The 144179-nt window shown below is 38.7% G+C and overlaps 4 protein-coding genes across 7 annotated transcripts; 1 reads left to right on the forward strand and 3 right to left on the reverse strand.

The window, feature by feature from the left end:
- Positions 1 to 34685: 34685 nt before the first annotated feature.
- On the reverse strand, positions 34686 to 92920 carry LOC137937341 (protein NUCLEOLAR FACTOR 1-like). Its single transcript, XM_068782409.1, is given in 23 exon segments — positions 34686 to 35178; positions 35354 to 35425; positions 35519 to 35581; positions 35686 to 35791; positions 35908 to 35975; positions 35977 to 36003; positions 36117 to 36146; positions 41305 to 41376; positions 44253 to 44312; positions 44379 to 44425; positions 45197 to 45261; positions 49840 to 49928; positions 50044 to 50082; positions 50199 to 50258; positions 50527 to 50599; positions 73903 to 74072; positions 75026 to 75106; positions 76649 to 76780; positions 76851 to 76951; positions 79114 to 79228; positions 84554 to 84698; positions 91488 to 91626; positions 92866 to 92920. Coding segments are annotated over 23 exon segments (1884 nt in total). The 3' UTR covers positions 34686 to 35103.
- LOC137936804 (protein NUCLEOLAR FACTOR 1-like) lies at positions 91567 to 105603 on the reverse strand. The gene is made up of 6 exons (XM_068781699.1): positions 105244 to 105603; positions 99566 to 99695; positions 99332 to 99439; positions 97695 to 97827; positions 97424 to 97542; positions 91567 to 91626 (listed from the first exon to the last, which is right to left on the reverse strand). Exons 2-5 carry the CDS (start codon positions 99588 to 99590, stop codon positions 97425 to 97427), a joined length of 384 nt encoding a protein of 127 aa, XP_068637800.1. The 5' UTR covers positions 99591 to 99695; positions 105244 to 105603; the 3' UTR covers positions 91567 to 91626; position 97424.
- A 27643-nt stretch (positions 105604 to 133246) lies between these two features.
- LOC137937590 (bZIP transcription factor RISBZ4-like) lies at positions 133247 to 136030 on the forward strand. 4 transcript variants are annotated; one of them, XM_068782686.1, is made up of 4 exons: positions 133247 to 133456; positions 133561 to 133865; positions 134064 to 134168; positions 134807 to 135873. In XM_068782686.1, exons 2-4 carry the CDS (start codon positions 133575 to 133577, stop codon positions 134966 to 134968), a joined length of 558 nt encoding a protein of 185 aa, XP_068638787.1. In that variant the 5' UTR covers positions 133247 to 133456; positions 133561 to 133574; the 3' UTR covers positions 134969 to 135873. The 4 variants fall into 4 exon arrangements, 2 of the variants coding, with proteins under 2 accessions (XP_068638787.1, XP_068638786.1); XR_011109625.1 differs by lacking the exon at positions 133247 to 133456 and adding an exon at positions 135956 to 136030 and having other exon boundaries at positions 133471 to 133865; positions 134807 to 135020; XR_011109626.1 differs by lacking the exon at positions 133247 to 133456 and adding an exon at positions 135966 to 135986 and having other exon boundaries at positions 133471 to 133865; positions 134807 to 135020.
- Positions 136031 to 139655: 3625 nt separating this feature from the next.
- LOC137937343 (calmodulin-like protein 3) lies at positions 139656 to 140198 on the reverse strand. Its single transcript, XM_068782411.1, has one exon. The coding sequence runs from the start codon at positions 140196 to 140198 to the stop codon at positions 139656 to 139658; it is 543 nt and encodes a 180-aa protein (XP_068638512.1).
- Between the last annotated feature and the right edge of the window lie 3981 nt (positions 140199 to 144179).

Raw genomic sequence — 144179 nt, forward strand, 5'->3', positions numbered from 1 at the left:
ATATTGTGTATCTGCAAGAATCTGACATTGGAACCGCAAATGATCCCAAGTATTTTTCAGAAGCCATGAGTTGCAAAGAATCAGAATTATGGTACAATGCCATGAAGGAGGAGATGAATTCTATGAAGAGTAATGGAGTCTGGGATCTTGTTGAGTTGCCTAGTGGATTTAAAGCCATTGGATGTAAATGGGCCTTTAAAATAAAGAAAGACTCATTAGGCAACATTGAGCGATACAAGGCAAGACTTGTTGCTAAAGGATTCACTTAGAAAGAAGGAATCGATTACAAGGAAAATTTTTCTCCTGTATCTAAGAAAAATTCCTTGCGCATTATTTTGGCATCAATAGCCCATTTTGACTTTGAGTTGCAATAAATGGATGTGAAAAAGGCATTTATCAATGGAGATCTAGAGGAGGAGGTTTATATGAAACAACCCGAAGGATTCCCCTCTAGTGATGGTGAGCAATTGGTTTGCAAGCTAAAAAAGTCAATATATGGATTAAAACAAGCATCCCGCCAATGGTATTTGCAATTCCATAATGTAATTTCTTCATTCGGGTTTGTAGAAAACATTATGGATCAATGTATATACCAGAAGGTCAGTGGGACTAAAATTTGTTTTCTTGTTTTATATGTGGATGACATTTTGCTAGCGACCAATGATAAGAGTTTTCTACATGATGTGAAATAATTTCTCTCTAACAATTTCGATATGAAGGATATGGGTGAGGCATCTTATGTCATTGGCATTAAGATTCATAGAGACAGATTTTGAGGTATCTTAGGTCTGTCTCAGGAAACCTGTATTAATACAGTGTTAGAGAGATTTCAGATGAAGAGTTGTTCACTAAGTGTAGCTCCCATTGCCAAGGGAGATAAGTTCAAGTTGAACCAATGCCCGAAGAACGACCTTGAAAGGGAACAAATGAAGGACATTCCATATGCTTCTGCTGTCGGAAGCCAAATGTAATTTCAAGTCTGCACAAGAACTGATATTGCATTTACTATTGGAATGTTGGGGCGATATCAGAGTAATCCCGAGTTAGACCACTGGAGAGCTGCAAAGAAAGTAACGAGGTACCTTCAAGGAACCAAATACTACATGCTGATGTATAGGCGGACGGACAATCTAGAAGTCATTGGTTACTTAGATTCTGACTTTGCTGGTTGTATTGATTTCCGCAAATCAACATCAGGATACATTTTCTTGATGGTCAGTGAAGCAATATCATGGAGGAGTGCCAAACAGACTTTGACCGCCAAGTCGACTATGGAACCCGAGTTAGTTTTCTGTTTTGAGGCTACTTCACATGGTGTATGGCTTAAGAGTTTCATTTCTGGGCTTAGAATTATGGATTCTATCTCTAGGCCATTAAACATATATTGCGATAATTCAGTCGCAGTTTTTATGGCCAAAAACAACAAAAGTGGAAGTCGAAGTAAACAAATCGACATAAAGTATTTGGCCATAAGAGAATGTGTTAAAGAAAAGAAAGTGGTCATTGAGCACGTCGGCACTGACTTAATGATCGCAAATCCTTTGACTAAGGGCATGCCACCGTTTAAATTCAAGGATCATGTTGTGAATATGGGACTTGGTTTCATTATGTAAATTTTTCATTGTATGAAAAATGTTATTGTAGTGAAATTCTTAATTAATGTGATGTTTTTTCTCATATTTATATGCACTTTAATTTTGAAAAAATTCATCTGTGTTGGACCAAGAGTAAACATAGGGTTTATTCATAAAGTATAAGTAATACATACATATTAATACATGGAAGATAATACTCATCATTAGAGGACCTATCGCCATGATTCATATTTTTATTACTTAAATTCAGATTATCGATGGGTTTAAGATTATATTAGAAGTTTGGACCAAGTGGGAGAATGTTAACCGTTTTTATGAGACACGATTTTCTCATTAATCGTGATCTCAAACTTCTGGCAGTTGCAACTCCCTCGGTAACACAAAGTCATGAATAACCTTGATGGGAGGTTGGCTTTAGAAGGTTGGTTTTCGGTCCCCTGTTTCGTCACTCAAGCCCCTTCAATTGAGCCATCACCGTGAGTGCTTAGAATAGATCGGAAGCGCCGAACAGTGAGCGGAATTTGAAGCGTATGGAAGGAGGTATGATTTAGCTTCCATTTAATTTATATGATGAATTTCATGTTGTTGTTAGAAATTCATATTTAGGCTTACAAGTCGGGCTCTCCTTGCAAATCTTCCTGACATATCATTGGCTTGGAGCTTTGTCTTTGCGGCATTTTTCTCAAAAATGTTTCATCTGCCCTAAACCCAAAAATTGAGCCATTTTTCACTGCAATCTTCCTCGATGCATCGTCCTCGAGCTTCCTCTGAGCCTCCCTGGCATATCATCTCTTTTCAAGCTTTGTCTTCTCAGCTTGTTTCTTAGCTTCTCTATGTAGGCTCAGATGAAAACCTCCATCGTTTTCATGGTCCAATCCTTTATCCAGATGTTTTGGTTCCAATTCCCTAACAAAACGGTGCCCAACTATCTTAGATCTCCGTTGCCTGGATTTTTGTTGGTCCAACCGCTACCGAACTAAAGCAAATGTTGGGACACTTCTTTGGTAAATCATTAGATATAAATGGATGTGGCAGAGGCAAACAAAATATTGGCCACAACAACTCTATATATGTTTATTCACATTTACTGAGTAAGAGTTGTTCCAGAACATTGTTTACTTCTAGTGAAGATACTGGAAGTGTTTATGTAGACTTCTTGACCTGCAAACTGGTGTTGAGTCATGTTAAATGACTTGAATAATTTTCTAGTAGCACGCTTACATTCTCAGGTAGATAGCCTGCCCAGTTGGACTTCCAATCCAATATTGGGAAATTGTAAGGTTCTTGTCAACGATTTCTCTGACACCTTTTTTGTTTGCTGCTTGAACCTTTCTTATTATTTATTCATTTATGAAAGTTTATATTTATTATTACAATTTACTCATTCTCTTGTTTTTTATATTTTTTTCATTTTGAAACTTTTTTCCACTGTACATGAACTCATCCATACTAACACCAAATTTAAAGATGATGTTCATGTAAATGAATCACAGAAAAAAAACAAAGGTAAAGGAATTAAAACTTCCTAGAAGTCCACCAATTGAAAACTCACACTTAGCTTCGATTATTGAGGCTTGCTTTTTATAACTGTGATTGAGGATTACATCAAGATTTTAAATTAAATCCCAATTCGGCATGACAAATGATTGATCGAAAAGGCATAAAGTTGTTTCTATTTTTTAAAAGGACAGGCCAAATGTCCACTATCTTGTTAAATCTGCTTTTAAAAGATGCTTATTGATCCTAGTAGGATGGCATATTGCGAGAGTCACCTTTTACGTTGGCTTCTCGTCTGTTTTTGCTGCCATGTGGTTCCGAAGAACCATGTGCTTGGTGCTTTATTCTTTGTCTTGATTTACTAGCTTTTGAAAATTTTGCCCACCTTTATTGTCAGTCCGAAAACTATAGATTTCATCTCAGCTAGAAGGTTGAGGAGGAAATCAACTGGGATGACATTAACAAAGGATTGTTTTCCATATCCAGAAAAAATTTAAAAAATTAATTCATTTATTTTTCAAACATATGGATCATTGTATCCATCTATTCGTTAATTGTGGCTTCATCTTCAGGAGGTTGACTATTAGGAGCAGAGTCAACATCATTTTCAAGATCATCATTATCTTCAATATCATCTTCATTGTCACTAGAGCGGGCAGTGACATGTTGTTGTTCCCTTTATTGGAAGAAGGAAGAGAAGGCATTGCCTTTATTGGCAAAGTAGGAGGTTCCCACAAATTCATTAATTGACTCGTCAAATACTTTGCCCTTAATTACACTTTATAATTATTAAATAAAATTTTAGGGTTACAAAAAATCCTAGGCCTTTTTCCCCCTAATAAATTCTCATTATTGAGAATAACAAACTTTGTTTTGCAACTTTTGCTTCCTAATTAGGAAACTATTTTCACCACCTTACATGGAAGGTTCGTTGCAAAATTGACAACCCAATATCATTAAAGATGATTTATAATCTCATCTCCATATCCATGGGATGGTGAATTGCATATAGAATAGAGTGTATCTACTCTGAGAGGAAAATTACCAAGATCTAAACTTTGTTGCGGCCCATGTTTCAAATTGATCAATAATTGACTCAAAGAATATATCAATAGGAGGCCCAAATTTGGTCCACCAATTGAATACCCAATTGGGTAGAGGTACCTGTTGAAAGCTTCATTGTCGAAGGTTATAAACCATGAAAGCTTGTGAGAGGGATTTTGATAATAAAAGGTATTAGACCAATCATTAATATAATCCCAATAATTATATTCATTTGAGGAAGAGTTTTTACGAGAGCTAATTCAAACTGGCACCAAAGAGATGATGAATTTGAGTATAGTACATTTAGTATAAGCATGTGGGTTGTCCCATTTTTTTGGATTTGTAAGTGTAGGATTCACTGAAACAAAATTGGAATTAACCAAAATGGCTACGAATGTAAACCATTGTTTCTCGGATCTAATAGGACAAAAGGCTTCACCAAGCCAGTTTCCATAATTTCCCACGAATCAAGGGTTCCATTCAATTCCACTTTATTGAGGACCAATATTTCTTCCATTTTAGGAAGAGTCATGAACTATGGTTCATTTTCTAAAACATCCTTAAAGGATGCATTTTCTTTTCCTTTATTCTTAGAGGGATTTCCTCTGCCTTGGCCACTTCCTCGCCTATTAGAGAGAGATGAACCCCTACTAGGGTGAAGCATTATTTTGGGAACCCAATAAAAATTCATAGGTTAAAAAATCAGGAAGGGAGTTATTTTTCACTTTAATAAGCTCAAAGTCAAATGCGCTTGATTCCACCTGCCATCTAGCAAAGATTTGCTTAGAGGCTAAATTTTTTACATTCTTTTTAAGGATTTGCTTAACAGCAGAACAATCTACTCTAAGTAAAAAATGTTGATTTAATAAATCATCTTGAATTTTTCAAATGCATTTTATAATTGCAAGAGTTTCCTTTTTTATGGTAGAATAATTTAAATGTATTTTTACATGTTTCAGAAGTAAATCTAACAAGTTCTTCCTTGTTCCCTTCTAGGTTGAGTTGCTTAAGAATGTCACCAAACCCTTTATGTGAAGCATCTGTCTCAACATTCTTTTTATACCAAGGGTTTGTTAGGTTAAAACTAGGGAGTTGTCTAATCCTGCCTTTAATAATTATGACTGCTTTTGTGTGCTTGTTAGTCCAAGGCTCAGGTTTTTTGTTTTCTTTCGTACAATATTGTCAAATCCTGGGCAATGCTGGGATAATAATCTGCAATATAATTGAAACTTGCTAAGTGTTAGAAGATGCGTTCAAGCCCACAAGTCCAAGGCAAGGAATCCCACACATTTAAGTGAGGCATATAGGTAATATACGATGTTTCTCATAAAGATGTCATGAAGGTGTACTTATGTTTTTTATGTCTCCTTTTATAAAGTTGTAGCCCTAAGGGCTTTGTAAAAGCTATAAATAAAGACACTGGCAAAGAGGTAGAGCATTGAAGCTCTCTCATCCTTTCTCCAAAATTTGTCCAACCTCCCTCCATCTCTTGGTCGGCGCACCTCTCCTTCCTCTTAGTCCAAGCTCTCTCCCTTTTGTAGTTGATCCCTTCTTCCTCTCTTCTCCTTCCTCTTCTTCTTCTTTGTTGATCTAAGTCTTCTATATGAGATCCTAAATTCTACATTATATCAGAGCAACGAGTTTAGCCTTCTTGTTGAAGTATACAAAAAAATATTTATGAAGATCTGTCCAAGAATTTATTCATGAAAGAAGGAGTCCAACCATGAAGAGATAAGTCAATTCTGGTCATTATTTACATATTCTCCTACTGTAAGTGGAGGTCTTGATTTTTTATTTACATCAAGACAAAATGATCTTCATATGAGAAGATGTGAAAATTAATCTTTGTGATGTTACAATCTTGATATTCTTGTAGCTAAATTACAAGCTTGATTAAGATTGGTTGCTGCTGGTGTTTCATCAAGATTGATGTGTTGATGAAAATAGTTTGCGATTCAATTACTCACATGTAACTTGGATCAATTTTCTATGAGTTGAAATTCCAGCACATGTTGCTGTAAGTTCTCTCACCCTTGGCGCTGTTCATGGGGTCTTGTTATTTTGTTGGATAATCGTCATATGGTTCAAATTCCAGCATCTACTTGCCTCTATTATTCTGTTGCCTTTTTACTTCCTTGAGCTCCAACGCTTGTTTCTTTGAAGTTGGATTGTTTCCATGAGTTAAGAAGTTATAAAATACTTGGATTGCTACTAAGGATCTCAAAAGAAGATTGTGATTCTTAAGTGTTTGGCCACAATTTTTTTTAGTTCGGATTAAGGCATAAGGGTTTCAATCTATCCTTTTTTTTAAAGGATATAAGAGGAATTGATAGATTTTGGGACGATGTCTCCCCTTGACATAAATACAAATTATTTGTTGATTTAGTGCCTAATCTTGTGGAAAAAAAATTTATATCTCTCTTTATAAGTGCCTGATGTGGTCCATAGATCTTCAAAGTTGCATTAGTGGTTTTTTTTTTTTTTTTTGAGATGCCCTTTACAATTGTTCTTGGTGTGATTTAAACATTTGATTTGCTTTATCATGGAGATTGGACATACAAGTAGTAAGAGTAACTTACTCAGTTTTACTACTATCCCCTTGAGGGGCCTCTCCAATTATCTTAGTTGGTCACAATCGGTACGACGAGTTCTCATTACTTGTGATCTTCTCTATCATTTAAACAAACCCTCTCCTTTGATTGATGAAGAAGATACAGCCTACCTCAAGTTGGTTAAAAATGATAATTCTGTTATTAGTTAGCTCATAAATAGTATGGAAGAACATGCAACCAATTTGGAAACAGGCAAAGATATTTTGGACACATGTGCTAAGTTATACTCTAGCACAACCTCCTTGCAAAAGCTATTTGATGTCTTACAAAACATGCTGAATACAAAGCAGATGGATAATATTCATGCACCTTTTTAAGAATGGAAGATAGCTCAATCGAACTCAACAGATATTGCAGTTCAATAAAGGCAACGTGAGGCCTTGGCAGTAGCCATTTGCTTGACGAATATCAAGCCATATCTTGAGTTGCTAAGACCCAACTCCTTAGCTTATCCGTACTTCCATCCTTTGATGAAATCAATGCTACGTTGCTATGAATCCATGACACATCTTCTATTACTAGCTTCCCTATTGATGTTCTATTGGCTATATACTATAGTAATAGGGGTACATCATCCTCCAACTGCGGACGTGGCAGAAATTTTACAGGGTGGCACACAAGAAGTAGTAGAACGGGTCCTACCTATTCACGCACGGAGCCTCTCATATGCACCTACTGTGGTGGTCAGAAACACTTGTGGAAAACTGTTAGAAGCTTCATGGCAAGCCTGATTGGACCACGACTAACCTAGCCTTCGTTAATGTTGATAAACGGGAAGAAAATGATGAGTCCCAATCCAGAAAAATGACTCTTACTGTTGAAGACTATGCCACGTTTCAGAAGATGAAGTCCCTTATGGATTCTTCCCTTCCATCGGTACCTACTGCTGCTACCACCATTGCTTCAGGTATGCTTTCTTCTTCTTCCTCTTTCGCCTCTTGGATCATAGACTCCGGGGCCTCCGAACACCTACCAGGTAACAAACACATGTTTGATTCCTTATCTCCATGTTTCCCCAATAAATTTGTTACTATTGCTAATGGTACCCAAACCAAAGTACTTGGCAAGGGTTCCTCATCTATCACATTTTCTATCCCTCTTCAAGATGTCTTATTTGTCCCTTAATTTAACGGTTAGCCAAATCACAAAAAATCTGAATTGCTCTGTCACCTTTTCACCCTCTTCTTGTACATTTTAGGTTCAAACTACAAAATGGGTGATATGTTGCGGCTATGAAAAAGGGGTCTTGTACTACTTGAACCTTCCTCCATTAGTTTCCTTATTGTCCACTACATTTGAGGCTCAACTTTGGCACAACCGGCTTGGCCGTCTTTCTATACCTTCCCTTCGTCATTTACTTCCTTCGTTAAAATCTCTCTCTGCTTTCAATTGTGAGATTTGTCAATTATGTAGATATCATAGGAGTACATATTCTCCTCGCCTTACAACTACAAGTAATGCTCTTTTTTCTTTAATTCACTCTGATGTATGGGGGGCCTTTGTGTGTCTCTAATATTTCTCATGTTAAATACTTTGTTACGTTTGTTGATGATTTTACCTGGGTCATGTGGTTATATCTCTTTAAATAACTATCTTAAATACTTACTATCTTTAACACCTTTCATGCTATAGTGTTAACTCAATTTGGCAAAAAAAATCAAATTCTTAGGTTTGATAATGCTAAGGAATACTCCTCTAGTGAGTTCCAATAATTTTGTGAGGGTAATGGGCTTATCCATCAAACATCGTGTGGCAATACCCCTCAACAGAATGACATTGCTGGAAGGAAGAATCATCATCTTCTTGAAGTTGCTTGGGGCCTCCTCTACTCTATAAAAGTACCTTACTTTTATTGGCATCATGCTATGCGTGCAACCTGTTTTCTTATCAATTGATTACCTTCATCTGTTCTTAGTCCTAAAAATCCTTGCTCTTTATTATTTTCTGGTGAATACCCCTTTTCTCTTTCCCTCAAGGTTTTTGATTGTTCCTCGTTCTATGAAATCTAATTTTTTGGGGGTACTCTTGCACCCAAAAAGGGTATGTCTGTTACAATCCTACCCTTCATAGGATGCTTGTATCTCGAGATGTGACCTTCTTTGAGGACACCTCACTCTACTCCTTGAATGATGCTCCTCCATGTTTTTTACTTCCTCCTATCACTCCTTTTCTACTTGTGCCCTTCAATGTGTATATTACTCAGCCCCCTGAAGCACCGGCTGACACCTCACCTGTGGAGTTTTTGGATCCACCCGAGGTATGTCTATCCCTTCCTATGTTTGGTCCAAAATTTGATATTTGGCCTATTGCTTTAAGAAAGGAATGTCATTCCTGTACTACTTCTTACCCTATATCCACCTTTATGTCTCACCATCATTTGTCTTCTGCTTGCTCTCAGTTTCTTGCATCTCTTTCTTATACTTCAATTCCTTAGTCTTATCATGAGGCCCTATAACATCCAAGATGGAAGATGGCTATGGATGAGGAAATGCATTCCATATATGATAATCAAACCTGGCACTTAGCACCACTCATAAAAAGAAAAAAAATTAGTTAGTTGTAAATGGGTGTTTTCAGTTAAACATAACCTGGATGAGTCCATTGCTCGACTTAAAGCCCGACTTGTTGCTAAAGGATACACTCAGTAGTATGGAGTGGCTTATGAGGTGGTCTTTTCTCCCATTACCAAATTAAATTCAGTACGTATCCTATTATCTCTTGCTGCTAACTCATCATGACCCGTATATCAACTCGATGTAAATAATGCCTTCCTAAATGGGAAAATCTGAGAGAAAATTTATATGGTTCAACTACCTGGTTATGTGGTTTTTGGGGAGTCTTTATGCTAGTTAAAAAAGTCCCTATATTGGCTTAAAAAGTCCCTCGGACCTAGTTTGAAAATTTGAGCGAAGCACTACTATGGTTTGTCTTTCGTCAGTGCACGATAGATCATTCTGTATACTTTAAAGATACCTCAAAAGAAAATATATTATTGACTGTATATGTTGATGACATTTTCTTAACCGGCGATGATGCACATAGCATACAAGAGGTAAAAAATATGATATGTCAGGAATTCCAAACTAAATATCTATGACTGCTTAATTATTTTTTGGGCATAGAAGTTCTTCAATTCAAACATGGGATAACATTGGCTCAATAGAAGTATATTTTAGACTTCTTCGAAGAAACAAGAATGAAGGGGTGTCAACAAGTTGACACACCTATGGATACGAATGTAAAATTATGTGCAACAACTGGAGAAGATATTGATATAAGTAAATATCAAAGACTTGTGGGCAAACTGATCTACCTCACTGTAACTAGACCAGATATATCATATGTTGTAAGCATGGTGAGTCAGTACATGCATCAACTACAACTTACCCATTGGTAGACATTGGAGAGAATATTACGATACTTAAAAGGAGCTCTAGGAAAAATGATTACTTTATAAAAAAACATGGCCACTTCAACATGGTAGTTTTTCAGATGCAGATTGGGCTGGATCACCTGATGATAGAAAGTCTACATCTGGATATTGCACTCTTGTTGGAGGGAGTCTGGTTACATGGATAAATAAGAAGCAAAATGGGGTTGCAAGATCTAACGCCGAAGCATAATATAGAGCTATGACCCACACAGTTAGTGAAGTCCTATGAATCAGGGCCCTTCTTATCGAATTATGATTTTATAAAGGAGGTCCCATGAATCTACACTGTGGTAACCAAACAACCATTCATATTACTTCAAACCCAATCTTCAATGACAGGACCAAACACATTGAGGTGGATTGCCACTTTATACAGGTGAAATTTCAAGCGGGAATAATCTCCCTCAAACATGTTTCGTGACAACAGCATGTAGCAAATATACTCACTAAACTAATTACATCTAAAATTCTATCCTTTATATGTGGCAAGCTGGGTATCTATGATATTTTTTCTCCTCCATCTTGTGGGGGTGCGTCAGAAGATGGGCTCAACACCACAGGTCCAAGACAAGGAAGCCCACTTGTCTAAGTGATGACATATGGGTAATATATGACTCTTCGCATAAAGATGGCATGGAGGTGTAAATACTTGTGCTTTTTGTAGAAGTTAGGAGCCATGAGAATGACTCTAGCTTAACGTGGAAGAAGAAGGACAGAAGAGAGAGAAGAGGGAGAAAGGAGAAGGACGTTAGAGAGGAGAGTTTGGATTAAGGGAAGGAGATAATGCGTCATGGGAGAAGAGGGTGGCTGGACATTTCGTCAAAGAGAGGAAAAGGCTTTATTGCCTTACCTCTTAGCCAATGCTCTTATTTATAGTGTTACAAACCCCTTAGGGTTACAACTCAATAGATTAAAAGACATACTAAGACAATGTATTTACATCGTCATACCATCCTTATGGAACATACCATAAATAACCACTTTGCCACTCCCTTGACGTGTGGGCTTCTAGCCCTGAGCTTATGGACTTGAACCCCCCCCCCCCCCCCCCCCCCCCCCCCCCCCCCCTCAAGCTAGAGTAGAAAATACATCATAAATACCCAGTTTGCCACCTATATAAGATAGAATTTTGGACGTTACTGATTTGGTGAGGATATCAGCTAATTACTCTTGAGATGAAACATACTTAAGAGAAATTATTCCTACTTGAAACTTTTCCCGTATAATGACAATCCACTTCAATATGTTTAGTTCTTTCACGGAAGATTGGATTTGATGTAATGTGAATAGCTGCTTGATTATCACAATGTAGGCCCATAGATCCTCCTTTATAAAATCCCAATTTGGTAAGAAGAGTCTTTATCCATAAAAGTTCATTTATAGTGTGGGTCATAGCTCGGTATTCTACTTCAGCACTAGATCTTGCAACCATGTTTTGCTTTTAGCTTTTCCTTGTGACCAAGTTCCCCCCAATAAGGGTACAATACCCAAACGTAGATTTTCTATCAACGGGTAATCTAGCCCAATCTGCATCTGAGAAACCTTCTATATTGAAGTAACCATGTTGTTTATATAGCAATCTTCTTCCTGGATCACCTTTTAATTATCATAGTATTCTCTCCAATGCTTGCCAGTGAGTAATTTGTGGTTTGTGCATGAATTGGCTTACCACACTCACAACATATATGATATATCTGGCCTAGTTACCATAAGATAGATCAATTTTCCCACAAGTCTTTGATATTTTCCAGTGTCAACATCTTCTCCAGTTGTGATACACAATTTTTCATTCACATCCATAGGTGTATCAACTGGTCTACAACACTTCATTCCCATTTCTTCAAGAAGATCCAAGACGTATTTTCTTTGAGACAATATTATTCCATTATTCGACTGAAGGACTTCGATACCCAGAAAATATTTGAGATTACCCAAATCTTTAGTCTTGAATTCTTTACATGTCATATTCTTCACTTCTTGAATACTATGAGCATCATTTCCAGTCAAGATAATATCATCAACATACACGACCAATAATATCTTCTCTTTGATAGTATCTTTAACATATACTGAGTGATGAACCGAGCACCTATGAAAGCCAAATTGTAGAAGCGCTTGACTGAATTTATCAAGCAAGGCTCGAGGGGACTGTTTATGCCCATATAAAGATTTCTTTAACCGGCATACAAACTCCCCCTCAACCACATATCCTAGTGGTTGGACCATATAAATTTCTTGTATATCACCATTTAAAAATGCATTTTTTACATCGAGCTGATATACTGGCCAAGATGAGTTAGCAGCAATAAAGAGTATGATACGTACCAAGTTCAGTTTTTAAACTGGAGAGAAAGTCTCTTCATAATCTATCCCATAGCATTGAGTATAACCTTTTCCAACCAGGAGTGATTTAAGGCGAGCAACCGACCCATCTGGGTTGTTTTTCACCGAAAAAACCCATATGCAACCAACCGGTCTTTTCCCTTTGGGAGCGATGCTAATGTCCATGTTTGATTTTCATATAATGCATGCATTTCTTCATCCATAGCCTCCTGATAGGATTGTGGTATAAAAACAGACGAAAGAGACACAAGAAACTGAACACACTCAGAAGATAAGTGACGAGAAGACGTAAAATTGGCAATTGGATGAGATGTAGTACAAGAACGGGTTTCCTTTCGTAGTGCAATAGGCCGATTATCAAATTCAGGCCCAAACATTGGAGGAGGAGAAAGACTTACATCAGGTGGATCAGACAACTCCACATGTGAGGGGACGACCGGTGCTTTAGGGGGTTGAGTAATATCTTCATTAAATGGCACAAGCGAGCATGGAGTGGTAGGAGGAAATGTAAAACCTGGAGGAGCCTCAAGTGAGGAGTAGAAGGAAGTGTCTTCAAAGAAAGTCACTTCTCGAGATACCATCAACCTCCAAAGTGTAGGATTATAACAAATATATCATTTCTGAGTTCGAGAATACCCCCAAAAAAATACACCTCAGAGACCGAGGATCAAGTTTAATTTTATGTGGTGAAGTATCATGAATAAAACATGTGTAGCCAAATACTTTAAGAGGAAGAGAAAATGGAACTTCACCATGAAATAAAACAGAATACGGAGTTTAATTTCTAAGTACTGATGAAGGTAACCTATTAATGTGACAACATGCTGTAAGAATAGCATGAGGCCAATAAAAGTAGTGTACCTTCATGGAGTAGAGGAGGTCCCGGGCAACTACAAGGAGGTGACGATTCTTTCTTTCAATAACACCATTTTGTTGAGGGGTATAGGCACACGATGTTTGATGAAGAAGCCAATTACCCTCACAAAACGATTTAAACTCATTAGACAAATATTCCTTGGCATTATCGGATCTAAGGATTTGAATTTTTTTTTCAAATTGCGTTAGAACCATTGCATGAAATTTTTTAAAAATAGAAAGAATTTATGATCGTTCTTTAAACAAAAACAACCAAGTCTCTCGAGTAAAATTGTCCACAAAAGTAACAAAAGATTGAACCTGAGAAATGTTAGAGATCTTTAAGGGGCCCCATACATCTGAATGTATTAATGCAATTGAAGCAATACTAGAAGTTGTAAGACGAGGAGAATATGTACTCCTAACATGCTTACTTAATTGACATGCCTCACAATTAAAATTAGACAAAGATTTAAGAGATGGAACTAAAGAAGGAAGTGACGAGGTAGATGGATGACCATGCCAGTTGTGCCACAGTTGAGCCTCAGATGTAGTGGATGAAATAACAACTACTGGTGGAAGAGTAAAATAGTATAAACCCCTTTTTCATGGCCGCCACCAATCACCTATTTCGTCGTTAGATCCTAAAATATACACGAAGATGGTGAGAAGGTGATGGAACAATTCAATTGTTTGGTTAATTGACTAACAGAAAGCAAATTTAAATGAAATTGAGGAACAAATAACACATCTTGGAGAGGAATAGATGCGGTAAGAGATGAGGAATCCTTGCCAAGCACCTTCGTTTGGGAACCATTAGCAATAAAAAATTTATGAGGAAGACATGGAGATAATGAATGAAGCATGTGTTTGTTACTTGACAAGTGTTTGGAAGCCCTGAAGTCAATGATCCAAGAGGAAGGGGTTGAAGCAGAAGAAAGCATACCTGAGGCAATGGTAGTGGCAGCAGTAGGGCCTGATGGAGTAGAGGACTGATCCAATAAGGATTTCAGCTTCTGAATTACAACATAGTCTTCCGCATAAATAGTCACATTCCCGGAATGAGAATCAGTCCAATCCTCTTTTTTCTCAACATTAACTGAGGCTGGATTGGATGTCGCCCAATCAGGCTTACCATGGAGTTTCCAGTATGAATCCACAAGGTGGTTCTGACCACCACAGTAAGTGCACAATTGAGGCTCACTGCGGGAATGAGTGGGACATGTTCGACCACCTCTATTGTGGCCTCTTCTTGTATTTTTGCCACGTCCTCGAAATGAGGATGATGTACCCCAATGACCAGAGAACATAGTTGACAGAGCATTAATCAGAGAAGGAGGAGATGGATCAGGAATCTGTAACAACGTAGCATTGATGTCATCAAAAGAGGGAAGGTCAGAGGAATTAAGACGCTGAGTCTTAGCCACCTCTAGATATGGCTTAATATTGGTAAGGCAAATTGCTGCTGCCAGGCGCCAAGGCCTCGTGCTGTTTTTGTTGGACAACGATATCAGTAGAGTATGGTTGAGTAATTTTTCATTCTTGGAGAAGGCCACGAAATCAGGCCAAAAACTCATGATTATTATCTCCTTGTTTGGTAGCCAACATACTTTGGAAAACATCATATACTCTTTTCAAGGAGGAGGTACAAGAATAGAGCTTAGCACATGTGTCCCAAATATCCTTGGAAGTTTCCAAGTGGACCACATTGTTAGCGACATGCTCTTCCATGTTATTAATAAGCCAACTGATAACCATGTTATCATTTTTGACCCATTTACGGTAGACTTCATCTTCTTCATCAATCGGAGGAGGGATTTTGATAACATGACTGAGAAGGTCACGAGTAACGAGCACCCTCTGTACCGATTGTGACTAGCTGAGGTAGTTGGAAAGACCTCTTAGTGGAATTGTAGTAATTCGGAGTATGTCACTCTTATTATTCATATGTCCACTCTCCACGTTAATGCAAATCAACTAGTAAGGTCAAATGTCAAAGGGGCTCAAAAAAAAATTACACAACGTACTTTGACGCACCCGTAGACCAAATTAGCCACCAAAACTAAGTAGAGAATATTTTCACGAGAATAAGCACCAAATCATTGAAAAATTGGTGCTTTTGTCAAGTGATAACAAGAACCAGCCACTACTCAACTTCTCTTATATTTATCAAAAAAATATAGAGAAGAGAATAGATGCAACTCTTATCCTTAATCCAAACTCAACCACAAAACCGAGAGCAACTTTAGACAAGGCTTTTCTTGGCAAACTCAGAGCAATTTCTTGGCAAAATAAATTCTAACTCTTGGGAATACTTCAACACAAAAAAAGATTCAATTGCTGAAGTTCAAACGCAAAAAATAATAGGGATAAATGAGTGCTGGAATTTCATCAAACATATTACGGGCATCCAACAACATAACACACTCCCATGAGTAACGTTAGATAATAGAATTGACATCAACATATGCTGGAATCCCATATCAACAATGTTTGATTCCCATTACATAAAGGTAACTGAATCCAAATAACAAACCAAAAAAAATAATCGTTGATCAATCATGTAATTTTACTACAAGATGATATAGACTATAATATCCTTTTAGTCATACAAAATAGACCTTCACATTGTTTATGAAGATTATCTTGCCTTGATGTGAATCAATTATTCAAGAAGAGGGAAAAAAAATTGGAACCGTAAAGAGAAAATCTTCAAAAAAAAAAAAACCAGATTTTACCTATCTCTTCATGGCAAAACTCCTTATATACACAACTTCTTGAATGGATAACATAACTACTTGAATAGGGATCCTAACCTCCAAGCTCTAATACCATGTAGAAGTTAGGACCCCATGAGAATGATTCTAGGTTAATGTGGAAGAAGAAGGAGAGAAGAGAGAGAAGAGGGAGAAAGAGAAGGACGTTAGAGAGAAGAGTTTGGATTAAGGGAAGGAGAGAATGCGTCAAGGGAGAAGCGAGGTGGCTGGACGTTTTCTCAAAGAGAGGAAAATGCTTGAATGCCTTACCTCTTAGCCAAAACTCTTATTTATAGTGTTACAAATCCCTTAGGGTTACAACTCAATTAGATTAAAAGACATACTAAGACAATGTATTTACATATTCATGCCATCCTTATGGAACATACCATAAATAACTACTTTGCCACTCCTTTGACAAGTGGGATTCTAGACTTGAGCCCATCTTCCAACACTTTTTATGTCTCTTCTTTTATAAAGTTGTAGCCCTAAGGGCATTGTAAAAGCTATAAATAAAGGCATTGGCTAAGAGGTAGAGCATTGAAGCTCTCTTCTCTTTTCTCCCAAATTCGTCCAGCCTCCCTCCTTCCCTTGGTCAACGCACCTCTCTTTCCTCCTCGTCCAAGCTCTCTCCCTTTTGTAGTTGATCCCTTCTTCCTCTCTTCTCCTTCTTCTTCTTCTTCTTGGTTGATCTAAGTCTTTTACATGGGATCCTAATTTCTACACCAAGAATCTCTGGAGCTGAGTTTTGTCCTTGATTTCATGAGGGTCAAATTTTATGCTTCTTTCAGTTGGGCTACTTTTTCCCTTGTAAATAGTATGACCTAGAAATCTTGTCGAGGATTTCCAAAGCTTCATTTTGGGTTTGAAATTAAAATCCCATGCCATTTTATAATATTTTTGAAAATATTCAAATGTTTGATACGAGAATCTATTGATTCAATGTATACTAAAATATCATCAATGTAAACTGTTGATTTTCTGGACTTCATGGATTTAGCTCATTGAGAAAGATAGAGAGACACCTAAATAACATGTACCAAATAATGAATCCTTGGTACGCTGACCAAGTAATAATAATCTAAGCCAATAAATAAGTCACGACGAATCAGGAGACTAGGATGTGAAGGTCGTGGCATACCAATCCGGACCGAGTTGACTGTTGAGTTGACCGGGACCATATTGACTTAGTCTAAGTTGGTCCGAGTTGACTCAGTCACGATGGTGTGGCTCGGTCCAAGTTGACTTGCAGATCGCTGGGTCTGGGTCAACTCGATAGAACAGGTGTTGGCTTAAAATAAAGCGCTACCTAACTTCGGTAGTCTTTAAATCCAAAATATCCCATCTTCTTCCCCCTTGCTTCTGAATAGAGTGGGACAACAGTGAGAACAAAGAGTTTCAAAAAAAAAAAAATAGCTCTCTCTAAGTGGGAATGGAGCTCTTATTTCTGTAGCGGAGCAATTGAGAGTGGTTGGCCAGAATAAGGAAGAGGAGAACCATAGTGCAAGTGCTGCAAATACTTCTCCAAATAGAGAAGGGTAGAAGAGAATCAATATAACTTCAACGACACCATGGCAGCAGTATACCAGGGAATGAAGATTAACGACCAGCCAAAATGACTAGAGACCAGAGTCATCAGATTAACGAGAGGATTAGACCTCATTTTCCGGCCAAAGCCTCAGTAGTTTTCAACAAAATCAACATATTTCAATAAAAAAACACGTCTCATACTATTTCATTTACAACAACAACAAACCTTTTTCCTTTTGAATTCCAGAATGCAATAAACACAATGGATGTAAGCATATAAAATTCTCAGAAAAATAGAACCTTCTCGAGTTTAAAAAGGCTTTCCTCCTTCGTTCTTTCTCAACATTGTTTCCAATTTGGAAACTATGTTATTTAAGCTTTCTTTTGAAGCTTGCATGAAAGAAACAAGACGTTACAGAGCACTATTTTCAAAACTTACAGAAATAGGCAGAAGTTATGGAACGGGAAAAAGAAACATACTAGGAGAATGCTGAGTTTTATAATTGTCTTCTTCCCTCCTTGGTCTGCTAGGCACCAGTGAAAGATTTTCTTCTTGAGAACGTCTGCAAGATCTTTAAACAGTGCTTAAAGATGAAGAGAAAGTCTCCTACCTTCTAGAGGTAGCTGTTTCCGACAAAGACTTCTGATTTTGCAATTTTTATGCGGCTATTTTGATGCAAACGCTCAGGAGGAGATTCTTCAATGAGTTCTGATGATGGTCAATAAAATGAGGATGCTCAAGATGGCGATGTGGATAAAGAACTAGGAGATGGTCAAATGTGCGCACAACAAGCAAGATGGCGATGTGGATAAAGAACTCAGAGATGGTCAAATGTGCGCACAACAAGCATATGACAACAAAAAATAAGTAAGCAATAATATTAACAAAGAAAAAAATGATGGGTTTTTTTAATTCTGAAAAACCATAGATATGGTCATAAAAATCAGTGTTCAGATACCATGTTGATTTTTAGAACTTCGTAGATTTAGCTCATGGAGAAAAAAAAGAGACACCCATCGGAGAAAATAGGATACAAAAGAGGTTATCGGCTTATGTCCTAATCCTCCCCTGAAGCTCAATTTATAGATTAATAAAACTATAATATTAAAATTATACCCATAGAACTTCAAATAATTACATCAATGCCATCTCTATGAGATAACTCTTTATTTACCATCCTACCATCACTATGTCGGCGTATGGACCTTGAGCCCATCTTCCACTTCTCTCGGATGTGTGGACCTTCCTTGGTCGTGTGGGCTTAGGCCCATCTTCCAACATAAATGATTGTAAAATCTGAGTAATTTGAATTTTGAAGGAGCATTCTTCAAGCCAAATGGCATAAATTCTAGTGTCCAATTGGGACAATAAAAGTGGTTTTGTATTTGTTAGTTTCTTTTGTTTGAATTTTCCTGTATCCAGATTTCAAATTAAATTAGAGAATAATTTGGTGAAATGAAGTCTATCCAACAAATCTTTTTTGTTGGGTATAGGATATCGTATCCATTTTAGACAATCATTTGAGAGACTTGTAATTAATTACTAGTCTTGGAACTCGTCGTTCTTTTTCTGCATTTTTATTGACATAAAAAGCAGTGCAACTCCATGAGGAGTATAATTTTTGAATAAATTTTTTATATTGTAAATTCTCAATTTTCTTTTTTCAAAGTTCTAAATATTATTTTTTCATTTGACTAGGTTTGACCTTAGTTCGGATATTACTTTCTTCGAACCCTTCTATTTAGGGTAAAGCAACAATATGCTTTTTCCTTTCCCAAAAAGCACTAGGGATATTCCTACAAAATTCTTTTGAAATTTTTTATAATGAGTTTGTATTTTCTCTTTTATTTCTGGTAATTCCATTTTTTGTTCTAAAGTTAAGAACATTATTTCCTTTATGAGGAAATTGATTTGCTTTTCTTTTGAATGTCCTAATTTTTTTATCTGATTTATAAATCTCATTTTTGGTTTTGATTCAAATGAGAAAAGGATTGGTTGATTATTTATTTCATCAAGAATTCCTTGGATGTCTACTCCTTTTATGGGCATACTTTTATTCAAAAAAGGGGTTCCTAAAATAACATGCTAAGTCATGTTTTTTACTAGCAAAAAATTAGTTAATATGCACCGATCTTTATTGCAGAGTGTTGCATTATTTAATTAATATTTTATTCTCATCTTTTGACTACTAGCATTGGCTAGGTTTTGAATAGTTTTCTCAAAATATTTTGTAGGGATTAACCCTTCTTGGATGTAGTTTAAATTTGTTCCACTATCAATAAAGGTTGTCAAACTTTTTATGACATGCTCTTGTTCAATGACCAAGCTGATCTTAGTATTCCACTTTTAATGAGTGACCTTGGTCATTTGATGAAGGATTCGTCTACTTTAGACGTCTGCCCTATTTTCTTTTCAATCTTATTGTATAAAGATTTTAATTTTTTGAGTTCTGGTTTGATTTCTTTAATCTCTCTTTTCAATTCTCGAAGAGATAATGGGGATTAGGTTTTTGAGGAAGTTTCTTCCTCTATTCGCCTAAAAATTTCTTATAGGGAATAAGGTTGGACTTTTTGGATGGCTTTATTGCCTTGATCCAGATATTCTTCTATTAAGTTTCTTTTTATTAGTGGAACTTCTTCTGAGTTGATTTGCTGTAATACGTCCTTTTCTTCCTTTGTTAGGACATTTAGTTGATTCATTTGGGCTATTGTTTTTAAATAGCCAATTTTGAACAATTGCATTATGTTATTTCATCTGATTCGCTGGAGGAGAAGTAATACATGTCATGACCCTCAAAATCAATATTTAATAGGATTTTGGTTAGCGGGATTGTAATCCTTCATCTAGCTCAAACTGATTTAGCTTCTCTTATGTTTTGCATTTATTTGAGTACTGGGCAAATTATAGATAATCTTTTTATGTGGAAGTTTCTTTGATCTTTCCTTTTGTTTTGGAAAGTTCATTTTGTAAGGTTTGTTTTTGTAATATCTTCTACTCTTTTTTGAATAGACTGGACCAATTAGGTTTTTTCCCTTCCCCTTATTGTGCCTGGAAGATTTTTTACTATGAAGTTTATTAGGATTGTCACAAGCAAATTGCTCACAAAATTCTTCTAGCTCTTTCTTTCCTGTAAGATTTTGTTTCTTAAGTTGAGTTTTGAGTTTTAAGTCATTGCATAAAGCAAGACCTACACTCACAATGAAACTAATTAAGTGTCCATATGTATAATTATGGTAGTTTCTCATTCCTACCTCATTTCTTAATTTCTTTCTAATCTTCTCTACAAGTAAAGTAGGTAAGCCATTAATGAATTTGGCTTTTTAATATTCATTATTGGCATATGTCCTTTGTACATTGGTAATGAACACATCCTTATACCACCTAAATTGGCTAAGGGTACGACATCTAAGGTTTTGCAACATTTTTCTCCCTTTGTCTATTTGGGAGGTGAGATGTCCTTCGAAATGATGTAAGATGGCGGAAATTAAAGTATAAACAACATCTTCATCTCTTAATTGGCTTTCCCCATATTCATTTTGGACTAATTTTAGAATGATAGATTTCAAATTATTTTTCAGTGGTAAGCACATTGTCCCACTAACCTTTCAAGGCTCCTGAAAACCCAACACTTATCATTTCAGCAATACTTCTATCAAAATTTTTATATTGCCAAAAAATTGTGTTGTGCATTAGCATTCTTCAGCATAATTCAAAGATTTGGTATTCGGATAGGCCATCCAAATTCCATTCATATATAGATTTTCCATCATAGGATTTTATATCTATATATAAATTTTCTTCATATAATAGGTCAAGAGGAGTAGTCCTATGGTAATAGATTTTTTTTGGCGAACATCCCATTGCCTCTGGGATTTTTTTATCATCATTTAATTTGTGAATGCTTGGTTCGTCTATGATTTGTTGAAGAATTTCGCCAGTTGTGTTGATATTTTTTATGGCTAAATTCTCTTTTTGATTTTCTTTGGAAGAAGATGATTCATTGCCTGTTTTTGGAAAATTAGTTTATGAAGGATGAGAAACTATGTCATCTTTAGAGGCATCAATAGTATTGCTACTGAGACCTTTAAGTCTCGTCATTAATTTACTTATATATTCTTTTGTATTATCAGTTTTAAAATCCTTAACTTTAGTTGGGCGTTTGGTTAAGGGTCGATAGTCCAACGGTCATTTGCTCTGGGTATTTTCACGGATGATTTTATCCTTGTCTTGCTCAATTTCTTGAATAAAATTTTATATTTTGTATAATTGGTGACTTATAGTCTGTAAATTCAAATTCTTAAAATTGTTTTGTTTTCTAATTTGTCTTAAAGGGTTGTCTTGTCCTTCAAGGTCTACAAAAGCAACTGTGTCCAAAGGTTGTTGCTTGTGAGAATAATTGCTAACTCATTCTAGCTTCAAGGGCTCAAGGGGTGGATGAATCGACCTGATACTAGTCCCTGATTGGAGTGTCATTCTTTTTTTGATTTTGTTATTGTGGAAATTTAATAATTATTTCCAAATTTGTAAGTTTTGAACTCGGGGACAAAAGGTATGATAATCTTGTTGTCATCCTAATAGGTATAAAATTTTGTGGACAATTTTGTCCTTTCTTCTTTATCTTGATAGGTATCGAAGAACCAATTTCAAAATCCCTCATTATGGGGTTGGAGGAATTCAGCCTGAATGATTTTTCGATCAACCTTGAATTCAGGTAGAACCATAACTAAATTCTCAAACCAGTAATTTCACTGGGAGTTGGAGAAGTTTATTCATTCTCCTTTTTTTTATAAATTCCACGAGGTATTTGGGAATCGTGCATGTTTAATCCTTGAAGAGAAGTATCGTCCTTAAATGAGGTTCCTAGATCAACTTCTCCAAGCCTAGATGTAGATCCTACATCGGAGTATCTAGAAGATACTGGTAGAGACACTCTATATGGAGTTGAATCTTTAAATTGATTGTCACATCCCCATCTATGATTGGATAATCTGATCAATATCTTGATTGATCAATGGTTTAGGAGGGATTGCCTTCGGAATGGTCCAATTTTATGGAAATCGGATTTCATTCCAATGTATCATTCTGGGAGTGGCAACATTTGCTTTCCTTAAATACGTTTCTATCAAATTGTTTTACCTGAATCGAGTAAATTGATGACTTACGGGGTTAAGGTATTCATAACCTTAAAATGAATTCAAATAATTACTATTATGGTTTCAGTCCGGGGAATAAAATTATATCCCTAGGAGAGGATCCTTAGTTGAATGACCTCTAACAAATTTCTATTTGTTAAGGATAGGGTCAATATTAAAATAGACTGGTCCACGACTGAGACTAGTTTCTACTATTTTCATTAGTGACATTTTCCAATCTAAACACCTGTGGTCTCTAAGGATTGCTTGTAAATATGTATTTATGCCTAACAAAGTTAGAGGTTTGAATATATTTATGTTTATTAGTATTATGTAAATACTGATTAATAACTTTTAACTTTAATAATTTTAGAGTAGAATCTTGAGCTTCAAGGTTAATGGTTTGTTTCGTGGTTTTAATTCCCATGGTGCTTGTAAGGGCAAAAATTCATTTTTTGTAAATGGAAGGGGGTTTGATGGACAAAATTGTCCAATCATTTAATTTTTTTTGAACATTATATTCAACTAATTATGAATTTTTCGCTTTCCTAGTACTTCTTCCACTCATAGGGTTTAAATTAAAGAGAATACTCTAAAAGAATCTATTCATGATTTTGAAAAAGTTTAGAATAAGCAGGATAAATAGAGGTCTAAACTAAGCCAAATAGTTCCAATTATATTATTCTTTTCTCCCTCTCTGATACAGTACACATCAGACAACGACTTACAAGTATTCACGACCTTCAATGCCATCGTTGGAAACATGGCCTACTCCCTACGTTACTTGGGTGACGTCTCATACTTTCTCAAGATGGAGAAGAAAAACAACATAACTAGAACTAAAATAGATGGTTAAAACATATGCATTTATGCCAACAATATACACATCGTAAATCCCCACAGATTCTTATGAAATTGGAATTAATCAGAATGATTTCCAATGTAAACCATCATTTCCCGGATCTAATAGGACAAAAGGCTTCACCAAGCCATTTTCCCATCATTTCTCACGAATCAAGTGTTCTATTCAATTCCTCTTTATTGAGGAGCAATATTTCTTCCGTTTTATGAAGAGTTATGAACTCTGGTTCATTTTCTAAAATATCCTGAAAGGATGCACTACAGTTCATAAGAAATTCCAGAAATTAAAAGCAACTCTCATCCAACTCAGACCTTCAATTTCAGTACCTCCTCTTCCTTTCTCTCTCACTTTATCTCTTCTTCCTTCCCTTCTCCTCTTCTTCGTCCGTCTCCTCTTTCACACTCTCTCTCTCAATCTCTCTTTAAAATCATTTAATAACCAAAATTCGTTACATTTGAGTAGCAAGATAACTCGTGCAACATTCCATTCTATGTCACTTTTTCTTGTTTTCAAATTGTCAACAAATTTTCTTCTTTTCTTGATTTCTTGTCAGTTGGAGAGGGAAAAAAATTGGTTGTCCCATATTTTAAAAAATGAAGGTGTGCACATGCTCGACAACACCATATTTTAAATTTTTTATTTGGAATTTTTAGAAAAAATAAAATTTTAATATTTTTTTGGTTTAATGAGATAAAAGGGTATATCCATCATTTAGACTAACAAAAGGAGCTCATTCATGTTCCTACAAAATGAGAGATTCTATAGATATATAGGGTCTCTCCAACGAATTAATCTCCTTCTCATATAGGTGGAATATTGGAGGCAGAGACTAGTGAGAGGACTTTTCATTTCTTTTGATCTTCTTCATCATTTTTTTTTTTTTTTTGTTTATGAAAAAGAAGAAGGAGAAGAAAATCAAAAGAAAAAGGTTGGGAAAGATTATGGTGTAAATAGTAAATAGATGAAACGAAATTAGGCTATTTCATATACCAGGAAGACATGTGAGTCCTATTCGAAGCTCTGATATCCATTGAATAACCATCTCCAATTAAGTGATTTTAATTAGAGAGTTTGCCATTTGAGGCTAGAGACGGTCCTTCATATTATTTTTTCTTGTACATGGGTTTAGTTTTATTTCTGTTGCTTATGTTATATTGCAATACATGTTCCGGAGTTCTTGAGTGATATTCAGACCTTTTATTTATAGTTATTTTTGTTCATGGATTTAATTTTAGTCTTCTTTTCTTTTGCTTTTTTCCTAGATGTTTATATTTTATATTTTGTGTTCCTTGTTTCTACTACTCTCATTTTCCTAAAAAAGTAGGTTCATGGATTTGTTTGTGAGAAACAATATTTTTTTTCAAAGCTCCTTTTTAATACAATGAGATGCAATTGCAAGTTAGAACTTGAAAAATCCTAAGTTTGATGATGTAAAAATTTATTCTAGGGGCTTTTGAGCAAGGTCGAATTTTGTCTCTATCACGGTGCCGCATATGACTAGGAAGATTACGTTCTATTCTATCCTATGTCAAACATATATGAACTATAACATTCCCGTGACATAATACAACGTAAGTTTATAACATAGTATTATGTTTCACGGTAATTTAGTTCATTTTATAAAGCTAACAAGGTATCATATTTGCTTTATAGGTAGTCATTGAAAGTATCGACATCTATTTCATCTCTATACAATATTGAAACTAGTTACCAATATTGATTAGAAACTTTTAGTATATTATTGAGGTATGTTGTATTCCTTATGGTGTCCACTTTATTTATTTCTTGCAGAGTTGCAGTCAATACGTTTGAATTTAGGATCCCATGAATAATACCTCGAGCAAGGGGAGAGAAAGATAAAAAGGAAAAAGAGAAGAGCTCTCGGGTATAGAGAGAAGAGATGGAAAATAAAAGAGAGTAGAGAGAGAACACTTCACACGAGAGAGAAGAAAGAAAATAAGAAACTTGCTCGATGAATTCTGAGTTACAATCACCTCTATTTATAGTTGAGGAGGTGATGGAGTCCATGTACAAGTAATTTTAGGACTCCTAATTACATTCCAACTAGAACTCTCCAAGATAAGCCTATCATGATAAGATTACATTATCTATTTATGAGACTAATTTAACTCAACTACAAACACCTTCTTTATGGACGTGAATCAAGCTAGAGAGCCAGCTCTTGGTCTTATCTTGTGGATCCCACATGATCTTCCAACTCATGTAGATAGAGATACAAGCTCATGGTATCTTTGTGGGCCCTACTTGATCTTCAAATCTTCTATTTAATTCCAGCACATGTTCCTTATCTCTTAGCTAGAGCCACTTTGTATGAGGACTCTTGTTGACACCTCTTGAGCTCATGGTGGGTCCCATCAGCTTGTGGAGCCATGGTGGGTCCCACATTGTAACACTCCCACTCAAATTAGGGGCGAAAAAACATCGTAGATGCCCAGCGTACTGAAAATGTTGGACACAATTTTGTGGGTGACTGGTTTGGTGAGAATGTCTGCAACCAGGTTACGCGAAGATACTTGCTGGAGAGATAAGATGTCAGCAGTAAATTTTTCTCGTATGAAGTGGTAGTCTATTGTTATATGCTTTGCTCTCTCATGGAAGATTGGATTTGAGGTGATATGAATTGCAGCCTGATTATCGCAATATAGACTCATAGAAGCTTCTTTGTAAAAACCTTATTCAGTTAGGACATATCTGATCCATAGGAGTTCACTAACTGTGTGTGCCATGGCTCTATACTCTGCTTTTGTACTAGACCTTGCAACTACATTCTGTTTCTTGCTCCCCCATGTAACCAAGTGTCCTCCGGCCATCGTACAATATCTCAAAGTAAATTTTCTGTCATTCAGGGATCCGGCCCAGTCTGCATATGAGAATCCATCGATGTTGAATTGTCCATGATTTTTATAGAGGAGCCCTCTTCCTGGTGCTCCTTTCAGATATCGTAATATCCGTTCTAGTGCTTGCCAATGATTGAGTTGAGGTTTGTGCATATATTGATTTACCACACTGACTGCATATGAAATATTTGGCCTCATTACGCAGAGATAAATAAGTCTTCCCCCCAATCTTTGATATTTTCCGTCATCTTCTTCTTCTCCAGTACTTGCACATAATTTTATATTTGAGTCCATAGGAGTTTCTGCTGGTCTACCTCCCAGCATTTCGATCTTCTCCAGTAGGTCATGGACATACTTCCTTTGAGATAATATAATTCCATGTCTGAATTGTAGTACTTCAATACCCAAACAATATTTGAGCAGTCCGATATCCTTTGTCTTGAATTTAGTACATATCCTTTCTTTTGTCTTTTGGATACCCTCGGGATCACTGCCAGTTATACTAATGTCATCAACCTATACGGCTAGAATTACCTTGCCCTTCAGTGTGTCTTTAATAAAGACAAAGTGATCTCGGGAGCATTTGTGAAATCCGGCCCGTATGAGTGCTTGGCTAAAAATTTTAAACTATGCACTAGGGGACTGTTTGAGACCATAAATAGATTTTTTTAGTCGACATACAGACTCACCCTCAACCATATATCCAGGTGGTTGCTGTATATAAATGTCCTCTTTTATATCCCCATTCAGAAAAACATTATTTACATCAAGTTGATAGACCTACCAGGAAGAGTTAGCTGCCAGATATAATAACGAATCTACCGAGTTTAATTTAGCTATTGGAGAGAAGGTTTCTTCATAATCAATGCCATAACATTGTATATAGCCTTTACCAACAAGGCGATCTTTCAACTGAGTCACGGACCCATCCGGATTGTGTTTCACCGTAAATACCCATTTGCAACAGATGTGTTTCTTATTTGAAGGATGAGGGACTAGAGCCAATGTCTGATTTTCATAAACAACATGCATTTCTTCATCCATAGCCGCCTTCCACCCTAGATGTTTGAGAGCTTCCTGGTAGGATTGTGGTACATATACGGAGGAAATAGCCGATAGAAATTGACAACAAACATGGGATAGACGATGATGAGACACAAAGTTTGTTATGGGATGAAAAGTAGAAAGCATGGTGCATGATCTGGGCTCTTTCCTAACAACAATAAGACGAGTATCATATTCTGGGCCAAAAATAATCGGAGAAGACAGACTTACCTCCGTAAACTCAGTAGGTGTGGTGTCAGCAAGTGTTTATGGAGGCTGAGTAGTTTCTGCAGCACGGGGCACAACCGGTCAAGAAGAACCTGGTACGGAAGATAAACCTGGAGGAGCATTATAGGAATAATATGGAGAGTTTTCAAAAAAAGTGACATCCCAAGACACAAGTAAACGTTGAAGAGAGGGACCTTTTGTGTGCGAGAGTATCCTAAAAAGATACACTTCACAGATTTGGGATCAAGTTTACTGTGTTTTAGGGAGGAAATATGGACAAAACATTGACAGCCGAAGATTCTCGAAGGCAGTGAAAAAGGATCATCATCAGGTAATCATAGAGAGTACAAAGATTTTTTCCAAGAACGGAAGAGGGTAATCGGTATATAAGAAAACATGCGGTAAGAACTGCTGCGGCCAATAAAAATATGAAACTTTCATGGCATATAGTAAACCGTGAGCTACCTCAAGAATATGACGGTTCTTCAGTTCGACTACACCATTTTGTTGAGGGGTATAGGCACATGATGTCTGATGAATAATGTCATTTTCTTGACAAAATGAGTCAAGACCTTTGGATGTGTATTCTTTGGCATTATCCGAACGAAGGACTTTAATTTTCTGCCCAAACTGAGTGAGTACCATTGCATGAAAAGATTTAAATATCAATGGTATTTTAGAACGCTCCTTAAACAAAAATAACTAAGTGGTACGAGTGAAGTCATCAATGAATGTAATAAAATATTTCATGTGAGAAATGTTGAAGACGCTCAAGGGTCCCCCTACATCAGTATGAATTAACGAAAAGGGAGAGACACTTTTAATTTCTAGACGAGGTGAGTATGTAGACCTTTGATGTTTACTCATTTGACACGCTTCACAATGAAGGTCTGATTGCACTTTAGGAAAAAAATGATGAAGAGATTTGGTGGACGGATGTCCCAACTGGTTGTGCCATAACCTGGTTTCAGTGTCACAAGTGGATGCATTATTTATTTGTGGCACATCCATGTAGTAGAGCCCCCCTTGTTCACGACCTCCACCAATCACCTGCTTCGTTGTAAGATCCTGAAACACACATGAAGTGGGTGAGAAAGTGATAGAGCAATTATGTTTGGTGAGTTTGCTAACCGATACAAGATCCAAAGGGAAAGTAGGAACAAAAAGGATATCAGTGAGCAGAAGTGATGGTGTAATAGAAGTGGATCATTTCCCTTGAACTTTAGTTTGTGGTGAACCATCAGCAATGATAAAAAATTTATGTGAAAGACATGGAGAAACTAAGTATAGGAGATGTTTGTTATCTGTAAGATGCTCGGAGGCTCCTGAGTCAATTATCTAGGATAAAGAGGAGGCAGAAAACGTACCTGAAGCGGTGGTGGCAATGGTGGGTGAATAAGTACTTGAGAAGGACCCCATCATGGTTTTCATTTTCTGGAATAGCTCATAGTCTTCATCAGTAAAAGTATGCATTGGAGGTGTTGTGGTAGGCTGCTCTACCTTTGTATCACTCACTAAGACTTGGTTAGCCTTATTCTCATTAGCTTTATAACATCTTTCACGAGAGTGACCCAATCTACCACATATGGAGCATTCTTTCAAGTGAAAGCATGTGTCTCTAGTGTGGCCATATCCCTTACAATGGGTGCATTCCTTCCGATCTGTTTGGTCAAAACCAGTCCTTCCACCTCTTCCTCTTCCTCCTCTATAAAATTTGCCTCGACCTCGGCCTTGGCCTTGGTTAGATGGCGTTCGCCTCTGTCAAAAGTACATAGCGGATGGTATTTCAGTAATAGAGGGAGAGGCTTCTGGAATATAGAGAAGTGTAGCATAGACATTATCAAAAGTTGAAACTATAGAAGAGCTAAGAAGGTGAGTCTTAGCAACTTCAAGATGCGGTTTAATATTAGGAAGGCATATGGCGGTAATCAATGCCTCTTTTTGTTTATGTTGGACAGAGATATCTGTAGAGGTTGGTTGGGCAAGTTTCCATTCTTGAAGAAAGCCTTGAAAACGGGCCAAATATTCATGTATATAGTCACCTTATTTGGTGGTAAGCATCCATTGTAAAATATCATATGGTTTTTGTAAATTATCAGAGCTTGAATACAACTTGGCGCATGTCTCCCATATTTGTTTAGCCGTCTCTAGACGAATAACATTATTGGAGACATGTTCCTCCATACTGTTGATATGCCAACTAATAACCAATGTATCCTCCTTTAACCATTTGGTATATAATATCATCTTCATCAATATGTGGTCCACAGTTGGTGAGATGACCAACTAAGTCCTTTGTGATAAGAAACCGACGAACCGATGTAGACTAGTTCATAGAATTTGATACCCAAGGGTACAGTGGTGATTATGAGTATTTCACTCGTGTGACTCATATTATCTTCAGCCATAGTAGGAAAATCAAGTAAAATAGTTCTCCAATCAAGCAATCAAAATATGACCAAGTGGAAGGCTTTAACCAACTTGGTTAATGGAGATGCTTAACATAAACGCTAAGTATGTAATTTTAATGGATAATGACTCATAAAAGTCTCAAAATCATCCTTCTTTATCTGAGAATCTTGTACCTATGCCTTCCGCTCCTAACAGGCCAGTCTTTTGGGTAGTATTGGCTAGGTGCTTAACATTTGGTATCAAAGCAGGTGCTACATCTCGACTTCGAGTCCCCACGTGCGCAGGAGGACCGCACGCCCCTGGCTGGGCGCCGTAAGGGAGTATGGGCTCCTGACCCGGTCCCCGTTGCTGTGTAAAGGCCACCATGGTCGTCGGCTCGGGAGGGTGGGGTGTATTGTTATGGTCCTGGGGTTAAGTACCTATGTCTTCCGCTCCTAACAGGCCGGTCTTTTGGGTAGTATTGGCTAGGTGCTTAACAGATAATCTCTTCTAATAAAAGATAATCCAAGATGCATATATTCTCATAATTTCATAAGATGAAAACATGCATAAGGACATCTCTATACCACCTCTTAATACCAAAAATCAGTAGCATAAAATTAATAATATAAAAAATAAATACTTATCTCTTGAGCTTCAATCTTGCTTCATGAGGAGCCTTCTATGAGTAGCTCTTAATCATATCTTCATAGAGCATAATGGGGATCCAAAGCCGGTAGCTCTGATACCATGTTGAATTTAGGACCCCATGAATAATACCTCGAGCAAGGGGAGAGAAAAAGAAAAAAAAAGGAAAAAGAGAAGAGCTCTCAAGTATAGAGAGAAGAGGAGGAAAATAAAGGAGAGTAGAGAGAGAGAGAGCACTTCACACGAGAGAGAAGAAAAAAATAAGAAACTTGTTTGATATTTTCGAGTTTCAATCACCCCTATTTATAGTTGAGGAGGTGATAGAGTCCATGTACAACTAACCTTAGGACTCCTAATTACATTCCAACTAGAACTCTCTAAGATAAGCCTATTATGATAAGATTACATTATTTATTTAAGAAATTAATTTAACTCAACTAAAAACACCTTCTTTAAGGATGTGAATCAAGCTAGAGAGCCAACTCTTGGCCTTATCTTGTGGGTCACATGATCTTCCAGCTCATGTAGATAGAGATACCAGATCGTGGTATCTTTGTGGGTCCCACTTAATCTTCAAATCTTGTATTTAATTCCAGCACATGTTATTTATCTCTTAGCTAGAGCCACTTTATATGAGGACTCTTGTTGACACCTCTCGAGCTCATGGTGGGTCCCACATTGTAACAATAGATAACAAATTTAAGGGAAGTTGAGGGACAAATAAGACATCATTAAGCGGAAGTGATAGTGTAACATAGAAGGATCCCTTCCGAATAACTTTGGTTTATCCGTCAATTATGGTAACAAACTTGTCTGGTAGACATGGAGATATGGAATGTAACATACTCTTATTACATGTAATATGCCCGGAGAAGATGAGAGGAGATGCAAGAGATTCATCCTCTACAAGAGTTCATAATCATCATCGATGATAGTCTTCTTGCCTCTTTGTGACTCAATTTTATTTGCATTTTTCTCATTATTAATTGAGGTTTGATTTGCAGTGACCCAGTCTGGTTTGCCATGAAGGTTCCAACAGGTATCCACCAGATGGTTCAGTCCACCACAATGAGTGCAGACCTGATTATCTAACCTTGAATAACCAGAGCCAGTTCTACTACCTCTTACTCGACCTCATCTATTTCTACCGCGCCCTCGAGTGGTAGAAGATGTACCCCTATTTCCTGAGTACATAACAGATGATACTTCAGTAAGAGAGGTGGAGGAAGGATAAGGTATTCGAAGTAATATTGCACTTATGTCATCAAATGATGGAAGAGTGGAGGAGTTAAGAAGTTGGGTTTTGGTCACTTCAAGATATGACTTGATATTTTACAAGCAAATAGCAGTTGTTTCTCTGGAACTAATATATTAGTGGAATAGGGCTGAACAATTTTCCACTCCTGAATCCACCCTCTGAACTGTGCCAAGTACTTATGTAAGTTGTCTCTTGCTTTGTAATAAACATGTTTTAAAAAACATCATAAAATTTCTATAGGTTCTCTGTACTTGAATACAACTTGATAAATGTATCCCATATCTGCTTGGCGGTTTCAAGGTGAACTACATTGTTGGCCACATGCTTCTCCATGTTATTTATGAGCCAATTGATAAATAATGTATCATTCTTCAACCATTTAATATAGGATGTGTCCTCCTTATCAACTAGTGGAGCTGGTCTAATTAGATGTCCTAAAAGGTCTTGGGTAATGAAAAACCTTCTAACTGATTGTGACCAACTTATGCAATTAGATAACCCTCTCAAAGGTATAATAGTAATTTTGAGGAGGCCACTTTTACTTCCCATGTAATTTTTAACTATGAAGCATTAATGGAAATTTGTATATGCAATATAGTGGAGGCTTCGACAATTGATACAATCTAGGTCTTCATAAACTATAAACTTCAATATCCAGAAAAGACACTTCTCAAATGAAAGTCTCAAACTTTAATATATGTAAATCTTGACCATATATTAGTGCACTACTCAGGTGATTAAGCAAATAAAACTCGAGTTAAGCCACCAATCCCAGCCAAAGGCTGAACCAGTTTGAACTCAACTGATAAAAAAACCGAGGGATAGAGACAAATTCAAGAGGAGCCAACCCGAGCATAAATCAATAAAAATCTCTTATGTAGATCAATATCAATTAGATACACATGTATCTTTCTTAATTAGGAAAGGGTCAATATAACCATGAAATATTTTTCCTTAAATCAACCACTTCCTAAGATAGAAAAAAGTAAACTTTCCTTTTGTAATAGGCACCACTTCAAGAAGTTCTCAATCTTGAATTCCCTTAACCATTTTTGGCAAGGATACTCAAACAAAGCAAATCACAACAATTTTGAGATCTTTCCAACTATCAAGGATTTTGAGAAGGCTGGAAAGACAAAAATTCATAGTTGGAAAGGTGATCTAAAGAAGGAACTTTCCTTCTTCACTGGGTGCCAACTCTCAATCCAAAGGAAACACTTTAACTTGCCCTTTTTTCTTGGAATCTTTGGGCAAGAAAATCCACCAATTACCTCAACGTGGAGGATAGGAAAAAACCTACTTAAGGCTCGGTAACTTCTACCAATGCAAGATTTATTATATAAAAAAAACTTAAGACTCGGTAATGCTCCAAAAAAAAAAACTTACCAAGCTATTTTTCAATGCAGCACAACAACCGATTTAAAACAATTCATAAAACCAAGAAAGTGATACTCTTTGATCATACGGATTAGAGAAGGATAGAGTTTGATTTTATATAACGTCCAAAAAATAACATCTACTTTTTATGCAAAATATCACCAACATAACTAATTTTGATCAATAGGAATCAAACTTGCAAACCCAATGCAAAATAAGCATTATCATAACATCGTTTAAACCAAGACGTATGTCCTTCAAAGCTTCTATACAAAAATCATTTATCTCTTGAACCATTTTCAGAGATTAAATACTCGGCAACTATGTCATCAAAGGAGATAAAGAATAAAGATAAAAAAAACTTATCTCCCTATTGGCTTGATACATCTTTTGCCACCTTCTTGATGTGGGGAAAATATTTACCTTGATGTCACTTCGAGATGTCTTCCAACAAATAACAATGTCTATTTTATGTTTATTTATTTTAATTTAAGTAATAAAATGGTGAAATGTCGATGAGAAAGAGGGGGGGGCAAAGAGGCTGGAGAAAAAACATTTCAAAGTTATTCTGTCATATTAAAATAAAAAAAAATACATAGTTAATTTCTAGCACATGTCCTGTCAAATAACCATTACGACCCACAACAAAAGAATAGTTTTCATATTCATCGCTCAAAATACAAATAAAACTTGATAAAACAAGTTTTTACAGCAATTTTAGTTATTCAACTATTGCAAAATCCTATTATCTCGACATAAAAAGCTATAAACATTCAACTCTTTATCTCCATACTCTAGAAATACTTAATTGTAAATTCCAAAATATTTTCTTTCATTGTTTCCCATCATATTTCTCAAGTTCGTTAAAACAGTTTTTTCATGGCTCATAGCTTTCATCCGAATTGATGAAGATGAAGATTAGTATATTCACCGAGAATTCTTCGTTTTGAGACAGCAAGGCCAAGGTTCCTCACCTTTTCACTAGCCCGATTATCCCTAAATTTATCCCTTCATTAACGTAGACCGAATTCAACTGGCATGTCCGACACAAGTTTTCGTTCAATTTTACAGATGACCTTTTAAGACGGGAACAGCCATATAACTAGCAAATATATAAGATTTTCTTTTCTAACAAACAAAGACGATATTTGAGCAGAATTAGAGGTTTAAATAAAAAAGATAAAACTAATAAAAAAATAAAAAAAATGAATGCCTATTCAGTTTACACTTTACAGTAATATTCTATTTTCAGACCAAATATTTGTAGTTCTCATCTCCTCTTTACCTGCTTTAAAGGCCTACTTAATAAATACATAAAATTCCCACGTATATATTCACATTCGTGGGACACATATACCAAGAAGTAAAAAGTTTTAAAAACTCGCCCACAGCCCTCTTCCTCAAACTTATTAAAACATAATGATTTAACTCCAATCCAGTCTATTTCTCCTTGGCATAGCTAGGTACCAGACCCCCTATGATAACAGAAGAACTCCACACTCACCAATAGAACTATTTCTCTTCTGAATACCAATTTTCTGAACCAGGTGATCAAGGGCTTGCCACCAACTTCGGCAGCTTTATCGATACAAAATTCTGAACTTGCCGCACTGAACTCTTCCCTTGTTTTCTCATGGTATCAACAGAAGACAAACATATCCTTATTGGATGACAACATCCTTTTTGTTGCAGGCGTTCCAACAATTCTTTCAAGCTGAAAGTATACACAGACGTCAGCATGGGTATAACCCTAAATTCCTTATGTTTCCCATCTTTTAAGATGGTTTTCTAAGTCTGAAGAGAGTGATGATGTACGCAAAGAACAGGTACAAGGAAAAAGGAGAAGAAAAAGAGAAAAACTCGTACAACTGACACAGAAAATATCATACCCGGAGTTTATCAAAGGGTATGAAGAGAACAGTGCAACTCATGTCAGTTGAGTCTTCCACCATATTCAAAATCTGGAAGAGAATGAATTGACAGGCATTCAAATCTTTCAGTACCCAGCAACTTTCAAAATAAACAAGAAAAATAGGGTTCTATAAGACTAATACCTCAGGGTAAAACTCTTTTCTCTCTGGAAGAGAGTAGATGATTAAATTCTTAACACCACGAATCTGCTTTTCCAAAAAAAAAAGAAATTAATGAGCTTAACAATTTCTTGTTATTTCATAAACAGCTTTTCCTTTAATTCACAGCATATTTGAGCAGAGGAAATTACCTTATATCTGTAATAAAAGTAAGCTCTCTCAGTGTACAGCATGATCTTCTGTTTACCATGAAAAAAATTGCTTCTTGCACGCGATATATCACTTTGCTTTGTGTGGCTAGAACGAAGTAGCATACAAGAGTTTAATAAGTTTTACCCTTCACTTTGTTGGTGATATGATCACTAAAGAGATGAGTAAATCATAGAATAAAAAAGCAAAGGATGGAATCTCACTCCATGAGAGAACAGAAAGAAGCATTCTGTGCCTTCAAAAAATTCCGTAGCCTCACAAACTCAAAGTATTGAGCTGATAAACAGTAAAACTCCACCCTACATGAATTTCAAATTTATCACAAATGACATAAAGATAATATACAAAATAGAATATTTGTTATAAATCAATTCGAGACAATTAAGTTATTTTACTTTTGATGGCAAATTACCTGAATCGAATCCTTAATTTTGGGGAATACCTACGAGAAGAAGAACATCAAAATCAAAATATGACCTATTATATACCTCCATTTCGAAAATTCAACTACTAAGAAAAGCCAGAAGAAAATTATGAGCATATGCATAGAATACAGGGGGTGCACATGGTGTAGCAATGGCTGATTAGAGAATTGCACATTACAACAAAAAAAAAAAAAAAACTAAGGACTTCCTGTTTTTGAAGTACAAAGAGAAGAACTTGAACTTACATGTTCTACTCAGTAGCTTGCACAAGGGAAGAAAGCCTCTTAAGAAATTGTTCTCAGAACAAAGAAAGAGAAGTAATGGTGCTCCAACAACCAAAATGAAAACCAATATTAATTATTCAAAACTTAAGACAAAGTTCAACAGGATTCACCTATTAATAGACATTAAAACAACTATAGACTTAAATAAGTTTTCCAGGACTAAACTTCTCAACTACAAATGTTTTTTTTTTTTAAAGAGTGAAATCTTTATAAAGAGAAAACAAACAGCTAACAGGGATCAACAACAAGCTATTGAAGATTAACCCCCTCTTTAGAAAGCTTATTGGAAAGGCCATTAGTGGATCTTCAAACATGAGACCACGAAACATCCAGGTCACTACTAATGGTAAAAATTTGATCTAGAAGATGAACAAAACACCAAGGGCCGCTATCCTTCTTCGAGCATCATCCTTTGACTAGAGCAGAATCCCCTTCAATGATTACCCTCCTGTCTTAAAATCGCTGCTTGCATAATTTTAGCGCAGATAGGAGAGATCTAAGTTCAGCTTCATCATGCTTGTAAATCCTTTAAGTTCAGCACCACCGCATCCTGATGGCCCCAGGTTCCCAATTGAACTTGCATCTAAGTTCAATTTGAAGAAATTGAGGAGGGCCGTTCCCAAGGGACAACATCCACATGCTAGTGAAAGGATAATGCAACATACGAGCTTCAATCTCCACTGAACAGGGGATGTCATTTAACTCCTCCATGGGGCAAAGCCAAGCATCTTCATGCGACCCACTAAGTATTGAGACAATAAATATTGGAAGATGCCAGGCAAGGAAGATAGATTGAAGAGTGTAGTTTAGTTCCAGATTTCTATTGTAGTTCCACAATAACCACTGATTTTTATTTATTTTTTGAAATTATGCTGATTTTTATTAATGCAAAAGCTCAAGAGAGCATATTACAAGGGAGGGAAGCCTTCCCAAACAATGAGAGATTGCTGGGAAGTTCCGAATTTTGCCAATTTATCAGCCAAAGAGTTGGCTGATCTAAGAATGAGATTCCAATTACACAATAACCACTGAATTATCACTTGCTAAACTGAAAAAGAAAGGATTCCAACAAAAAACTTAGATAGAAACTCTAATAATAGACTTTACCTGTTAGCTAGTGTCTTACGTTAGCACTATTTGGTTCAATTTCCATTGTCATTCTGATGTGCAGTCAGAGTGCTAGACACAGGGGCATATGTCTTTTTTGTACGATGACAACTTAAGTGAGTTTATAAGAAGACTAAGGGTCTGGATTCAGACTCAATGAGAGGTGCTCCTCAATGCAGACTCTTCTAACTTTCCTTTCTCTTTTTTTTCTTTCTTTCTCTATTTCTCAATATTCAAGAGGGACATATGAGAGGGGAAAAAAACAATTCCCCCCCTCCCTCTCTCTCAAGCTAGAATGTATATATCCAAAAGCCCCAACTTGTTACAAAAATTGCCAAATTCTTTCTTCCCCAAGGCTTTAGTAGAGACATCAACAAGCTGATACACGGACTTGACGTATGGAGTAATTACAAAATCATGCATTGCTGCATCATGAACAAAATGATAGCCAACTTCTATACATTTTATCTGTACTGATACACGGACTTGACGTAATGAGTAATTACAAAATCACGCATTACTGCATCACGAACAAATTGATAGCCAACTTCTATACGTTTTGTCAGTTCATGAAACACTGAGTTACTGGCAATGAAAACTGCAACCAGATTGTCATAAAACATCTTCATAGCTTCTTTAGTAGGAAAACCCAGCTCTTGTATCACAAACCTGACCCACAGAAGTTCACTCAGTGTGTGAGCCACGGCTCAGTGCTCTACTTCTGCAATAAAGCGAGTGACAACATTTTGTTGATCGCTTTTCCAACCAACCATGTTTTGACCAACGAAGATAGTATCCCGAGGAACATTTTTCATCCAATTTAGACCCGACACAATCTGCATAAGAATATCCACTATTCTGCATGTGAGTATGTCGTGCGTACAACAACCCCTTGTGATCCCTTCAAATATCGTAATATCTTATGCATGGGTTCTTAATGTATCTTCCTTGGATGCTCCATAAATTGGCTGACCATGCTCACTACAAATGATATGTTAGATCTAATCATTGTAGAATAAATAAGCTCAACAATACATGGAGACTGTAATTTACCACCATTGGCATCTTGACAGGCTTAGCTTCCAACAAAACATACTCAAAAAGTATATCAGTAACATATTTTCAACAAGGGAACCTGAATCCTTGATTTGAAAATGTTTTGTAAGATGTCTTTTGATGTCTTCAATGCCCTTCGAATCACTCCCTAATAGTAGAATGTCATCAATGTATATAATTCGCAGTACAATTCTAGAAGATTTCTTTAAGACAAACAACGAGGGATCACGATTACTTCTTGGAACCCCAATAACATTACTACTTGAATATTTTGAACCAAACTCTCTGGTTCTGCTTGAGGTAGTAGATAGATTTATGCAGTCTACATATTTTCCTGTCACCCCAAAAGCAACATAGCCAAAAAGTTGCTCCATACAAACTTCCTCGGCCAGATAACCATACACGAATGCATTTTTAATATCCAATTGGAACAATGGCCAGACCTTATTCACAGCTACAAACATCAAAATATGAACTGATGAAAGGTGTGCAATTGGTGAAAAAGTCTCAAAGACATCCATTCGAAAGGTTTGCGTGTACCCTTTTACACCAAGTTAAGCTTTATTTATTTTTATAGAACCATCAACCTTATAGTTTATTGTGTAAACCCAATGAAACCCAACAATAGCAGCATCTGGTGGTGGGTTGCATACTATCTATGTTTTTTTTTTTATGAAATGTGATTTTATTAAGAGAGCAAAAAAAGAGGAGCTAACTCCTGACAACAAGAGATTGCAAGGAGGCTCCTTGCTTGGCTAAAGCATCAGCCACAAAATTTGCTGATCTCGGAATGAGACCAAAAACAATAAAAAATATTGACAATATCCAAAATTTCAAAAAAGGCATCCCAATGGTGCCATGGAGATGAAGAGGCATTCTCACACCAGCCGATCACCACCTTAGAGTCTCCCTCGATCAAGATTGGCCCGAAGCAATGATGACGAAAAACAAGAAGTCCATTAAGAAGACTTTGAAGCTCAACCGTTGTGGAGTCCACAATATCGAGAGGGTCGGAGAAGGAGATGATCTGGTTCCCAAGAGAATCACGAATCACGCCACCAAAACTCGCTAAACCAGGGTTACCGAGAGAAGATCCGTCAAAATTCAACTTAAGGACACCAACAGGTGGCGGGGTCCACTCACAGATGATAGGGGGCTTCGAAGAAGTGTGGAGTTGGGCAAGGCACCTCCAATTATTTCTGATGGATGATCCCGAGAAAGGGGAGAAGGCTTTTCGAGAGTGAAGCCAAGTAACAATATTGCATGAGATGGTTTCAATGACTCTATCTTGAGTGCTGAATTTGGCATTGAACCTTCTTTGATTGCGCTCTAGTCAAAGACCCCAAGGGATGAATACAGATAAAGTAGAGATCATCAATTTTCCAAGACCGGGGATAGGAGTCCCGCAAGCATGCGGCAGGTGGCGGCCAAGTCCTCTGGGAAGCAGAGATGGAGCTAATTATTGACGTCCAAATCCCCCAAGAGAAGGGGCAGGTGGCTAACAGTTTCTTCATTTGCATGGCAGAAAGGGTAGATGGGGTCAACTCCGAGTTGGCCACGAATTCTGAGATTGTCAACAGAGAGAATCTTGTTGCGGCAAGCACTCCACATGAAGAATTTTATTTTTGTGGGGACACTGAGACACCATGTGAACTCCACTGCAAGCTTGGGGTCGCATACTATCTATGTTACCCTATCAATTAGAGCTTCCATCTCTACATCCATTACCTATTTTCAAGGAGGATAAGACAAAGCTTTTTGTAGGAGAGAAGGATGTGAGACAGGTAGGTTTATATTATTTACCTTAGGAACGTAGATGAGGAAAACAATAGTGCAACTGGAAGAGAGGGTCTCTATGGGATAACCGTGGAAGAAGTCCGCGTTTATAGACTTGCAATGGCTATGGTGTTGGTGAGACAACAACTGGAACTACACAAGGAACATCTTCCACAGGTTAAGGTACACAATCATCTACCTCGTGCGAGTTGAGAGGTACCAAACTCAGCAAATTGTGAGGAATATGGGACATCTTCAATGAACGTACAATCTTCAAACACAACAGTTTTCTAGGTTGCTGGATGGTAACACTTACCCTTTTTTAGTACAGGAATAACCCAAGAAGACACACTTGACTGAGTGAGGAGTTATTTTATCAAAAGATGGACCAAGTAGATGGACATAACATACAAATCCAAATACATGAGGACAAAGATGAAACAGTTCATCACTAGGCTTGAGAATTTGTAAAGGTATTTTACTCCAAAGCTCAAAAGAGGGCATCCTATTAATCAAGAAGCAAGTAGTGAGAACAACATCCCCCAAGTAAGAGGTAATGTTTCTCTTGTTTTCCTTTGGCCTGCCTCTTTCTTTTAGCCTTTTGGCTTAATAAAATTTCCCTCTTTTTTTAAAATAAGGCGATTCTTCATTTTCACTCATAAAATCCAAATTTCTTGTTTTTCTGAATGGACTTTGCCTAAGAGAATAAGAGACACAACAATGGATTGTATATGAAAAAACCAAAGAAAAGCAACAAATTGACTAAGCCCATCGCAATGGGATAGAACACCCCATAATAAGAAATTGAGAGCTTCATACCTGATAAAAGATGTCTCCCATTTGACTAGGCAAACTTTTAAGAAATAGTTATATAAGCATGTAATATGGAACAAGCAATATATTTAGGACATATAGAAGTTAAAATATAAAAATTAAGATAATATCATTTCACCTTCTTTGCAAAAAAGTCAAAGCGGGCATCATCAGCCCCAGTAACTGAAGCAGCATCAAATCGTTCGTAAACCTACAAATAACCAATAAAAAGATTACGACCTCAACATGAAATACAACTCACAATAACTCGTGTAAAAGAAGCAAAAGAACATAATAAACGCAACATGGCAAGAGCTTGCCTAACATTCTGAATTGGTTAAAAGAAAAAAAGCTTCACACAAACAACTCTAGACAAACTGTTTCACGTTATAAACAACAAAGATCTCTCTCCCTAGACAAAATTTTTTTTAGTTGATAAGCATTAATAAGAAAGGTTAAATTGTAAGATGTAGGCACAAAGTTGCTGGTCTGCTGGAGATTGGACTTTGGAGTATTCTCCACTAGTACATGTCAAAAAGAAAGGCAAAGCATTACTACAACTACTATTAGAGCCATTCCCAAAGGAGATGACTTTATTACTGTAGACACAAAAATTGATCACTAAATCTGAACCTTGATAAAGGGTCTAGAACTCAAGCAGTGATTAAACAATTTTTTTTAATTGATGCTGATTTTTATTAAGACAAAAGCTCAAAAGAGCAATTTACAAAGGAGGGAAGCCTTCCCAAACAATGAGAGATTGCTGGGAAGTTCCGAATTTTGCCAATTTATCAGCCAAAGAGTTGGCTGATCTAGGAATAAGATTCCAATTACAATGAATAGAAGATACAATGTTAGCAATACTATCAGTGATTGGCCAATGGCGCCAAGGGGGGAAGCTGTCTTTGGAACACCAACTAATAATAGTCTTCGGGTTGCCTTCAATGATTAACTTGCCATGGAGACGATCCTTGAAGATTTGGAGGCCGAACAATAGAACACTAACTTCAGCAGTATTAGAATCGGCAATGCCCACTGGACCAGCATAAGAAAGAATAGGGTCTCCATTGTGACTTCTGAACACACCACCTGCTTCTGCTGGAAGAAGTGATTAAACATTAAAATCATGAGGTCTAATCAAAGTGAAACTCCTGTCAAGTCAAATGAGACCTACATTATAAGGCTTGACCAATACTAATTGGATGTTTGAAGTCAACCGACAAATCCAAGAGATCCACTTACACCTTGGTTTTCCTAGTATCTTCTTCACATGTTCTCCTCCTCTCTTATTTTGTCTTCTGGTTTTCTTCTCCTTCTCCACCACAACAAGCCCAGTCAAGGAATGAAACCCTAGAATCTAATATGGTATTAAAGCAGGCTCTCTAGGGTTTCAAATAAGCTGCTCTAAATCTCCACTACAAGCTAGAAGGGAGGACATCAAGAGGCTGCATGAAAACCAGAAAGCAGCATTCAAATTCCAGCCACACCTTAGCCAGAAAAGTACCAGCAAGACCTCTTTTTTTTCTCAGAAAAAATCCAGAATTGAGTCGAGAGTTTAAAAAGCATATCATTCAGTCTTCTATATGCATGTTTATTCTTGTTAAGCTAGGATTAGAGAACATTGAATTCTAATTTTTTCAGTCTAATTTCGTCATTACATCAAAGTCTGATTTTTCGGGTTTGTTAATGACTTGTAGGAATTAGAAGACTCCTTTTCTTAGCTGAATTTGAACTTGCAGCCTCGTGCTCCTATAGCCAGTTTTTGTTGCTTGAAACCCTAAATTAGGGTTTGGTTTTAGTCCTTACTTAAGTCTCTGATTGCTGCAATACTTGTTACATGTAGATAATATATATTTTCATGGCTGTTCTCTTGTTAAAATCGTTGTGGTTTGAAGCCTGCCCCTGCATGAATTAAAAAAACTCATGGATGAAATGCACGTCAAGTTTTTCATGCAAGAGTATTGTTGCAATACTGATACAAGATCTTGCCTTCTAGCTGATACAAGTTGGCCTTTTTTGTAGCAGTAGGCCACATCTTTTGTATTCATAAGTTGCTTCAAGTATTTTAGGATTCAAATTTTCTGGTTTTCTAGCCAACCATGGCAGAGAGTTTAAACAAATCCTTGAGTTTAATCTCTTAACTCAGCAAGAAAAATTTTTTAAAGATAAATCTCTCATGGTTCCAGCAGGTCCAAAAAATTTTTATTCTTAGAGATCTTGCTGGACACCTGACTAAGCCACCTCCGTCTACTAATGAGAAGACACCTACCAAAAGTGGCTAAAGGAGGACATATTTGTCATAAGCTGGTTAATCAATAGCATGGAAGAGTTGGTTGCTAATAACGTGGTTTCAGTGGACATGCCCATAAAAATTTGGGAAACTTATGCTAACAACTAGACTACAATTTCTCCTGATCATTGAATTAGTTAATAAACTTCAACATACATACCTACAAGAGTATTTGGCTAACTCTTCGCTCAACCCTCCAAGGGAATAAGATTTTTAAACATTAGAGATTAAGGTGAAAAAAAGAAAAAGACAGACACAGAAAGAGATTAGTTGTTGAGGTCTCAAAGAAGAAGATAACTTCCAACATAACTTCTACCATAGCAAGGATTTCTAAATCTCAAATTAGCTATGAAGCTATTCTACAGTGGGTCATAATCTAATTACCACTATGAGCAACTTACACATATCTACAGATTACAAGAACTGAATACATGACAATTGCTAATGCCAAAAGGAAAAACTTTCTTTCAATGTCTGTATTCATAAGCTTTGATGAGTGCACTCTATTTCATCACCTACACCACTCAAATCTTAACAAAAATAAAAACGGATGCAGGGCAAATTTTTTAGTTGTTACATTTTTACAAAAGGAACAAAAATTCAAGACTAAATCACAAGGACACAATTGACATGATAAACCATACGAAACAACTAGATCTGTGTAATGACAAGCTCATTGGTCAGCTAATACCAACAACAAAGAAATGACTACATAATGACAACAGAGTCAAAGCCAATTTGTGGTTTTGAAGGTTTTTACTCAATAATCTGAATCAGCATATGTATGAATATGTTACCTGCCTAACTTGAAGTAAGACTTTATGAAGAACACCTTTATATTCTGATACCAACTTCATCTGAGAAACAGAAAAAAGTTAAAGATCATGACTGAAAAGTTAGGGTATAATTCATCAGTGCCATACCTTCCCAAGGTAGTTAACACAACGCTGATTGAACAGAGCATTAATTTCTGAGAAAGAATGGCATATGAAAACAAGACGAAAAAAAAAAACGAGATCAATATCCACTGGTAATAGGACATAGCAACACTAACATATGCAAGTTCTTAGTAATTTCATATTTATTGTCAGTAAATTTTGCATTCACTTTCACAATTTGCAATGTCTATCGAGGCCTACTACTGCAACTTCCATAATCTATACAAAAAAATTTATAAATCGAACAGGCATAGCAAACAGCATATCAGACAACTTCAAGGAGAAAAGTATAGATGGGCTATTACACAATGGTCCCTCAAATTTTAACAACGAATTGATCTGGTTCGTTGATAAAACATCCAAAATCCTTGGGCCACTTTAAACAAATGAATTAGTATATGGAAATTGTGAAGTTGGGTCCAAGGCCCATCCCAAATAGACTAGCCCACTTAGGAAACCTCTTCCCAAACTAATAAACTCAAGATCTTTGTACTCACTAATCCATGTAGGACTATTCCTTAACACTCCCCCACACGTGTAGGCCATCTTTTTTTGTGGCTCTATATGTGGATAGTTTAGGTGGAAGCCTACATATGAATACCAACTCTTATACCATGTGAAGTTGGGTCTAAGGCCCATCCCAAATAGATTAGCCCACTCAGGAAACCTCTTTCCAAACTAATAAACTCAAGATCTTTGTACTCACTAATCCATGTAGGACTATTCCTTAACAGAAACATTTTTTAATAGGAATATCTGAAGACATATGAGTCATATAATGCTACCAAGAAATGGTCTTATACCTGGATTAGGAAAGAAACCCAACAATATTGTCTGGCGATAAAACTGAGCATTTCCATCTAAGTACCTGACATGACGAACGTCAGAAGCATCTCTATGACCAATCATAAAGCGCAAAAAAGAAGACAGCTTTTGCAATATAATAATGGTTGTTCTGCTTGCGACAACTTCTCTTTGAAACAAAAATAGAAGACGATATTGTAACAGATACTGGGATTGAAACTGAACCTTTAAGACTATTGCTCGATATATTTTTTCAAAACTTCAGATTAGTTTGCATTAAAAAATACGAAGTACAGAAGTGAATACATGGGGGGACTTGGGGGGTTTGTGAAATAATCTGTTGAATTTGCATCAAATAGCCCAGTGAATAGCTGCCACTGCAACCTTCCAAAGACATTTGACCAGTTTTATGGACAGGACAAGCATAGCAACGGTTTTTCAAATTGACAATAAGGTTGTGAAACGGTATCTCATTTTTTTTTAAAATGGCACTGAAACATATTTCGGAATCAATTTTACAGAGAATGGCCCTGCGTATAGAAAAAACACTGAATTTACAAAAGAGTAGGCAGAGTTTGCTCATTCCACTACACCCCCCACCCCACCCAAAAACTTGCGGAGTTAATGATTAGGTATTATCTTACATTCAGTTCATGGTATGCAACAATATTCATAGGGGAATTCCAAATATTTTTCTCTCTTTACTGCCATGCCCTGCATTATTGGCCTCCAAGAGAAATGCTTCATTGACTTGTTGTAATCAAAGTGCACCTCTATTTATAATAGAGGAAAGTAGTAGACTCTAATTATAATTAAACTACCCTTGTACCAATTACACCCAAACTCTAACACTTAAAGATAAGTCCTAAAGTAATTTCACAATCACAAAATTAATCTAACGGAGTTTTTTATGAGTCTCATGACAAGAAGTCTCATACGCAAAAAAAAAAAATTGTGGTACTAGTTATGTATTCATGTAATAGTTGTTTATTTTTTTTAGGTCTTATCTTTAAGTGTTATACTTTGGGTATAATTAGGACTTGGGTAGCTTACTTTTACTTTGTTTTCTTTATTATAAATAGAGCTTCAATGTACTCATTCTACACATCCAATAAATACAATTTCTCCTTTAAAATTTAAACATGATATCAGAATAGGTCGTATAGGATCTATGAGTTGCTCCCAACTCATAGAAATGGAGTTGAGTTGTCAATCCCTTTGATTTGAGTTCATTGATTTGAGATCCTAACTCTCTGCCATCTTCTCAATTTGAGGATCCTGAAAAAAGTGACTTGCATCTTTCTGGATTTGTTTAATTTGACTCATTATCCGGGTCTTTTACAAAATTTTCTCTATCATTGTCTTTGTGTACAATTCTTTCCTCAAAGCAAGAAGCATTATCTCTTGTATGGAAGCAAGCTATGAATCTAGCGATTCTAATCGACCAAGGAACATAGATGTTATGTGATTTGCCTCCTTGTGCTGCAATTGTGGGTTGTTGTTGGCTATATATGGTGAAGTATAAAGTTGAAGGATTTATTGAAAGCTATAAAGTCTTGCCTTGTTGCTAAAGGATATACCCAAACCTATGGAGTTGATGTGTTTAAGTCTTTTTCTCTTGTAGCATGATTGTGTTCTATTCAAATTCTTGTTTCAGTGGCAATGACCAATGAATGGTCTCTATATCAATTAGATATTAAAAATGCTTATTACATGAATACTTGGATGAAGAAGTCTATATAGAGCAACCTCTTGGGTATATTGCTTAGGGTAGACTAAAAAGATGTGTAGATTAAAAAGGCAATTTATGGTCCCAAGTAGAGTCCCAGAGCATGGTTTGACAAATTTAGCAAAATAATTATGCCATTGGGTTTTTCTAGCAATCATTGTGACCATCTTTGTTTATATTAAGAGACAAAATGGTATTGTGGTACTACTTGTCTATGTGGATGATATAATATTATCAAGAAGTGATAGCAAGGAATTGAAGAGGTGAAAGTACATCTTGCAAGACACTCCAAGTTAAAGACTTAGGGTCACTGAAGTACTTTTTAGGGATTGGGGTTGCCAAAACTAAAGCTGTGGTTATTTTGGCATAGAGGTAATACGTGATAGATATGTTATATGAATATGGCTTACTAGGGTCAACTGCATAGACTCCAATGGAAGTAAATCATAATCTCCATGAATATATGTACTTAAAGGCTAATAGATATGCTGATTTATGCTACTATTACGCATCCAGATATATCATTTGTTGTAATTATGGTCAACGAGTTTATGGAGTGTCCTCGAAAGGTTCATTTGGAAGCAGCTCAGAATATTATGATACCAAAGGGGGCACCAGGAAAAAGTCTGCTATATAGACTCCATGATTGCTCGAAACTAGAGGTATATTCCAATGCAGATTATGTGGGATGAAAACTAGATTAAAAATCTACCACTGGCTATTGTGTTTTTGTTGGTGGCAACTTAGTTAGTTGGAAAAGTAAGAAAAAAAATGCAGTGGTCCATTCCAAAGCAAAAGCTGAATACGAATTTATAGCTCGTCCAGTTAGTGAGCTAATGCGAGTCAAATCCATATTGCAAGAGTTGAGTTTTCTGAACAAATAGGCCATCACTATGAAATGTGATAATCAAGAAGCAATTTTTATTGCTAACCCAGTATTTAAAGATCAAAAAGCATGTCAAAGTAGACCGTCACTTCATTCATGATACAATAATGAGTAGAGCAGTGGCAAATCCTCATGTTCAGTCAACTAATCAGATTGGTGATATTTTCACCAAAGCCTAGGGGAAAAAAGAATTTGGAATCTTTTATAATAAGCTAGGGCTTCTTGACATATACGCTCTAGCTCGAGGGAGGTGTTAAAATATATGTAAGGGTATTTTGGTCTTTTCACCGTTCTGGAATGTACCTTGTAAAATAGCAGCAATATAAGTTTCATGTTAGGAGCATTAGTTTCAAATTTGATAGAATTCTGAATAGTATTCTAGGAGTAAAGGTTTTAAGCTGTGAGGAGCATTTTTGTAACTTTCCTAAGCCAGTAAACGTAAGTGGTATATAACGGAAAAGGGAGCCTTGATTTCTGCCCTATAGGAATGCAGTTCCATGCACTCTTGTTTTCCCTCTCTCTCTATTTTTCACTCTTTTCTCTCCTTTTCTCCCTAAAGCTCATCTTTTTACACTTTTATGTACTCTTTGTATTTTATGCACACTTTTTATAAAATTCCATCCATCTCAAAAAAATTAAAAAGAATAGTATACTGCCTAGCATCAGGAGCTAGAAAGACAGGTTCAACTAGATTACAACTCTCCTCAAAATATAGTTTCTCCATAAATGTTAAACTAAATCACAGCACGATACAACAAGCTTTCAAGTAAGATGAAGACAAGGATGGCCATCTGATTACCAACAGTAGTCAACTTTCTTCATGGCAGGTCATAGATGAAGACAAGGATGGCCAATACTCTCAACCTGTTCATTCTTAATTCCTTATTACAAATCCCTTGTCAGCAACAACCCAAACAAAAGCACAAGCACAGGCCAATCAATATGTAAGCAAATTAGGTTGATGAACATGGTTTTTGCACTAATATGGCAGCTGCCGAGTGATTTGGTAAACATCGTCCATTAGATGGGTTAATCCCACCACATGTAGGCTGGCAATTTTTACCTGGTTGACCATGCTAAGTTCTACCCATCCATTTATATAAGGATATAGAACCAAAAAATTACTCATGTAAGGTTTTCCCTACAAGTCCCCACATCATCAAATTAATAAAACAAACATGGGTAACGGTAACTTTTACTTTCTTACCCAGATAAAGAAAAGGGAATTTGTTAATTATAAAACTCTCCCTATGCAAGTGTAAGTAAAGAACCCTCTTTACATAATGGATAATTTAATTTAGTTAACATTTTTAAACATTTCATAGCATTCAATATTATTTTATAGTTTTTTATAGTTTTTATTATGATTTATTTATTACCTTCTAAATTTACCCATTTACCAAGTCACTGCAGGTAATTGGATAAATAAACGGGTGGCTTAACACCCTTACCCTTTCAAAAAGAAGTGGATAATAAAATAGACATCCAGTAAACGAAGCTACCTTCTCCGATTCTTTCCCATTTACAGCTGTAGCTGCATGAGAAATCCACTGCTTATCCATAGACATGAAATGCATGGTTGGCTAAGTAGGGTCAGCAATAACCCTAGATGTACTTTCCATATTGCCATGGATGTCTTCATATGGCATGATCCCTTAAAGCACCTATAAATCCTCAATCTTAGCTACCATGCCTCCCCCTTCTCATCGGATAGGAGACCCCTCTTCCTTTGTCTTTCTAATGATGTTTTCCTTTATTTTTAAAAATTATAAAAAATGACATCAACTGGACCGGGTCACCTCTCTAGGTTGGGCTTTACAACGCTAGATAGAAATACCTTAGGCCCAAGCAATGCAATTCCATGATTTTAGAAAAAGACACGATACCATACCTAAATCTATAGTAAGGAAATCCAGTCACCTTTTAATGAAATTAAAATCTTCCAATAGGAGCAGGCCTACCCTTAGGAAACATATGTTATTGCACGAACTATCTTAATACTTTAATATAGCTTACTTAACACTTACCATTTTCTTATGCGCATAATATCCGTTCCATGCTGTTTTATTGGTATATGATTCAGTTGTTCAACCACTGTATCCAAATGAGACCAATTCTGCAAGATGTTTGATAAGAACAACAAAAATTTATCTCAGCAACTTTTTTATAAATAATAATTTTATCTTAGTAACAAGATCAAAGAAAAAATGAATAAATAAATAGCATCATACCTGCATGCCCAGTACATCTGCATGATCAATTATCAAGATCTATGCAAGATAAGGAACAAATTTTATTAGAGACAGATATAACACCTCAACTAACTGAGAACATAGAAACCCATTCCAAACTTTGCCATAACATTAAAATGTTTAAAATCTATTACCTCTATTGAGGAGAGATAGTCAACATCTTTCTCTTTCTAAACTTTAGCCTCTCCCATTTTCTAATCAAGCAAAAACTGAAGTTAAGATTATCACAATTTTTTTCACCAAAGCGAATATAGATGACACAAATGCTTATACGTCCATATCAAAATATTCTGTCATTTCAAAATATGAGAAGCACTTATTATAAGTTATTTAGATGGGATTAAAAGACCAAATGCAAAGAAGAATGATATCTTTGTTTTTCTTGTTTTCATTCTGAACACTTGATGAAATGATGATATTTAAGCTCCACAAAGTAGGCAGAGGTTAGTTTAAAGTACTCACAGTAATTAATGCAAAAGGGGAAGCTACAATCAGGTCAGAGGAGTAGAAATCGCTAAACAGTTTGATGTTTCCCCTGCAATCAGAAAATGAGAGGTAAGTCCTAAGTTTCTTAACTATCCTGAAAGAAGAGACTATTGAAAGATTGCAAACTCCAATGAATGCAAGGAAGAAAATTTAAAATATGCGAGACTAACTCCATGACCAGTTCAATAGTGAAAAATAGGTACTGTTTAATAAGTGGCTAACAAAATATATTAGCCTATTAAGAGGATTTTCTCCACTAAGTACTGGAACACTCATATATATCTCGGTCAACTGATACTCAAACCTTCATCTTTAAGGCTTAGTCTATGTCAGTCATAGTTGTGCAACAGGCACTCCAACTTTTGCAAAAGCAGTTAGAATGTTTAACCTCCTGAATGTAATCTCTTGCATTCGAACTTTGGATTAAAAAGTGCACTTTTGTCCAGAAAAAGAAAAAAAAATTAATCTCCAACTAGGTTTTTAGATGACTGAATGCTGATAAAACTAAACTAAATGAAACCTAAGGAAAGTTAGTCTTATGTCTACATAAAATTCCCTGGGGAACATCAAACTCTCTCCCCCAAAGCAACCAACACTACCCTGAACCCTCTGACAATCACCAAAATTTCAAATCCCCCATCTATTCCTATCAACCTAAACCTTCCGTTACTCCTTTCCCCCTCACATACTCCAGGCGCACTTCCAAACAAAAAAGGCCATCCCGATCCTTCTCCCTCACCTACTCCAGAAAGAAAAACCGAAATAAGGGAAAGAGCTCTGCCCCATAAAAAAATTGCCCCAACCCCCCCAGTGGCTTAGCAACTACCCAATCCTTACCCACAGGGAGATGGTTGCAAATATGCAGCAGCGTAACCCACTTGGAGGGCGTTGTCTCCCCACACCGGTTGGAGAAAATGCTGGAGCTAACCTGGGAGTTCTCTAAGTTCTATCACGGCCTCTTCTGCTACTCAAAAGAGGATATTCTTACCATTAGGAAGCCATGATAGTACTATCTTGGAACATCCGAGGAATCAGCTCGCCCTCCAAACGTGACATCATCAAAGCAGCTATTTTTGAATCTAAGCCAAATATGTAATCCTTTCCGAAACAAAGCTGCAATGTTTTGATAACTCTTGTTGCCCGAAGTCTTTGGTACAACTCGGATTTTGAATGGGCTGCGGTTGACGTGATGGGTCACTCTGGTGGCACTCTCATCATCTGGAACCCAACTCGGTTGAGGCCGTCTCCACCAATCATCGGCTCTTCTCCCTTTGCATTCGATTCCGCGACATAACTTTGGGAACTGAATGGGCCCTTGCGGGCATATATGGCCCATCTCGACAATGCGACCGAGCCTCTTTTTGGGATGAATTAATGTTGAAAGTTCAACAATGGAACGTTCCTTGGCTTCTTGTCGGGGATTTCAATGCTACTCTTTGTTGCTCCGAAAAAAACCCTCCCACAAAAAAAATCATCCCCACTACGAGAGTTTTTTTAGATCTGATTAGCTATTTGGAGCTCCTTGAAAGTCCGCAAGCGGGGAAAAAAATTACTTAGTCCAACGGACAAAGCCCTCCCATTCTTTCCAAATTAGATCGTTTTTTGGCAAATAATGACTGGCTGCACCTCTTCCCCAACTCATTCGGCCTAGTCCTCAACAAAATTGACTTTGACCACTGGCCAATCCTATTAAATCTCACCACCCAATTTGGGGACACTCTCCATTCAGATTTGAAAACTCCTGGTTCCTTAATGATTCTTTTGCCCCCCAACTAAAAAAAAGGTGGGAAGATTTCAATCATCACCCAAACCCTGGATGGTCCTACCCTTTGAAGCTCAAAGGTCTAAAGCTAGTGATCAAGCCCTAGGCTTGTAGCCTCAATGCTACTGTTGCATCTGCGAAAAATTCTATCTGGCACCGCCTTTCTGAGATTGATCTACTCGAAGAGCAAAGGTCACTCTCTCCCCCCAAACTCATTTCTAGAAACAACTTAAATTCTGATCTCTTAAATCTCCTTAAAAATGAAACCAGTCACTGGAAGCAACAGGCAAGATTCCACTAGCTGAATGATGGGGATGGCAATACAAAATTCTTCCATGCCATTGCCTCAGCCCAAAGGAGAACTAACCATATATCCTCCATTCTCAATGAAGGTGAGGAGATTATGGATAGCGTCTCCATTGCTAATGTGCTTGTGAAGCTTGTTATAGATCTCTATACAGAGGAGTGCTTCAACCGCCCTATTCTTGACCAGATAGAGTTCAATCATATTTCTGCGTCTGAAGCTACTTTGATGGAGAGACCTTTCTCTCCAAAAGAAATTGATGCGGTAGCTCTCGGTCTGCCGAAGGATAGAGCTCCAGGGCTGGACGGGTTCAACGGTGAATTTTACTGGAAGTCTTGTGACGTTATTAGAAGTGATGTACATGCCTTTGTAAACAATTTCTATCAAGTAGGAATCACCCATAAATCCATTGGTGCCTCCTTCATTGCCCTCATCCAAAAAAAAAACCAACAACTCAACCCTCCCTCAACCTATTAGGCTGACCACAAGCTCGTACAAAATTTTAGCCTGGATTCTCTCCAACCATCTCAAGGCTGTTCTCCCTCGTGTTATCAGCCCATGTCAAAGTGCATTTATATCTGGCCGCAATATCCTGGACTCAACTATGGCAGCCCATGAACTTCTTCATTCCTTTAAAAAATCGAACCAACTGAGAGTTGTCATCAAATTAGATTTTGAGAAGGCCTTTGACCGGGTCAACTAGAAGCTGGTTGACAACCTTTTCGAGGAAATGGGCTTCACTACTTGCTGGAGATTCTGGATGAGAAGTTGCATCTCAAAAGCCTCGTATTCTGTTCTAGTCAATGGTAAGCCATGCGGGTACTTCAAAGGCACAAGGGGTATCAGGCAGGGAGATCCTCTCTCTCCTTTTATCTTCACACTCATTGGGGAGCACTTGGCTACCATGGTCCGACTGGCTACAAAAGGGCAGGGTGGCTTAGGCCTACCTCCTTTGATCCGGCTCTAGACATTGGCCTCCTTCAATACGCAGATGACACAATTATTTTCTGCAAAGGCTCCCTAAGCCAAATTCACAACATCAGTACTCTGCTTAGCTTATTTGAGATCGAGCTCTTCGAGGTATGCTCAGAACTCAAATCCCGAGGTTATCTCACAAATCTCAAAGTTAAATCCCGTTCTCCCAAAAGAAATTTCAAATTTGAATCCCAACCTCGGGGAAAATGATTGAGTATCACGTCCCCCCCCCCCCCCCCCCCGGTCAAATCACCCTCTCCCGAAATCCAATGCCAAAACTTCCCATCTTTCCACCTCTTTCCGAAACCCAATGCTGAAACTTCCCATCGTTCCATGCCCCTTTTTCAAAGCCCGTCAGAAGTTTTCATAAAGCCTCCCCATTCTCCCAAAATCTATCAGAAATCTCAACCTTTTTAACTTCCCCCTCATCAGGCCCCCTTCCCCAGGCTTCCCCAAATCCCAATATGATTACTTTCTCTCCCCCACTTTTTTCAAACCTTTCGTTCAGTCCCGTCACCAACCTTCTCACAAATCCTTTTTTTTTCCAGAAAAGCCCCTCTACCCACTGTCCCTTCCTCCCCACCCAAGACGCAACTACTCGGGATGCGCACTCACTTAAAAAATGTCAGGTTTTCCAAAAATGTCCCCCTACTAGTCTCCTCATCTCTGCCCAAGACACAACTGTTCGGGATTCGAACTCTCTGCAAGAATGTTAGATACACCTCGAGCCACTAAATGATGGGAAAATCAGCAAATTTGTGAGATATCTGCTCTAGACCCTCTTCCCAAGATCAGCCCCCCTATCAGTCACAATATCGAGGAGATAATGGAGGAGGCTCATACGTCTTCTGGTAAGATCCCGTGGTCACAGACCTCAATCTTAGGTCATCCGTCTGCAGAAGGGTCAGATCATTTGGGGAATCACTCGGCCTGGTACAAAAATCCCTCTGTGGGAATCGAAACTCAGGCCAATGGAATTACCCTTTCTTTAAGCTTTGTCTCTTTTGGTGACGGGCACACAACTTCCAGAGAACCAAAATCCCAAAGACAGCCACCTCGGTATTTTCGTTGAGCAAGAATCAGCTCCTCAATTTGCTGCAACACCCTACTTCCCCTTCTCCCTCTAATTTGGAAACCAGAGACCCTGATCATCTCAATCTTGTGTCTATTCTCGAAAACTCCCCCTCCCCCCCCCCCCGGTTCTAGCAACATACCAAAGGAGATGGCATCGCCAGGAGAGGGTTAACCTTCCCGATGAAGCCAGTCCGGCTAGGACTGAGCCTCCTCCTCCACCCTTTTCATGTGAACGGTCATCCCGGCTCGTGGATGAACTCCAAGTTGAACTTCATAAATATGACAACGATACATGGCAACAAATGATGAATCTGGCGCGACTAATGGGAGTAGTTTATAAGGGTCAGCTTCCTAAATACAACTCAGAATCGGGAGTTCAAAAAAGAGGTAACAAATGATCTTGATATCATGGACTGTTAGGGATATTGGCTTTGTTTGGAAGCGCACTTTAATTTCAAGTTTCTTCTCCTAGTATAAACCCTCAATTATGATTCTCCAAGAGACGAAATGCCAGGAGATATCAGACTCCATTGCCAGGGAGTTGAGGACATGTCCTTCAGTTAAGTGGGTGGCTATCAATTCCTTCGGTCTCTCCGGTGGCATTTTGGTAGCCTGGGATTCTACCATTTTGGATGCTATCAATATTTCTGAGGGCATTTTCTCTATTGGAATCTAGTTCCAAGAGAACTCCTTCGATAGTATATGGTGTTTAGGTGGAGTCAATGGTCTCAACTAGATATCGGGAGACAAGATCTTTCTGGGATGAGCTTGCGGATCTCAATCAGTTGTGGAATCTCCCCTGGATTTTTGCGGGAGATTTTAACGCCATCTGGTTCTGCAATGAAAAGAAACCCCCGTCAAATCATATTTTTGATTCAATGCGTGGTTTTTCGGATTTCATTGGTGGGTGTAATCTTGACGAGATTCCTCTCTTTGGGAAAAGCTATACTTGATCCAACAGCCAGAGACAACCCATTCTCTCGAAATTGGACCGATTTTTGGCTTGCCCGGATTGGCTTCAACTTTTTGGTAAGTCTCTGGTAGGGTACTTAATAAGATGGGATTAGATCATTGGCCTATCATGATATCTACCTCTTTCGAGAAATGGGGGCCTTCTCCATTCCGTTTTGAAAATTCATGGTTCTTTGTGCAAAACTTTGAATCCCTTATTGATGGTTGGTGGGGTGAAGGTCTGAGTTTTGGCAGAAGAGAGTGGGCCTATCCATTAAAATTGTGTTCCCTAAAAAGGAACTAGAAGGAATGGACCGCTAGTCGTCGTTCCTCTTTGGCTTCCACGAAGGCTACTCTCCTCTTTCAGATTGCAGATCTGAACCAGGTGGAGGAACAAAGGTACCTATCCCCTACTGAGTTCTCTTCCCAAATTTCCCTAAACTTTGATTTAAATAATATTTTATATCAAGAGAGAATTATATGGAAGATAATAGCCAGATTTAAGTGGCTGAAAGAAGGCGATGTGAATACAAAATTCTTCCATGCTGTTGCATCGACAAGAATGAGGTCCAACCGAATTACTTCTTTGTGTATTAATAATGAGGTAACTTCGTGTCAGACCTCGATAACTAATGTGTTGATTCAGTTTTTCACATATCTATATTCGAAGGAATGTTCAGATAGGCCTAAAGTTCAACACATCAGGTTCTCTCGTCTTTCTCCCACATCCGCTTCCCTATTGGAGTGCCCCTTCTCTGCTGTTGAAATTGAGCGTGCTGTAATGGGAATGGAAAGTGATCGGGCTCCGGGCCCAGACAGTTTCAATGGAAACTTTCTAAAAAAATTTTGGCCACTGCTCAAAGAGGATATTTTTGCTATGCTGCTTGGCTTCTATAGGAATGGTATCACCTTTCACAGCATTAGGGCAGCATTCATCACTCTGGTGCCGAAGATCAATGTTGAAAAGCCAGAAGACTTCCAGCCTATCAGCCTTGTCACTAGTGCGTACAAAATCATTGCAAAAATTCTTGCACATCGGCTAAGAGCCCTTCTCCCAATCGTCATCCACCGCGGATAACGCGCTTTTCTCAAGGGGAGAGAAATTCTTGACTCTACAATGGTTGTGCATGAGCTCATTGATCATTTCAGCAGTAGCAAAGATCCAAGCATCGCCCTCGAGCTTGACTTGGAAAAGGCTTTTGATCGAGTTAATTGGATTCTTCTAGATGAGCTTATGGAAAAAATGGGATTCGGCCCAAAATGGAGATTTTGGATTCGGAGTTGTGTGGTTAGGCTTCCTACTCTCTCATTCTTAATAGCTCCATATGCGGTTTTTTCAAAGGGACAAAGGGGATCAGACAGGGAGACCCGCTCTCTCCACTTCTTTTCAACATTATTGGGGAATTTATTTCCTCTATGTTTTATTCGGCGGTGAATCTTGGGTGGCTCCCCCCAACCGGCTCTCAGAAGGTTTTCAACATCCCCATCCTTAGATCAAGACTTTAAGAATATTGAACAGAGAGAGAGAGCGTGAGAGAGGCGATTTCGGAGAGAAATTAACGTTACGCATAATGTGCGCCGATGAAACGTGTAACGTGCGCCGCTTTTCGAAAATGAGCCGAGATCTTTGTCTAATCACCGTCCCCGCCGGCCGATGACCGGAACCCTCAACGGCAGACTTCCGGCAAGGATGCCAATTCCTTCTTCGACACCGATCGACGGAAAGAGGTTGACTTTCCGAGAAGACACAGAAATTCCGAACCAGCAAAACGCTCGGAAACCTTGAATCTTCCCTCCGACGAGCCAACGGAGCCACCTACGAAAGATTTCAAAGCCAGCTGGAAGACAATCTCCCGGCGAAAGAAAAGGAACCCCCCTTTCTGTTTCAGCTACGGAAAAAACAGATTTACAGTGGAGAAAGTCGCCCGGAACTTCGGACAAGTGATTCGCATCTCCTCTGCTGTCGGATCGAAGATGTCCTTCTTCTGTGTTCCGATGGAAGATGCTTCAAGCTTCGTCCTTCAGTTCCACTCGAGCCTTCCCCCCTTATACCTGAGCCCCACTAGAGACAAAACACTCCTCTAATCCCATTTCTCCCCCCAACCAGCCCTCCCCTTTCTTCGAAATTCCCTAACCCCCTTAACCCAGCCATGCAAAACCTCTTTTCAGATCACCACATTCCTACACACCTTCTTCCTTCAGAAATATCCAAAACCATCCAAATCCATCCGCACCTACTCCATAAAGGGCGACAATCTCTGACCCGCTCTATCCTAGTCCACACCTCCTCCAGTATCGTCAAATCCAGCATCCTTCAATGGCTAACTGATGAGGTTCACATCCCCTACACACCCAGAATTTCTTACCTCAACCCCATTCCTAGCTTGTTCACTTTGAAACCCAGCAAGAGTCTTCTGCGGCCCTTGCTCTCACATCCCACACTCCCTTGGGCATCATTGGGATATCAGAACAGCTCCCCTCGACTCCTTCCAGACAATTTGGGCAATGCGCTACAGTCACGGACCTCCCGGTAGAACTATGGCACAATGAGGTCTTCACGAGCATCATCTCGAAGTTTGGTGACATTATTGCTCTAGACCCCCTTACTGAGCACTGGCATCGCCTTGATGAGGCCCGGATCGTCATCAATCCTAATCATCCTTACGAAGGACATTACTTCTGATGCATTATGGTGGATAATGCCCGATTTTGGATTCGTATCGAGTTGGCAGATATGCAAGATTTCATAAATGTGACCTCGAGTCCTACAACCAAATCCAGAGATTCTCCACAACCTGTCCACACATTCAGAAGAGGCGTCCTGAACCAGCTAGTCTTACAGCTAGCGCTGACTTATTCCAGCTGCTTCCTTGGTTGTCACCCCCTCCGGCCTGCCATACCACCCACCCACCAATCCATCTCAACCCACCACAAATATTATCCCTGATAGAATCTATTCCAGCCCCCAGATACCTATTGCTGCCATTCACCCTCCCACTTTACCCCCCAAATAACCACACCTCCTCCTCCTCCCCCCCCCCCCCCCCCCCCCCCCCCATTAAAAGCCCCGCAGGCCTCCCTATAACTCCATCCCACAATCCTCACACCCCTGAAACCGCCACACAAATTATAAACTCTCCCCCTCCACCACCTCCGAGATATTCCCACTCCAAAATTCCTCCTCCTCCACCCCTTGCCACCTACCAGTGCTGGAATAGAGGTCATCCAAGACAACTTCTCTAGGAAGGTCCCAGTGCTACTACTAGATATCCCTGCAATCCAGAGATAGGGGACTTCATCTTTCTAGAGACAGGTGAAAGAGCTTAGAAGTATGTGGCTGCTCTTCAAATAGAACAACAAAAATTCGACCCAAAAACCTGGGCACAGATAGTGGAACTTGCCAAGGTGATGGGCGTCATCTACACGGAGCCCCTCAGGGGAGATAACCACCTGTCTGAGATGTCCAAGAAGAAGACAAGTGATCAATGATCATTATCTCTTGGAATGTTCGAGGAATTGGATCTGTGCGTCGTCGTGCCACAATTCGAGACCTCCTTGCCTCTACCAAGGCAAATGTTGCTATTTTTCTAGAAACCAAGGCGGCTTCTTTGCCCCTTGGATATATTTGTGAGTTGTGGCCTCTTAAGGAGCCTGGATGGATTTTTGTGGATGCGATTGGATCAGCTGGCGGCATTCTGATTGTGTGGGACACTAATACCATTGAGGTGCTCGATCGCTGCTGTGGCACTTCCTCCCTCAGAATCAAATTAAGAAACAAAGGATCGGGGAACATTTAGTGCCTTGTGGGTGTGTAGGGTCCTACTAGACACCATGAGAGACATCTCTTTTGGGATGACCTTGTGAGGACTTGTCAGAGGTGGCCCATTCCTCTGATGCTTGCGGGAGAATTCAATGTTACCCGCTTCTGCCACGAGAAATCCCCGCCCTCCCAAAGAATCACTACATCCATGAGGCTATTTGCAGACTTTATTGGCAGTCGGGATCTTGATGAGGTTACCCTATCTGGGAAGACCTTCACTTGGTCAAACGGTAGACAGTCCCCCCGTCCTCTCCAAGCTTGACCGCTTCTTAGCCAACAACGATTGGCTTCAGTTATACAGCAAGGCCACAGGCAAAGTCCTCAATAGGGTTGTTTCCAACCATTGGCCGATTATGGTAGATACCCACTTCGGTACTTGCCCCCCCCCTTTCAGATTCAACAAAGCTTGGATGGCGGGCCCCTCTTTTGACTCCTCTATCAAGTGCTTCTAGGAGAGGATGGTGGTGGTGGTGGGCCCGATCGGGTGGAATTTCCCAGCCAAGCTCAAGATGTTGAAGTCGTTGCTGCGATCATGGGCCTCTACGGGAAAGGCCTCTTCCTCAGCCGAGAGAGCCATCGTCCTTCCTCAGATTTCCACTCTTGACTGAAGAGGAATCTAGAAACCTCTCTTCGTCAGAGATACGCTCTCCAAGGTTTAAATGCAGTCCTTCGCTCATAGTGAACTCGTGCACTGGAAGCAGTGTGCAAGATTTAAATCGCTCGTTGAGGGGGATGCCAATACCAAATTCTTCCATGCAGTCGCCTCTACTCGGAGAAGAGCCAACCGCATCACCACGTTTAGCGTCAATGGTGAGAGTACCTCAGATTGTTCCCTTATTTCAGACTCACTAGTGAACTTTTTTGTTGAATTATACTCTGAAGGCCAGCTAGTTCGCCCTTTTTTTGAAAGGGTTCATCTCTAGGCTATTCCTTCGGCCGCAGCTAGACTCATTGAGCTCCCTTTCCCCGGTAAGGAAATTGAAAAAGCAGCATTGGATCTTCCTTTGGATCATGCTCCGGGCCCGGATGGTTTCAATGAGGAATTCTATCGCCAATGTTGGCCCTTCATCAGAGACGATGTTGCCTGCATGGTCCACTTGTTCTATCAGCATGGCATTAGATATAGGAGCATCGGGGCTTCGTTTATTGCCCTCATCCCTAAAAACGAAGGAGCAGAAATTCCCTCTGACTTTCGGCCGATCAGCCTGTGCCAACAAGGTGCTTGCGTGCCTCCTTGCCAATCGCCTCAGGGTGGTTCTCCCTATTGCCATTCATCATGGCCAGAGTGCTTTTATCAAGGGAAGAAATATATTAGACTCGGTCATGGCATGTCACGAGCTCATCCACCATTTTAAGGCTTTAAAGCTTCCCAGATTCATCCTAAAGCTTGATTTTGAGAAAGCCTTTGATAGAGTTAACTGGAAGCTTTTGGACATTCTCTTGGGAAAGAAGGGATTCGGGGAAAAATGGCGCTTTTGGATTCAAAGTTGCATCTCTTCTGCAAGCTACTCCGTTCTTCTCAATGGAACCGCCTGCGGTTATTTTAAGGGATCCAGGGGGATCAGAGAGGGAGACCCCCTTTCCCCTTTGCTCTTCAATGTGGTAGCGGAATACCTATCATCTTTGATATATTCGGCTAAAAATCTGGGTTGGCTCCTCCCCACGACGGACTGTGCAGCCTTTGACGTGCTGATCCTTCAGTTTGCAGACAATACAATTTGCTTTGGGGTTGGTACTATGGATCAAATCCGAAAACTGCGTGCTGTATTGGGACTATTTGAACTGGCTTCTGGTCAGAATATTAACTGGAAGAAAACCACCCTCCTAGGCTATCATATCGACTCACCGGAGATTCAGGGTATGGCCGACTATTTGGGGTGCTTAGTGGAAAATTTGCCAGCTACATATCTTGGACTACCACTCTTTGACTCTCGGCCTTCAGCGACGCTTTGGTCCCCCATCATTGAGAAATTTTAGAAGAGGTTAGCTACTTGGAGGGGCAAACTTTTATCTACTGTTGGGCGACTCACTCTCCTCGAGTCTTGTTTGGCAGGACTGCCAAACTATTTATTATCATTCATGCACTGTCCGGCCTCTGTTTGAAACCGGATTGAAGCCATCCATCGACGTTTCCTCTGAAGAGGATCAGAGGACACCTTCAGATATCATTTGGTGAGTTGGAAGGATATTTGCATGCCCCGCAATCGGGGTGGTTTAGGCATTCGGTCTATGAAGGAGATGAACAATGCCCTTTTGCTCAAATGGACCTGGAACTTCAACATCAACCATAACAGCCTATGGGGTGATATGGTCAGATTTTATCTTCAACCTTCGGGTGCCTGGTGGAGGGAGGATGGCACTACTCGCCTCTTATCCCCGATATGGAAATCAATTCAAAAGCTCCTCCCAATATTCAGAGATGCAACTTCCTTTCACACAGGCAACGGAAGGACCCTCCTCTTTTGGTCGGATGAATGGTGTGGCCCCTGCCCCCTCTCCGAGGATTTTTCGGGGCTCTCTAGGGTGGAGAGGGACGTCTCTTGCTCAGTGGATGATTCTTGGAGAGATCACTCATGGAGTCTCACGTTTCGCCGAGGATTAAATGATGAGGAAACTATGACTTTTTGCTCTCTCCTCTCCAGACTCAGCAGCACTACTATTCGTGAGCATGCAGTTGATAAACTGATATGGAAGCCCAAAATTAATGGCCGATTCACAGTTGCATCCGCCTACTCTCACATTAGAAAACAAGACTATAGCATGCATAAGCACAATGCAAACCTGGCATGGAAGCTCTCAGCACCTAAAAAAATCAAATTCTTCATGTGGACGGCCATCAAGGAACAGATCCTCACCTCTGACAACCTCTACAAAAGAGGTTACACAGCCCCCGATCGCACTTGTCTTCTTTGTGGTGTGTGCGACGAGATAGTCCAGCATGTTCTTTTACATTGTGACTTTTCTTGGCAAGTCTAGATGAAGATATTTTAGAAGATTGGTCTCCAAATGGGGCTACATCAGGACCTTTTCGGAACCGTTGAAATGGTTATGGAGATATGCCTTCCTAAGTTGGGCAAGATAATTCTCTTGGCATGCGTTGCGCATGTCCCATGGTGTATACGGCTCGAGCGAAACAACCGGAGATTCAACTCCAAGGCTAGCAACCCGGATAATATAGTTTCTCAGGCAGTGGGCCTTATCTCAAGTTGGCTACGTTCTAGGAAGGAGTTTGCCTCTCTATCGGGCGTCTCCCTTCAAAAAAATTGGGGCTTGATTGTGCACATGGCGGGCCCCTGTAGAAATCCAGTTATGGCCACCTGGGATCCTCCCCCTTACGACTGCACCAAACTCAATTTTGACGACAGTGCTTTAGGTTGTCCTAGGCCGGCTGGAGTTGGTGGTGTTTTCAGAGACAGCAGTGGAGACCCTATTCTATCCTATACAGGGCTGACGAGTATTGCTGATTCAAATACTGCTGAAGTAAGTGCTCTTCTATTCGGCCTCCAAATCTTTAAAAAGCGGCTTCATGGCAAGCTGATTATCGAAGGCGACTCAAAGACTGTCATCAGATGGTGTTCATAAGATAGCTCCCCTCCTTGGAATCACTGGCCAATCACTGATTGTATTGCTAATATTGTGTCATTCATTCATTGTAATTGGAACCTCGTTCCTAGATCAACCAATTCTTTGGCTAATAAATTGGCTAAATTCGGAACCTCCCAGCAATCTCTCATTGTTTGGGAAGGCTTCCCCTCTTGTAATCTGCTCATTTGAGTTCTCATAATAAAATTCAGCATCATTTAAATAAAAAAAAAAAAATATCCCCATTCTTTAATTTGCAGATGATACTCTCATTTTTGGGAGTGTAAATATAGACGGAGCTAGAAGGATCAAAGCTGTTTTGGGCCTATTTGAACTTACCTAGGGGCAAAAAGTTAATTGGGGGAAAACTCCCATTATAGGTTTCAATATCTGCCCTACGTTATTTGAGGAGCTGGCAAATATATTTGGCTGTAAAACCTCCACTATCCCATCAACCTACCTTGGTCTTCCTCTCTTCAATGGCCGCATTAACCAAAATCTATGGAATCCGGTAGTGGAAAAATTGGAGACTCGACTGGCAACTTGGAAGGGCAAATTTCTTAGCAAAGCAGACAGACTCATTCTCTTGAAGTCTTGTATCACAGGTATTCCAAATAATGTTTTATCCTTTATGCCCTATCCTATTTCGATTTGCAATACCATGGATAGGCTTAAAAGAAGATTTCTATGGAGAGGATCGAGTGATACTTTTTAAGTACCATTTGGTCAAATGGGATGATGTCTGCATGCCAAAAAATATGGGAACCTAGGGATTCGGAAATCGAAGGATATGAACCAAGCCATGCTCTTTAAATGGCTTTGGAAGTTCAATAATGTTTCTTCTAATCTTTGGAAGGAAATGGTATCTGCGAAACTTGGTTGTCCTTCTCCTTGGTGGATCTCAGGTGGCAATCGGAGATGCCTTTCTCCAATTTGGAGATCATTATATCTACTTATCCCCAAGTTTTCTTCAGCTATCAGATTCTATGTTGGTAATGAAAGATCTTTAAATTTTTGGGAGGACTGGTGGACGGGTCAAGAGCCTTTACAGTCAACTTACAAGAACCTCCTCCTCCTATTTCTGCAAAAGGATATATCAGTTGTTGATGCTTTTGAAGAGAATGGTTTGAACTTACACCCTAGTGGGGGTCTCTCTAATACCGAGGCTTTGGAGGCAAGTAGGTTGATGGAATCTCTACAATCGTGTAGACTGAGGCCTTTAATTGCTGGCAAGATGAGATGGTGGCCTGATAAAAGTGGTCTTTTCACAGTGTCCTCTGCTTACAGCTTCATCAACGGTTGGAATACAAACCAAAGGGATCATTGTCAAACGCCTAGCCAATACAACCCAAAAGACAGGTCTGTTAGGGAGCGGAAAGCCAAGTACTTAACCCAGACCACAAACTCTGACACCCATCCTTCCCCCCCGTCGACATCCACGACGGCCCACGCTAGCGACCCACACTAGTCTGGAAACTAGGTCGCCCCCTCTAGGTTTCTCCTTCCGAGATTCGAACACGAAACGTGGTGCCCAACTCTGATACCATGTCAAACGCTTAGCCAATACAACCCAAAAGACCGGTCTGTTAGGGAGCGGAAAGCAGCGTACTTAACCCAGGACCACAAACTCTGACAATCATGAGGTTCCTATTTTATGGCGTCTCTATGCCCCGCCAAAGATAAAAAATTTCGTTTGGAGTGCCTACCATGGAAAGATACTCACGGCAGACGTGCTCAGAAGAAGAGGTCATTCAGAAATTGACCCTCTCTACCCTCTATGAAACTCTGAGGTCGAATCAGTCAATCACATTTTGCTTCAATGCTCTTTTTCGTGGAAGGTATGGACTTCCATCCTCAGTAAGACGGGATTACAATTTTGTACGCAAGTGGATCTGATTTCGTTTAGTAAGATGCTCATAGGTACTTCCCTCTCTGAGCTTGGAAAGCTTCTGATATCCGCATGCACTGGTTTTATTCCGTGGGGGCTTTGGAATGAACGTAACCGGAGGCGTTTTGATGCTAGAAGTAATTCTGCAATTAGGGTGGCGGTTTGCGTGATTGTTCAGATCTCTACTGGGCACCTTACAAAGAAGCCTTTCTCCTCCTTTGCTAGTTCATCCATCCGCGATAATTGGAACATTATTGCAAAAATGCAGTGCGGGACCAAGACCCCAGTCATGCAAGAATGGAACCCCCCAGAGTTTGGTTTCCTTAAGTTAAATTTTGATGGTTCCTCTTAGGGTAATCCCGGAAAGGCAGGTTTTGGGGTTGTTATCTCAGATTCCTCAGGCAATAAATGTTTATCATATTTTGGTCCGCTTGGCATTGGTGACTCAACGACGGCAAAGATTCAAGGTCTTCTCAATGGGCTTTGCGTTTACCGTGATCATTATCGTGGTGTGAAAAGGCATCCTCCCCCCCATGGTACCATTGGGATTCCTTGCAGGAAATCCTTGAAATTTCTTCTCAATTTTCTTGTATTGGTCACACATTCTGAGATCTGCTAACTCGGTGGCAGATGTGCTTGCCAAGTCCGAAGCTTCCTTACAATCTCTTGTTGTTAAGTAATTGCTCCCTGTCCCTCTGTAATTCTTTGTTTTTTTTTTTGTTAATATATACATCCTTTTCAAAAAAAAAATCTCATTAGGACAAAAAATCAGTTGGGCAAAATCATCCATTACTGGATTCAACATCGAGCCAAGTATGCTTTGCTCAATGGCAAGCTATCTTGGATACAAAATTGAGATGTCTGCTGGAACATATCTGGGACTCCCCCTGACCCCTCGGCTCCCTTCCAAGGCTTCTTGACACCCTGTCATTGTGCGATTGGAAGGGCACTTGGCCTCCTGGAGGGGCAAATTCCTTTCAAAAGCAGGCAAACTGGTTCTGATTAAATCCTGTTTACATGAAAAACCCAACTATTATTTGTCCATGTTCCGTTGTCCTTCTTCAATCAGGAACAGAATTGAGCTTCTAAAAAACAAGATTCCTTTAGGGAAGGCCAAATGGGGAGAAAAATATCTAGTAAAATGGGATGAGGCTTGCAAACCAAAATCTCTCAGTGGTTTGGGTATTTAGGATACTACCACTACAAATTCTGCCATTCTCCTTAAATGGATCTGGAAATTTAATCTCTATTCTACCTTAATTTGGAGAGCTCTAGTAGCGGCAAAAGCTAACAAGCATTTGGGCTGGTGGAAAAAAATCGTCCAACTTCTTCCAAACTTCAAAAATGCAGTAAAGTGCTATATCGGAAACGGTACCTTAACAAAATTCTGGAATGATTGGTGGACTGGCCAATCTTGCCTCAAAATTAGCCATGAAGCAATCTCTAGCCTTCCAGGTAATTCTGATGCCTTCATCTCGGACATTTGGTCAGATAGTGGATATTAGAATTTAAATCTCAGAAGGCATCTCTCTTATCCTGAAGCCATTCTGGCTTCCAATCTCCTTGAAAGCCTTCCCGTAATGAAGCCCAACAACACAGATGATACTTTAATTTGGACACCATGTTCAAAAGGGTTTTTCTCCACTACATCTGCCTACAACTTCCTATGCAACACATCCACAACCCATCCACAACACCCTGAGGCCTCACAGCTTGGAACCTCCTTGCACCGCCACTTGCAAAAAATTTCATTTAAACTGCCTGCATAAATAAAATCCTCACCTCTGATTCTTTAATCCAGAGGGGTACCCAAATCCAGGATCCACTTTGCCCATTCTGCAAAGTTTCCCTCGAAACAGCCGATCACATTCTTCTATCATGCCAGTTTGCCCATTCGGTCTGGACCTCTCTTTTCAATAAAATTGGGCTCCAATATTGTGTTGTTGCAAATCTATCAGCTACTATCCTCTCACTTATTGAATCCAGACTCCCAAAGCTAGGAAAGATGATTATATCACAGACAACTGGTCGAAAAATGGAATTCAACAAGGACAAAGAGTTATGCGCATACTTGTATGCATAGTAGCCCGAGGAATCAACACTGGAAAGGTTCCAGTTAAAGATTCAAAGAAACTCACAGAATTAGCCAAAAACATTGGTTATTCTGAAAACTTGACCATAGAAGAACTCGACCCAAGAGAGTTAACATGGCCAATAGAATGGGTAGTTCAACCTTTGGCACCCAGACACTTTCCTCTCTCTCGAAAAACCATAAAGGAGATAGAAGGAAAACTAGTGATCACAAACACTAGACCCAGCTTTTCCATCGAACAGGACAGGCCCTCTACCTCGATAAGTAGAACCTCAACTAGTTCCCGTTTCGAAGGAATAGGAAATCCAAGGCCCAATGCTTATGTTCCTCTTCACATAGATGATGGCACATAATCCATACAAAGCCTTAGGTCCACCTACAGGAAATAGTGACATTGTCACCAATTCCATTCAAACCTTATAGAGTCTTATGGTAAGACCCTTAATAGGTTAGAAAAAACTGTTGAAAACCTCCAACAGAAAATAGATTTCCTCTATGATGAACATAAACATAGAGAAATAATAAAGTGTCAAAACATCCTAGAAAATATTCTAGAAAAGATTGACCATGGAAATAGTCCTGTTTTCTTCAAAGAGTTAACAGAACTTAAACAAAGTTTAGATAATCTAAACAAAGATAAAATGCAAGAAATTTTGACAGAAGTCTTAGCATTAAAAGAACATCAAGGTTTAAAAGAACATCTAGGTTCTCCAAGTCCATCACGGTATAAAACACCTTTTACACCTTGGACACCAGAATGATCTATAAAAGGAAACTTTTAGATCGTTTAAAATTAAAAAGAGAAAGCCTTGACCTCGCTTTACTCCAAAGAAATACTCTTCAGCCAGAAGATAATACAATCCCAGCAATGGTATGGTATTACTATTTTTGGGAAAGATATTCTGATCGCATCTACAACCTTAGATGCAAGATTAAGAAAATCAAAAGGAAGCTAAATCTTTTAGCTTTGTAAAATGATCAGTAGAGCAAGACTACTAGATCAACTTCGTCTGGTACGGTCAATACAAGCCCAAAATTGGCAAGCCAGAGAAACTCTCACACCAGTAAATGATACCGATATAGCCTATCAGGCATATCTGAATGAATGGTGGAGATTAACCCGTAGAGAAATTCTACTACGGTATCTGATTAAAAAGTTTCAACGGAAGCTTCAAGAATTAGCTTTATGACAGAGTTTTTCTATTTAATGGATATGGAAACTCCATTACCATTAGGCCTTCCTGACATCACCGGATGGCTTAAAAACCTAGTGTACTTTGCAACACCTTGCATAGCACCTAGAAGAAAAGATCCAACACCACCTGCTTTTAGGATCGCTTCAAAAGCATCATCCTCCACCGATGATGAAGTTTACGCAGAATATAATACCTTCGGTCGTCAACCGATTTATTATGTTCAAGAAGAAAATACCAAGAAAACAGACTACTCTGCTAAAGACAAAAAGGCAGATGATCTTGGTAAAAGGTTTCGAATGCTTCGTGGTAGTGACCATTTTGAAGCAGAAACTTCAAGGGTACGAGATACCCACATGGAAGATAGCTTTCAAGATAACTTCCGAAACCGTACTGCGGTTCATCAGCAAGAACGAGAAAGTTTCTCCCACTCCAAAATATCCCTAGGAGGACAAAGGTATTCGACAAAATACACAAATGTCGATCCTTCAAATGCTACTAAGGGACACCAAACCATAGATAGCATAAACCCTTTTGGATTTTACCTCAACTTGGATTGCCCCAAGGATGGAGAAAAAGTCCTTAAAGATTGGGAAAGAAGCATGAGCAATGCTGCAAATATGCATGAATCTTGGAACCAAGAATCAGCATTTAATTTCTTTACCCATGCTTTACAGGGTAATGTAGCTCTTTGGTGGGACAACCTTCCTGAAGACCAAAAACGAGCTAATACCTCAATATCAATAGCCAATATCCTGAAAGGATTAGTGGCTAAGATATCAAAGGAATTTCTAGGAATACATCCAACCCTAGAAGCCTACAATGAGAGTACTAAACAAAGAAAACGTTTAGAAACTCTTCAAAAATTAAACAAGTTACAAATCTGTAACATTTGTTTTTATGAGAAGTATTACTGCGAGTTTGCAAGTTACTTCTATAAACTGCAAAAAGAAGATCAGAAACCTTATCTGTCTATCTTTTATGCAAAATTGCCAGAACCATTTGCACATGTAGCTGAAAAAGACTACATTACAAAATATTGGCAAAACAATCCAGAACTTGGTACTTTAACCATGGATATTTTCCTAAACATTGATACGTTAGGAAGAAGACATAGATTTGTACAAGACATGTTGGCAAATCTTTGTGAGAGCCAAAAACTACAAAAGAAAAGTAGTAAGGCAAATAAACAAACATTATGTTGTTCAAACCAGAACAAAAATGTAGGAGCTTATGGTTGCAAAACCACCTCCCATAAGCAACGAAAATATCCTAAGAAATTTCAACAGAAAAAATTTAGGATACAAAAAAGTTCTATAACAAGGTATACTCCTAAAAAGAGATACTTTCGGAAAAGAACAAATTCTGGTCCCACCACATCCAGTAAAGGGTCCAATGCATACTGCCCAAAGGGGAAAACCCCAAGCAAATGCAAATGTTGGATATGCCAGAAAGAAGGACATTTCGCCAGAGATTGTCCAAATGATAAACAACAACGGCGGTACAGTACATACATGTTACTAGCCGAAGAAAATGGATTGGAAATCATCCATTACGATGACATCCAGTCAGAAGATGAAGTGTATGAACTTCATCTCAAACCTGAGTCTTCCTCCTCGGAAAACTCAGAAAATATGAGTGACTCTTCAGGCACAACTTTGGCCTAAAATCGGTTATGCTTTTGCTTACCCGTTATACCAATGACAGCCAGCGTGGTGATTTGATTTATCTCCCACTATTGTCATAAATATATTTTCTCTACTCCTGCATCATGCCTTATAGAGAATTTTATAATTAACCTGATACTCTTACCACTCGAGAATTTTCTTGTGTTACAGACAGGTAAAATGGATCCCCTCAGCAGCACCCTGACGGACCTAGCAGTAGCAATTGCCGCACTCACGGTATTGCTCTCAACCCTACAATCACTATTCGACAGTCTTTTAGTTCTCTCAGAACGAGGAGACATTTATGAGAATTGTGCCCGTTACGGGTTAAGTGGAGAACTCTTACAACTCAAGGTTAAAGAATTAACCGAAGAGTTAAAAGAACTCACTCTACGGCATGAAATGCCAAGCTCCTCCGGGACTTCTACCGGATCTCCATTGCGAGAAAAGGAAGCCACAACGTCAGCTAATCAGCAGACGGATGACTTTAGTGTTTTGATAAACACAGGTCGACCCGGGATTTCTACCGGTCATGCCAGGCATGAGAAGGAAATCATAACCCAATCTTCTCTGAAGATAGGGTAATCAGGGATTTCTACCTGCCGGTCAAGAGCTGGAAAGGAAACCTTAACGATTTCGTTGAAATCGGAATCAGGGACTTCTACCTGTCAGTCTAGAACTGAAAAGGAAGTCTTAACGGATCCATCCCTGATGGAAACGGACTTGTCTAGGAATGAGAAATCATTCAAGACAAAATTGGTTACCCCGTCTGAGTTTACAAGGTTGAAAAGCCTAAATAAACCAGATAAAACTAGTTTTAATGAGTTTGAGTTTTTAAAGAAATTTAAACCTTTAAAACTTTTGGACATTATGTCTGAGGAACCCTCGCTACGCCCTCGAAAGGTGGACAGCGTTCGTTCAAAGATCGAATCCGATCATACTGTTCAATTCCAGAGATGGAATGAACAAATTGGACAAGGGATGAACACTCCCTTCTTCACCACTGAGCCCAGCAACAGTTGGAATCAAGTGAGGCTGAGTCATGAAATCGACTCAAAATATGCATCCATGCTTTATGCATATGGATTCATAAAACAAATGGTATTGCCCTCCACCGACTTATCAATATTGGAAAAAATGCCAAAGGAAATTATGGAGGCTTGCAAAAGCTTTATCTCCATAACGAAAAGTAAAGGAATTCGACTGCATTTCGTATCCTGTATTGCTGAAATTGTTACTGACACAAAAATGTTTCCAAGCATTTCCGTCGTGACTATTGAAGGCATCAAAGAATGTGACGCCAACATGGAATATGATCCCAGACATGTTCCAAAAGCCAAGCCTTGCCCAGAAGCAGTCTGGCCAACCAGGCGTATCAGCGGGCTCAAAAACCTAATACAGCTCATGAAGCAGCTGATTCAGAAAAAGAGAAGCTTCGTCTACAAGACCTCCGTCCCATTGATGATATAAAGAGACTCCGGCCTCCGTCCAGACCAGTCTTGAAGTTACGCTGAAGAAACTCCTTGGAGGAAATATCCCCTTCAGCAAAACAACAAAGGAAAGCTTCTGCCAGATGGCCCAGAAGACTTTTCCAAAGGAGCACACCTGCAAATTGTGCACAGAAAGGCAGCTGTCCGAATGAGCAGTCAGCAGCCACGTCAACCGACTAGTCAGCAGACTAGGCCCACGACGAAAACAAAGTCAGCAAAGGCGGCTCAAAAGTCCGCAATGACGGCTACAAAAGTCATCAATGACGGCTACACCAAGTCAACAAAGATGGCGAAAAAAGATTCTTGTACGTCATCATCATGATGTCACAAGCAGAAAAGACATTTCTACCCCTGCTTTTGGCGCCGAAAGGTAATAATGCAAGGGCAAAAGAGACATGCCAAAAAGACAAAAGTTACCCTTTGTCTTTAAACGCACACCTTACAATCAAGGGTAAAGGTGGAAAAGCTGAAAAATCTTCAGCTATAAATACGATGCTCCTCCAGAGGTTGGGATCATCGAAACTTGGAGCAACTCACCAATAGACGAGCATTAGTTCCGAAGAAGAAGGCGATTTCCGGCGATCTTTCTCCGGCAAGTTCCTCAAGCACGGTATGTGCTTAAACAGCCGTAATGGCTGAGTAGAAAAGAGGGAACCGACCGGTGCCACGGTCGGTAACTTCGGGAGTTATGTAGATAAGTTGTTGTATTGGTCATATCTTATGAGAACTATGGAAAGAAAGAAACAGGAGAAAATTCAAATTCAAATCCTCCCCAGTTGAAGTTTTAACTGAACAAATCTCAGGTCAAGTATCTATTTGGCTCCTTAACCAAAAAGAATTCAGAAACTTTAGCGGCACCAACTTCAGAGAAAAATAACAATTAGTTGTTGGACTCTCTCAGCCCTCGCATCCACTGGTCGTGGCTATTTGGACCCCACCACCACTAGGCCACTTCAAGCTTAACTTTGATGGGAGTGTTCTCGGCTGCCCTGGTCTTGCGGGCTACGGAGGAGTTATACACAATGCAAACAAAGATCTCCTCTTCTCTTATGCAGGCCCCTTGGAAACTCTCATTCCACAACAGCTGAACTATCAAGACTGCTAAACGGAATTAAAACTTTTTTCTAATCATCTCTCAGGTCCACTGTGCATTGAAGGCGATACAAAGGTGGTCATCAAATGGTGTGCAAAATCCATGAGGCCCCTATGGCGTCACTGGGATATGCATTTGGAAATATGTAATTGGAAGCACATTCCTTGCTTTGCCAATCACTTGGCAGACACCCAAGCCAAGGCGGGCATTTCACTCCAACACCTTGTTGTGGAGGAAGGCCCTCCAATCTAGGTTTGTTTGTACTCCTCTTCCCTTTTTAATCCATTTACACACTTTTTCAAAAAAAATATTTACGTAATATTAGAAAAGGATATCATCGAATGAAATTTGAAACATTCTAAATATTTCAAAGAGTATGTTAAGGAATAGTCCCACATAGATTACTGAGTACAAAGATCTTGAGTTTATTAGTTGGTATAGAGGTTTCCTAAGTTGGCTAGTCATTTTGGGATGGGCCATGGACCAAATTTAACATGGTATCAGAGGGCCTACACCTAAACTATCTACTTGTAGAGCCATAATAAAGGGCCTACACCTAAAACTATCCACTTGTAGAGCCACAGCAAATGGCCTACACCTAAACTGCCTACTCCTAAATTATCCACTTGTAGAGCCACAAAAGAGGGTCTACATGTGAGGGGGAGTGTTAAGGAATAGTCCCACATAGATTAGTGAGTACAAAGATCTTGAGTTTATTAGTTGGTAAAGAGGTTTCCTAAGTTGGCTAGTCATTTTGGGATGGGCCTTGGACCCAATTTAACAGAGTACATTACTAGAAATATGATGAGACAGACATCAATTGCAAATTTCTGACAGACAGAAGGCTATACAGAAAATCAAGTCAGTAAAACTCCTTAATAGAGTGAGCAAATATTAAAACATAGGAGCTGTATGTGTCAACAAAATGTGAAGTGATTACTGTTGGTTGTTAGATTGAGCCCAGTTCTATCCCAAAAAGATTATGCCCTTGGGAGGCCTACTACAAAACCTTATAACCTATTAACTTTTCTTTATATTTTTCATGTAGGACTTTCTCACTCAACACTCCTCACATCCAGGCTTTACACACAACCGGTCTGAGATGTAGGCACAAACCCTTAATGGGGCACAGACACTCCTACTTCATGGAGGTCACAACACAATATAGAGGCAAAATAGGGAGCACAAATTAGTACTTGGCCTGTACACACAACTTACCTCTGATACCACTATTTTTTTTGGGGGTTCCACCCAAAATGACTAGCCGCTTAGGAACTTATTGCTTGATCTTATAATTAATTAACTTTTCTTCCCATTTTTCAATGTGGGACTTAACAATTACCATGCATGACAAGAAGCATGAGACTTAGATATTCAAAAATGAATGAAAAGAAACCAAAAAGAGAAGAAATATACTAGATGAAACATCTTGTTTAAATTTTAAAATAAATATATCCTCACTTCGTAAACTTGATTCCAAGCATAAAGTGATCGTCATTATTCCCGCTGAACAGAGCTTCATGGTCTGCAGGTTTTAGGGTTTTAAGAGACTTCAAAATTTCACTGCTGCCATCTTCATCTTCCTCCACTCCAAACTCAGTGATAAAACGATCTAAATGCTCTACATTAGCCTGAAAAACATATACATAAAAAACAATAAATACAAAGAACCAAATCACCTTTCAGAGCAGCCATCTTTTTCTTCAACTAGACATGCATTAACAATGTTTCAAAACTCTGACATACTCATCACTCCAAGGCACCTGTGTGCTCTAACCCAATTCAAACATAACAACTCAGCAAAATAAACATCACAGCCAACAGAAATTCTGATGAGATCGTCATTTTTAAGCAATAATTTTCATCTCATCTCTTCAGTTCAACAATACTTTTATTTTGGGGAATTTGCCTTTGGCTAAAAGGCCGCATAGGGAGCTTCGAGTCTCACTAGAGTATCAACTTTAATAAATAAATAAATAAATAATATTACTTTATTTTAGTGGATGAGCCTTTGACTCAAACGCCACATGGGAAGCTTCTAATATGAGGTCTTGGGTTCAATCTCAGCAGATCAACATTTGAAAAAAAAGGCACTTTAGACTGTTTGCCATGCTGTAGCAAACACACAGAAGCAATGCCCAAGAGATGAAAGTATAACGGTATAGCTCAAGAGATGGGACAGTAGCACCAGAATTAAAAAGCATAGTTTTTTTTTAGGTAGAAGTTCCACAACTCTGTCACTGAACATGTGCTCCATAGATGAAGATAATTGTCTGTGGGAAAATAATCTCACATGGGTTTGGGTCGGGGAAAAAAACATTTTTTATCAGTTGGGGAGAAGCCTCTGAGCTTATTCTAGTCATTCTGAGATAAACCACAAAAAACTATACTTAGTATCCAAACGAATCTAAACCCATTTGTTTCTATACGATGGCCCATCTATATCTTTATTTATGTTGTTTCTATACGATGGCCCATATTCTGTGCCCAACTCAGATTCCAATTTTTGAATAGAACTACTTTCATGAACTCAGGTTACATTTTTTCAAAAGTTTAAAAACATAAAGAGAAAGATAAATCGTACTCTGTGTGATAAAGGGGCTAGCTGTATCAGCCTCGTAATAACACGCAAGGCAATGCTTCTAAGTGGCAACAAGATCAAGACCTGCAGAATATACAAGAAATATTCCGAGATCAGCAAATTATGTGGCTGATGCTTTAGCCAAGGAGCCTCCTTGCAATCTCTTGTTGTTAGGAGTTAAACTCCACTTTTTTTGCTCTCTTAACAAAATCACATTTCATAAAATAAAAAAAAAATATACAAGAAATATATGAAAATCAGTGTTACACAATAATCCAGACAATGTCATAAAACCCAGACGGGCTGTTGAAACTAATCTGATTGTTTGGTGCAAAAAATTCTGTAAGACCCAAAATGAGTCAAAATCTGGTTGACCAAGCCAGGCTTGCCGATTTAACAAGTGTATTGGCTGACTCAGAAAGGTCACCTGGGCTACCTGTTGCAAGGGGAAATTTTCCCTGCACAACACAATGAAGGCTCCTCCCTTGTCGGCACCAAAAATGCAGGAAGGGAGGGCCACCTCCTCTCCTCTATTTACCTCCCTTTGGTTTTACAAGATTATAGGCCAACCAATTCCATGACCAAGAGTAGACTTTGAGTTTGGTAATATTTTTGTGAATGATCTAGATTTTTAGGCAAATTGGACAGGTTTGAACAAATCTCATGTCTTCAAAACGTTCTCTAGAAAAAAAATATAAGACACAAGAAACAGAAAGAATATGAGGGATAGCAAAGACAATAGCTGTTTAATGTGTATGTAGATATAGCAGATCAATATACATGACATATAAAGATGATTAAGAACCTTGAAATAACAGCTTCCAATAAAATTTGAAAGATAACGACATACACAGCAGACTGTCAAAAAGAACTGCTGAAAGTGACTCGACATGCACATTGTTCAGCTAGAAATAATTTTTCTAGATGAGAATAAAAATAACAGCACAAAATTTCCACAGATAATAGAACCTCAGTTGAACAAGAATGAAATGTCATACGCCCTTCCCACTTGGCATTTTTAAATATTTAAGAACGAATTGAAGACTATTTCTGGAATAATGTTGCTAAGGCACAAAATTACAGAAAACCAAAGACCTTCCATCACCTTATCCAACGATCACATGTCCCAACTTTCACAAAAAAACCAAGGCAGAAAGATTAGCCAACAAGCGTCTTAGTACATCTTGTTTAGAGATACTTTTCCTTTAATCCAACTATCATCTTCATAATATTCAAAAAAAAAAATCTTCTCTCCTGGTCTCTGGCTTTGTGATGCTTTCTATAATTGTAGGTTTTTACTTCTTTTATAGTTTCACCGTTCTTTTTTAAAAAAAAAAAAAATTGAAAATAAGACAATCTTTTTTAAAAAAACAATAAGACAATCTAACAGAAAATGAAAAAAAGAAAAAAAAAAAAACTTATACACCATAATATAAGATGGTAGAATATAACCAAAGTACCAATAAAAATATTACTAACAAATTCTCTGTTTTTGGGTATTTGGCAAATTACATAACCATTCATCCAAGCTTTTATGGCTAGATTTAGCACATGCTACTAGCACGTCCATTCTCCAGATTAAAGAAAGACATTACTTCTCAGTGCTTCCAAGTCCAACAGGAATACCTTGGGACGCGTAAATCCTTGATCAAGAAACCCATCGCTGCAAAGGAGCTCATCTTTAGCATCCTCCGGATGCTTGGCCAACTTAGCCTCATTCTTTTTCACAACATCTCTAGTATGAAAAAAATGATTTAACTTTGGGGGGGTCAGCAAAGCATAAAATTCCACAACTAGAGAAAAACATAAATGGATGATATGAACATACCATGTGCATAATGTACGCATCCATGATACTTGTGTCCTCTTCAAGGCCTTTGAGATAAAATGGCTTCTTGTTACAATGCATTATATCTCGATAACTATTGCCTAAAAACAGAAAATACATGAAAAAACTGTCACACAAATCAACCAATTAGAACTAAAGAGCAGAATATGCAACAGATGAACATCCACACCCCCCCCCCCCCCCCCCCCCCCGACACCCACCCACCCTTTGCATGTAGGGGGCAAACAGATCCCAGGCATATGCAGCAGGGTGTTTTGGGTGGGCTGAGAGGTTGTTTAAGTATGTATAGGCAGAAGATGTGGAAAAAGATCCCTTGGGACAGGGAGTACAGATTAGAGTATCATTGGAGGTATTTGGTTGTCTGGTTAGAAGAGTGAGGAGGAGTTAGGATGCAAGGAAGGCCTCAGTATCAGTGAGATGTCTTCTAAGGTTTAGATTTCAGTCCCCATTTTCTGACAAACTATCCGAGATATTGATCTCTGAGTTACCTGAAAGGCCAAAAATTTCTGGAAAGCTATTTTTGAGGGGGGATTGGCCAACCCACTAGTCATTCCAGAATTTTGATGTATTTCCATTTCCAATGTAACATTTTGTAGCCATTTTGAATTTGGGGAGGAGCTGAGCTTTTTTTCTCCAGGCGGGGTGAGAGAGAGCGAATTTGTCCTCCTTCAGTCCACCAACCAGAAGGGAGATTTGCCTTCTCCCTAACAAAAGCTCTCCAAATCAAATGATGATTCATATTAAATTTCTAAATCCATTTAAGTAGCAGAGCAAAGTTAGTCGTGGATGTATCTCGGATTCTCAATCCACCTAATACTTTTGGCTTGCAAACCTCCTCCCATTTAACCAGATGATATTTTTTTTCACTGTTTCGACCGCCCCAAAGGAAACGTCTCTTTAGGAGCTCAATTCTGTTTTCTGATTGTCGCTGGGCAATGGAACATAGATAAATAATAGTTAGGGATTCCTTGTAAACATGACTTGATGAGAGTTAACTTGTCTTCTTCCATAAATTAACTTAGATCAATTTTCCACTAGCTTTCTTTTGTTCTTTATTTTCGGTTGAACTAACATTACGTATTATACCTATAAAGAGTGAGGATGGGGACTCAAGCCGAGGTTTGATAAACAAATTATATTCAAGGTCATACTACTTGATAGTGTTCTTGATTGGAGATAAAAGCAGACATCAACAGGAACAGAACATGATCTAACAAGCAATGTAAGAAGAAAGCATCCACGAGCATAAAAAAGAATAAAACTACATAAGAAGATAGCATGCACAAGCAGCCATTGATTGTGGAAGGTGACTCTAAAGTAGTAATTGACTGGTGTGTAAATGATAAGGAGCCACCTTTGAGACATTGGGCAACCTATTATAACATTTGTACAATTTCCTCCAGCTTATGTTGAACTTGGAATCACATTCCCCGTTCAGTAAATTCGTTAACTGACTACCAAGCCAAAACTGGGAACCTCCTTCCAATCCCTTGTAACAAGAGAGTGTCCCTAACATGTATTTTCTCTCTTCTTTTAATAATATTCACTACTGAAGTGAGTGCTCTTCTATTCGGCCTCCAAATCTTTAAAGAGCGGCTTCATGGCAAACTATTTATCGAAGGAGACTCAAAGACTGTCATCAGCAGGTGTTCAAAAGAAAGCGCCCCCCCCCCCCCCCCCCCCCCTTGGCGCCACTGGCCAATCACTAATTATATTGTTGACATTGTGTCATCCATTCATTGTAATTGTAACCTCGTTCCTAGATCAGCCAATTCTTTGGCGGATAAATTAGCAAAATTCGGAACCTCCCAGCAATCTTTCATTGTTTGGGAAGGCTTCCCCTCTTGTAATCTGCTCGTTTGAGCTCTCTTAATAAAATTCAGCATCATTTCAAAAAAAAATATTCACACTATATTCAAAATATAAAAAAGCATGCACACGCATAAAAACGAATAAAACTACAGGAAAGCTTCAATATAAAGAGAACAATGAGAAAATATAAGATAAGAAGTGATCTTTTTTAACATATGTTCATAGTTTCACAAGTGATAGATGAAGAGGTCTTCTTCTTTTTTCTTCAAATAGAAAATTATTTTTTTAAAATGTTTAAGAATGGAAGGAGCAAGTCTCCTCTTTCTTTGGGAGTGGTAGGCTTGAGGCTTCTTTCTTTCTTTTTTTTCCTTTGATGTCTTCATTCATTAATGACAATCATATCAACTAGGATCAAATGATCGATACTTACAAAGAGAGAAGAATTGCCGCTGCTTAGATGAATGGAAATCTGAAGTCTTGTAAACATCGAACCAGTGTTCATACAACTTTGGCTTAAGGCCATAAGTGGAACCTAAGCCAAGCTCCTATAATGGCCAAATAGAGTAGAAAGGTGAAATTACCCATCAAATTACACTCACTGCAAATCAGCTGTAGAAGAATCATGATTACATCTCGAAAGCAAATAATAGACTGACAAATTTGACTTTTCCAAAAAAAGAAAAGAAAAGAAATCATTTCTATCAACTAGGCAGGCATCATGCCCAAGCTTCTCCAGCAATGATAAACATAACTGTAGACTGGAGCTTATCCAACATAAGCTTATCGGCTAGTCACCATCAACAAAGAGCAGGTCCACAGTGAGACCATGAAAAGTTATACTTGGTGGAAATCGACATTGCATCAAGGTTGCTTAGATACAAGATACAAACTTTATTGAGCTATTAGACTATATAGTATATATTTGATAATATACATTCTTGATATATGCTACATATCAAGTTAATTACTTGTACTTACTTAATATTATGCACAAGTTACTTTGTTACAAAAAATATTTATTGTTAGTGATAAAATACAAGTTCAGGGGTATTTTGGTCATTTCTTAGATTTTCAATATTACATTTTTCTCTTATAGTATGGCCATTAGATAGAGAATGTCTTATTTTATCTCTAGTTAAATTTTCATTCAATTTAGACATGTATTTTAGGAAATATGTAATTTTGAGTATTGAGGGGCATTTTTGTCCTATTGTAAAATTTCACTTAAACCCTGATTATAAAGAAGCAGGTAGGGCCTTTCTGGCTCAGATTCGAGAGGCAGTCCAGAAATCCATTTTCTCTTCTATTTTGTCCCCAAATCACCTACTTTTCATGGTTTCAGAGCAGTAACGCAAGTCTTGGCCAAGTTTCTTTGGATTTTGTGAATCTTACTCCATTTTTAGCAATCTCCTTGAAGGTTTTCCCTACATTTCTGGACTGGTAGGGTAAAATTTTCATTTTTTCCCTTCTTCTACCTATCTTAGCCTATTGGCTAATGATTACTGCTTCTATTTGACTGAATGTTGAGATTTAGAAGTGTTTAATGATCCCAATTAGAGGAAATTTCTCAAATCTGCCTGCATCGTCAACCTAATGCTTGCGTCATCATCCATATAGCCTACGCCATCTTGATTTCTTGCAATTAGGTCATTCTTTCATTGATTTATGGTCGCAATTGCTGGAATTGATCACTATTGGTTCTAAATTGAATGAATTGGTTGTTACATTGCCCTAATTGAATTCAGTGTGGGGCCCACTTGACTACGCAAAAATTGAAATTTGGGGAAAGTGTTTCCCTTTGGTTAATTGATGCTCCAGTGTACTGAATTGTGGTGTTTGGTGATATTTAATGGCTAATTCCAGCCCACGGGTTGCTGTCCAAAGGACTGCTGAGAGCTCAGATGTGAAATTCTCTCAGTCTATTCAGATAACTACAATCCGGTTGAATGGATCGAATTATGTAAACTGGTCTAGATCAGTTTTGATGTATTTGATAGCCAGAAGAATGGAAAAATATATAAATGATGATCCCCCTTACCTGTTACTAAAGATATGGTGGCAGAAGATAATTTAGTAATGACCTGGTTGGTCAATAGTATGGAATCCAGATTTAATGATCAGATTTTGAGTTGCAATACTGCTAAGGCAATGTGGACTACATTGGCTTCTATTTTGTCTCAAGAAAGTAATTTATCAAGAATCTATGAGTTATATTTGAAGTTCTTTAATATAAAGCGTGGAGGTAGATCAGTGACAGATAATTTCACTGATATGAGGGAGTACTACAGGAGATTAGTACATTCCGTCCTTTTACTACGAATGTTGAAGACATCCGTAAGAAAGAAGATCAGATTCAAGTAGCCAGGTTTTTGGATGGTTTGGGGCATGAGTATGATGCTATTAGAGCCAAATTGTTGGTTAATGAGGATGTGACCACTCTTGAGCAAGCTTTTAATAGAATTCTTCGAGTTGAAGGTGCAGTTGTAAATAAGAATGAGTTAGGTGGAGCCCTCTTAGAAGCAGTTGTTCTTAACCTTCAATCTTCTACTGGTAAGCCCGATGGTCAGTTTCATGGTGGTAATAATAGAGGTAGAGGTCGCTCTTACACAACCCGTGGTCGTGGCCGAAATGATCGGGGGGATCGAAAATGTGTTTATTGTGGTAGGACTAAACATATTTATGAGAAATGCTGGGACAAATTTGGTAAACCTACCTGGGCCAATTCTATAGTCACAAATAAGGACGCCTCCTTACACACTGGATCGTATGAGGAAATTCAGCAGTTATTACAACGACTGGGTCAACTGACTGCTTCATTTACTGCTTCTCAAACTACCGAGACTCCTGCTTCGTCAGCGAGTACCATGATGGCTAGTATAGGTATGAATGCACTAAATGTGTCTCATTCCCCCTCTTGGATCATTGATTCATGAGCCTCTACACACATGTCAGGTATGCCCTCTCTATTTCAATCCATTAGTCCATCTCATTCATATCGTCGAGTTACTTTAGCTGATGGATCCACCTCTCCCATTCGGGGGGAGGGTATAGTTCGCACTACTCCAAAAATATCCTTAGATTTTGTTTTATTTGTACCAAAGTTTCCAGTTAATCTCTTGTCTGTGAGTCATATTTCAGATGTCTTCCCCACGACAGATTGCACAACCTGTGATATTCCGATTCTCCAATTTGCGGATGATACTATTTGCTTCGGGGTTGGTACAATAGATCAAATCAGAAAACTACGTGTTGTTCTGGGATTATTTGTATTGGCTTCTGGTCAGAACATAAACTGGGGAAAAGCCACTCTTCTTGGCTACCACATTGATCCAACTGGGCTTCGAGATATGGCAGACTACTTGGGATGCTCTGTTCGAAATATGCCAGCTACATATCTTGGGCTCCCACTTTTTGATTATCGGCCTTCGACGTCACTATGGTCCCCCCTCATTGAGAAATTTGAAAAGAGGCTAGCCACTTGGAGGGGTAAACTTTTATCTACAGCGAGGCGTCTCACTCTCTTCAAGTCTAGTCTGGTTGGGCTGCCAAATTATCTGTTATCATTCATGTACTGCCTGGCCTCCGTTTGCTCCAAAATCGATGCCATCCGTCGGCGATTTCTCTGGAGAGGTTCAGAAGACACCTTCAGATACCATTTGGTTAGTTGGGAGGATATTTCCATGCCTCATAATAGGGGAGGATTGGGCATCCGACCTACAAGAGAAATGAACAAAGCTCTTATGCTCAAATGGATTTGGAACTTCAACAACAAGCATTACAGTTTATGGAGGAATATGGTGAAATTCTACCTTCAGTTTTCGGGTGCCTGGTGGAGAGAGGGTGGCGCCGCTCGCCTATTTTCCCCAATATGGAAATCAATTTTCAAGCTTCTTCCAATATTCAGAGATGCTACCTCGTTTCATACAGACAATGGAAGGACCCTTCTCATCTAGTCGGATGAATGGTGTGGGCCCCTATCCCTCTTGGAGGACTTCCCGAGGCTGCATAGGGTGGCTAGCAACATCTCTTGCTCTGTGGCTGATTCATGGAGTGATCAGTCGTGGAGTCTCCCATTCCGCCGAGGACTAAATGATGAAGAATCGTTGGTTTTTTGCTCTCCTTACCAGACTCAGCAGTACTATTATCTGGGAGCACTCAGTTGATAAGCTAATTTGGAAGTCCAACAATAATGGCCAATTCACTGTTCTCTCATATCAGAAAGCAAGACTACAGTATTCATGAGCACAAGGCAAATCTGGCTTGGAAACTCTTAGCGCCAAGCAAAATCTAATTTTTCGTGTGGTCGGCCATCAAAGAAGAGAATCTTACTTCGGACAGCCTTCATAGAAGAGGCTTCACCGCCCCTGATCTTTCTTGTCTCCTTTGTGGTGAATGCGAAGAGACAGTCCAGCATGTCCTCTTACACTATGGACTTCCGTGGCAAGTCTGGATGAAGATTGGGCTCCAAGTGGGGCTACATCAAAACCTCTTTGGCACCTTTGAGATGGTTCGAGGGATTCACTTTCCTCGACTGGGTAAGTTAATACTTTCAGCCTATCTTGCGTATGTTCCATGGTGCATTTGGCTCGAGCGGAACAGCCGAAGATTTAACTCCAAAGCTAGTACCCCAGACAACATAGCTTCTCATGTCGTTGGCCTCATCTCGAGCTGGCTTCATACAAGGAAGGATTTTGCCACTCTATCGGGTGTTTCCCTTTGAAAAAATTGGAATTTGATCGAACATATGTCTGGCCCCTACAAAACTCCGTGTATGGCCATCTGGGATCCTCCCCCTGCATTAAGCTGAATTTTGATGGTAGTGCTATTAGCTGTCCTAGGCCAGCTGGAGCAGGCGGAGTGTTCAGAGGTCACAATGGAGACTCTATTCTTTCTTATGTTGGTTCGGTGGGCATTGCCGATTCTAATACTACTGAAGTTAGTGCTCTACTGTTCGGCCTCCAAATCTTCAGGGATCATCTCCATGGCAAGTTAATCATTGAAGGTGACTTGAAGACTGTTATTAGTTGGTGTTCCAAAGACAGCTCCCCCCCTTGGCGCTACTGGCCCATCACTGATAGTGTTGCTGACATTGTATCTTCTACTCATTATAATTGAAATCTCATTCCTAGATCAGCCAACTCTTTGACTGATAAATTGGCAAAATTCGGAACTTCCCAGTAACCTCTCATTGTTTGGGAACGCTTCCCTCCTTTGTAAATTGCTCTTTTGAGCTTTTGTCTTTATAAAAATCAGCATCATTTCAAAAAAAAAAAAAATTAAAGAACAGCAACATAAAATAAAATAATGTAGCTCAAATGTAAATTCCCTAACCCATCACCCTGGTTGAGTGGACCCCACCCCTCATGGTATCATCAAGCTCAACTTTGATGATAGTGCTGTTGACTGCCTGGGCCCAACTAGCATTGGTGATGTCTTCAAAGACCACGAGAAGGAGACTCTTATCTCCTACTCGGGCCCCATTGGAGATTGAATACGACCACTGTTGAACTAGTGGCGCTCAAGAACAGGTTGCCAATCTTCTTCTAGTCTGCTGCCAGTCATCACCATTCCAGTCTTTGGGTGGAAGTGAAGTCCAAGATGGTTATGGCATGGTTTTCCTTCCCCCCTTGGAAGCATAGGCAGACACTACAAGACATTTATGATGCCTCTACTTTTTTGGATATAGCATGGTTTCATGTACCCAATCAGCCAACTCTGTAGCTGACCATTTTGCCTTTCAATCTCTCATTGTCTGTAGCTCCTCCTTGCCTCCTCTCTAATCTAGTGTGACTTTTTACCTTTTAATATCTCTCAAAAAAATGTAATTTAGATGTTAATGAAGAACAAATGTGAGAGAGAACAGTTTCTACCTTAAAAAGAGATTCTCCTGTTCCAACCCATTTCCCAGTCGACACATTATCAGCAGGCATCTCCCAATCGAACTTCCACTTCCTTTCAGTCAAATCACGAACCTCTGCTTCAGTTAGTATGCGACCCACATGAGCACGGAAGGAGCTGCAAGAAAAGAGTGTTACACAATAAACATAATAAAAACAACTGGGCATAATATATGAGAGCATACAACTAAAGTTGAGAAACCATATGAAATCTCAAAGCTTCTGCCTTCAAATTAACATATAAGAGACTGATGTTGGAGAGCAATCAGAGACGGTAAGATAATCTAGACATATATATCCAATAGGTCACCAGTTGGTAAGACTTCATCAAATTTATTAATGAACCTAAAAGAACTTAAGAAAGGCATGCACGGAGGGGAGTAACAAATCAAATAGAAACAACAGATCGAATAGAGGAGACAATGATGGAGAGAAAGAAGTTTTATAGATTGTAGCAACTACAACTCTTTTTTCTTTAAATTCTCATAATTACCACTTCCCACTCTTTTATCCAGATGAACCCCAAATGCCTCATTTTCTAGAAAGAGTTTGTGAAACCAAAATGAAACGTGTTTGCTGAAGAGAGCTTCTACTAGAATATGCAGATGACTTACATAATTTATTTATTTTTATTTTTTTTTGAGAAATGGATGATTTCATTAAAACAATACAAAACAAGATTAGGCACGCCTCCTTACAAGAGGAGCATGGAGGGAGGCCCCCTGCTTAGAATAACCATCTGCAACAGAATTTGCAGAACGGAGAACATAGTACCAAATAGAGGTAATAAAGGGGAGAATGTCCAAAATGGAATGGTAAACATCCCAATGACGCCATGGCGGGGTAGAGGGAGAGAAGAACCATCTGATGATCACCGCGGAGTCTCCCTCAATGTGAAGCAGCCCAAAGAAATGCTCACGAAAGATGAAGAGGCCTCTAAGGAGGGATTGAAGCTCAGCAACAGTGGAGTCCGCTATGCCCATAGGACCGGAATAGGACAAAAGCTAGGTACCGGCCGAATCATGGAAGGCCCCACCATAGCCAACCAAACCAAGGTTGTTGAGGAAGCTGCCATCAAAATTCATCTTGATGTAGCCTGGATCAAGAGGACACCATTCTTGCAATTTTGGAGGCTTCGACGGAACTCCTAACTGGGCAAGGGTGCTCTAATTTTCTCTGACCGAAAGCCCAGAGAGAGCCAATCACTCCTTCCTAAAGTAGAGCCAAGCAGAGATGTGGCCAGTAATTGAGGAGATAACCCGACCACGAGGAAGATGCATGACGTTAAAATGAATGTTGTTGCGCTCAATCTAGATGCCCCAAGAGATGAAAGCAACACATGTAGAGATGATCAATCTCCACAATTTAGGGAAGGGGATCCCAAGGAGCAGCCATCAATTGCAAGATTGTCCTCTGACAGGCAAAGTTGGACACTGAACCGGCTGAGGATGCTCATCCAAATAGACCAAGAATATAGGCAGGTAGCAAACAGGTGCCGAGAGGTCTCCTCCTCCAAGCCACAAAAGGGGCAAGAGGTGAAAATAGTGAGATTGCCACGGCGATGAAAGTTGACAGTAGTGAGAATTCTGTTGAGCCCGGCACCCCAAAGGAAGAATTTGATCTTCAGGGGAGCAGAGAGACTCCAAATAAATTCAACCTTGTGCTTAGGGGTAACTGAAGTCCAACCCTTGATGAGGGGGTGTAGGCGGAAGAGACCAAGAAAATACCACTCGCCTCCAGCCACCATATCATCGAATCTTCCAAAGAGTCACAAGGCCTAGAGTCAGAGATCACCTCAAGGAGCCGAGAAACAAGCAAGGCATCCACGTCATCCAATCCTCTACGTAATTGGAGATCCCAACTATCCAACCTCCAGGCATCCGCAACCGACATATCGCATTGTGTGGAGGCCTGCCAGATACTGCCAAATGAGCCCTTTAGATGCCCAGAGCTAACCCACCAGTTTTCCCAGAAGCAGATCGAGCAACCATTTCCAACGTGAAAACAGATGCCCGAGTGAAACAACGGAAGGAGTGGAAAGATAGCTCTCCTCCCTCAAAAGGTCCACCAGATCTCATGCCAATGAAGCTTGGATGCCACCATAGATCTCCATAGATTATTGCCAACAATGTTGAATTTCCAAATCCACTTAAGGAGGAGGGCCATGTTCATGTCCGTGGAGAGCCTCATACCCAGACCTCCTAGCTTTGGATAGAAAATGACCCCTCCAGGTAGCCAACCGACGATCCAAACTCTCAATAAGCAGGCTCCATATGTCCTTGCTGATGCGGGATGTAAAGAGAGGGAGACCGAGGTATGTGGTGGGGAGGGTAGATATAGAACAGCCCAAGAAATCTGCAATGGATCGGAGTTTGTCTGTGTTAATGTTAAACCCACCAGAGATGTTTTCTACCCCGATACAATCTCAAAAAGCCTCAATAAAGCCTTGATCTTCACAATATAGTCCAAGGATCTGACCCCAAACAGTAAGGTATCATCCGCATATTGGAGAAGGTGAACATCAAAAGACTCACAACTGCTAATCGGCCCAAGCGAACCAACCTCTCTAGCTCGATAAGTCATGGCCGATAGAAGCTCAGCCCCAATATTGAGTAGGAGAGGGGAAAGCGGATCCCTTTGCCGAATACCCCTGGAGCCCTTAAAAAAGCCACAAGCAGTCCCATTGAGACGGAGGGAGAAAGAGGCCGATGAGACACATGATCTAATCCAACCCCTCCAACGGTCACTAAAGCCCATTTGACCTAGCAAGTCATCTGAGAGATCCCAGTTAACCCTGTCGATGCAAACCAAGGGCTACTAGAGCGAGAGAAATGGTCGAGGAGCTCGTGAGCCACCATGGAAGAGTCAAGGATGTTCCTCCCCCTTAGCAAAGCACATTGACCATTGTGGATGACCAAGGGAAGGAGGGACTTCAATTGTCGAGCAAGGAGCTGAGCAATAATTATGTAAGAGCTGGATATGAGGCTTATGGGCTGAAAATCACATGGCTGCTCAATATTGTCTTTCTTCGGAACTAAGGCAATAAAAGAAGCCCCCATACTTTTGAAGGTGATGCCATTCTTGTGAAAACCTCGAACCATATTGTGTTTGTCCTGCTCAATACAAGGGCAAGCTCTATGATAGAAATTTCCATTAAACCCATCCGGACCAAGCGCACAGTCACAAGTCATACCAAGAACAGCCTTCTCAATTTCCACCTCAGAGAAAGGGAGCTCAATCAGGGAGGCGGCAGCATTGGAGATTTTGGCAAAGTTGAGGTACTGGAGCTTAGGACGATGAGGGCACTCCTTTGAATAAAGATTTGCATAAAACTTGATCAAAGAATCAATAATTGAGGATCTGTCCGAAGTTACCTCATTGTCCACACACAATGAGGTAATTCGGTTGGTCCTCCACGCCGAGGCGACGGCATGAAAAAAGTTGGTATAGGCATCTCCCTCTTTCAGCCATCTAAAGCGGGCACATTGCTTACATCTCACTTTCTCTGAGTAGATAAGATAAAAAAGACGAGCCTAAAGAGCAGCGCAAGAAGAGAATTCAGAATTGGATAGGTACCTTTGTTCTTCAGCTTGGTCAAGGACATCAATCTAGGAAGTGAGAGAGATTTTCTCGGCACCAAGAGAGGACTTCAGGTTGGAAGCCCAGGACTTCAGCTTACCTTTAAGAAGCTTAAGTTTCTGAGGGAGGTCCCATTCCACACAATGACCATCGGTAAACTCGGACCACCTATCAGCAAGGAGGTGATCAAAATCAGCCTCAAGTAACCGAGAGTTCTCAAAGCGGAAGGGGGCAAGAACTCATCTACCAAAAGATGTAGAAAGGAGAATCGGCCAGTGATCAGATCCAACCCGGTTGAGAACCCTACCTGAATCATCTTCATAGATTTGGAGCCAATCGTTACTCACAAGAAATCTGTCCAGCTTGGAGAAAATAGCTTGTTTTTGCCCATTCGACCAAGTAAATGTCTTTCAAGATAGAGGAATCTCAACCAGCTCTGCACCCTATAAAGTCCGCAAAACTTCTCATGGAAGCGGAAATAGAAGTGGTGGGAATGGATTTATCATTGCAAAATCTGATCGCATTGAAATCACCCGCATTGAGCCAAGGCAGTGACCATAGTTGAAGAAGATCCTCCCAAAAAGATCTACGTTGTCGGTATCTAGTGGGTCCATATACCCCGGCAAGCCCCCAAGTGCAACCAACGCAGCAGTCACGAAATTTCAAACCAATCGAAAATTGACCAAGGCAAAGATCCATGAGGTCGACCAGGCAAGAGTTTCAGAGAACCATTAGACCACCGGAATGACCCACCGCATCAATAGTACACCACTCCAACGAAGGGCAGGACCACAATTCCCGGGCAATGGAGATGCATTGACACATCGTCTCTTGAAGGATCACAATCGAGGCCTGACAGGATTCGAGCACTCTGCTAATAACGGCGCACTTTTTGGGCGAGCCAACTCCTTGGACATTCCAGGATAGAACAATCATTTTTGGGTTCGTTTGTGGACTCATGGATCACCATCACCGACAAATAGCCTTTGCAGACTACTCCCATGAGTCTGGCAAGATTCATAATCTGCTTCCAGGTATCATCATCATATCGGTGCCGCTCCGACTAGAGAGTGGCTGCAATTTGCTCTGAGATGTCCTCAAGAGGTGGGGGGGGTGACCGAGGCCTAATTATATGGACCATGGTTAACCCCAAAAGAGTCCCCGAGAGGGGGAGTAGGAGCAGGGCTTCTATGACGCCTCTAATAAGTGGCAAGTGGGGTGTCCGATCTTCTGGGCTGTCTAGAAATAACCGCCGTTTCCATAGGCTAGGTGGCTGTAACAATGACTGATCCAGAGTCCGTGAGGCCCAGGTCAGAGCTATGCCGGGACGGGGGCGGGGAGGAAGGCTGTGTGGGCATTTCTATGCAGGGAGCAGGGTTGTGTGAGGGATGAGGAGGGGGCTTGGGAAGAGGTTTATAGGCCTGTAGGAAGGGTCCAAGTGGTCATTTTCTAGAGGGTGCAGTGGGAACGACTTATCAAAAAAGAGGGTTTCTTTGGGGATTGTTAATGGTGGTGGTGGTTGGGTAGGATTCAAAAGGAAGGAGAAATATGGTGGGCTGGAAGGGTTTGAGGAAGGCAGTGGAGCCGATGTGGCAAAAACAGTAGTGGAGGAGTGGGGTTGAGGGTTTGGTGCAGCAAAGTCTGGTTGTAAGGAGGGGGGTGGGGGGTTGGGTGGGTTCACAGCGGGGTTGACCAAGGGGCAATAGCTAGGAGTCCAAGCATCCAGGGATGAGTGACCTGGTCTGGCAATGGTCAGCTCAGCCGGATTCAGTGGAGCTGGTGGTAGTGGGAAAAGATTTTGGTCCCCAATCAAGCCTCTAGCATCATCATAAGCGGACAAATCATCAACAACCAACTTTGCTAAATAACATTCATCTCCAACCAAAAGCTTAAGATAATGAGATCCCTTCCAATGCTGTTTTGGGATGATGAACATTCTCGCCATATCCAAGCAAACATCAAAGCCGACTCCAGAGCTTGGTAAAGAAACTTACCAAAGCGAGTCGCAATCATCAGTAAATTCTCCTCAGATCATAGCTCAATTGGGATGCCCCAGATCAATATACACTACCCAAATTGGTTGAAGGGAGTCGACGAATCTCAGTCATGCAAGCGGCGCTTTGCAGCATGATAAGGCATTTAAGAAATTATCATAGATGAATCACCATCAATCACTAAGGGACCCAAGAATTCTAACTGTGGACCTTTGCGCAACATAAAAGCACCAAGAGTTCAGCCTCAAACTAATCATAATGCCTCTAACAATCCCTAACAACGCCTCCACCTCCAACCAAGCTAGGATTTCCTCTACAAAAAATTAATTTCATACACCCCCCTGGATGAGAATGTGTGTGCATGAGAAAGAGAGAGAGGAAGCAGCTAGTCTCTCTAGAAAAATATTAGGACAACTTAAAAGAAGACGAAGACCCAAAATTTTAGTCACCTAAATATGTACACAATAAATAATCCTCTCTATCACCCAAAGATTTGTGCATGCAATAAAAGGTTCTATTGTTCCTTTCTTTCCAAAGAGCCCAAACAGTTACTACAAAGCTGTTTGCCATAAAATTCTGTCTTGTGTTAACAAAGACCCTTAAAAATTGGACAACAAAACCTGAAAACAACATTTGAGAGCACATGGAAAAACTGAATTTAATCAATAAAGCAACCCACATTTTTATTATGAGATTTGGCACTTTGGTACTTCTTTAGATGCTTCATGGTCACATCTTGAGCATGGTGCAAATTGCATAGCGAATTCTTTAACTAGGAATATAGTTTTCCTTCATCATTATGATGAGGAGAATTCTCTCTCTAGATCTAGGCTGACTAATGTTTGGCTAGTTTGTTTTGGGACTTATCTTGTTACTTTTGTATCTTCATTCTCTTTTTATTTATAAAAAAAAAAAATTAAAAGAGCAGCTTAGAAGAGCCTGATATAAAGGGTACATGGAACAATTACATGGTTACTTTTTTTTGTTTTTTTTTTATAACAAAAAGAGAGTGTTTGTGCTTGGCAGTGCCTGGTGTGTATATAAACAAAGAGAGAACAATACAAAATCAGGGGAGCAAACCCCTAACAACAAGAGATTGGAGGGTTGCTCCCTGCTTGGCAAACACATCAGTTGTCGAATTAGCAGATCTCGGAATGAGAGACCAAATACATGAAAAGTGAGAAGCAATATCCAGAATCCCTAGGAAGGCGTCCCAAGAAACAAGAGTGTTCATTCAACCCCACCCAAGAACGAATATCAAGATTTACCCTAAGTACCAATAAGAAACATTGTAAAGAAACACCACAATTACAAAAGAAAAGAACATGATTCACCTTGTGATCCTTGATTCATCTGCATTAAACTGGCCATTTTCTTCAGAATCGCTAGCACTATAATCAGTAGAGTTATCTTCCTCACTCTCACCCACATGACCATCTAGGCCATCTTCAATTGGCTTCCTCTCCTCATTTCCTACATGAATTTGTGCTCATTATGAGTATTGCAAACAATTCCTGAAGTCCAATTGAACATAAAAGTATAGTCTATGCTCTCATGCAAAAATTAATAAAAACCAAAGAAGAACATTCCATGCCCTTCCTACTTTTCCCTGCAAATAAAATAATAATAATTATAAAAAAAAGATGAAAATAATGACATCAACGCCTTTTTGAATTATTGATGAAAATTCCAAGCAAAATTTGTGTCAATTTTTTGCAAATTGTAGAGGATATCCAAGCACCCAACACTCATCAAGAAAACATGCAATGTATCCATGAAAACACAAAACAAGATATCCACTTGAGTTTGGCATTAAGAAAAAAAACCTTCATATCATTCTCTGTAAAAAATCTAATCTGTTCTTATGAGACCTACATTGCCCAAAGGTAACTATTTGTAGAAGTTCGAGTTCAAGAAGAATTAAAGACATGACACCTTCGAATACAAGAAAAAGACAATGGCATTAATGTTAGATGAATTAATTGCTTGAGCAATGGTGAGAACAGAAGAGGCAAGAGCCGAAAAGGCAAGAGACTAAAAGCAAAAACAGAAGAGGCGAGAGCCGAAAGAAAACGAAGGATAGAAGGGAAACGATCAACACAAAGGAAAGAAAAGAGGTTTCACTATGAGTTGTCGATTTTGAAGATGGAGGAGATCGGCTTAGAGGAACAAAGGCATCTTAAGGTTTCCATTATAAATGGCAACAAACAATCTTTCATTAGAATCCCTTGCATAGTGGGATCTTTATTCAGTACACAATTCAAAGCTATTATCTCTAGTGACGATAACCTTGTTTGTAGCAAGGAAGTATGGGAGGACAACTCCCAATTTGCACTCTCATCTTTTCAATAGAAAGGCAGATCAGAATGTAAAATCACACACTTCAAAGATACTCGAGTCCTAGCTTGAATCTACATTCCAAAAGTCATCATCGATAGCTTCAACTGGCCCGGTTTCCGTGATGCATTGAGATTTTTCTTTCCTAAGAGCACTCAACATCAAACAGCAAATGCTACGTAAGATGTCATCCTGACAAAAGCACTTTAAATCACTATGAAATGCTGGACAATCTAACAAAAAACTCCTCCATCTAATGTCACCATGATCCTCCCATCTCAATTGCTATCAGATGGCCAGAAAAATCTCTGCAACTCTATTGTAGCTACTATGAGATGGAAACTGCAGAAAGATCAGGAACTGTAGCCTTCCCACCTGAAATATTGCCCTTCACATGGGTGACGAGGGTTGATGAGGATATGGGCCCCATCCAGACGGTGCCAGTGTTCTGTGAGTGGGTCCAAAGCAATGATAGAGCCAAACTCAGACACGACTCTCGAAAAGACCGCGTTCTGCCATAGCTCAGTAGGAAGCCCTATAACTATGACCAATTGGCCGTACTGGCTGGAGGGTGCCGAGGGGAGCCACTTTGAGTCCCCGATGATGCCAAAGCTGGTGTGGGGTATGATGGCAAGAGTCGTAGAAGACTACTGCTGGGTTCCAAAATGAACAAGCCAAGTTTGGGGACTAAGATAGGAGATTTTGGGAATGTAAGGGAGGTGAAGTGCATCAATCAGCCAGTGAAGAATGCTGGATTTGATCACGTCGGGGGATGTTTGGACAAGAATGGAGCGAGTCAAAATTCTGCGCCCATCATGGAGAAAGTTTGGTGGGATTTGGATGATTTCGGGTGTTTTTGTGGGGTCATGGGAGATTGTTGCATGGTTTTGGGGCAACTAAGGAAATTTCGGGGAGGAGGGGTGCTGTTAGGAGTAGGAAGGGATGTCAGGAGGGTGTTTTGGTGGCGCTGGGTTGCTTGGAGGAGAGGTGGAAATCTTACTCTGGCATCACCGGGGCGGATTGGCGCTTCTGCTGTGGCTAGCATCGGGGAGAGGCACTGGAGTGCATCGGCTAGCTCATTCCAACCAAAACCCGAGTTTGTGGCCCCAGGTATGAATAATCTGGCTAAAATGGAGGTTCCTCTTCTATGGGTGATCCGACATTCCCGGCGACCACGGAAGGTAATCTCCGAGAAGAGGAAAAGTGAGCCCCGTGACCAGAGCTCATGGGATTTCTCAGTTTCCGAGGTAGCTCTCTGGAAGTGAAGCCTGAAGTTGTGGATCGCTTCTACTGGGATGCAAATGAATGAAAGTTTTGATCCATCGGCTAAGGAGATACAGATCACTGGACCTGATTTTCAGACGACTCTCTCGATGGTAACTCTGCATTTTTCATAGCTGAAGCAAAAAATATTATTTCGCTTCTTCCGGCGAGAGACCGTCGTCTAGCGAGCTTCGTATTCCTCCGTCAGAGCCTCAGAAAGCTCGTCGAAGCGGTGGTTGGACGGATCCGATTGTCTGTGAGTTTTTCTTCCTCGCCATGGAGAGACATTTCCTCCATTTCTTCTCGTCGCAGCATCATCAAGCCTTCTATCGGCGTCGAAAAGGCTCGTCGTAGCCTTGACTGAGTAGCGGTGGTCGTCGGGGGTAGTCCAGTCGTCGGCCGTAGGGACGGTGACCATCGGGAGAGCTCTCTCTCTCATTTGAGGGTTTTGGCAGACGTTAGTATTTTCGAAATAGACGGCGCACGTTAAGCGAAAATTCGCCCAAAATCGCATCGCTCCGTTCAACAAGCCCACATCTTAGTCCTTCAATATCTCATTTTAAGAGATCCCTTTTCTTAATGTTGATCTCTTGTTGCCTTCGAGCTTTATTAATGCGCACTTCTCTCAAAAAAAAAAGATGAATGGACAAAATAGAGAGAAGGCTCCACAAAAAAGGAGAAGGAAAGAATGGAAATTGTGAGTACACCGATTCCTCTATGTGTACACATCCTTTTTTATCAGATCCAAAAAACAATGGTAAAACTCACCGTTAAAGTCGTCCGGTCCAAGAGCTTTATCTTTTGGAAGGCCAAGGGCAGCCAAATCAATTTCTTCAATAGTGAATGGCTTTTCCAGATCTGCAACATTGTCAGAAGAGATTCGCAGGAAATCAAGCTACGGGAGCTTAGGTCTATTGTAATATTCTTCCATATACAAGTCTGAAAAATACTTCACCAGAAGGTTAGATATGGAAGTACTATCCATTATCACTTGGTCTCCATGACAGAGAGTAGTGATACGGTTAGTTCTCCTCCTGGCCGAGGCGATGGAATGAAAAAACTTTGTGTTTCCATCTCCCTCAGCCATCTAGCGGAATCTAGCACGTTGTTTCCAACAGACCGATTCTAAACGGAGTAAATTAGAATACTCCATATTTAATTGATTTCTAATAAGTAAATCAGGAGGAGAGATAGACCTTTGTTCTTCGAGTAGATCCAGCTCAGATATGCGGCGACAAACCAAATCTTTCTGAGAAGCAACAACAACACGGTGATTTCTTGCCCATAATCGGATCTTTGCCTTAAGCGCTTTGAGTTTTAGAGGAAGAGCCCAACCCTGGTTAGGATGAGTCTCCTGCTCAAGCCACCAGTTTTTGAGTGAAGGAGTGAAGGACTCAACAAGTATGCATGCATTTTCGAAACGAAAGGGGGATCGTCCCCAAGTAGATGGGCAAGTATTGATTTGAATAGGCGAATGACCGGATCCGATTTTGTTTAGGACTTGGCCAGAAATGTTAGGGAAGATTTGGCCCCATTCGTTGTTTACAAAGAAATGGTCCAACTTTGACAAGGCAGGGGGGGTCTGACCATTGGTCCAAGTGATTTTTTTCCCAGAGAGGGGAATCTCTGAGAGCCCAAGGCTGCTAATGAAATCAGAGAAAGCTCTCATGATGGACGAAGTTTTGGTTGTAGGAGGGCTTTTATCTCAGCAAAGGAGAGTGGCGTTGAAGTCTCCTGCCATTAGCCAGGGCAGGTCCCATAATTGAATGAGTTGGAAAACTTCCTCCTAGAAGGAGGCCCAATCGCGGTGTCGAGTAGGGCCATAGATGCCAGCTAACGCCCATGAGGTTCCAAGGGTGTGATCGTGGAAACGCAGGTCGATTGAGAAATGGCTAGGCATAGTGAGTGTGGCGTCAACTGCTTTTGGGTCCCAGATGACAACGATGCCACCAGAGTGCCCAATCACATCGACTTTAGCCCACGCAGGATCCGAATCATACCATAATTCTCGAGCAACAAAATAGTCAAAAGATTGCAGCTTCGTTAATACAAGAATTACTATTTTTGGCTTGCAGCTTCGTTTCTACAAGAATTACTATTTTTGGCTTACATTCAAAAAGTGCTGCTTTGACAAGGGCTCGCTTAGACTGTGAACAGAGTCCTCTGACATTCCAGGATAACACGATCATTCAGAACGTGGGGGAGTGATATTCTTCGTCGTCTCACAAGCTTCCAGGTAGTAGGAGTAGAAGATTGTTGCAAGCTCCGTCATTTCAGAAAAGTCATCCGGGGGGGGAGTCTTGTTCTTATTCCAGCAAAAACTGGAGTAGTTCATCCCTCTGATTGGCTTGAGGGAACATGGTTGGGTTTGGAGTTAGGGTTGGGGTTGAGGTTGAGGTTCAGACATGTCTTGCAGTTTTTCTCTTGTACGAAATATAATAATATCTAAAATAAACAAGTAAATAAAGTTAAATAAAACAAAACAAAACAGTCCTAGCTCTACCTATAACGGAAGACCCTAACAATCAATTGCCGCTTAGAAGAGTTTTCCAACTCAAACTACATGCAACTTTGGAGACAAAATGCATAATATATTTTTGTTCACGGTCAGTTTAAAAGGAGGTCCAGGAACTCAATTAAAACAAAGTTTAAATTTGTACTCCATTTTTCTGTTGGCATATATCAGGATTTTTTTGGGGGAAAGGATTTGATGTATCAGCTATTCTACCTCAAGGTTGTAAAAATGGGAAGCATCAAAGGAGAAAGAAAAAAGATTTATCTTATCAACCAATCAAATCCAAGGAAAATTACACAAAAAATATACACTAGAAGACTCTAGAAAAAAAGGATGCATCAAAACAGCCTCTAAAAGAGAATGCACCTTGATCTTGACCATAGGCAGTCAATTTGAGAAACAAGTCCATAAAAAGATTAGAAATCATGATCACTGCTTTGATACATTGACGAAATATAAACAGGCAATTGGGCTAATATAAGAAAACAGAATCAACAAAGGCACACGAAAAAACTCACAAAGAAACACCAACAGCTTCAGCTGATTCCTTGGCCAAAAGCCAAACAACCCATCAACATCTTGATGAGGACCATGCTCTTCCACACGATTTATTGTCTTTGTACTTAGCACCTTTTGCTCCTCATTGTTTTTTATCGATGAACCATCAAAGTAAACTTTCTTCTCACCTAGGAGCTTTTTAATATGATCTCCGTTTCGGTAATGTTAAAAAATAAAAGAGGAAAAAGAAAAGGAGAAGTAATTTCCAAAAAGAAAAGCGAAGAAGTTTGAGAGATTGACAAGAAGAATGAGAATCTGAAACAGAAAGAAAGGGCAGAGAGAAAAAGTTATTGCCTAGATGAGTTCCAAACTTCCAAGTTCAATTCCACACAAACACTTCTGGTTAAGTATCAAATCTAAGAACAAACTGTTGCATGCTCCTGGTTAACATCAAGTCTAAGAAGAAACAAGTGTAGAAGTGCAAGCTGAAAAACAAATAAAAGCTCAAATGTAATCAGGTCTATCACTATACCAAAAAATCCTTAAAAGCACTAGAGAGAATGAAACAAACATCAGACATAAAAAATAAAAATTACATTAAAAAAATAGGCTAAGACAATCTTCACAAGGTAGAAGAACGGCAAAAACATAAGTTACCTTAATCTCCACACACTTCGACAGAATTTCCATCACTCTCCCCCTCTGACAGCCTAGAAGATTCTGCACTACTGCCTTCTTCTTCCCATAGATCTCTTTCAACCTCTCGATCTCTTTGCCTGTAAAAGTGTAGGTCAAGCGTTTACCAAGAAACATAGAAATATTTAGAAGTGCAGGGACCATAATTTGTCAGTTGGAGATGGTAACGATCACTCATATCAGATCCCGAACTTTCAAGACATGTCAGTCTAAAAAGAAATAATGTACTTACGTCTCATAAAGTTCTGGAAAAGATTCACAACAATGTCCAAGCACCGATAACAAGTTGTCATACATCGAAGGTTCTTTATAAGTTACAAGTTCCTCAGAAATGTCGCTTTCTGAAGATCTCTCATAAGATCGACCTGTAAACCACACAAAATGTTTCTTTTTTTTTTTAATGTACACACAAAATGTTTCTATTGAATGAGAAGAAGGGATGAGTAAACACAAGCCTATAGTAGCCATCCACATAGGGGGGAAAAAGGCAGTGCAATAAGAAGTATATAGCAAATACAAGGAAACACCTAAATAAGATTGCCTACAAAATATGTTGAGCAGCCAACATCTTGCATGGCTAAACAATCTGCAACTAAGACCAGATGATTGCAGTTCATGTTTCTACCAAACAAGGGAACTGGCAATTTTAGAGTGATCGCTTGAGCACTGTGGGTTAAACAGAACAACCATGTTTACTCTCCATCAAGTTCAACAAGACCAAAAATCTCTCAAATAACCTCAATCTTTAGACGAGAGATATCGGTTCAGCCAAATAGAGACACAAAAGTGGAACAGCCCCAAACAAGAGAAGATCATTCTCACCTCTCAGATTCCAGTGAGCAATTTTTAAACAAAATAGAGTAATCCCGGTTTTTTTGTACTGATTTACATCGAAAATTTTGATGCTCTTGCAATGGAGTAATGCACCCACAGCATCTTGCTTTCCTATTGGCAACTGTTCTCTCTGACATTCTTTTTTCTCTAAGAAGAATCTAACTACCTACTAAAAAATCATTTTCAAAATAATAATAAATGAAAAAATCCAAAGAATCCAACTGCTCAAACACAAGGGAATAAATCTGGAAATGTTTATTATGAGGAAAAACTATTCCTATGTTGGGTTGAATTTGTTAAGTCAAGCTCCACTAAAATATGCTTATGTATCATGTGGACATCCCACAAAATTGTCTGGGTTTGTCAAGTTTTTATACAAAATAATAGGGTGTATAATAGTTAAAAAATATGCAATAACTCAACTTTATTTAACTGCTGGTCCTAAGCCAGTAAATAAAGAGGTTATGTGGGATTGACAATGGACTTTTGTCAAATATCACCACATGTCCTGCTATCTCTACTTATGAGTGAACCACCTTTATCTTCCATTGTTCAGGGGATGAGGGTCTTCCCGTCATATAGAGGAATGGAGCAACAGGACTCATGTACTACCTGACACAGTTGAATCAAGTCATCAAAAATTTAAGCTACAAACTTTTTTTTTTTTAAATAAGCTACAAACTCAAACATCCTTCAGGATGATTTCCTTGGCACGTTGCAAATGGACAATGGCAGATAGCTCAATTATGGCGGATATCTTTCTCAATATCATATGGCTGTCCTACAAGGTAAGGTTAAACATTTCAAAAAGGTAAGATTAAAAAAAAAAAAAACATCCGAGGATCAAAATCTGAGACAGTCCAGATAGCCAGAGTATTTCTAACAAGATTTCCTAACAAAATTATCAGTCTTAATCCAACATGGAAAAAGAATCTTCCACGAGTCTATTGTTTCTCTTTCAATTATATTAGAACCAGACCAGAGCAATTTCAACCAGTTTCTCAAACAAACACCTTTCGACTACTCCCCCTATACCTGAAGAACATGATGATGAGCTCTTGTCTCTCTTATTTGTTGCATTGCGTACCCTCTTTAGATGTTGACTGCGATCAATTTTATCAAGGTTATGGGGCCTCTTCAAAGCTGCTTAAAGAAACAAAAAACTTCAAAAAATGTCTAACTTTTCATACACTTCAAAGAAGTGAGAAACCAGTAAAATATACAAGGTATACTAAAAAGTTGAAGGAAACCAGTTTGTCACTTTGTCACCTTTTCGTTTATCGGATGTCCCCATAGGCTCCTACAGCAGGACGTTTTCAGTTTTGGTAAGCTTCAAGAACCGTTTGAAATTTATAGGTGTGATGGTATTTTAGACTTTGAGGGAGAGTGAACATACCACCTATTCATAAAATCATGCAATCAGTTCTCTTCACAAACTTGCTACAGTATGAAACTACTCTAAAGTAACAACATGCTAACTCTCATAGTAAAAATTACCACATATCCCACCACCCATTCTAAGAGCAGATAAGAAAGTTAGGTAAAAGAGAGGAGACACACAACAATCTTTCCCAACAACAGTGTTTATTTCTTCATCTTTGCAATACAAACTTTGATACAAATGACTGACCCAGTCTAGTACATTATCCTGAAATGTCCATCAATTGGAATTATTTTCTTTTAGAATAACGAGAGATGTATTAAGAGAAAAGATGAAGGGTAAAAATCTTACAAGGAAGCCAGCAACATACGGGTTAATACATCAAAACAAAATAAAGAAAAAAAGCACATATAAAGGCAACAGACGAAAAAGACACAACAAGAACGTCAATAAACTCAGCATCATTTCAAAAAAAAAAAAAATGTCAATAAATTGGAATACCATCAACTATGTCAATAAATTGGAATACCATCAACTATGTCAATAAATTGGAATACATTCAACTGCATAAAATTGTTGAACTCGACGACGACCTAAGCTTTAATTCATCCAACTGAATGTGCAATAAGAAGTTAAAAAATTTATTTTACTGATTTCATCTCCATCCAATGGCACTTATTCTTTGATGTGCAGAACATCAAAGAATAAAATGTGAAATTAGACGTAAAAGCAGGCAACAAACATTTTTCAGTTGTGCTAGCATTCAGATTTGTTTTTTGTATTTTGAATGGTGTGGTGCTTTTATTAAGCTGAAGATACTATGATACAGTACAGTACAAATATCACAATACTATACGGAATGAATTTCTATTAACAAGAAAGGGTCTAGAGACTGCCACTGTAACTAAGCAAATTGGCTCCGAAGTAATATTACAATACTATAGGGAATGAGTTTCTATTTACAATATGTGCTGCCACGAAAATAACATGAGGCCTGCAAATGTCTTCATGAATATATCTAAAGTTGCAAGGAGGCTTCAAATTTTCTCTTCATCCAACTTATCACAATTGGAAAATTTCCTTCTAAAGTCAAAGCAGCTGCAAATTTTTCAAAGTAAACCCTGTACCCTGAGAGCTCTGATTTCTGCTTCAGTTGAATCCTTCCGGAAAATAGGACCCAAAAAAAAAGCCTGGCCTTGCCACTACAATCCTTTATGACTCCACCAATACCAACTGGCACCAGACTTCCAAAAGAACTTCCATCAAAGTTTAATTTGAGACTTCCAATAAGAGGAGAATTTCAAGCTACAAGGATTGGGGGCTGGTATTGTGCAAAGATAGCAACCAATCTCCAAGCCTTTTTTATCAGGGAGAGGAGAATGGGATGACGGCCCTCATAAGTATTTCCCCAGATAGACTGGTTTGATAAGTGTTTCCAATGATGCCCTCTATCAAAGTGGCTGACCCATTGAAGGTCCAATTATTGTGCTCTTTCCACAACATCCAAGGAACAGCTGCAACAGAGGCTTCCAAAAGGGTAAAGCCAGAAGCTGGAAGGCTTTGAGATGAATGAATGCAGGGCCATAAGGTCAATAAAAGAGAATGGTAAGTAGCAAGTCCTAGCAAACTTACTGAAACCAAACTGAATGGACAGTGCAACATTAGATGATCTACACTTTCTTCTACTAAATTGTACAATTTGCAAAAGGAATGGATAATTGAGCAGCAACCCTTTTGAAGGTCATTGCAGGTTAGAAACTTTTAGGGACAGCTGACCCTATGAAATAAAGAATTTTTGGAGCAATCAGTTTCTAGGACAAGGCTATATTTTTTTACTGGCTCACTAGAAAATGAACCCAAGAAATGCTTATATAGAAATTCAGAACTTACCAAGGGGCTCTAGTGTCCATAATATTTCATCTTGAACATTATCTTTGAAGAAAATTGAACTCAGATCAGCTAGTTCTGCAATATAGTTTGGTTCTTCTTCCTTGAGGTCTCTTCTAAACTGAAAAATCCAGGCAGTTGGACCCACACCTTCTCTAAGCTATTTCATAGCGATTTCCTTCCATTTTCAAAGTACTATTTCCAAGCATAAACCCACCCAAAACGAGTCTGATCTGCCGTCACCAATGTGGAATCTTAGTTAACAAGCTGAAGGCTTACTGGCATTTCAAAATAGATTTCCAAAGACTTCATGTTCTATAAGCTGGAATGGTCAAAGGGAACCAACTCTTTTGACTAAACCCATATTTTGCATTTAACACTTTTTTCCATAAAGTCCTTTGTCGTAGTGAATGTCCACAACCATTTCGCAAGAAGGCTCCATTCATCAGTTTTAGATTCTTGATTCCCAGGCCACCTTCCCTTTTCTTTTGCAAACCATCCATCTTACTAGAGGATATCAAAAGGTCTCGAAGGAGCCCCACCATAGAACTTTCTTTGCACTGCTTCCATCTTGGCTATCACACTTGCCAGACATTTAATTAAAGACAGGAAGTAAGTCAGCAAACCAGCCAAAGTGGTTTTAATCAAGATGGCACTGCCTGCCAATCACAAGAGTTTACCTTTCCAGGAGGCAAGACTCGTTTCAAACCTTTCAAGAACTGGATTCCAATGACTTTCATGAGGAAGGCCATGAAAGAAAAGGAGATCAAGATAGGTTGAGGGAAAGGACAGCTTATAACCCAAGCATTAAGGCTGGAATCCTTTCAAAGAAACTAATTAAAGACCTGAGCCACAAGAAAAATCCAGAATAGACTTCTGTTGACACTAAGGGCTCGGCTGATGGTATTCTCATCCTATGGGACAACAATCACATATCCTGCCTGGACATTCAGACTGCAAACTACACTGTAGCACTGGCTGCTAGTGCCCTTGCTGCTGAGAGCATATTTATATCATCAGGGCATGCTAAAGACAAGTCGAAATGTCAATGATCTCCTCTTGCTAAGTAAGAATTGTGTCCCTGCAATCTCTTGTTGTACCTAGGCCACCTCCCTTTTGTTCTCTTGCCTTTCGGCTTTGGAATAAAATTCACCTTCCTTACAAAAAACAAAAAAAAAACAAAAAGAAAAAACATCTTTTCTGTCAGTTCCAGCTATTAAGAGCTAATGGGGCTTCTGCAAAACCACACCATTGTTCTCCTCTTGCTTGGAAGCTTGGTTAGCAATCATTAGAAGAATTGTCACTTTTCACGACCTCTGCAGAAGGCCCATTGTTGTAAGCCACCCTCAGTTTCATGACAAGACAGCACCTCTTGCTTACATCGCTCGTTTTCCAGCAAGGTGTGGTACACATTCCTTGAGAAGTTCGGGTTGTTGTTGTTCTTTCCTAATATTCTCATGAAGTGTTTGAAACAAATTTCTGCTCCTCCCTAGGTTTGGGAAGCTCCTTTATCGGGCTTGTATTTCCATTCTCCCTTGGTGCTTACTAGAACCAAAATGACTTCAATAACAAATCCAGCCACCTGGAAGGGGTCATTGAGAAAGCTTGCCACCAAATCATGGCTTGTGTTAGCCCTAAATGAGGAATTCAAACATCATTAATGCAGTTACCAATAGTCACTGGCACCTTCTCTTATGAACCCAATTTGCTGTGATGACAATTGAGAGCACAGGAGTGGGTACTGCACCTGCTCTAATGAACCCAATTTGTGAGGACGGCAATATAGGGAGGAATCGTTTAAAATTCGTCCTTTGGAGGCCGACAAACTCGTTTGGTGGCCAGACAAAAAGGGCTCATTCACTGTATCATCCGCATATGGCTTCTTAAATGGCTGGAATTCGTCTTACAAGGAGAATGAGATCAACTTCGTATGGCGTATATGTGCCCCTCCAAAGATAAAATTCTTCATGTGGAGCGCCTGTCAAGACAAGATTCTCTCGGCAGACGTGCTTAGAAGAAGAGGACACCCCTCTATTGACCCCTTGTGTCCATTCTGCAACTCTAACGCTGAAACCACAAACCACATTTTTACTTCAATGCATATTCTCTTGGAAGGTGTGAACCTGCATTCTTAGTAAGTTTGGGCTACAATTCTGCATTGCGGCTAATCTAGTCGCTCACTGGTACCCCTCTGCCTGTGTTAGTTTCATCCCGTGGGAGTTTTGGAATGAGCGCAATAGAAGACATTTTGATGCAAAATGTGAATCTGTAAATCGGGTTGCGGACCGAGTGGTGGGTTATATATCTATTTGGCTTCTGACCAAGAAAGTCTTCTCTGTTTTTTTGGGCACCCCTATTCGTGAAAACTGGAGAAATTTGGCTATTATGCACTCTGGGAAAAAAATCCCGGTTTTGCAAGAATGGACTCCTCCTGAACCTGGTTATCTTAAGTTAAATTTTGATGGCTCGTCTCTTGGTAACCCCGGGATTTCTGGTTTCGGAAGAGTTATTTAAGATCATTCCAACAATCAGCTTTTCTCTTATGTCGGCCCTCTAGGCATATCCGACTCTACGTCTGCAGAGTTACATGGCCTTCTCTCCGGTCTCCGGGTCTTCAGAGACAAATACAGCGGGCCTCTTCATATCGAAGGTGACTCAAAAGTGGTTATAGGATGGTGTGAGAGTGCATCCCCTCCCCCGTGGCGGCATTGGGATACCTTTCCAGAAATTTTAGAAATTACCTCAATTGTTTCTTGTATTTGGACTCACATTCCGAGATCCGCTAATTCGGTAACAAATGCGCTTGCTAGGCAGGGAGCTACCCTACAATCGCTGGTTGTAAGGGACTTGCTCCCCCAAATTTTGTAGTTTCTCTTGTTTTATTAATACATCTTTTTCAAAAAAAAAAATTAGGGCATAGGAATTGGTTTCTTTTGGGGGTTTTTAAAAGGTTTTGGGGAAGTAACTACTCACTTTGACGAGAGAAGCTCTCTTGCCCTTCCTTTAGGCATTATATTTTTTATTCTTTAATGAAATCATCAATGTTTCAAAAAATATTGAGAAGGGCAGCCTCCTAAATGATCTCTTCAAGACAAGCCTAAATCTAACATAAACATGAAATTCCAGAAATTAAAAACAACTCTCATCCAACTCAGACCTTCAATTTCAGTACTCCATACTCAACTAATCTCACTTAAATTGAACGGAAACATAGAATTTCATAAATTAAACAACTTTAATTCCACTTAGATCTTCAATTTCAGTATTCCACACCCATACTCAATTAATCCTGCCTAAATCTAACAGAAACATGAAATTCCAGAAATTAAAAACAACTTCCATCCAACTCAGACCTTCAATTTCAGTAATCGGTTCCAAATTCAGGCTTAGTACGAAATGAATCGGGCAGAAACAGCAGTAGAACTAAAATTTGAACGTTTCAATCTAAATCAAAATTTCCTCTTTGTAACAACCCGAGCTCGATAAAAATCTGTCATGCCTGAACCGAAAGAAATATAAATTTTAAAACCCTAATGGCTTAAAATCCGATAGCAAAACACCTCGTTCCAGCAAAAAAATCAATTATTTTTCTCTACAACGAACTAAGAGACGAAGAAAACGAAACGGAAGTATAAAAACAACGAGAACACGAAAGTGGTGACTTCGGATTCGAACTTACTTCTTCCTCCTCTTCCTTTCTCTCTCTCTCTCGCTTTCTCTCTTCTTCCTTTTGTCAGGAAGTATCGGGGCCAACGCCAGAGAGGTGGGCCCTGATACTCTCTCTCACTGCACACACAAGGTAAATTTGAGTTTCCCTCCCGTTGGAGATTTGGAATCTCTCATCGGGATTTACCGAGATGGTGCTGACAGACCATCTGAGCCTCGACCGTTGCAGTGGAAGGTGAGTTCTATCGGAACTCCCATCGCCGGGAGAGAGAGCTCTCGAAGAGAAGAGCTCGGCGGAAAGGAGGAAGCTCTAGAGGGCTGAGAGGCGACGCTCGGACCAGGAGCAGCTTGGGACGAGCGTCGCTGGTGCCAGAGAGAGAGCCCTGCAGAGAGAGGACCCGGCGGAGAGAGGTCTTGCCGTCGCCAGAGCCAGAGAGAGGGTCTCGGGACCCTCGGTGCTGGAAGAGAGACAGGGGTCTCGGAGAGAGGCGACGTTCGTCCACGGAAGAGCGTAGCTCGGGACGACCGTCGCCAGAGCCAGAGAGTGGAGCTCGGACGTCGCCATCGCCGGAAAGCAGTGGGAGTTCGGTGTCACGAAGTATCGGGGCCAGCACCAGAGAGGTGGGCCCCTGATACTCTCTCACTGTTTCGCGTGTGCTACACGCAAGGGAAATTTGAGTGTCCGTCCCGTTGGAGATCGTGAATATCTCATCGGGACTTACCAAGATTGCTGATAGACTATTGGGACTCCTGTCGCCCGGAGAGAGAGCTCTCGGAGAGAAAAGCTCGGCGCAAAGGAGGAAGCAGTAGAGGGCTGAGAGGCGACGCTCGTCCCGAGCGAGAAACAGAGCCCTGCAGAGAGAGGACCCGGCGGAGAGATGTCTCGCCGTCGCCGGTGACAGAGAGAGGCTCGGGATTCACAGAGAAGGATCTCTGTGAGAAACGTTTCGTCCAGGAAGCGAGAGAGCTCGTCGGGACGAGCGGTATTCGTTGCCGAAGCAGAGAATAGAGTTGTTGCGGGATACGTTTAGGTAAGTGATTTATTCTCCCGTTGGGACTGATAGAGTGAGAGTCAGTTGGAAGGCTACGGAGAGGTAGCCAGAGAGTGGGAGCCCCGGGACGGGCCAGAGAGGAGCTCGGACTACGCCACTGCCCGAAAGTAGTGGGAGCTTGGGACTCTCGGTACCGGAAGACAGGGGATTCGGATTACCACTAACGACGCCAGTGCCGTCGTCGGTGTTGCACCAGAGAGGCGAGCCGTAGAGGCGTAGCCGTTGCCGCAGAGAGGAGGCGAGCCACAGAGGCTTGCCATCACTGGAGCGGAGAGGAACCGTAGAGGTTCGCCGTCGCTGGAGAGGAGAGAGCAGTAGAGGCTCGTCGTTACCGGAGCTGCTGGGCGACGCTGTTCTGGTGAGAAGAAGCAGAGAGTCTCTCGGGCTGAGAGACCTCTAGCGTCGTTCAGAGTGACGCAGCGGAAGCAGAGGAGGAGCTCGGGCTCGGCGCTGTAGCCGTCGTCGGAGCTCGGAACTCCGATGCCATTGCCGGAAAACCGAGAGACAGTGGGACTCTCGGTGTTGCCGTGGCAGGCAGAGAGGCGCCGTTCCAGATACTGCTGTGAGATACAGTACATGCGCTGTGAGCATTGCCGTGCGACGTCGTTGCCGTCGCCGGAAGAGAGGGTCTCTGTAGGAAGACGAAGCAGGAGCTTCGGTCTCCGCAGGAAGATGAGTTTGGAGCTTCGGTCTTGGCAGGAAGACGAAGCAGTGATAAGCTTTGGTGCCGAAAGAGAGGATATACTTAGATCATGGTAGAGCCGTAGAGGTAGAGTCGTAGACTCGCCATTTGCCGGAGACTGGAGTCGTAGACTCGTCCGTTACCAGAGGTTGGAGTCGTAGACTCGCCGTTGCCCGAAGTAGAGTCGGTGACTCACCGGTGTCAGAGGGTAGATTCTAGTGGGAGTCATTGCAGCTGGGAATCCTTCCAGTGGCTGCAGGCAGATCAAGCAGGGAGGCCTTCCAGTTGTTGCAGGCAGAGGCAGAGGTAGCAGTTGCTATAGATGCAGATGCAGAGGTAGAGGCAACAGTGGCTGTAGGCAGAGACTGCTACAGTAAGGTTTTCCAGGTGTTACTAGTAGAGATAACAGGGATAGTTAAGAGTCAGTGGGACGACGTTGCTACTGTAATAGAAAAATCTATTTATTGTATTGTAATCCTCAAACTAATTTGAAATAAAATCCTCTAAAACTCCATTGTGCGTGATAACTTATTTCTTTATGATCGTTTTTTCCCTAACACCTTTCTCCGCTTCGTCCGTCAAGTTAAAACTTTGGAATTATTGGATGCGGAGCCAGAACTGGGATTTTTGGATATCGAGTCAAGGTAGCAATCCCAATTCTATAAGTTGTGGTCTTTAAATCTATTATGGACAAATCTTTGTGTCGGGCTTAGGAGTCCCAATCAGAGTAAAAGCAAAGTTTCCGGTTAGTTTGCCCGTCCATAAATAGACCGTTAGTTGACTTATCGTTAGTTGACTCTTATGTAGGGCACGTATGTAACTTCAGAGGACGCGTGCCTGCTAGGCACTGTTCGGGTTGTGATGAAGAAATTGTTTTGACCGTTGTGTTCCTATTAAAGTCGTCTTCATCAAATCGGACATATTCGCTGCTAATATTTCTTTTTTGTTATTTCATTGTTTTTTCAATTGTCCTCACCGTTCCTTAGTATCAAAACGGAGAGCACTGCAAGATGCTGTTTTTTAAATAATTATGGGGGGATAAATGAGAAAGAAGAACTTTATGAAGAGCTTGAATGACTTATTTGGGAATTGTGTAAAAAATTAACCACCGATATAATTTAACATGAAAAATAAGATTACATAAAGAAAACTATCACTGATGTAGTAAAATGATCAAAATACCCTTAGAGGGTAAAATGACAAAAATACCCCTATATGTACTCATTTGTTAGTTTGGATCTAAAAAATATTGGCATATAAATGAAAAATGACAATTGCTTAAATTTTTTAGAAGCATGGAGGTAATTGGCAAATATAAGCTTCCTTGATGTGTCACTAAAAGTTTATAGTTTATTCTCGGCACTTGTATGTTTGTGTTTAACTTTTCTACTGGGGTGACTTCAAAGGGATCCAAATGTTAGTGTATCAATGCCTATCTCTCTCAAGTTATCGTTAATGTAATATATTCACTGGCCCCCAAGTATAAGGAGCGCCAATGTCGATAGTGAGTAAATAGTTAACGGTTCCAGCTTAGACGCTGATGAGGTCAAATTGTGACCGTAATTGTTACTTGTGAATAAACTGTAAAATGGATAGTAGGGTTCGAGGCGTTCGCCCTGACGGGGGTCCAAGGGGGCTGGCCCCACGGTATGCACGTGTCACGATTGCATCACCAAGTGCCAACGTGGAGGATAGCTAGATAGATGGCTTGCTCTACAAGCTTCCTAGATGGTGTGCTCTACAAGCTTCCTAGATGGCTTGCTCTACAAGCTTCCTAGATGAAAAACACTTATAAATAGAGGTGTTCTTCAGCTGCATTAGTATCCATAAAATCAGAGCTATTCATTCTTGATTACTCTGTTTTATTGTTTAGTTTCTTCTTGTAATTTTTGTTCAGTCCAGAACCCATTGAAGCTCTTCTAGAGCGTGTGGTGGGACGAAGTTTCTTACTGTATTTGTAATAGATCAGTGTTGGCTTTCTTCTTGATTGTTGTTTAGATGTTCCTGGGCTGAGCTTACTCTGTTTTACATGGTATCAGAGCTCTAGGGGACTCTTAACAATAATCATCTATCGTAAAGCACAATATCATGACTGATCTTAAGCCTATTAGCTCTTCTGCTAGTTCTGGTTTTGTACCAGCAAAACGTATTTGTCCCCCAGTTTTCACATAAGGCAAACTTGATGGCACGAACTATCTCCTGCGGAAGTTCAAAATCACTACGATTTTGGGACTCCTATGAACTTCTTGATATAGTTCTGGGAGTTGATGTTGAACGTGTTGTTGTCACCAATGGTGGAAAGATCACTCCTCCTAATCCTCAACTCGTCAAAGATTGGAGAAGGAAGAATGCTGATGCACTTTGTGCAATTGTCACAAGTATTCAAGATTCTGTCCTCACCTTGATTCAACATACTTCGAAGGCGAATGAAGCATGGAATATACTGAAAAATCAGTATGAAACGAGGAACCAGACTCATATCCAAAATCTGAAAAATCAACTTGCTGTTGAAAGATTAAGTGAAGATGAGGCAGCAGAGTCTTTTATTACTAGGATGAAAAACCTACGTGATAAAATGGCTTCTATTGGTATAGCCAAGTCAACTGAGGAACTTGCTCGAAGATGTATTCGAGTGCTGCAGCAAAAATTTGACAACCTCGTGACAACACTCAATACACAAGTTCGTGATCCTCTGTTGACCTTTGAAGATTTCTCTGCCTTATTGATGGAGGAGGAGATGAGGCTAAAAGGTAGAGACAATCAGACTGACTCTACCTTCACAGCAAAAACAAAGGTTAGCAATGAAACAAAGAAGAAACAAAAGAGTAAGAAGTTCTTTGGATCGTGTTATTACTGTAACAAGAAGGGCCATGCTGTCAAAGATTGTAGAACATGAATCCACGATGAGAAGAACGACACGTTGAAACAAAACTAGAAGAATAGAGAATCTGCAAATTCTGCAGAAATTGAGCTTCCTTTGTTCACAGTCACAGAGGAATCATGCTCTAGTGCTCATGTACAACAAAAGAGTATATGGGTGTTAGATTCTGGAGCTTCCCGACACATGACCAGCAAGAAAGAATTATACGATTCTTTAAATCCTCTATAACAACCATTGAACGTCGTGGTTAGGAATAATGCGAGATGTCCCGTTGAAGGGATAGGCACCATATCCATTAAGTCTGATGATGGAGAAAGTAAGAAGATAGCAGATGTTCTACTTGTTCCCCAAATTTCAAGAACCTGTTGTCCGTAGCTGCAATTACAGACAAAGATTTGGAGGTACGGTTCAAGAAAAATGAATCTCTTACTCTTGATAAAAATGAGAACATAGTTGCAAGAGGTATCCGCAGGGATAACCTTTATGAAATCAACTCACTTTCTGCTATTGTTGATGCCAAAAATAGTCAACTTTGGCATGAAAGATTTGGACACATTTCCTTTCATGTGTTGAAGAAAATGCAGAAGAAAAATATGGTGATAGATTTGCCTTCAATTGATGTAATTGAAGAACCTTGTGAAGCTTGTATGCTGGGCAAACAACAAAGAAAGTCATTTCCCAAAGAGAGTCAAAACAAATCAAAGGCTCCTCTAGAGTTGGTACATGCTGATCTCTGTGGGAAAAAGACTACGATGGCGTTAGGAGGATCTTTCTACTTTATGCTGTTAGCCGACGATTACAGTAGAAAGATGTGGGTGTACTTCCTTAGGGACAAGGCTGATGCTCTTGCAAAATTCAAGGTGTGGCATAAGCAAGTGACAAATGAGAATGCAGCAACTGTGAAGAAGTTTCGTACAGATCGTGGTGGGGAATTCTGTTCTGCTGAATTCTCTAGCTACTGTAATTCAGTTGGCATCAAACGCCAACTTACTACTCCACATACACCAGAACAAAATGGTGTAGTTGAACGTTGAAATCGAACGGTGGTGGAAATGGCTCGGTGCATGATAAAAGGTGTTGGGCTACCAGATATGTTCTGGGGAGAAGCAGTAAATACAACAGTATATGTCCTAAATCAATGCTCCACAAAAGCATTGAATGACAAGACTCCAAATGAGGCTTACTCAGGTATGAAACCTTTTGTGTCTCATTTAAGAAAATTTGGGTGTGAGTGTTTTGTACACATTCCCAAAAAAAAAAAAAAAAAAGAAATTAGATGACAAGAGCAAGAAATGTATCTTCTTGGGTTATAGTGAAGAGTCTAAAGCATATAGACTCTATGATGTAGAGGCCAAGAAGTTAGTCATAAGCCGAGACGTGGTGTTTAATGAGCGACCACTCTCAATGGAGGATAATGATCCTGCCATTTTGTCACCAACCGATGAAGTAACTCACCAAGTGCCTGCTGAACAGCCAATAAGTGATGTAGAAGATGTTTCTGTTAAAAAAGAAACAACAAGCCAACCTAGTGCACCCCCACAGAAGCCAAAACCAAAGTGGGTGCACCAGCTCTTTGATGACAAAACTCCAGAAGTTGAAGATAAAAACCCTTGTCCTGATGGGCTTAGATGATCAAAGAGAATAGAGGAGCAGAACAAAGCAGGACAACAACTTTTGAACATGGCTTTGATAACTCAAATCATCGAGACGGTAAAAGAACCAGTAAGTGTGGAGGAAGCCATGTCAGATCCAAAATGGAGAGCTGCAATGCAAACAGAGTATTATAGTATCATACAGAATGATACTTGGGAGATTGTTGACAAACCTCCTAACCGAAAGATCATTGGTAGCAAATGGATTTGGAAAATAAAGTACAAGGCTGACAGTACTCTTGAAAAATACAAAGCACACCTTGTTGCTCAGGGATTCTCACAAATTGAAGGTTTTGATGTTGATGAGACCTTCGCTCCAACAACAAAGATGACAACAATTCGGGTAGTTCTTGCAGCTTTTGCTCATTACGGGTGGACGGTACATCAAATGGATGTAAAATATGCCTTTCTGAATGGGAAACTTGAGGGAGAAGTCTACGTGGCACAATCACAAGGCTTTGAACTACCAAATGCAGCAGAGAAGGTATATAAATTAAAAAAGGCCTTGTATGGTCTAAAGCAGGCACCACGAGCCTGGTACAAACGTATCGACTCTTTCTTCTTGGAGCGCGGGTTTTGTAGAAGCAAATCTGAAGCAAACTTATATGTTATTTGTGAACATGAGAAAAGAGTCATTGTAGTACTCTATGTAGATGACCTGGTAATCACTGGTGACCATGAAGACAACATTGTGAAGACTCGGGAATGGTTGAGCCAAGAGTTCGACATGACAGACTCGGGCCTTCTTCATTACTGCTTGGGAATTGAGGTATGGCAAAAAGCTTATCATATCTTTATTTCTTAGGAACGTTATGCTCGAGAACTGTTATCTACTTTTGGCATGACCGAAAGTAATCCAGTAGTCACCCCAATGGAAGTGAATACCAAGTTGTCAATCAATGACTCCTTTGAAAAGGTTGACAACAAGCTCTACAGAAAATTAGGTGGAAGTTTAATCTTCCTTTGTAACACAAGACCTGACATTATCTATGGTGTGGGAGTGCTTAGTCGTTTTTCTAAAAATCCAAGAAAAACGCACTGGCAAGCTGGAATGCGAATCCTCAAATATCTCAAAGGTACTTTAACTTTTGGAGTATCTTACACAAGAGGAGATATTTTATCTGGGTATTGTGACTCAGATTGGGCTGGAGATATTGACACGAGGAAATCCGTTACTGGCTACGGATTCTTGTTTGGAAGTGGTATCATCTCAAGGGCTAGTAAGAAGCAACAAACAATTGCACTGTCATCAACCGAAGCAGAGTATAAAGCTGCTTGTGTAGCAGCCTGTGAAGCTGTGTGGCTACGACGCATCTTGACTGATATAGGTATTCCTTTGACTGAGTCAACTACCTTAAATTGTGACAGTCAAAGTTGCATAGCAATGGCGAAGAACCCAGTGTTCCATGCTAGAACTACACACATAGAGATTCAGTATCACTATGTAAGAGAACTGATTGAAGAGGAGACCCTATACATGGAGTACTGCCCTACAAAAGACAACCACGTAGACATTTTTACTAAAGCACTAGGGAGTGCTCAGATGAACAAGCATCTTCGTGGCTTGGGCGTTGGCCCAAGAACATAGTCCAACAGAGGTGAACATTGAGGGGGGGTGTTGGGTGTTAGTGTATAAATGCCCACCTCTCTCAAGTTACCGTTAATGTAATGTATTCACTGGCCCCCAAGTATGAGGAGCGCCAATGTCGATAGTGAGTAAATAGTTAACGGTTCCAGCTTAGACGCTGATGAGATCAAATTGTCACCGCAATAGTTACTTGTGAACAAACTATAAAACGGATATTAGGGTTCAGGGCATCAGCCCTGACGGGGGTCCAAGGGGGCTGGCCCCACGGTATGCATGTGTCACGATTGCATCACCAAGTGCCAACGTGGAGGACAACTAGATGGCTTGCTCTACAAGCTTCCTAGATGGCTTGCTCTACAAGCTTTCTAGATGAAAAACACTTATAAATAGAGGTGTTCTTCAGCTACATTGGTATCCAAAAAATCAGAGTTATTCCTTCTTGATTACTCTGTTTTATTGTTTAGTTTCTTCTTGTAATTTATGTTCAGTCCAGAACCCATTGAAGCTCTTCTAGAGCGTGTGGTAGGACGAAGTCTCTTATCGTATTTGTAATAGATCAGTGTAGGCTTTCTTCTTGATTACTGTTTAGAAGTTCCTGGGCTGAGCTTACTCTGTTTTACACCAAATAGTTTTTTTTTCTTCTGAATCCTCATCATCATCTTAGCTTTAATTTATGTTTATTGGAGTACATGTTGTTTCCTTAGGTGGTTCTTATCTTATTTAGGTGATAAAGAGTTCTAAGACTGTTGATATTCTGTAAATCATGGGATATTTGTCTTGAACCCTGATTTTTCATATGTTAAATAGCTCTCCTCATTTGGGTTTAAGTTTCATTGTAGTTTATTAGTGTTTTTTTTTTAAAATAATGCTGAGTTATATTAACAGGCTCAAAAGATCAGGATTACAAGGAGAGAGAACTATCCCAAACAATGAGAGATTATTGGGATATTCCAAATTTAGTTAGCTTATGAGCAAGGAATTAGCTGATTTAAGATTGTGATTCCATGTACAATAAATTGAGGATTTACTAATTAGGTTTTACTGCCAACACAATCAGTTTCCCTCTTGAGGGTGCATGAAAGTGGTTCATGGTTGGATCACTTTAGGGGAAATGCCCAACCCACACGGTTGTTGCTTTATAAAAAATCATTCAAGAAGAAGGTTTCAAAGGTCTCTTTAGCGGGTGGGGTGCTAGTTGCTCGAAAGTGATGCGTCTTCTAGGATTACTTGGATGTTTTATGAAGCATGGAAGGATATTTTACTCGCTGAGAGACTCCAGTTATAGTGTTTTCTTTCTGCTAAAAGCAAATGCGGTGTCAACAGTCTTAAAGAGGGAAATAGTGTTGAGTTGTACAAGTAAGTTTTATCTTTCAAAAGCCATAAAGGAAGCATTGTTTTCTCATAAGATTAATGGATGTTGGTCCCTATGTTTTATCATTTTCTGTATTTTTAATTCTTGGATACTCATACATTTGAAAAGAAAATTTTGCTCGGATGCTTCTCTAGCTGGTTTTGTAAGTGATCATTGTGAAGTTGGGTCCAAGGCTCATCCCAAAATGAATAGCCAACTTAGGAAACCTGTTTTCCAACTAATAAACTCAAAATATTTGTATCACTAATCCACATATAGAGCTATAAAAGAGGACTTACACATAACGGGGAGTATTAAGAAATAGACTCACACAGATTAGTAAGTACAAAGATCTTAACTATATTTGTTGGCTAACAAGTTTTCTAAGTTGGTTAATCATTTTGGGATGAGTCTTAGATCCGACTTCACAATCATTAGATTTAGGGGGGGTTAGTGCACTTTAAGGGGCGAAGGGAAAGTGAAAATGAATTACCTAGTGTAAGTGAAATGGAAAGTGAACCACTTGTTGGTTTTAGTGTGGTAGATGTAAAGTACACTAAAAAACACTTTCATGTGTTAGTGCCCAAAGTGAAAATGTAGTGTAAACAAGAGAATGAGTTACTTTTTATAATATACCTAAATAGATCATATACCGATAATAAGCATAAACAAACATTGTTACTTTTATAAAAAGTAATTTAAAGAAATATTAAAATATATTAATTTAATAATTAATTAAATAAGATATTTCATTAATAAATTAAGATAGATTGAAGTTTAATCTAAATTAATACAATAATTATGCGTGAAAATTAACAAGTGCACTTATCAATTTAAAAAAAAAAGATAACTAAAAAGTAAACAAAAATAACAGTAATGAATATAATAAAAAAATAAATTATTTTATTAATAACAAAAGATAGAATTTGACGGAGTATAAATTAATAATATATTTCTAAAAATTTAAAAATCATTAGTATAATTAATTAAAAATCAAATAATTAAAAAATAATAATTATCAAATGTTAACTTTAACAATAATTTAATAATCACTCTTAAATCACCAATTTAATATAGTAAAAAAATAATAAATAAAAAAATATAGTATTTTATTAATAACATAATATATATTTATTAATAATATGTAAAAAATAAAGTACTAGTTTAATTAACTCTAAAAAATAAAAATAAATACATAAAAAAATATTTTTATTTTTTTAATTTATAATTAAAAATCTACATTACCTATATTATCTTATATAAATAAATAAATAAATAGGATACTTTATTATGAAAAGACTTTGGTAGAATATAATGTAGGTTAATACTTTTAAAACTATATAAAATAATTTATTGGAAAAATGCTTGATAATGAATAAAATTACTTGTAAAAATCCACAATATAAAAGCAAACGTTTAGATAACAACATGTTTGTGCCTTTAATATAAAAAACATCAAGTTAGTTCATGTGAAAGACATCATACAAGTTCAAAATCAGTAAGATACAATAATCAATAATCATGGCACATGTGAGTCACTTCGGCATCTCGGTAATATGATGCTCTTGCGAATTGTAATGCATGATCCCTCTAAATGGTTATTAGTTGGTTGTCATCATCCACAAGACCATCACTATCATCACTATCTTGATCATCATTTAAACCTAAGGCCTCATTATCTCCACCAAGCTCATCACCTGAATCATCCTCTTCCATTTCAAATATATCCATGTAACCCTCCGTACGTATATAATTATGTAATATACGACAAGCAATTACAATTTTTGTCAGGTTCTCAAAAGTAAATGGAGGAGCGTCTTTTAATATTTGAAATCAATCTTTTAAAACACTAAAAGTACGCTCAATGGTATTCCTCAAGGATGAGTACCTTCGGTTGAATGATTCTTTATCATTTTTAGGAAGATTATCTCCAAATTCTTGCAAATGATAACGAGTGCCTCGATATGGAGCCAAAAATCTTGAAATATTTGCATAACTAGCATCTACTAAATAATATTTACCTACAATAGAAGATATATTCCACATAAATTAATTAAAAATAATAATAGATAAAAATACTGTGTAAAAATAAATTATTTGCCTTCCAGATTCCAAAGTTTATCTCGTCAAGTCAATGCTGACTACAGTACATGTTAATCAGTTGTTGATCCCTCTCATCTGGCAAGTACATAAGTAAATTGCATGTCAAATGTATATTATGTCATTACATTTTTTAAGAGAAAACCCTTCATGTTCCAGAATCTTTGTTGTTGGTCAAGAGAGATGTTCATTTTCATATGAGTTCCATCAATAGCCCTAATACAATCTTAATTATACCATTTCAATTAATATAAATACAAATTTTATATGAACCTAAAATTATTCATCAGAGGGCAATTGATTTTACCTTAAAGTACAATTAAAACATGGGATTGCTTAAGATATTCCAGTGAGTGCATTTCATAGGTCATTTGATGACTGAAGTTTGACAACAACATCCAACACCTTATTGAAATATTTTCGTATGGTCTATTTTGATATATCAAACATCTACGATGTGACACTGTACAATTGTTGTTGACTAACAGTGAGAAAAAAATATGTAAGTTATTTTTCACTGAGATGGTCCTTGTGGCTGATAAGAATCATCTACTCTTTAACATGTTAGCCAATTTGTGAAAGACAGTTTGATTCATCCTGTAAACTTTTCGAAATTTAACGGGTAATTCTTCTAAAGCCTTTATCAAATATAATGGACCACCAATTCCATAAGAAAGTAGTACACGCTTATTGCAATGGAATAGATAATATCTTCCCAAGGAGAACATAATTGTGGTAAAGGTAAACATAATGGCAATCTTTTGCTTGTCTGTAAAATTATCCATGACTACCTGAAAACACAATCACAACCACAAAATCGAGACCTGTATCAACCCAAACACATAAACATAAACACACCCCTATCTTCAACTAACTTATCTTCAATACAACTCTACACAACCACAATCACATAATCACAAAACAACAACTTGTACCAACCCCAAAAATATAAATACAAATGCACCCCTATCTTCAATCACAACTCTACACAACCACAATCACCACCTATGCAACCACAAACATGCCCTATTTTCAATCACAACCTATCTTCAATCAATTCCCTAAATCCCATGAAACATATTCATCCACATTCATTTTCATCCACATCCACACCCTATCTTCATTCACAACTCTACACCACCACAATCACAACATACAAAACCACAAACACACCCCATTTTTCAATCGCAACCAATCACAACATATCTTCAATCAATTCCCTAACACCAATCCATATATTCATCCACATCCACACATCCAATCTTCAATTACAGCATATCTCCAATCAATTCAAAAACATATTCATCCATATTTATCCACATCCATATTCACCACAATCACAACACAATAATAATTTAAAAACATAATGATATTCATAACACAACAACAAGCATCCAAGTCTTACAACGTCATGATTCAAAAACAACATTAATACATACCAGTTGTCCCAAAGTCAAAAGTGTACTTAAAACTCATTACAAATCACGGTAATTAAAATCATATCAATTATGTCATTCTTCCACTGTCATCTTAATGAACATGTCCTTCTTATCTACCATGTCCAACCACTAAAGAGCACGATATTTCAACTCTCTCGGTAGGTCTGAGATTTTCAGGAGGGCTTCATACTAGGGAGGTTTGGTATTGACATCGTCAGGTTGGAAGACCTCCATAAATGATTCTGCAATACTATTTATCGCATCAATGAATCTGCCATTGTCATCAAGAGACGTTTGAAATCTCTTTCTATGATGAATTGAAGGTGACGGGTAACCTCTTCGTTGTTGCTCAGGTGTTGAATCGTTATTGAAAGGGAATAGAGAAAGAATCTCCTTAACTACATTGATATCGTTGATCTCGCCAATCAATGTCCCTTCAGGCCCACGAAGGAGGTCATTACCCAGCTCTACGTCATCACCCAACTCTACATAAGTTCGACTAGTTGTCCCCGTGGCTATAAAGTTTCCACAACCAAAGACAATTTGCCGTACAACGAGGACCCTTCCTGTGTATATTTGTCAGTGTCTCTGTGCTCCTACAAGAAAACAAAAAATCTTTTGGAAGTCTTGGATTAATGCTTAATAATACGGAAAAAAATATTTTCATATATTAGATTTACTAACCTTGATGTTGTCTTCCCATTCAGAACCCATGTGTTGAGACAACTCGTTCCGAACCCATGTGTTGAGACAACTCGTTTCGATTTGGTATGTTTTCTTCCATGTTCTTGTCCGATTTTCCAGCTTCTCACACGTTTTTTTATTGATTGTCTTCATTGAACTTATTCACACAATCCAAAAAACCCTCGTGTTTCAAAAGACCATTGGACAACTTGTTGCCCATATTGACCTGCTCTATCAAGAGATCGAGTATCTTGCTATCTTCTTCGAAGCTCCATATGTCAAATGATATCCTACAAGCTCCGTCTATAGCACTATTTCCTCTTCTTCTTCTTCTAATTATATATAATCAAATCCATAACCAACTTCACAAGTATGAACATGGTATGAAATTAAACCCTTGAAAACCCTAAACCCTAAACATAGAAAACTTAATGTCAATTAACCCTAAACCCTAAACCCTAAACATAGAAAACTTAATTTCAATTAACCCTAAACCCTAAATCCAGAAATCTTACCTAAACCCTACAGCCTTTTAACCCTAAACCCTAAATCCAAAAATTCTTACCCTAAACCCTACACCCTTTTAACTCTAAACCCTTTAAACCTAAACCCTAAACCCTTTTTACCCAAAACTCAAATCCTCGAAAAATATAAACCCAAATCCTTAAACCCTAAACCCAAAACCCAAAACCCAAAATCAAAAGCCCAAAACCCTAAACCTTAACCCTTAAACCATAATCCCTTTTATCCCTAAACCCCAAACCCGAAAGTATACACTAAACCCTAAACCCTTGAAAACCCCAAACCCTAAGCACCTAAACCCTAATTTCTATTAACCATTGTTACAAGGTGGGACCCACCATGATCACGTGAGGTGGCATGATGAATCTTACATGACTCTCAGAATAAGAATTCTTACAAAGCCAAAATTATTATGGAAGCAAGTCTCACATAAGAATTTTAGTTTAAAGGTGTTTTAGTTATGTTAGTCTTCTATTTATGTTGAGTTATTTAATTATGCTAAGACTTATCTTTAAGTGTTAGAGTTTGAGTGTAATTGGGACAAGGGTAGTTTAATTGTAATTGGACTCTACTACTTTCTTCTATTATAAATAAGGGTTCATGTACTTTGATTACATCTAGTCAATGAAGCACTCCACTTCTCAACACGTGAAGAATCTCTCTCTAGCCTAAACTTTTTTTCTTTCTTTTCTCTTCTCTCCTCTCTACATGAGTTCACTCTCTCACTTTGCTCTTTTTCTTCTCCCTCTCTCATCTTTCTCGAGGTTTCAATCATGGGGGTCCTAAATTCAACATGTTATCAAAGCATCAAATTTAGGATCCCCACGTCAAAAGAAAGCTCCAAGAAGTTATGATCAAAGATGCTCTTAGAAGCCTCTTTGTGAAACACGATTGAAGCTTGTGAGATAATTTTTGTAAGCTTGATATTATTGCTTCATGCTCTTGGTTTACGGATCTTTAGAAGATGGTTAAAAGTTGATTTTATTGTTTTCTTCATCTTATAAAATTATTGATCTTATAAGTTTACAAAAGGCACTTTTGTCGGTTTGCAAGTTCTTGGCTGAAAATCGGTTTATGTTGAGATTTTCTGCATAAAAAGTTATAATTTAGTGGGAACAAGATTTTCCTGATGAAGAAACTTGTTCTTGAGCCTATTATGAGTGGTTTTTTACCCATTGTATTTCAGAAATCTAATTACTTAGCTTCTATGCTAAGTTTCCCCATTAACCGAGTTATTTGAAGAACTCCACTCAGTTTTGTGCCTTTTTGGAGATTTTTTTGAAAGCCACAAGGTGGCTGATTGATCTTGGAATTGAATATATATTAGTTTATCCCAAGCTGGAGTCAAATATATTTTTGGAATGATCTTGGAAATATCTAATTTGTGTTTCTTGATTGATTTTTGTTATTCTCTACAAGAAAGACTAGAGAATTAATTATATAAATTTATGGCCACCAAGTTGACTGGCCTAAGAGGGTTCCCTCTTTGCCTAAAGACTTCATAAGCTCGGGTTCTCCTCCCATCTACCTGAGCTAGCCTTGGCTGGTCTTGAATCTCCAAGCAACTTAGGCTACTTCAAATTTGAGTACATTATTACCCTCGAATTGCATCTTATGGCTGATGGATAACAAGAATGATATTCTCAATATTACTACCATACCCTTGCGAGGGATATCAAATTTCTTAAGTTGGTCCACATCGTTTCGACAATTCCTTATAACAAGGGATCTACTTGGTGACCTCACCAAACTTGGGCCACCTATTGATGAAGAAGATATTGCTTATGCTAAGTGGTCAAAAAATGAAACTTTGATAATTAGTTGGTGTAAAATAGAGTAAGCTTTGCCCAGGAACATCTCAACAGCAATCAAGAAGAAAGTCAACATTGATCTCTATTCAAATACAAATGGATTCTGTCCCACCACACGCTCTTAGAAGAGCTTCAATGGCTTCTGGACTTACAGAAGAAAAAACTAAAATAAAAAGAACAGAGAATAGGTATGATTCTGGATGCCGATTGTTGCTGAAGAATACCTCTATTTATAAGTGTTTTTGTAGCACTAAATCGAGGAAGACATCTATGAAAATGATGGTAGAAAGCTTCCTTTCTCTTCCGCGCTGACGGAGGCCTCTGTCCACTGCGACTGTCTGTACAGAGTGCACCTCCATTTTTCGTTGCGTACATTAAATCCTGTTCACACTTCGGTGATTCATTTTTCCTGTTTATACTTGGGTCTCACAATCGTGACAAGGGCCAGCCCCCTTGGACCCCTGTCGGGGCTGACATCTCGAACCCCGCCTTCATTTTACAGTTTCTTCACAAATAACCATTGCGGTCACAATTTGACCTCATCAGCGTCTAAGCCAAAACCGCTAACTAATTTATTCACTATCGACATTGGCGCTCCTCATAATTGGAGACCAGTGAATACATTACATTAGCAGTAAGTTGTGAGAGGTGGGTATTGACACACTAACACCACCACCCCCACCCCCCACCCCTCAATGTTCACCTCAGCTGGACTAAGTTCTTGGGCCAACGCCCAAGCCATGCAGGTGCTTGTTCATCTGAGCACTGCCTAATGCTTTGGTAAAAATGTCTGCATGGTTGTCTTCTGTAGGGCAGTGTTCCATGTATATGATCTCCTCTTCAATTAGTTCTCTTACATAGTGATACTGAATCTCTATGTGTTTAGTTCTAGCATGGAATACTGGGTTCTTTGCCATAGCTATGTAACTTTGACTGTCACAATTTATGGTAGTCAAAAGAATACCTATATCAGTCAAAATGTGTCGTAGCCACACAGCATCACAGGCTACTACACAAGCAGCTTTGTACTCTGCTTCGGTTGATGACAGTGCAACTGTTTGTTGCTTCTTACTAGCCCATGAGATGATACCACTTCCAAACATGAATCCGTAGCCAGTAACGGATTTCCGTGTCAATATCTCCAACCCAATCTGAGACACAATACCCAGATAAGATATCTTCTGATGTGTAAGATACTCCAAAAGTTAAAGTACCTTTGAGATATTTGAGGATCCCCATGCCAGCTTGCCAGTGCGTTTTCTTGGACTGTTAGAAAAATGACTGAGTACTCCCACAACATAACTAATGTCAGGGCTTGTGTTACAAAGGAAGATTAAACTTCCAACTAATTTTTTGTAGAGCTTGTTGTCAACCTATTCAGAGGGGTCATTGAGTGACAGCTTTGCATTCACTTCCATTGGGGTGACTACTGGACTACTTTCGATCATGCCAAAAGTAGATAACAGTTCTCGAACATAACGTTCCTGAGAAATAAAAATATGATGAGATTTTTGCCATACTTCAATTCCCAAGCAGTAATGAAGAAGGCCCAAGTCTGTCATGTCGAACTCTTGGTTCAACTATTTTCGAGTCTTCACAATGTTGTCTTCATGGTCACCAGTGATTACCAGGTCATCTACATAGAGTACTACAATGACTCTTTTCTCATGTTCACAAAGAACATACAAGTTTGCTTCAGTTTTGCTTCTACAGAACCCGCGCTCCAAGAAGAAAGAGTCGATACGTTTGTACCAGACTTGTGGTGCCGTCTTTAGACCATACAAGGCCTTTTTTAATTTACATACCTTCTCCTCTGCATTTGGTAGTTCAAAGCCTTGTTGTTGAGCCACGTAGACTTCTTCCTCAAGTTGCCCATTCAGAAAGGTAGATTTTACATCTATTTGATGTACCGTCCACCTGTAATGATCAGAATCTGCAAGAACTACCCGAATTGTTGTCATCTTTGTTGTTGGAGCGAAGGTCTCATCAACATCAAAACCTTCAATTTGTGAGAATCCCTGAGCAACAAGGCGTGCTTTGTATTTTTCAAGAGTACCGTCAGCCTTGTACTTTGTTTTCCAAATCCATTTGATGCCAATGATCTTTCGGTTAGGAGGTTTGTCAACAATCTCCCAAGTATCATTCTTTATGATACTATAATACTCTGTTTGCATTGCAGCTCTCCATTTTGGATCTTACATGGCTTCCTCCGCACTTACTGGTTCTTTTACCTTCTCGATGATTTGAGTCATCAAAGCCATGTTCAAAAGTTTTTGTCCTGCTTTGTTCTGTTCCTCTATTCTCTTTGATCGTCTAAGCCCATCAGGACAAGGGCTTTTATCTTCAACTTCTGGAGTTCTGTCATCAAAGAGCTGGTGCACCAACTTTGGTTGTGGCTTCTGTGGGGGTGCACTAGGTTGGCTTGTTGTTTCTTTTTTAACAAAAACATCTTCTACATCACTTACTGGCTGTTCAGCAGGCACTTGGTGAGTTACTTCATCAGTTGGTGACAAAATGGCAGGATCATTATCCTCCATTGAGAGTGGTCATTCATTAAACACCACATCTCGGCTTATGACTAACTTCTTGGCCTTTATATCATAGAGTCTATATGTTTTAGACTCTTCACTATAACCCAAGAAGGTATATTTCTTACTCTTTTCATCTAATTTCTTTCTTTTTTCGTTGGGAATATGTACAAAACACTCACACCCAAATTTTCTTAAATGAGACACAGAAGGTTTCGTACCTGAGTAAGCTGAGTCTTGTCGTTCAATGCTTTTGCGGAGCATCGATTGAGGACATACACTGCTGTATTTACTGTTTCCCCCCAGAACATTTCTGGTTGCCCAACACCTTTCATCATGCACCGAGCCATTTCCACCACCGTTCGATTTCGCCGTTCAACAACACTATTTTGTTCTGGTGTATGTGGAGCAATTAGTTGGCGTTTGATGCCAACTTTATTACAGTAGCTAGAGAATTCAGCAGAACAGAATTCCTCCCCCTCCCCCCATGATCTGTACAAAGCTTCTTCACAGATGTTGTGATCTCATTTGTCACTTGCTTATGCCACACGTTGAATTTTGCAAGAGCATCAGCCTTGTCCTGAAGGAAGTACACCCACATCTTTCTACTGTAATCGTCGACTAACAACATGAAGTAGAAAGATCCTCCTAACGCCATTGCAGTCATTTTCCCACAGAGATTAGCATGTACCAACTCTAGAGAAGCCTTTGTTTTGTTTTGACTCTCTTTGGGAAATGACTTTTTCTTTGTTGCTTGCCCAACATACAAGCTTCACAAGGTTCTTCAATTACATCAATTGAAGGTAAATCTGTCACCATATTTTTTTTCAACATTTCCTTTAACACATGAAAGGAAATGTGTCTGAATCTTTCATGCCAAAGTTGACTGTTTTTGGCATCAACAACAACAGAAAGTGAGTTGATTTCATAAAGGTTATCCTTGCGGATACCTCTTGAAACTATGTTCTCATCCTTATCAAGAATAAGAGATTCATTTTTCTTGAAACGAACCTCCAAATCTTTGTCCGTAATTGCAGCTACAGATAACAGGTTTCTTGAGATCTGGGGAACAAGTAGAACATCTGCCATCTTCTTACTTTCTTCATCATCGAACTGAATAGATATGATGCCTATCCCTTGAACGGGACATCTTGCATTATTCCTGACCACCACATTCATTGGTTGTTGTAGAGGATTAAAAGAATCGCATAATTCTTTCTTGCTGGTCATGTGTCGGGAAGCTCCAGAATCTAATACCCATGTACTCTTATGTTGTACATGAGCACTACAACATGATTCCTCTGTGACTGTAAACAAAGGAAGATCTATTTCTGCAAAATTTGTAGATTCTCTATTCTTCCAATTTTGTTTCACTGTGTCGTTCTTCTCATCATGGATTCGTGTTCTACAATCTTTGACGGCATGACCCTTCTTGTTACAATAATAACATGATCCAAAGAACTTCTTTTTCTTTGGTTTCTTCTTTGTTTCATTGCTAACCTTCGCTTTTGTTGTGAAGGCATAGTCAAATAGATTGTCTCTACCTTTTAGCCTCATCTCCTCCTCCATCAATAAGGCAGAGAATTCTTCAAAGGTCAACAGAGGATCACGAACTTGTGTATTGAATGCTGTCACAAGCCCGTCAAATTTTTGCGGCAGCACTCGAATACATCTTCGAGCAAGTTCCTCTGTTGACTTGGCTATACCAACAGAAGCCATTTTATCACGTAGGTTTTTCATCCTTGTAATAAAAGACTCCGCCGCCTCATCTTCACTTAATCTTTCAGCAGCAACTTGATTTTCTAGATTTTGGATATGAGTTTGGTTCCACGTTTCATACTGATTTTTCAGTATGTTCCATGCTTCACTTGCCTTTGAAGTGTGTTGAATTAGGGTGAGTACTTGTTACAATCGCACACAGTGCATAAGCATTCTTCCTTCTCCAATCTTTGACAAGTTGAGGATTAGGAGGAGTGATCTTTCCTCTATCAGTGACAGCAATAGGTTCAACATCAACTCCCAGAACTATATCAAGAAGTTCATAGGAGTCTAGAACAGTAGTGATTTTGAACTTCCACAGAAGATAGTTAGTGCCATCGAGTTTGCCTTCTGTGAAAGCTAGAGGATGAATACGTATTGTTGGTACAAAACCAGAACTAGTAGAAGAACTACTAGGCTTAAGATCAGTCATGATGTTGTGCATTTCGATAGATGATTGTTGTTAAGAGTCCCCTAGAGCTCTGATAACATGTAAAACAGAGTAAGCTCAACCCAGGAACGTCTCAACAGCAATCAAGAAGAAAGTCAACACTGACCTCTATTCAAATACAAACGGATTTCGTCCCACCACTCGCTCTTAGAAAAGCTTCAATGGCTTCTGGGCTTACAATAGAAGAAACTAAAATAAAACGAACAGAGAATAGGTATGATTCTGGATGCCGATTGTTGCTGAAGAATACCTCTATTTATAGGTGTTTTTTTAGCACTCAATCGAGGAAGACAGCTATGGAAATTATGGTAGGAAGCTTCCTTTCTCTTTCGGTGCCGATGGAGGCCTCTGTCCGCTGCGACGGTCTGTACAGAGTGCGCCTCTATTTTTCACTGCGTCCATTAAATCCCGTTCACACTTCGGTGATTCATTTTTCCTGTTTATACTGGGGTCTCCCAATCGTGACAAGGGCCAGCGACCTTGGACCCCTATCGAGGCTAACGCCCCGAACCCCGCCTTCATTTTACAGTTTCTTTACAAATAACCATTGCGGTCACAATTTGACCCCATCAGCGTCTAAGTCGGAATCACTAACTAATTTACTCACTATCGACATTGCCGCTCCTCATAATTGGGGGCCAGTAAGTACATTACATTAGCAGTAACTTGTGAGAGCTCATCAACAGCTTGGAAGAACCTATCTCCTACAATGTTATTCATCTTGATACCTATAGAATGTTCAACACTAAACAAGGAGAAAATATTCATGAATATTTGCCTTATTTTAGAGGCCTTCTTCAAGAATGGAAGCTAGCTCAGCCTACCTCCACCGATGTTTATGTCCAAGACAAGCAGAAGGAAGCCTTAGCCATTACCATTTGCCTAGCAAACAATAAGCTATATCTCAAAGTTGCTAAAAGTCAACTCCTTAGCGTCTCTGCTATTCCCACCTTTGATGATGTATGTGTCACATTACTCCACATTCCAGACTCTTCTTCTCCTTCTCCTACTGAAGTATCATCCGCTATGTACTCCGAGCATAGGGGGAACATTAACCGACCATGGCCGAGGTCATGGAAAAAATTATAGAGCAGGACAAGGAAGAGGTGGAAGGAATGGTTTTGTCAGGACAGACAACATGGAATGCACTCATTGTGGGAAATAGGGCCACACTATAGATCAGTGTTTTAAATTCCATGGCATACCGGAATGGGTTAAGGCTAATCAAGCCTCAGTAAAGGATACAAAGGAGGACCAGTCTACCCCACCGACAGAAAATAAAGCCCTTACTGATGATGAGTATGACTTATTCCAAAAAATAAAAAAATTGATGGTCTCTCCTTCAAGCTCCTCCTCAACTGTAACTGCCACCACCGTTTCAGGTATGCTCTCTGCTAGTTCCTCCTCTTAATCTTGGATAATTGACTTAGGGACCTTAGAGCATCTCATAGGTAACAAAAATCTACTCCACTCAGTTTCTCCTTGTCTCTCGAAAAAATTGGCTGCCATAGCTGACGACTCCTAAACTAAAGTTCTAGGGAAAGGATCCACCTCTATTACACCATCACTTTCGCACATAAATATTCCTTTTGTACATATTTTTCCCTTGAATCTTTTATCTGCTAGTCAGCTAACACAACATTTTAATTGCCATATTACCTTATCATCCACTTCTTGTGTGTTTCAGGATTTTACAACGACGTAGGTTTTCCTCTTGCGGTTCGATAAGGTAGCACGCTTAGTTGAGCTTCAGAACATGCTTGAAGCTCAAACATAGACTCAAACTCAAAAAGCAATTGATCCACTTGTACATTATGAAGGGGGGAAGATGTATGTTGAGACTTTGGTTGCATCACTTCCATCTGGTCTTGATTGTCTCCATTCGATGAATCATGCTCATTTGTATTATTTTGATGTTCACAGTTGTTGGAAGATATGCCCAAGCCCACACGACCAAGGAAGGCCCACATATCTATGAGTATTATAAGATGGGTCACATAACCAAAGAAGGCCACAAGATGGGCCCAAGCACATAAGAAGTAGGATCCACACTGATTACCATGAGTTGGCATCCTTATCACATCAGTTGGAAGATCAAGAAAGACTCACAAAGGCATCTTTATCTTATGGTCACATCCTAGAAGAGTTATAGTTTGATTTATGTTTGTCTTTTATCTATATTGAGTCATTTAATTATGCTAGGACTTATCTTTAAGTGTTAGAGTTTGGGTGTAATTGGGACAAGGTAGTTTTATTGTAATTGGAATCTACTACCTTCTTCTATTATAAAAAGAGGTTCATGTACATTGACTACAACAAGTCAATAAAGTATTTTCCTTTTTCATAAATTCAACATGGTATCAGAGCAGGTTTTGTGAGTTGACTTGGTCAATCCACAGAGATAATAAGATCCTTTTTCTTTAAACCCTAATTCTAGGTTCGTGGTTATTTTTTTTGTCCCTACACCCGTTAGATTTCTTTTATTTTTCACATCTATACTGAGCTTTTCATATTTTGAATAATATATTGACTAAAATATATTTTAGTCTACTTTCCAAAGAAAAATGATTTTATTCCAATTGGAGTTATCTATAGAGAGATATCGATATTTGCATGAGCGAAGGTCAGATTGCAAAAAGGTTTGAGCAATAGCAACAAACTTTAGCTTTCGAGGTATTTTATGCTATCAAGAACTAGACTTTATATGGAGAAATATATATGAAAAGAAATATATGTAAGTCTATTCTTTTACTTATTCAACCAATTTTTTATCTGAGTTATATACAAAGATAAATCGACATTTGAAACAGCAAAGGTCAGATTGCAAAAGAGGTTAGAGCAGCAACAAAAACCTTCAACTTCCGAGGTATTTTATGCTATCAAGGAAGAAACTTTATATGAAAATTTATATATCAAAAGAAATATATATAAGTCTATTTTCTTACCTATTCAACCAATTCTTGGTATGATTTTTTTATAAGGAGATATTGATCTTGGAATAGTCAATGGTCATTTTGGAAAAAAAGGAGAAATAATACTTAGTTCAGCTAGAAGACAGAGACCAAAATCTATCAGATTATTTATCTTCTTATAATTATATTTTATGAAGAGAAATTATACTTGGATGAAATTTATTTAAGTATAGTTTCATAAGGAGAAATTTTATGTCAATCTAATCTATATTTAAAGATATATTCGTATTGGAAGAATCAAAGGTCATGATTCTATTCTGTTGTATTGAAAAATCTGAATTTATGCCCATTGTTTTGCGTCACTTTTTGAGTTGATATATCAGAAAAATATCTCACTTCTCCCTGGTTTGAGGGTTTATCTATACATCTCTGTTATTTGGGCTTATTGCTACATCTATGATATTTGGTTCAAGCTGGGATCATTGTCATTACCTCAGAAATTGAGGGGGAGAAGTAGAAGAAGTATAAGAAAGAAATATTTTATTCCATATGTTGTGGATGAGTTTATGTGACAAATATATTCAAGAAAAGGGGAGAACAAAATATGAAGTTTTTGCCTCTAAGAAAAAATATTTATATTGGATTATGATTATTTCATGGGTCCTTCTACAAGGTTTATTATTTTGGTTCGTGTTATATGAGTTGGAAGATGGTCGTGTTATATACAGTTGTTGTTATTATGTCTCTTTGAATGATACATTATTATTGAAGAGGTGACCTCAAAATATGTTACATCATCGTGACAGAGGAGCTTATTACTACATCCACTACCCGTAAAGACATCTATGTTATTTCACCGTGATGGAAGAGATTATTACTAACTCTATATTATACCCCTATGAATTGGCATTTATTACTCCTACCACTTGAGAGTCATTGTCCTGTGGAGGGACACGGTGATGGAGGAGTTTTATTATTATTACACTTCCGAACAATGTATAGACCCACAACCTATAGAACGTAGGAGTGGAACTACCTATAGAAGATAGGAGTGTGCCGAATATCCAGCATATACACCCACTACCTATAGAAGAGAGGAGTGGCACTACCTATAGAAGATAGGAGTTAATTGAAAGGATTAAAGAGCAATGTCATACGACTTGAAGTGATTTTACTCTCACTTTTCTTATGCCAGCTGAGCCTCATGAATGAGAGCACCAGCATGAAGGGGAGTGTTAGAAGATCTACCACATTATAAAAAAAAAAAAAGATTCTATATATCATTTTCAGCAAGCTGGGAGTTCAAGTTGTTCTCTCACCCCCAGCTTGAGGGGGAGTGTTGGAAGATATACCTAAGCCCACACGACAAAGGAAGACCTACATATCTAAGAGTATTATCAGATGGGCCACATAACCAAAGAAGGCCCACAAGATGGGCCCAAGCACATCAGAAGTAGGACCCACAATGATTACCATGAGTTGGCATCCTTATCACATCAATTGGAAGATCAAGAAGGATTCACAAAGGCATTTTTATCTTATGGTCATGTCCTAGAAGAGTTCTAGTTTGATTTATGTTTGTCTTTTATCTATATTGAGTCATTTAATTGTGCTAGGACTTATCTTTAAGTGTTAGAGTTTGGGTATAATTGGGACTAACATAGTTTTATTGTAATTGGACTCTACTACCTTCCTCTATTATAAAAAGAGGTTCATGTACACTGATTACAACAAGACAATGAAGTATTTTCATTTTCCTTAAATTTAACAACTGATGTAATCTAAATACGTACCACTTGTAGTATCCAAGGTGTCCAAATGATGATTAAGGGTCTGCAATTCAATCCTATTCTCCCCTGAATTGAAGACTCGATAGTAGAATAATACATGTTATCTTCGTGATTCCATATCAAGAGTGACATACAATTTGCAAGAGGGAGGATGATAACACCAATAACCTTTCTAATGTTGAGCATAACCAACAAAAACACTTGATAGCTCAGGGTTTCAATTTATTTTTCAATGACTTATGGAGATGAACAAAGGCTACACAGCTAAAAACTCTAGGTGGCAGATTCGACACAACAGGTGAACTTATGGTTTCATGAAGAACACTCAAGGGAGTCTAGAATTGTAATGCACGCAAGGGTATTCGATTGATAAGATAAGCTGCAGTTATGATGGCTTCACCCGAGAACTAGCCAACATATGAACTTCAACCAAGGAAGCACGAACAACCTCACGGAGAATGCTTGAGCTAACTAATGAGAACTCTCTGGCTTTATATCAAGGTAATAGAGTTTCCCCCTTCTAGTAGCATAACCAATTGTCTTCCGAGTTTGAATGTCCTTAAAAACACAAAGGTTAGGCCAACAAATCAAATACAATACAGATTGTGAGTTATTTGAGACACTGATAATAAATTATGATTGAGGGTTGGAAAAACTAATACGGAATCAAGAAACAAATTTTCAGTGAGGGTGGTGGAACCTTCTCCACTAACATGAGAGAGAGTACTATTTGTTGTAGATACAATATGCTCACATGGTTTCATAATTTTAACATGATGATTGTCAAAGGTCATATGATCAGTAGCACCATAATTAATTATCCATTCACTATTTCTACTAAGAGCAAAAATATTAAGAACCTTACCAGATGTTGCAATTAAAATTGATGCATCCTTAGACGTGTGAGAGGTGGAAGGTTCTGCTAATGCAACGGAAGCATGATTATTTGGTTTAGAGTTCCATTTACGAGGTGCTTCGGTAGGATTCCACCATTCTGGATACCCAATAAGTTTATAGCATCTTGTCTTTGTATGCCCAGTCTCACCACAGTGATTACAAATATGCTGTGATATAGCTGCCCCAATCTCGTAGCTGCAATTCTGAGATCTTGATGCCTGATTTTGATCATTGGTAGGACCAATTAGATGAGTTGTTTTTGGCTTAGTTCGACATGCCACCATTGTAGATGAGTCAACACGATCAACTTCACCATTTAAAGTGGTTTTGCGAATGGATTCATGACATACGTAAGCATAGGCTTCTTCAAGATCTAATATCGGATCTTTTTTTAGAATTTCGCCACAGATTTGTTCGAATTCTGCATCCAATCCGTTTAAGAAAATGTGTACAAGTAATCTTTCAACGGATTTTCTATAAGCAATAATATCAACATGATCTTTCATTATAATCCTATCACGATGATCAAGTTCTTAGAAAATTTTCACAAGATCACAATAATATGTTGACATAGGCCGACCAGTTTGTTTGGTGGAGAAAACTCTCTAATTCAATGAAAAAGGTTGTGACATCTAACCCATCGTAGAAATATTTGGCCAGAGCATTCCAGATTTCCGATGCAATGCGCATCAGAATATAGCGCTTCATAATATTTGGTGACATAGAGGTTAACAACCACCCCTGGACCTTTTGATTTTAAGTATACCACTTCATATAGGAAGCATCAGTTTCTTGTTGGATTGGTGTTTTCCCCATAATATATTCAAGCTTCTCAAGTCCAGTAATTTGCATCTCTATGATCTGGGACAATACATCGTAGTTAACTTCCGTAAGAATGATGTTGGTTGTAAAACCAGAGTTTTCGGATTGAATATGAATAATTGGTGTTGATTTCTGGGTTGACCCGGTTCGGGTCTCTAATTTTGGTCCGGTTTGGGAACTGGTCTGGTCTGTCGCTGGGTTGAGCAGGTGATTCTGGTCCAGTCTGCCGATGGGTTGACCCAATTTGGATTTTGGTCCGGTCTGTTGGGCCGACCTAGTTTTGGGTCATGGTTTGATCCGAGTCCGGATCACGCTCGGTAGAAAATAAATGAGCAATATCTAAGTTAAGATAAAATTAAAATGACCACACTTTCGTCTTCTCCGTCGGCAACGCTGGTGCAAGTCACCGAAAGTTGGTTCGGCTGCAGCTTTCGGGAGTCCTGTCGGAGTTCGGATGTGGCGGTGATGAATACGGGAGCACTGAGCAATGCTGTTTACGGGAACGAGCTATTATTCTGTTCTTCGGTGACTAGAACTTCTTCGTCGGGCCAGAGTAGAAAACAGAGAGTTGTTGTTCTGTTTTTTTTTTTTTTCAGTAACTTCCACTTGCAAAGGAGATGAATACGCGAAATGAATACGGGAGGATTGGCTCTGATCTTCTGCGACTGGAAGGAAAAAAGAATTCTCCCGCTATGATACCAAGTCGAGAATAAGACTTCAATTTCTATGATGAATTATTATTTATATCGTCAGCTTAAATAACCATTTTACATACTATACATGGAGAGTTTAAGAGTAATTGATGAGATTATAAAATCATATAATTATAGGGATTTACTAAATATGTACGAACAAAGAATATACTTCTTCGTAAGAGAAAAAATTTCAACAAGAAGACGAGAAAAAGAAAAAAACACAAGAGCGAAGATGAATTAGATTGACGCTGAAGGGGTGAGAGGTGATGTGGCAGTGGGACGCTCAAAGTACAAATAAAACAAAAGCAATAGCCTTTACAAAGTACTCAAAGTATCATCTACTTCGCTTTTGGAGTGCGATTCCAATTCATCCCTAAACTTTTTCAAGAATCAATCATATCTAAAAACCATCTGTTTTTTAATCTATGACTTCTCTTTGCTGATCATATTGAAAGAGATTCTTGGAGAAATGGTTTCCAAAATCTGCTGAGATGATTTGGGAATATCGACATGAATTCGCCGAGCCGGAGCGTGCGCGTTAGGAATGTTGATCCAGAAAATAGGGACGAACGAGAGGGCATTTTGCAGAGAGGCGGCTTGCTTTTTTGCAGGTGCCTATCTGATTTCTCTACTATTCTTCCCGCTTTATGGCTTTATCAAGCCCCTTTTTCTTTCCAATTTCAACTAATCCTCTCTCTCTCTCTCTCTCTCTAAGCTCGATACCAATAAATGGAACAAAGTCAGGGGGAGAACCTCCCACCTTCCATCACCAAGGCCTCGGGAAGTATAGCAGTGGGCATGAAGCGGAGCGCCTCCAATCGGGCTTTAGAAGACTTTCTCATCAGTCAGGAGAGGTCCGCGATGGTGATAGACGATAACCCCGATCCCAGCTGCTCCTCTAGAAGCCACGACACTCGATTTCAGAAAGCTACGAGGGTTAGTAATTCTCAGGCGGCGGAATTTCTCGGAGTGGAGGGAGACGTCTGTTGCAGCGATCTTACTTTCGATTTCGGCAGCGCGGTTAGTTTTCTCTACAATCACTTCTCGTTTTTCTCTTCTTTTTTTTGTTCTCTTCTCGCCTCTGGAAACTGAAACCACCCTGACTGTAAAACAAATTTAGCTGCCTGAAGTTTGACCCACAAAGCCACTGTTTGGCAGCCGGCGTCGTCCTGGTTAATTTTCAAACCCTTTTTTCTTTTCTCGTTTCCCGTTTTTCAGCTGGAAAACATAAGCAGCCGTGGTACCAGGAAAGTGTCCAATCGAGAGTCTGCCAGACTATCGAGGAGAAGGAAGCAAGCCCGCTTGGCTGACCTTAAGCTACAGGTACACGATGCCGTTTCATTAGGCTCTTATTTGTTTACACAGACAAGATAGTTAGTTTCATTCATATGGATCGTCAGATAATTCTTTGGATTTCAAATGTATCTCAGATAGAAACATTTTGCTAGTTCAGATTGTAACTTTATAATTTAGATCTGGAAACAAAAACTAGGTCAATCTTGGAAGTATCTCTGCACTAAAATGAACATAGAAAAATACAAAAACATTTCCTGTTAACTAAATTTTTTTAATGTTTGTACCTGTTTTAGAGGGAAAAAAAATATCATCTTAATTTTTTTTGTTCCACAAAAATTTAAGAGATAGGAAAATGAGTTTCTTATTACTCTAATAAGAAACAGTGGAACAAAAAAAATTTATAAATGTTTTTAATTTTTTTTTAAATTTTACTTTTCATTTTTTCGTATGACAACATAAAGGATTCCTAATTATATAAAAGCCTCCCTAGCAAGTCGTTAACACGATCGGACAGCTGAGATAGCCGTTTTGATCGGATGACTAAGATAGCCGTTGATCATGATGGGCTGAAATTACCGTTTCATATGTTTCGCATCAAATGGTTTTTTGGATTGGATCGGCCCTCATAGTTATTATTAATTAACTCGATTAGCTTAATTTATCAGGTTGATCAGCTAAGAGGAGAAAATGCTTCTCAATACAAGCACTTGAAGGATGCCTGCCTACAGTTAAGGGAAACCACCACCGAAAATCGGGTGGTGAAGTCCAACGTAGAGGCCTTAAGAATGAAGGTACAGTTCTGTTCTTGTGTTTCACAGAGGGAATGACTGGCGACAAAAGAAAAGAATCTGCTAAATGAGGGTGAACGACCGGTTTCAGGTAAAGCTCCCTGTGGCTCTCTTAATCTCCTTCAAAGCCATATTTGATATGAGTATGACATGGAAAACTCTGGGAAGAAAGTGCTTTAAATCTGAGAGGAATAAAGCTTTAAATCTTGAACCCCAGATGTAGAATCTTACTTTCTCATAAACTCAGGAAAAGTATTGATGGGATGTGAGCTTTCAAACATAATCCTTCAGCAGAGAGTAACAATGGGAATGCGAAATGATGGATTTTGACTGTAATCCAACTCTTGTGAACCAAGTAAATAGGAATGGAGAAACTCAAAGAGAAATGAACTGGGCTCTAGAGAGAGAGAGAAGGAGAGACCTGTGTAAGCAACAATTGCACTGGAGGCCAATCGTCTCAGAGCAGAGAGCAAATAAAGAATCACAACCACCTAAGAAGGACAAACATGAAAGGAGGAAAAAAATAATGGATAGAAGAATCCTCTATGCTATGGATCTAATGTTGAAAGTCCTCCATCCCTGCAATTATATATGAGATTGTAGGAGAAAAAGGGAGGAGAATCATTTCACAAGCAGGCCTATGAGATTATCATTCCAAACTGTCAGTTCAACAAGCAGAAAAATGTATGGCATAACCACAGACTGAATGAACCTGTCTAGCTACCAGAGAGAAATTCTGTAGCATAAGATAAAACCATCTAAATGATTGAGTTCCAAGAGCAGATACAACATCTGAGAGGATTGTTTCATTAAAAAGATAATTACACAGTAATAAGGGATCAATATAATCTCTTCAGTTATCGGATAAAATCTCATTGTGTTTATTCCATGTTATAATTATTTTTTCATGTAAAGTTTATTTTTTCTATTCTAAATTGTATAAATACCACCCTCAATCAATTGTAAATGTATGATTCACCTCAATCAATTGTAAATGTATGATTCAATTCAATATCTAACACACAGGATGTAACAGGTAGTTTGGTGTTTAAGGAGGCAACAATTGCTTGTTGAATAGCACAACTTTGTGATGTCGTTTTTACTATGTGTCTCTTAATTAACTCTTAATTGATATTCATATGTTTTCACCCATATCATCATCATTATTATCATCATCAGTGTTGTCCTATTTACAGTGGGGTCATCGCCCTTCAACTTTGCTCTATCCCTTTGACATTCTTCCTCAATTTGCAGTCATTCCTTTCTCAAAATTAACAAAGGTAAAAAATCAAGTGATTTTCATATTTTGACATCCAGATTAACTCCAAACTATTACAGTTACAGATATCAGAGAGAGGAGCCAACAATGTGTTGTTGTAAATTTACATCTACGAACTCCCTTGTGGTAAATTTAGCCAAAAACCCAACTAAAAACCACTTAGAAGAACTCACAATAACAAGAGGCATAAAATAAGAACACAAAATAGAGTCTGAAACCCTAAGGCTGTGTTTGGAACATAGAAAGTGGAAAGAAAGAAAAAGAAAAAGAAGAAGAAGAGAAATCGAAAATAAAAGAAAAGGAACAAAAATTATTTTCTCTTGTTTGGATACCCATAGAACATGAGAGATAATGTGGAAGATAAATATAAGGGAATTTCCCTTAAATACCCATTTAAAATAAAATATTTTTAAAACTACGATATCATCAAAAAGTTTTCTAAAACTACCCAACTTTGACCGGTCAAATGCCTATGTATGCAGTCAAAAGCGACACGTAAGCTTTGACTGCTTATGTGTTGTCACGTCATCAGTGTAATAAACATAGATCGATACATCGTTTGCCATGTCATTATTTTACACATCATTTGCCACATAAGCTGCCACATTATTAAATAAAAAATTAAATAATCCTCATCATATTCTACCGCATTGTTTTTCAAAATAAGTTTTTTTAAATACCTTATGTGTCCCCTCTCATCTTTCTCCTCTCCTCTCCTCTCGCCTTCTCGTCGCCGCTCGGCCTCGACCTCCTCTCCTCTCCTCTTTCCCTCTCTCCTCTTGCCCTCTCACCGCCGCTCGGCCTCGACCTCCTCTCCTCTCCTCTTTTCCCCTCTCCCGCTGCTCGGCCTCGGCCTCCTTTGGCCTCGCCCTCTCTCCTCTAGTTGTCATCGCTTGGCCTTGACCTCCTCTCCCCTCTCGCAGTGCCTACTGTCGTCGCTCAGCCTCGACCTCCTCTCCCCTCTCACAGTGCCTGCTGCCGCTCGGCCTCAAACCTCGCCCTTGACGCCCTCCTCTCAATTAAAAAATTAAAAAAAAATTAAATCGATAATAAAATATGTTAAATTAGTAAGAGTTAGATTTTTTAATTAATTATATATTTATTTTATTTTTAATTATTTTAAATATAAGGTAATAATAAATTTGAAAAAAAACATATTGATAAATTTGATTTTTTAAACTCAAAACTAAAATTTTCAAATTTTTTTATTAAAATAATTTTTAAATAGACAATAAAAAGGTGTTAAAATGGTAAGAGTAAGATTTTTTATAACTTATTATTTTTAATATAAAGTAATAAAAAGTGTACCGGTACATTTATTTTTTAAACTTGAGTAAAATTTTCATATTTTTTCAGTTAATAAATATTTTTAATTGATAATTAAAGGTGTTGTAAGATTTTTAATTAACTAATATATATTTTTAATAATTTATTATTTTGTAAATAATGTGATAAAAATTATACAAATAAATTGTATTTTTCAACTCTAAAATAATTTTTAGGCTTCGAGACATAAAATTTATTACTTTTCCCAAAGATAAATGTCCAATATTGTAGATATCAGGTAATAAGAAATGTATCTGATTTTTTAATTTTTTTAAAAAAATTATTTAATTTTTTATTTAATGACGTGTCGGCTTACGTGGCAGATGATGTGGTAAAATAATGATGTGGCAGACGACGTGTTGATTTATGTTTACTGCACTGATGGTGTAGCGACACATAAGCAGTCAAAGCTTACGTGTCGCTTTTGACTGCACGCATAGGCATTTGACCGGTCAAAGTTGGGTAGTTTTAAAAATATTTTGATGATGCCGGTATTTTTGAAAATATTTTATTTTAAATGGGTATTTAAGGGAAATTCCCTAAATATAATTTATCTTACAAAAAAAATTTACATTCACATTTTTTTACAAGATTCCATGATACGGTAGAAAAGAAATCATCTAATAGTTCTTACTAAAACTTTCCCAAGAAATAATAAAAAGTTGCTCAAGCATTGTTATTGCACATAAAAATAGTTAATTTCTCATTTCATTTTCCCAACTCATTGCACTTGATGCAGCCATACTTGAGGTAAAAAGTTATTTTATCATCTAGAGTCAGGTAGTGTGTGTTACTACCCTCATAGTTTGTGCTCTCTAGATCATTTGTGTGTTGTGAGCTTCATTAAAGAATTTGTGTGCCCCATTAGATGGTTTATACCAATGTCTTAGACCCGTAATGTGTAAGCTTGGAGGTGAGGTGAAGGGGAGTTTTGGGTGGGTAAAGATCCCAAAAGTAAAAAAAAAAAAAAAAAAAAACTAATGGGTTATAACCACTTAGAAGAACTCACAATAACAAGAGGCATAAAGTAAGCACACAAAATAGAGTTTGAAACCCTAAGGCTGTGTTTGGAACATAGAAAATGGAAAGAAAAAAAAAAAGAGAAGAGGAAGAGAAATCGAAAATAAAAGAAAAGGAAAAAAATTTCTTTTCTCTTGTTTGGATACCCATAGAACAGGAGAGATAATGTGCAAGATAAATATAATTTATCTTACAAAAAAATTTTACATTCATATTTTTTTACAAGATTCTATGATATGGTAGAAAAGAAATCATCTAATAGTTCTTACAAAAACTTTCCCAAGAAATAATAAAAAGCTGCTCCAGCATTGTTATTGCACATAAAAATAGTTAATTTCTAATTTCATTTTCCCAATTCATTGCACTTGATGCAGCCATACTTGAGGGTTAAAAAAGTTATTTTATCATCTACTCATAGTATTAGAGTCAGGTAGTGCTCTCATAGTTTATGCTCTCTAGATTATTTATGTGTTGTGAGCTCTATTAAAGAATTTGTGTGCCCCATTAGAGGGTTTATACCAATGTCTTAGACCCGTAATGTGTAAGCTTGGAGGTGAAGGGCATAGTATTAGAGTCAAGTAGTGTGTGTTACTACCCTCATAGTTTGTGCTCTCTAGATTATCTGTGTGTTGTGAACTCCATTAAAGAATTTGTGTGCCCCATTAGAGGGTTTATACCAATGTCTTAGACCCATAGTGTGTAAGCTTGGAGGTGAAGGGGAGTTTTGGGTAGGTAAAGATCCCAAAAGTGTAAAAAAAAAAAAAAAAAAAAAAAAAAACTAATGGGTTATAAACCTTTGCCCCTACAATATTTCATTATTTCTTTTAAAATAATGGCAAAAAAGAGAGGCTGGGATACGAATCCAGTTGATGAGATCATCGTTTTCTTTTCTTGAAAACAAAATTTTATTTTCCACATAAAAAATGATCTGTGGAATACAGAATTCAAGATCAAACACTCTTGCCGTGGTTGCTCCACTACTCTTGCAGTAAATAGTTTCTTCTTCTCTGACATATTTACAGGAACCAAATCAAAAAACGAATCGAGACATCTCAAAAAGCACAGATAAATTTCATCTTCCAAAACTGGAAATAAAACAATTCATTTTGCACTCATCATCAGCTCGAACTCTGCAAAATCCACCTTCCCATCGAAATTGAGATCGGCCACCTCTACCATCCTCTCAAACTCCCCCATCCCCCACCCCTTGTCCAGGCCCAGGCACTCTAGCACACGCTTCACCTCCGACGAATCTATGAACCCGTCCCCGTCTTTGTCGAACACCATGAACGCCCGGCGCAGAAGCTCTACGCGTTTCTGTTCGTCTGTCTCCTCCTCTGCCGCCTGACCCACGAACTCCTCCGCTCGGAGCTCCTCCTCCTCCTCGAACCCGAACCCCTCATCGTCTTCACCCATCAATCCCAGCTTCTGCACCACCCACCGCGCTTTCTCCTTCTTTATTCTCCCGTTGCAGTCCATGCCGAAGACCGCCGTAAGAGCACGCGCGGCTAGCTCGTCGAGCTGGATGCCTTGCTGCGGCTCGTCGGACTCCTCGTCGACGGCTTTCATGACCGGTTTACAGTGGCTGGCGAGGGAGTGGAGAAGATCGCCCACCAGTCGATAGCAGGTGCCCATGACATCCATCATCTTGAATAGTAGTACTACTTCCCTGAACTCGGAAAGACACAAATACCAGAACTTGTTTTCTTCTGTAGAAACGACAGGAATGGAAATCGTAGCTTCGTTTCCTCTTTATATAGAGGACGCCCAGGAAATGCCCTCAATAGTGGAAGATGAAACAATGAGGTGTATCTTGTATAATCGATATTCCATTTTTTTACTGTGCATCTAATTAGTTGAGAAGATGTTATTCTCCGCTTAAAATAGAGGGAAGGAGAAAGGAGTGGGTGTTCTTAATTTCACTATCGACTGGTAACATTACAGACGCGTGGATGGTATCAGGGAGGGAGAGCGAGCGATCATCCAGGCGGATGCATCGGATCATGCAACATTAAATACAAAACTCCAGCTGTTTTTAACCAAAATAATTGCATAAAATACTCCGGAATATAGAGGTTGCTTCCTGACAGCAACTCTGCGAGGAAGGAGAGACAACACCGGGCTGTCTACCCTGTTTAAAGATTCTCTGTAAATTTGCACCTTCCGAGCACCATCCAAGGCGGCATTGGGAAGAAGGGAGGTTTGTTGATCCAATCAGACTCCCCCACGCTGTTGGTTCATTTACTCGATGAGGTACATTGGATTTATCTGGTCCACCGTCCCTGTTTTCGTGTCTGGTCAGACTGAAACTCTTGCCTTGGGAAATCACCCTGAAGTTCCGTGTTTCTCTCGATCACAAAGTTCTGGGAAATGCTGACGAATCTCATCGGAAGAAAGCGATGAAGCGTAAAGTAAAAACCTGAGGACTTAGGATTCTGATTTAAATGAGTTTCTACCGCATATGTAAAATCATTTCATGGATTATATAGGGAAGACGATGATGATTAATTGTTTTTGCAGGCCCAGAACAATAACTAAATGAGAGCAAACATTTCCGTTCCATCAAGTTCGCGTCCACTATAAAGAATTCCTGCTCGAGATCTGCGTTGAGGAGAAATCAAAATTAAAAAAATATTAAGTAATTAATTGATGGTAGGCAAGTGCAAGTGCAAGTGCGTGAAGACAGATGAACATATTACCGTTGAAGGTGATGAAGTAGTGCGATCAGTGATGAAGTGTTCTTGGAGATATTTCATAAGAAATGCCCGTAAGCTGCGAACTGACTTGAATTTCCAAATAGAGACATGGATTCCACTGTGACTTGAATTTCCTATTAGTCCAATCTAATAATTTACATGACTCTCATTCAAGAAATCAACCAATGAGTTGTTTTAGATACATTGGACTCGCTTCACTGAGTCATAACTCATGGTTGAAACCCCACTCATTCACCTTAACCTCATTGTGGGGATTGGGTCACATTTATTAACACATATGTTCTAGCATTGAGTTGGTCCTTGTCGATCATATTCGACAACACGGGGAACCATTTTTCCATTTATAAATTGGGAACTAGAGAAAGGAATCAATCCATTATGTGCAACCAATTTTTCCAATTAATTGCTAAGTTTGAATTAAGCAAGTTAAACTTTTTCTATTTGACATATGTTCTTATCCCCATTATTTTATGAATGATGCTTATCTCAATTTTTTAATAGACAATTATAAGATAGTTTTATTTAAATTTTCTATTAATAAAACAAGATTATTTTACTTACCTAAATTAATAAATAAGTTAAATTTAAATTTAAATTATTTATTTAATTAAATATATATATCTATAAGAAATAAGGATTAAACTGGGGCCTAGTTTTATAATATCCAAATGGTTATTCAAGTTTTTATTTTTGTAATATCTAAATTCTCACTTGTAAATTAGTAATTAAATAAAATATTAACTATAGAGAATTTATATTACAAATTACATATTTTATTATATAAAATCACCCTAAAAGATTTAACTTTTATAAGATATTTTAATTAAAATTTCAATTAATAAACTAAGTTAGATCTTATTTTTTTATAAATTAGAAAAATAGTAATCTATTAAATAAAGATTATTTATTTAATCAAATTAATAGGAATAAAATAATATTAAAAAATTTAACTTTTATTATATCAAAATAATTAATCAAATTGTTACTTTTCTAGTATCTAAATTCTCAATCTTAAATTAATAAATAAATAGAATATTAACCATCATCAATTTATATAAGAAATAGGATATGTTATCATAGAAAATTGCTACGATGAATTTTATTTTTATAATATAGTTTTATTCAAATTTTCTATTAAAAACTAAGACAGAATTTAAATAGAGATAAATAAACAATAAATAAAATTAATATTATTTATTTGATTAAACATATAAGAATAAAATAATTAAGCTTATAATATTAAAATAGTTAATCAAATCGTTACTTTTGCAGTATCTAAATTCTCACTCATAAATTGGTAATTAAATTTAATTAAAATTTTAATTTGACTAAATTGTATTTTTTAAAAATATAATATAAAAATAAGAAACAATTGGTCTATAAAAGTGCATCATTCATATAGAAATTATCAAAATATATTTACTATCAATATCAATATATTAATTATTTATCTTGTGAACATAATATAATATCAAATTTACTTATTTGAGTGTGCGTTGAAATTATTTAAAATCTTATCATAATATGGGAATTATGTCCAATATGCTATGTAAATAGCACAAGAATAAAAATAAAATCGCGTAAGTATAGCTCATTCAAATTTTTAATATAAAAAACCTACAATTGGTACATGTGAAGTACAACGTAAATGTTTATTTTTATTAAAATATAATAATTTATATTTTTGCCACATTTGAGTTGCTAATAAATTTAAAAAATATGATGCTCTTGCAGAATGTATTGCACACTTTCTCCGAGTATTTTTTTGCTAGTCCTCGTCAATTTCCAAATCATCATCGTAATCACTATATTCATCTTCACTTATATATTTATTCTGATAATGTTCTCGTCTAGAAGCATCACTTGAATTATCATCTTCGTCTTCAACTAAATCCATATAATCTTGCTTGTGTATATAAGTATGTAATATATAACAAGAAGTCACAATTTTTACTTGGACATCAAAAACAAAAAGAGGAGCATATTTTAATATCTTAAAACGAATTTTTAAGGCCCCAAAAGTACGCTAAATAGTAGTACATAAAATGAGTCCATTCGGTTGAAGAATTCTCTTGGATTTGTCGGAGCATTATCTTTAAATTCTTGTAAATGATAACGGGTCATTCCATAAAGAGCCAAAAAACCTTGGAAGATATGCATATCCAACATCTATTAAATAATATTTACTTAAAATAAAATATATATTCCACATGAATTATATGAAAATAATAATACATACAAATAGGCTAAATAAATAAATGACATTTACTTTCAGTTACCGAGAGTTTATCTTGTCTTGTTAACCTGACTTCAATACTCGTAAATTAGTTGTTGATCCCTCTCATCTAACAAGTATATAAGTGAATTGCTTATTAAATATACATACAACCATTACATTTTGTGAGAGTAAACTTTTCCTGTTCAAATATCTTGCTTGTTGATCAAACAAGAAATGTGCTTTAATATGAGTACCATCAATGACACCAATACAATCCTAATGACAAAATTTAATTAATACAAACATACATTTGATATTAACCTAAAATTATTCGTCAAATGTGTTAATATTTACCTTAAAGTAAGGGTAATACATGTCATAGTTCAAAATCATCGAATAAATACGTCTTAAAGGCAGTTTAATGTAATCAAACAATAGTTTGACAATATCATCCAACACATTATTAAAATATGTATTGATGGTCCAATTTGATCTAATAAACATATATGAGGTAACATTGTATGATTGTTGTTGACCAACACTGAAACCAAAATATGCAAGCTATTCTTTCATAGAAATCTTGTTTCAAATAAGAGTCCTCTACTCTTCAAGATTCTAACCAATTTGACAAAAAACACTTTGACTCATCCTCTAAACCTTTTAAAATTTAACATGTGATATTTCTAATGA

Source organism: Aristolochia californica, unplaced genomic scaffold, assembly GCF_029961685.1.
Source record: "Aristolochia californica isolate CCGP_79_NKW_82.1479 unplaced genomic scaffold, dmAriCali1.0.hap1 SCAF_7, whole genome shotgun sequence".
Taxonomy (NCBI): domain Eukaryota; kingdom Viridiplantae; phylum Streptophyta; class Magnoliopsida; order Piperales; family Aristolochiaceae; genus Aristolochia; species Aristolochia californica.

Bases quoted from the DNA above. Each gene is read 5' to 3' on its own strand.
- LOC137936804 (XM_068781699.1), bottom strand. From the start codon at position 99,590: ATGGGGACATCCGATAAACGAAAAG. The intron at 99,440-99,565 runs GTGACAAAGTGA...TTCTTTAAGCAG, and splicing joins GACATCCGATAAACGAAAAG to CTTTGAAGAGGCCCCATAAC. The intron at 97,543-97,694 runs GTAAGTACATTA...ACACTTTTACAG, and splicing joins TTTCCAGAACTTTATGAGAC to GCAAAGAGATCGAGAGGTTG.
- LOC137937590 (XM_068782686.1), top strand. From the start codon at position 133,575: ATGGAACAAAGTCAGGGGGAGAACCTCCCACCTTCCATCACCAAGGCC. The intron at 133,866-134,063 runs GTTAGTTTTCTC...CCCGTTTTTCAG, and splicing joins CTTTCGATTTCGGCAGCGCG to CTGGAAAACATAAGCAGCCG. The intron at 134,169-134,806 runs GTACACGATGCC...TTAATTTATCAG, and splicing joins TGGCTGACCTTAAGCTACAG to GTTGATCAGCTAAGAGGAGA.
- LOC137937343 (XM_068782411.1), bottom strand. From the start codon at position 140,198: ATGGATGTCATGGGCACCTGCTATCGACTGGTGGGCGATCTTCTCCAC.